This window comes from Chenopodium quinoa, unplaced genomic scaffold (genome assembly GCF_001683475.1).
Source record: "Chenopodium quinoa cultivar QQ74 unplaced genomic scaffold, ASM168347v1, whole genome shotgun sequence".
Classification (NCBI taxonomy): Eukaryota; Viridiplantae; Streptophyta; class Magnoliopsida; order Caryophyllales; family Amaranthaceae; genus Chenopodium; species Chenopodium quinoa.
The window spans coordinates 3637502-3779328 of NW_018745454.1; the positions used below are offsets into that span (position 1 = coordinate 3637502).

The window sequence follows — 141827 nt, forward strand, 5'->3', positions numbered from 1 at the left end:
ATTATCCTCGACATCGAAAAAGATCTCGTCTTCTTCTTCTTCGGTCACTTTGACAGGCTTAATGAGAGATGAGGTGTCAACTTCGCTTTCTTCATCGGAGATAACCAATGTGTGAGCTAGAGGTGCATTGTCAATACTCGGTTTCTTACTTGCAGGAGGCAACGACAGCTTATTACTGTCAATCAGGTCTTGGATAGCTTCCTTAAATTTCCAACAGCTTTCAGTAGAATGGCCTTTACCTTGATGATACTTGCAATGTGCATTAGGGTTCCAATTAGGCGACCTTTTCTCGACTGGTGGATCTCCGAATGGTCCAATGGGAGTTATAAGACCTTTTGCATTTAGCCGATCAAACGCGGTGTCATAACTCATGCCAATAGGAGTGAAGTTTCTCCTAAACAGTTTCTTTTGTCCTTGGTTGTTCATGGCAAGGACTTCTCCTAAATTAAAGGCGCTAACATTATTTGAGTGGGCGGTTTTGGAAGAAGAAGGATTGTCGTTCTTCTTTCCTTTCCAGCCACTGTTGGAGTTATTGTTGGCAGCTTTAGATTTAGCTAAATCATCTTCAATATTAATCCCAATATCATAAACAGCCTTAAAGGTATGAAGGTTATTTTGATATTTAAGATGTTTTGAATATTTTTCTTGCAGATTTTTAATGAACAATCTCACGGACTCTTTTTCACTTGGTACCTCAATCATTTTAGCTGAGGTTTCTCTCCACTTGTTAAAGAAAGATGTGAAGCCTTCATTCTCCTTCTGCTTGAGAATTTCAAGTTCTCTATGGTCAGTTTCGACTTGAACGTTGCACTTGTACCTATCAACGAAAGCGTTTGCTATGGATTCCCAGGTAGAGGTCTTTTCTTTTTCAAGAGAAAAGAACCATTGTTGGCAAACGGTCTCGAGAGATAGCGAGAACAGAGAAGGGAAAATTTTCTTATCGATACCCTTGATACTCATTATTGTTTCAAATGCCCTTAGATGGAAGTAGGGGTTGTCGATTGCCCTAAACTTTGGAATGTCGTTGGCGCTAAACTTCTGCGGAAGAAGATCCTTATCCAGCGAGACCCCTTAGGATGTGAGTTCTTGAAACTTGTAGTCGCTGGACAACTTTCTTAGGCTTTCTTGCATGAGGTCCATTTGTTGTTGCTTCGCGGGATCCTCAATCTTAAGTGCGATAAGCTTTAGTGTCTCAGTTACAGTAGCCAATTGGTTCTTGAGATCGTTAACTTCTTCCTGAGTTGCCATTATAACTCTTGCTTTCCTCTTGCGGGCTATAGGTTTGTCGAAAAGTTGGACTTGTACGAAGAGGTTATCTTTGATTAATCGTCCTTCCTTTCTTGACCACGCGCTGTAGATTAAGCCAGTTTGTGTTTTAATTATTTGACTCGAATCAGTTTGACTTTATGGCTTTTGTTTAAAAACAAAAAAAAAGTATGCATATTTTTAGAGAGCAATAATGTACATGTGTTTAGGGAACTTAAGTACTATTATTTATTGGAGGATTAATATCCGACTTACCCCCTAAAAAAAATGACGAAAAATAACGCGCGCACACAAGACTCCCTTAATCATGGTCAAGACATGTGTAATGGTGTGTGTATTGAGTGTAAGTGACATGCTTGTACTCTTGTGTAAGACCATGGGACTTAGTGCCTAAACTCGAACATTAATTCAATTAAGCAGAATTAACCGAATTAAACAGGAAACTGAATAATTAGACATTAGGTGATGACTCAACAAATAATCCGAACTGTCGGCCAAGCGACAGGACTGGCGTCACAATATGGTGGTTGGCGCCAGACTTTTTAGTAAATGTCTGGCGCTACACACCCTACAGTGGCGCTACAGCCCAGATTTTGGCACCGACATTGGAGCCTCGGTCTGGGACTGTTTTCGATATTATTAGTCAACTTGGGTATGCCTAAAGTCGTACTAGGTCAATTCCGATTAAAAGAAGAAAAAATTTATTGACTCGAATTAATTAATTAATTAATTAATTAGGCAAAGTTCTTTAAGTCATTGATTATAATTTCGACACAAATCAACAAACGGTTAGGAGGAGCATAGAATATATATGCGCAACAAATAATGCACAATTAGTCAAGTAGGCATAATATGATGCAATGAGTTCGCAACCTAACCATGGCGCTAGTTCTCTAAAGTTCGGGATATGGTTTAGTCAAATAGGGTCCATGGTTAATTGTTCAGATGCACAGCGTAGAAGCCTAACCGTGAAGGGTTAACGCGTGTGGATAGAACACCGCGAGTTTTTTAGAAAAAACTCGCTTCCATGGATTGGTGAATTCAACCTCTCAGATGTACCCTTTGTTGCCAGGAGCGTTCAATCGGGTAGATAGAGCATGAATTCCCAGAGGGTTATGTCCATATGTAGAACACATATGGGTTTCAGAAAAATGAGAAAAAATTCAATCAGGAAGTAGGATCGAGCAAACAATACGAAAAACTGGTCGAAATTAGAACGCATATTTCTGGCTCGGTATTGGGGGAAATTGGCGCCAGCAAACAGAGACTGGCGCCAACTTTTAACTGTAGCGCCTGGCGCCAATACTGGCGTCTGGCGCTACGAATAAAATGTTGGCGCCAAGCTCTGGCCCCTGACGCTACTTCCCACATGCCTCAGCAGTTTTCTGTGCTCAATAAAATCATCCAGTTTCGCGCGGCGTTATTTCTGTCCTAGTTGTGAAAGACATTTCTCAAATTTCCTATGTGTAAAATCCTATGTTTTTTACTCATTACGGATGGTCTTTCCAATGAGAACCTTTTTATGCATATGACAATAATGTTAATCAAAATTACGCACATGAAATACTTAGAACTTTTCGAGTCTCATCCACTCATTCTAAATCATTGCCAAAACTGTGGGGAATATTTTCAAGCCTTTAAAATCCCACTAGCTTGAACCCCACTGTGATCATACACTAAAGTACGGTGGCATCCAAAAGGGAAGAAGATAGAGCAAAAGAGTCGCCAACAAGTTTTTAAGGAACTTGTAAACCGTTCACAAGGTGAAGGTTACACCCCTTAACGATCCAAGAGATCGTCAACTCCATAAGGTCATGAACCAAATAAGGGTTCGGGGATGATGGTACAAATCCAACCTAAAAGAGATTGAACCTGCCCTAATAATAGACCTCTACTTTATTATGCTCGTATTCATGTGCGCTTTCTGACTAACATACAATCAATATATTTAACCCTAAACCTGTTTAATCTATGTTGGTTGAATTTAATGCACAAATAAACTATTATTAGCGATCACTTGAATTATAATCACAATTAACCCTAAACAAGATTATTAATTATCTTATTAAGCGTGATTACAAATACCAATTCCCTTTAACCTGCAATAAAAGGTGATCAAGCAATAACAATATACAATAATATGCATATCAAGCAACATAATGAATAATCATAAATATAAATGTTAGAAAGAACATAGGAAGCATCATACTCTTAATCATACTTAATATTAAAACACCCTAGACATGATACTAGGAATCATAACAATCTAAAACATATGATGTCTACATCATAAAATCAATAAAATACTTACTTGGATGCCTCGTACCTCTTTCTAATTACAAAATACACACGTTAGTAACTTCAAGGAAAATAATAATCAAAACAATTAAATTAAATAATTGAAATAGAGAAATTTGGGACCAAACCCTCAGAAATTAAAACCTTTCACGTCTAGGGCGAAGGCAACTTCGAATATGGCTAGGTGCTTCTAGATCTCGTGAATGCGGAATTTTGTATTAAAAAGCAAGAAAGAAAGAATGCTAAAAGATTAATGTTATTGAGAATTGATGAAAGAAATATGATGAATGAACGAAAACGAAATTTATTAAAACTTAAGAATAAAAGAGTGGTGAATGATGAAGACTTAAGAATAAGGAGAATTGGTGAATGTTGGTGATTGTTGATGACAATTGATGACAAAAACGGAGTTTTTGATACGATATTTATAAAGAAAATCAGCCAAAAAAGATAATTTATCAAAACAAAGTGGCTAGCGCCAGGCGCCAATGGCTGGCGTCTGGCGCCAATCCTGGTTCCAGGCGCCAAGGCCTGGGGTTGGAGGCCAAACCGGCTTTTAACACGTTTTCGAAAATTTGATAATTTTACCGTACTGGAAGATAAAATAATATAATTTCAGTCGAAAATGCTACTTGATCTAATTAGAACTCTAAAGAATCCTAATTGAATTAAGAATGATAAAACCTTCTAGAATGTTCTAGAAGACCAAAACCATTCCTAATTACATTAGGAATGATAAATCATATTAGGCCCTCCCCTAGATCATTGGGCCGTACTTAAAACTCAAATCGGGCCCAGTTTAGTAAATTGGCCATAAATTCCTCAATACTCATCGGAATTGGGCTTATAATATATCGTTGGAAAGGTCTTTGCAAGCCCCATCCAACTACACCACTATTGGACCCATATCATGGACCAACCAAACTGGATCGGCTGTTTTCCTTAAAATAAAGTTTTCAAAAACAGAGAGAAGAGAAAAGAAAAGAAATAAAACTTTCCGCAACACTAGACCTTTCCACACTTTCGTTTCATTCGATTATGATTCGACGTGAAAGGTTCTCATCACTGGGTTTGGTTTTGGGGAGACACAAATGGGTGTCTACAGGTGTCAATCAACTCTACAGTAAGAGTCTGATTGTGCACAACCTGTTTGCAAGGGCACATCAGTTAAAATAGATAAAATAATAAAAAAGAAAACCCAGAAAGGAGAAAAAGAGCTGAATGAAAGCAAAACTAAATGGTTAAGTACCTGCATCAGCAAACGCAGGTTATCTCTTGCAGGGTCAGGGACCCTTCGGCTGGACTCTCCCATCCCAGCCGTGGCCTTCAGCGACCACACCCTCGCTCGGTCCACTTCGGACATGCTAGTTAAGTCGCCGAAGTAGCCTGCAGCCCCTTCACGGTTCTGGCCCCAAATTCGTTCCCAAACAGGTTCTGGGACTGTGATACGAGGGGCCGAGAAACCCAAATCTCCAGAGTTCAGCGTCTGGAATGAGGGGAAGGAAGAAGAGGGAACCTCCTGAATCTTCTCAGGCTCAGCATGACCTTCTCCTTCGGCGGAGCCCAGTTGGTCTCCACCAGGGTCAGCAACAACGACCTTCTCTGCTTCATCCCCCAGATCAGGTTGACGAAGAAAAGTGTCAACCTCCCTATCAATATCATCTGAGAAGCCTTCAGTAATCGGCTTCTCAGATTCTTCAGCAGGGTGTCCCTGAACCCCCCCTTCGGAGCAGGAGTTCTTTGGTCCACCTCCATCTCTTGAGTTTCGGGAGGTGGGGGGGTTTGAGGACGCGGAGCTTCCGGCGGAGGGGGAGCCCTCGGCGAGTGTCTACCTTCATCAGGCTCCCGTATGAGGATGCCCCCGGTAGACCTCATCCCCATCTGAAACTGCCGAGGCCCCAGCACGGCTAACCTCCTCCTTCTCTTTGCTAAGGGCTGCTCGTCCATTTCTTCAGATTCTGACGAAGATGGATCTTCAGAACGAGCAGGCGCCTTTCCTTCTCTTCTTCCGCTCCCTTCCTCAGACTGCAGAAAGGGGGGGGGGGCAGCAAAGTGTGAGTAAAAAAAAAAAAAAAACCAAGCAAGTCAGGAACTTACTGGAACACTTGGCTGAGCTCCAGGTGCAGGGATATCCCTCTCAGCAGCACCAGACGTCCCAGCACCTCCTTCCAAGGAGTTGATTACTCGGGACACGTCAGTTGCTGTCTGAGCAGCCTGTGCTTCCTCAGGTAATAAAGGCCGAAGGGGATCTCGCTTCTCCCACCAAGGCTTCTGCTTGGTGTATTCGGCAGCGGCTTCAATTTGAAGACCCGTTTCGTGCAGATGCAGCGGACGGTTCTTCGGAGCTGTGATTGCCGGAGCCCGGTCTAGAATGACCCTTTCAGCGTTCACCCCGAGCCGGTTATAATCAATTCCCGAGGTAGCTTCGCTCAGCTCTGAAAAGAACAGACGAAGGTTAGACTAAGGGAATAAGCATCAAAGACAAATCAAAATTGATTAAGTTAAAGTCCTCGGCCCCAGCCGAACATACTTACCACCCCTGTACTTTCGGCTGAGGCCGACAACGGCCAACATCTTCTCTTGGAAGATGTAATGGTTATCCGGAAGCCATCTGGCCGGGAGAGTTCTCATTCGGCCAACTCCCCCGGGGTTATTCTGCTTCCCGAAGAAGCTCATTTGCTCATAACTTGGGTGGCTAGTGGCATCAGGGTCCTCAGGACCCAAGTCTTGCATGTTCGGATCGGGCCTAGAGAGGTATCGGGGAGCCCCAAAAAAATATGGATGCTCCGGATCAGCGGGAACTCTCACCCAGACCCATTGACCCCTCCAATCCTTATCCGAGGAGTCGTTCGGCCACATAGTCAGATATTGGGGACGGCTCTCTATTTGCCACCAGCCTGAAGACCCGTGCTGACCGTACACACTCTGGAGGTTCTGCACTAGCTGATGCATCTTTCGGAAGCAGTGCAAATTCGGTTCAACAGCAAAAAACCGACACACCCAGAGATAAGTTATCACCCGCCGAATGCTAACGAGTGTTAATTGGCACAGGGAGATCCTGTACTTTATTAAAATGTCCCTGACGAAGGGATCCAAAGGAAACCGAAGCCCGTATTGCAATTGCCGAGGGTACACCCCTATATACCCAGGAGGGGGACGGTGAACCCTATCAGTCGGCGAGGGCATTCGGCACCAATGCCCATCCTCTTCAAAAATGCCATAGTGAAAATCAATATGCTCGGCAAACCGGTAGGTTTCGGCGTGCCGAACCCACCATGAGTATGGGGTATTTCTCACCATGGCGTCCTGGGCCTCGGCGTCCTGCCATTCAGCATGCCCAGGAAGCAGGTCCCAGAGCACAGGGGGCAAATCCTCAACCTGCCCAGCCTGTTCTCTCTGCTCAGGTTGCTCCGCCTCGCCGGCCTCGGCGTCCTGCTAAGGCGGCGCGGCGTTTAAAGGAACTGCCAGAATCCCCCTTTCCGGGTCTTCACCGGCTCGTTCCCTGTTCCAGACGTCGGCGCGGTCACGGGGATCCCCAACCTGACCCCGTCGACCCGACTGACGCCTCCTTTCTCGAGCCATAATCAAATTCAGAGAAGGAAAGAAGGGAGAAGAAGAATTTCCCTAAAAAAGGTAAGAAAATCGAAAAAGCTCGAGGAAAATTACCTTCAAATTGGCCGGAATACGCCGGTCAAACCAGTGGAAGCAATGGATTTGAGTATCAAACTCAGATTTGAGAAGGGTACGCTGGAAATTCGGAGCGAAGATGGGTTTGCGCGAGAATTTGAGTGTAAGTTGGTGAAGAAATGAGGTTGAAATGCGAATCAGGCCTTATAATTCCAGGAAGGAGAATCCCAAAGGTCGAAAAGTTCAAATTTCTCTTAAATGCCTCCTTAATTAACCGTTAAACACTCTCTCTCTCTCTTGATTAACCGCCCACTATCCACTCCACTTCCTGTTAATTATCCAAATTACAGTTATTTAATTAATAACTGTTTAAAAATTTAAATCTTTTGATTTAATTAAATCATTTACTTCCCTCCATTTCTTATTGGATTCAAACCCGACCCGTCATCCTTCCAAATCGGGTATGGGGGGCAAGTTGTTTGGGTCCAATTTATCTAATTGGGCATAGTCATGTATTTGGGTCCAATTATCTTATTGGGCCTGATCACTAAATGACTCCATATTCCAAGGTCAAGGCCCGAGCCTCCAATCAAGCCAAGTCAACCAAGAGTCCTTTGGTCCGAATTGCCATGGTCAGCCCATGACTATTTAAAGGCCCAATTACTCTCCTCTCATCATGAGCAAAGGTATAAAAGCCTTCAATTCATTCATTTGTAAAAAACATACAAAAGCCTCAAGCATTAAATCTCTTGCATAACTTTCTCTCTCAAAACACTGTTTGACTTCGGCATTGGAGGGGTCTTCCTCGGATCCACCCCCGAGGCCAGTTTACGTGTTTTAGTTGTGCAGGAAACCTTCGGCCCAACATCAATTGGACCGGACCAGTCTTCAGCCACTTCAGCGGGCCTTCGGCAAGGCCCCATTGTTTTCATCCGAAACAAACCGTATCTCATGGTTGCCGGAACACATCATCCATGAGATACTTGATAATCTTTCCTCGAAAGATGCAGCTCGAACTTGTATATTGTCCAAAACCTGGAAAAGTTTTGCCAATTCGTATCCTATTCTACATTTAGATCATAATTTATTCGGGTTGAAATGTCTAATAGCTGCTGGAAACAACAGGCACGATTACAAACCTAATATTCGTGAAATAAGGGAGGAATTCATGAGTTTTGTCAAGTATCACTTGTCAAAAGTGTTACATCATAAATTAGCTCTGCGAAGATTGTCATTGAATGTGGCAATTGAAGATTCCAAGAGCTTCTCCCGCGTGGATAAACTGATGGATTTGGTCTGTAAATTAAGTAAGGTCGAGGAGCTGTGCATATTTGTACAAACTAATGACTATAGTAGGACGAAAGGATCTATTAGGTATTCCCTTGTCTGTTTTGGCTTTAAATGGATTGCGTTTCCTCTATGTACATGGATGCAAATTTGGCAACCATTTCAGGTTCAGGAGCAACATTTCTTCTCTGCAACATTTGTAATTAATTTTGGAATGAATCTCTTGAGCTTTCTGTATTTCCTACGCTAAAGAAAGTTTCTATCCTTAATTGTCTTGGCAATCTCAATATTATTTCCATTGATAAGGATGGTCTTGAGAGTTTCAAATGCAATTTCAATACTCGTTGTGAGTTTCGATTGTCCTAATCTAGAGTTTTTAAAGCTTGAAGTTAATGGATTAAAGGAGGTTTACCTCAATTGCCCCAACTTAAGACAATTTCTCTATATTGGGTATGCAATCCCAGCGCTTCCTTTGTTTACCACATCAGCTGCTTTAAAGGTTATACATTATCGTGTTACTCTAAAAACCACCTATTTCAATACTTAAGAGGACTAATTAAACAGATGGCCCAAGTTGGACGCACAATTCATTTGAACCTTGGTTTTAGCCCAAAAATTATTTATTTATTTATATATTATGTGATTTTAATTTGAATTTGATGGGTTGATTTGGAGCACTTGTCCCACCACATTAACATTTGCCATTTGCTTGTTCATGTGATGGATTCTTGAAGGTAATCTGAAATGTATTTACTTGACAACTTGAAATGTACATTGCACTTGATTTTACAGAAAGCTGATTAATATGTATTATCTTATTTTGAAGGACTTTTGTAAAAAATTAGCTAAGAAGCCCCGAAATGAAAGTTGTGGGGAATTCTGCAACAAATTTTGGTGGCATTACATTGTAGATTTTGAAGTGGAGAGCTTTCCCGTAATTAATCCCACAATTAAAGATATAAAAGAGAATCTGCCAACGTTTGTAAAGATGTACCAAAAATGTCCAAAAAGGCCAACGTGTACTTTCAAATTGTACTGGTGCTGCGATGAGGCTCGCAAAATTGTCTCCAAGACGTGCAACAATTAAGAGTTGCTCGGCTTACTCCCCTTTAGTTAGGATTAAAATGAGAAGATGGTCAATAGTTTGGATTATTTTTGTTAATTTTTCCTATTTATTATTGTGCCTTTGTTATCTAAATTATAAATAATTTATACTCATATAATGGTTTAGTTTTATTAAATGCTCGAAACTAATTGTGAATTTTGTTAAAGTTTGGTACTTAGGGTTTAATTTTGTAGCGTTTTCAAATATTTGGGCGGCGGGGGAGGGGTGGATGGGTGACAGTTGGGTGGTGGGGGTAAGGTAAAAGGATGATGGCAAGCGTGGATGTGGTGGTGGAGGGGTGACTAAGGAAAGGAAATGAGGGTGGGGAATTAATGTGGAAGAAATTATGGTGAAATCAAAAATAAAAATGGATAAAAGAAATGATAAAAAGTGACAAACAACAACAAAAGGGAATGAAGTATGTTCATTTCCTTTCCCTTTATTTACTTTATAGCAAGTTTAAGACTTGAGGTGACATCATCTTGAGTTCACCTCAAGTCTTAATACTTGTGTTTAAAACTTCCCTTATTTTTCTTCTTAAATCTCAAGTAAGTATCAAATTCAGTTTAAAATTTACCTATAATTTGAGTCTTAGGGCTAAGTGATAAATTTGAATAAGTCTTAGTGAGTTTTAACAAGTCATACATATTTTTTTTAAGGAATTCATGACAAAAACACGCGTAAATCAGTGTTATTAGTGTTTATATTTTGATGATTTCTTAACTTTTTACGATTTTCAAGTGTAAATTTAATGCTTATATGTAGCCCTAAGGGTTATGTATAACATTTTCCTTTTTTTAATAGCAAAAATAGTTCATTAATTAAAAGTCATGACATCTACAATATAGATTCGACGCTAACAAATACATAAGATATTGAATCAAATAAGATTTTCCTTCATAAAAATTACGATCGTCGAGTAGATCTTGCACTGTGGAGTATTTCCCGCTTATATCGCTAGAAAATACAAGAGAGATAATCTAACGATCCTTTGTACCCGTGAGAATGTTTTTCCTGTCCACATTTGAAAACTGGATAACTTTTTCACCAACAAAGAATTTCATGACAATCCATTAAATCTAATATCATGGATTCAAAACTAAGAAAATTTCTCCCCCGACAAGAGGAGATAAACCTTGTCTTTCGAAAGAGGTCGAAAAACCCTTGTATTTCGTAGGAGATCGGAAACCCTTTCTTTCAAAGGAGAAAAGTTCCTCCCAAAAGGAGGAAGCATTATTATAAAACCTAAAAAAAACTTTAAAGAAACTAGAATTGAGACTTTCCACCGGTTAAAACCGATTGAAGCCCCTTTAAATTTCAACAATGGAGGCTAGGGTTTTGAAGAGAGGAAGGAGGAGACAAGAAATTTAATTTCGTTATACTAGCTAATTTTAATAAGTCATATATTAATTAGACAAGATGTGAGACACACGCAAATTGCGTGTGCAACATAAGAAATTAATATGCATGGCTCGATTCTTTTTTTTTTTTTCCCTAAAATATTATCTACCTTATTCTAATAAAAAAAAAAAAATATTAGAGAGTTTATAAATTGATGAAATCATAAAGGTTAAAAGGTAAGATATGAGTACATTATAATGTCCATGCAAAATATGATTTCCCTAAAAATAAAAAAAATAAATTAAAAATAAAATAAATTAAAGGGTGGTAGTTTTGAATTTTTTTTTTAAATGATAGTTATATTTTTAAAATTATGGTAGTTTTCTTTTGAAAATTATAAAAGATGAAAGGGGTATTTTGAGAAAGTAAAATTTATCACCTAAAACCCTCTTTCACTTATATATTATTATAGATAATATCATTTTCAATGGGACAAAGAAAAGAAAAAAAAAAAAAATGATATCACATTCAAAATTTTAAGACTTAGAGCTAAACCTGTTCTAACCCGAATCAAACAACTCGTTATTTTACTCGTAATTTTAATTTGTCTGGCGTGTGTGTATCACTGCTTTCAACATCTCACTATCATTCCCACTCCTCCATTTTTCTCTCTCTCCTCTGCTGTAACAGTACTGTTCAATCTGCAGCGTCAAACCCCCAAAACCAGTTTCCCAAAAACTTCGAAATTTCTCACCTAATTTTTCCTAATATCTTCTATTTTATTTCGACAATATTTATTCTTTCGAATTTCATTTTCTTCCTCCTAAAATTGTTATTACAGTAAATAATTTTGAAATCCGATTTTCTGTAATCTAGATTACCATTTTAGGAAACCCATTCTTCCATCTCGATGATATTCTTTCCCTTATTAGAGTTTAATAATAATAATTTTATTAATTATCACTGAAATATTTAATTCGTCGAAATTTCTTAGCTATTTTAGTTTCAAGTTCTCCGATTATTATAATATTTCACATTTTCTTGCCATTTTTTTGAAGGTTGCAGATAATTTATGCCTTAATTGAGGTAAATTAATTGCTAGATCTTTGCTTAAATTTGCTTCGTTGCGCTATGAATTTGTTCGATTGTTCAATTTTGCTGAATTGAGTGTTAATTTTTGCAAGGTGGATTTATTTAATTTTTTTTTTTGGAAAAGGGTACCTTTTTTTTTTTTTTATTTTTTTATTTTTTTATTTTTACATTTCAATGCAATTTGATTAGACTGAATATATTTGAATGTTTACATTGATCTGCATTAATAACAGTGTGTTTAGATGGGGTGGATTTGGTGATGAGTTGTTCTATTGTGGACTTGGGATATTTTTAGTTCAGTAGATATTTGGATATATGCTATAATTAACAAAGAGTCTAAGACTAATTGGGTACTTAGAATTGAATCGTCTTTTCGGGTTATTTGTGTAATGTTTTAATAGAGATTCAGATTTATGTATGACTCTTTAGACTGATTGAAGGATTGAGATTTTTGTTAGTTAGGGTTAACTAATGATGGGGAGGTAAAGTCTATCAAACTAATTGGCAAAGACTTTTGTGGATAAACCTAAGTTATGAAAATTTTACAAGGGGATTACTCTTATAAGGTATTGCATTATCAGAAGATAATTGCTTAATTATATAGTGATAAAATCAATGGTGAAAGTAAACAAGATTTTTTCGAAAAAGTCAAATGAGACCTATTAGGGAGTAGTGTAGTATGGCATGTTAATATCCTATGGAGAATTGGATATTTTTATACTTAAAACATGGTCTGTGATATATGAAGTAATTTTAATACTTAAGACCGATACAATTGATATGTTGACATTATACCAGTATTTCCAATTTTCCACTCGTTACATATACGTATATATATGCATGCATGTTTAATTGTAAGTTTCCTTTTGTATTTCCTAAATGCTACAAGTAATTCTATTATCGATACACCTGTAACTAACGAGTTTAACTCAAAACTCATCACCATTTTTTTTTTCTGTCCAGCTGCTGTGTTTCTGATATTGCTTCAATTGGATATTAAGAGTGCTTGCTTTGTCCAATTAGCATAGCAGTATGTGGCTGTATCTATTTTAGTGAAATGAAGACCTCACCGGTGCGTTTATCTTAACTTACTGCTTGTTCTATATGATATTCCCTTTAGAATGGTGTTGAAAACATTTAAATGGTTTTTTGATCAGTACACATTAGTTGTGGTGCTACGCCTGGCACCACCAGAAAACATGATTCATGTGCTCTTCACTGGTCTTCAAGTAATGTGCTTGACTACCTTTATCCTTCCTCTCCCTTATCTGTGCATTGACGTATATCAGCTGGACTTTATACTGTTTGTTTGGAAACACACTATCGTTAATGTTTTATGTTTAGCATCAGAGCCCACCATCACCAAACTTTTTATACCTTTGTGGCTTTGCTTCTTGCGACCATGTGTCGTTGTCGTGCACTTAACTGGGTATTGATTTGTAGATAGCTTTTGAGTACCATGTTGTGTTTAATTATCCTTAAAGAGCTTCGACTAGCCAGCCTAGCCTTAATGAGTTAATGTGTAGATTGTAGAATCAGAGAATCTTTTTTCTTCATGTTACTTGTTAGGTGTTTGGAAGAAACAGAAATGGGTGGGCAATGACAAGTGTCGAAGACATTCTTGCCTTTTATTCCGCCAATAAAATGCCTGTTAATATATGTTTTCCCTTTGTTATTATTCAATAATACTACTGATTAAAGTTAATATCTAGATTGTATGATCTTATCTCTATTCTCAACCATAAATTGGCTGGCGAAGAAGCTTTTTAGGCTCTATCCATGTAACGACGTTACTCCTTTGTTTTTTACGTCTTCATGTGAATGTTCAGGGATCATGTTTAAATTTGTGCTTATATGGCATGCACTATTTGCACATTAGGCATCCTTTTTTATTTTTATTTTTCATGTAGACTTTAGTGAGGACTTTTAGCAATCTTAGCATTAGTAGTCATATGTCCCTTTTATGTACTTCTTTTAATATGGCTTATGAATCCATGCAGGATTCTCAAAATACTCCTGAAAGACAGTCGACCAACCAAGCTTCACTTGATTCCCAAAGTGAGCAACAGAATAACAACAATCAAGAAGCTCCAGCCCCTGACTCAGGCTCAGCTGCTGTTTCAAGTAACGATGGGCGCAAAGTCTCTCGAGAAGATATTGAGCTTGTGAGGCAATCTGGTTTTGTTAACTTCTAATTTCCTGTACTTTTGATTTTATACCTTGCTTAACTAGCATATGTAAGCATATTATTCAATGCAGGTACAAAATTTAATTGAACGATGCTTACAACTGTATATGAATAGAGATGAGGTGGTTAAGACCCTCTTAAATCGTGCAAGGATTGATCCTGGATTTACTACCTTAGGTAGGATCTGCAAGCTATTGCAAATTTTGGATGTACTAAATGTGCATCGTGAAAAGAAATTCATCCATAGTAAAATATGATTGCTAATTACCTGGCCAATTGTACTTGACTCATGGGCACGAAAAAATGGTGATAGATATGATGTTTTTTTTTTTTTTTTTTCCTTCTGGATGTTATATTTGATGATTCATTCATGACGATTATTGATACTTTTTCTGTCAAGAAATGTGCGGGTAATGCTGATTGAGACCAACAGCCTTATGTTAAGCTCCCTAATTTTTACTGAGAAAAATTAACGCACAAATTTTTAGCTTATCTGCCTATCTCTTCCCCCTCCTATTGCTTAGTGTGAAGTTCATCATGGTAGCTACAATTTTTTTTCTGGGAGATTCTTTTTGGTTTGGTTATGGAATATAGGCTCTTTTTATATTGTAGTTCTGATCAATTTTTTTGTTCCATCTCATTTGAGTAGTATGGCAGAAGCTGGAAGAAGAAAATGCTGATTTTTTCAGGGCTTATTACATAAGGCTTAAATTGAAGAAGCAGATTGTTTTGTTCAATCATCTTCTCGAGCATCAGTATCATCTGATGAAATATGCTGTACCTCCAAAAGTTCCATTGGCTCCTATCCAAAATGGAATTCATCCTATGCCTGGTAATTATTCTGTACCTCCAAAAGTTATGTGCAATCCGATTGCTTTGTTTTATTTAAAAAAATTGTAATTGCTGTGTGGCTGTCCCAATGCACGCTGTCAGGATGTTTTCTTTTTGGGACAAGATACAAATTTCTACTAAATGATGCCAATATCTACTCATAGAAGTGAGACCTGTTTCTCCTCTTTCTTATACCCTCGTAGTCTAAGACTTAAAATCTAATGTGGTATTAAGTTTGTGTCTCTGTGATTCCTTGCTGTTAAGGAGCTTCATATCTTGACTTCCTGGGTCCTCTTGATGTTTAATGTTTCTGAATATGTTTATGTGATATGTGGTTTCTTCCTTTTGACATCAATAACTTAGTAGCAGAAATGCAGAATTCTTGATGAATGCACCCTTATTCATATCCAGACTAGATTGGTACAGAAGTTATTTCTCCTTAGGCTATAGAAAACGTAGATAAGTACTGAAATGAGGCTCTACGTGGTGGTAGTCTCAGTGTGGGTGAAGCTTCAGGATAGTTTTTGTATGGGAATTTTCTTTGTGCTTTTTACAGCAATAATTTTAATCACTTGTCATACTTGAGAAGCAATAATATGAAGGGAATATCAATAAATCAATTACTTTACAGCTTCCCAATATTAATTTGCCTTTCAACCAATCGCATTTTCTCATCAGTTATGTGCTTGATTTTACGAGTATAGAAAGTTAATTGTTATAAGACATCCTAAATAAGAATATTTGGACAATTATTCAAGGATGGGGGTATTATTAATTTTTTAGACTTTATTTATTTATTTTAATTTTTAAATTCTCTGTCATATTTTGGATTATTAACTTCAATCATCTGCACTGCAGTTAACAACATGCCTATGGGTTACCCTGTCCTACAACCACCTCCGATTCCGGCCCCTGGTCAGCCTCATCTTGATTCTATGAACCATGGACTATCCAACTGCCATGTGGTCAATGGAGTCCCTGCACCCAGTAATTTTCAACCCATGAGAATGAATTCTGGGAATGAGTGAGTGTCTCTTCAATAATTACTATTTTGGTATCTTACCAATACTTCAGCACACTGGCTTTAATTCTCATTAGTCTCAGTTACTATGTGCAACTTTGCTAGACTGTTAAATTATGCCCAAAATCTGGTGAAAATCTTTGTTTTATAGTTGAAATTTCAATTTCCAGCAGAGTACTAATTTTGGGTGTAGCAAGTTTTAAATCCAATTTTGAAAGTAAACTAGAAAGCTACACAATCTTGCATCAAGCATTTTGTAGAACTAGATTAATTAAATATATACTCGTACTACGTATTTAGTTCTTTTGTTGCTGTTATTTAATTTCCTTCTTACTGGTGGGGGAGTATGAAGAATTCATTTTTGTACCCTCTTTTTTCTTTATTATAATTGGTGTGAGGTTTTGCTTACCATTGTTATTTACCCCCTAGTATGGTGATGGAAAGTACCTCAGCTGAAGCTGCACCAGTGATTCCGCCCAGTAGTGGCATGTCGTCCATGTCGGACATGCCCATCAGTCCAACTTCAGTGGCATCCAGCGGGCATTTTCCATTCACTGCTTCTGAGTTGCCTGGAATGGGAGTTGATACTTCAGCACTTGATACAGCATTTCAGTCTGACGTGGGAAGTTCAATTGGATTGCAGCTGCCATCTGATGGAGGTGCTGGAAATTCCAAAGATTCCCTTCGTTCTTTGGCTCAAATTCCCTGGAATTTCAGCCTTTCTGATCTAACAGCAGATTTATCGAACTTGGGAGGTTATTATCATCTGCCCTCTTTTTTTTTTATTATTTTTTTATTTTTAATTTTACATAATACTTCAGTGAGTTTAATGGTTATTGCGAATATACTGTGATTCATTGTTATACATCTGAAAAGATACTTGGTTGTTGTAAACTGTGTACACTGGTCAGTGGCCAATTGTTCATTTAACTTCCAAATATATGTTAACATGCTTCCTTTCCGGTATGCTTGTTGGTTACATTCTCTTTGAAATTCTGTAGATCTTGGACCATTGGGAAATTATCCTGGCTCGCCTTTTCTGCCTTCGGATTCTGATATCTTACTTGATTCTCCAGATAATGAAGATATAGGTATCGAATCTCCCCCCCCCCCCCCCCTCTCTCTTCTTTTCTTCTTTTTTTTTTCCACTAATGCTAATGCTTATATTGAGAGGAAAACAATTATTTACTTAAAAATAACTTCTTTTTATTTTTTATGATTCAGTAGAGGAGTTCTTTGTAGATTCAGTTCCTGGACCAGGTCCTCAATCCGACGAGGAGAAGCCTTGAGTTAAGTTCTGATCTGTCCCTTCGCTTTTAGAGAGCTGTGCCTTTGGACCAGGAATAATAATCCAAAGATGGAAAAGAACGGCACTTATTTCCATCTGAGGCATTTTGGAGATGATCAGATTGCTTCCTGTAGGATGTAGGATCCCATTGCCTGTTGTCAGATGTTAACAAGAACTTAATGATGATTGTTCATTTGTTCTCTGTTGTGTCACTGTATGCCAATGACTATACTTTGAAAACTCATCTTGTATATGTTATGTTAAATACCAGTCTTGATCCATTCTCTTCTGTTGTGTTCATGCTTTGTGTACTGGTTTAAATTCAGTCTTGATGAGAACCTTAGAAACAGGTACCCTTTTTCAATTGTTTTCCCAATCTCATCTTAAGCAAGATGAAGACCATGATTCTTCCCTATCTTTTGGAATATTATACTCCTTGTTCACAATTCCAAGGTATTCATCTTACGACTTGAGGTCATTGATTCGATTCCTATCCCCTGTGGTTCTTGAGGTTGATGATTCCAACCTCCGCACATTTCCTATTAGAGATTCCGGTCTAGTAGAGTTCTTCTTTGTAAACATTAAAGGAATAAAAATACGACAATTTATCTAATCATGAATTTAATCGTTATGCAATATTTAACTCGCATTATTGTTTTCTGTTAAATTGTCACCATTAATTACATTCTACGTACTCTGTATAAAAAAAATTCTTGTTTGGTTGGTAGAAATTTGGAGCTACTCAACATTATCTGACTTGGTCTTTTGCGAAAAAAGTTGACTTTTCAACAAACCACTCAAAATAAAAAAAAAATATATATGCTTGACTTGTTTTCATAGTCATAAGTCAATGCTTATTTGTCACTGACGACTAACACTGTTTTCTCTCTCATCGATAGTATATGTACATTATTGTACTAGTTGTAGTTTGTCATTTTTTTACATTCCAAATTAAATCAACGAAATTTCCTTCCAATTTCCCAAAAACTACTCCCATTTTCTCCTTTATTAATTCTTCTTTGTTTCTTCCATCAAAATAAAAAAGAAATTGTTCAGTGTTTGGCTCATATACTTTTGTTTCAAATTTTGGTGCTAAATTCAGAGTGACTGGTGTTGAAATTCATCTTATACTAGGAAATCCACCAAACAGGCCCTTATAATACCAAGGTTTGATCAAACTCTCCTTTGTTATGTGATCAATGGTCACTTTAATTTTACTGCATTTTTTTTTTTTTTGGTTTAACATAATTTTTCGAACTAACCAACTTGCACATTTCATGAAGTATATTAAACCTTGTTGCACATTTCCCAAGACATAATTTTGTTATGTTAAACCTTGTTGCACATTTCCCAAGACATAATTTGTTAATGTTGATTAACAAAGTGAAGGGTTTGAGATTAAGGGTAGGAGAGAGAAAAGGGGAAAATTAATCAACTACCACCTGCCACGGCCTCTCACCGACACCGCCCACCAGCAACAACATCCACCACCACCCACATCCACCCTCTCTTTGACCCAACCACCACCACCACCACCCTAGCTCGTAACCACCTTCTCACCACCACCATGACCCGAAACCCCATCAGCCAAATCAAACCAACACCACAACCATAACCCAATTACCCAAAACTCACCCCTCCAAATCGAACTAACCAACTTCGCAACCGTAATCCAATCACCACAACCAAGATCTGAAACCCCTCCATAACCACCAAAACCAACTAACCTCGCCCAGCTCACAACCACCACATACCCAAATCAATTTTAGGGTTTGATTATGAGGAGAATCGGCGACTATAACAAGGGAAAAAGGAGTCAGCGGCGACTTTGACAAGGGAAAAGGAGGTCGATGACTCGATCGACGATGGTTGTGAGAGCGAAAAGAAGAAAGAGATCGAAGCTAAAACAAGGTTTGTGCCTTCGTGGTGGTTGGAGGATTTCTAGAAATTTCGGTCGGAGATGGTGCTTAGGTGGATTCGGTGTTGGAGGTGGCCGATTGTGTAGGGAATTTTGGGTTGGGTCGTGGTTATGAGAAATATAGTGGTGGCGGCCTGGCGGCGGTGACCGCTAAGAGGGAGGTAATGATGGTGGTGGATGTGGTTGTGAGGGAGGAGAGAGATTGGGATTAGGGTAAATCATGAATGAATTAATGTAGGTTAATATGTTAATAACATATAATCTTATTCAGTTAAGGTGTGTTATTGAAATTAAGTAAGGGTAGATTGGTCCTTTTACACAAAAAAATTTACCATAGATGAAAATATTTACTTTGTTGCACATTATGTGTAACTTCCGTTTTTGGAAATTGTTGCACATAATATATAACGGAGGAAGTATAAAAATAGTGAAAAAAAGTTAATAATATTCTCCCTTTGATTCCCACCTTATAATTATCCTACTTCCTCCGTTATATATTAATTGCAACTTTTGCTATTTAGGAGTGGTACACATTTGTTGCAACTTTTTATTTCTTTCTTTTTTTGGTAAATTTTTTCCTATAAAATTACTACTTTACCCTATACTTAAAAATTCATTATATCAATTACATAATATAATCTGATTACATTAAACCCTTTATCCAACATCATTAATTAAATGATCCCCACAAAATTTACTCATCAACCAACCTCATTCAGTGAACCTAACCAATTCATTGCTATTTTTTCAGATTTGGGGAAATTTCAAAACCCTTGTTCATCTGGGTTCATCTTGGTTCATCTTCTTCCTCCATGAATTTCTCTCTCCTTCCTTGATCTAACCCAACAAATCGTCACACTTCCTCTGTGATGTAACCCACGAATTTGCTTGAAAAAACCCAACGAATTTGCTGAATAAACCAACGAACCCCCACGAATTTCTTGAAAAAACCCACGAAACCCACGAAATAACTTACAAAACCCACCTATTCCTTCAAAAACCGACGATCTCCTCTCCAAACCCTCAAATCTACGATTAAATATGGTGAATTTTAAGGCACTAGTAGACACAATCTTTGGGGGTGAGTGACGGTGGTTGTTCTAGGTTGGTTTTGGCTGAGAGGGTGCGTATTCAAGGTGGTTTAAGTTGAGAGGGTTTAGTTTTAGGGAGGTTTGGGCTTGGAGAAGGTGGTTTTCTGGTCTTTCAGTTGGAGAGGGAGTGGTTTTATGGTTGTTCGGGTGTGTGTGGCTGGTTTCAGGGTGGTTCGGGTAGAGACGGGGTGATTTCACGGTGGTTCAAGTTGAGATGGGGTGATTTCACGGTGGTTCAAGTTGAGATGGGGTGATTTCACGGTGGTTCAAGTTGAGATGGGGTGATTTCACGGTGGTTCAAGTTGAGATGGGGTGATTTCACGGTGTGAGGTGGGTGGTTTAAGGGTGGCTGGTATTCAGCTACGGTGGTGGGCTTGGTGCTGTTGGTGGTGGTTACTCATTGATTAATTACCTTCATTTTCTCTCTCCTACCTTAATGATCTATTCTTTAATTTATTAATATACCATTACTAGGTTAAGTCCCGTGCATGATAATTAAATTTTACAATAAATAAATTACAAATAATGGTGTAAATTCAACATTAATTTATCTAAAAAAATTATTTGTAACAAAATAACTTAAATTTTAGTTTATACCAATGCCAAAAACTGAAATACGTAAAGGTTATTGAATTGGATTGTATAAAAAAAAAATATAATAATAGAAATTTAGAAGAGAGTGAGGGATAGTTCAAGTACTTAGTGCTCCCCTTCCGGTCCCAAGTGATCTTGGGATCGATTTTCATCACCCGCCCTTATTTAGAAGCTATAAGGTTTTATATAATAAAATAAAAGTATTAGCTTAGATTTGTACCCATATGCGAATTAATATAAATCTATCCTTAATTTAATAACACATTTTCACAGAAATATGAAAATTTATTTGATTTCATTTTACTTTAGAATAATTAATATTTCGTAATTAATTTTTTAAATATATTTTTAGTGATTAGTAGGAGTTTATTTTATTTTATTTTATTTTATTTTTAATAATCATATAAATATTAGAGTAATTAGATTAAATTTTCCAATATATGTTATGATACTATAATAGAAAGATTTTGTTCTTATAAACGTTATATAATTTTAAGATTTACTATATAAAGTATGCTACCAAATGATATATTTTTAATTAAAATAAATTTTATTGTCAAATGATGAAAGTTGGAGAAAAAAAATTGATATTGATATTGGAAAATAATATATTACAACACCTTATTTTTAATCTATCTTAGTATTTATGTAACTAAAAGTTTCCTAGTATATAAAATATATGTACAAAAAATTGAGTATAATGGGATTAAATATGTTGTTTAAATGGAAATAACTATTATTGTAGGTTATAAAATGAATGTCATTAAAATATCGCAAAAAAAAAAAGGTAAGAAAAAAAGGCGGGAAATTTTTTAACCAGGAAATGACAAGTGTCATTCCAGGTTTCGCTTTTAGTATAGGTTTATAGATAGATGAAATTTTGTCTTAAAATCCGTGCCGGGGCTGAAAGTTGCAACTAATATGTACCGAGGTAGTACTCATACAATCATTGTATGTTGTCCCTACATACAACATCACTAGAAATTTGACATCATAAAAAAAAAGAAAGAAAATTAGGAGTAAAATATAAGTTGAATTCTAATGGAACATGGGCCCATTATTATAGCAAATAAATAAAAACATGACAAAGTAAGGTTGTATGTATAGCCTTTACCAACTTTTGTGCCTCTGCCCTTCTCTACTGTTGCAATTATTACAAATCAAGTACTCTTATGAGTTAGTCAAATAAAGTGTATGGAGTACTGTACATCAAATTTTTTGAAATGCTTGTCATCTAATATGAACATTTACTTATGGGCTGGGTGGGCGGCTACTTGGAATTGGAGGAGAGATAGAACATGTGGGCGCTCAACTATTATGTCTTATTAGTGTCTTACTGCTACATTTTTTTTTCTTTGTCTCTCTGTTTTTTATTAGTTGACACGTTTTGACTTTAGCACTATTTATACACCTCCCTTTGACCATGTTAAATGATATAAATGTGAAGAAAAATATAATCAATTGGGATCTTATTAGATTCGTCACAATGTATATTTCAAAATATCAACTTTTTATAATCGTTACTTATCGGTAATTAAGATATTAATGATTGAATTTGTGCATTGACAAACGTGACTAAAGAAATGTGTCAACTAAAAATAAACGGAGGAAGTATTTCTTAAAAATGGATCCTACTACAGTACTACTCCTATATGTTGGTCACTTTGATGCAGTAATTAATATATTCTTAGTCCTTACCTTCTTTTCTACTCTGTATTTAAAGATTGTCATTATGTTCATTTTAGAGAATCATGAATCTTTTAATAAGCACATGACTATAAGTTTCGTAATGTCTAACATGATGAATTGTCCTAGAGAATGTCATATGCTCGTAAATAAACACCATCATTATAATTGTGGCCTTGTGGGCTTATGGAATTTGGGTTACCTACAACATCCGAGATCAAACTAGGATGAGCTTTTTTATTAAGAAAAGATTAATGCTATTGTTCATAGTTTTTAAAATACATAGATAATAAATTTGAGCTTAATATTTGGCATTTCTACAATAGAGGGAGTATGTTAGGAGATTTAGGAGGAAGTTAGTTTCTTATTGTTGAAGTTCATAGTTTCCTATTTACATAATAAGAGCTATGGTAGTTTTCTTATTCTAGTAGGACTGTAGGACTAGGTCTTGTTAGTCAAAATAAAGGTGGTTAGATTCATCAAATCAAGTTGATTAGACAATAGAAATTTATAACATACAATTGGCTATAAAGTAAAACACATTGTAGATGTAATTAAGTAATTAATTAATTTGGGTGCAATAAACCACCATTATAATATTCTTGTGTGTTATTCTTTTTGTTTTTGCAGTATAGTTCCTATTGCTGCATTTGAAGCATACCGTGATGTGCACCCCCATTGAATTTCCCTCTCCCTCATCCGCTAAAAGTTTGTTTGTGGGTGGTCTTGGGAGTGGTCAAATGGTGGTATTGGTGGTCAAAAGGATAATATAGGGTTGATTTCGCAGTTATTAAGAAATTTAAATAAAAAAAATAAAAACATATTTGAAAGATAAATTTATATGGGGTTTATAAAAAAAGTAGAGAGATAAAGTATTAAAATACGTGAAAAAACAAAATTTTATATGGGAAAACTAATTTTGCACAAATATTGTTATAAATTGATGGATATTTTAATGCAAATGGGTCGATCATTTTGGAACTAAAATCAAGCCAAAAGGGTTGAAGTTTTGGGGACAGAGGGAGTAAATATAAACACCCTTTCATCATGTAACCGGTCATCTAGGATAAAATAAATACCCTCAAAAGTTCGGAATGTTAAAAAACATCACAAAGTTGAGATTAAATGTTAATCGGCCAAAGTTGAGAATTATAAAACCAATTTTTCCAATAGTATTTCTATTATCTATGTATTTAATGTTCATAATATATGAGCTATATATTTATAATATTGAACCATTTGTTCATTCGGAAACAAGTGTGTAATGAGTATAATTTTCAAGTGGGCACTTGTTGGTACAATCAAGGCCTTAAGGGAGTGCAGTTAGTGACGAATGGAGATGCATATCTCTTTCCCTTAACCACATTTTTATGTAAGAGGCTGGAACAATTTTAATATATGGGAGTGATATGATCATCCATTTTGGATAGAGGGAATATTATGTTTCAATATTTTCTAGCTGATATTCTCAATTGTGTTCTACAGTTACTGATAAGTAATTTTACTATATTGCTGAACTTGTAGATGGATATGTTGGCTGGAGCTTGCCACTTGCGCCATCTCCAGCTCAAGGCATACAGATAGTGATCCTTATCCAGGATAAACTTCTCATCATGTCAAGCAGTTGGGAGCCTACTGAAATTGTTGTGATCGACAATGGAGACAAAGTAAAAAGGTGAATCTCAAAATAAATTCATCAAATGACTAGCAAAATAGGTAGAAAATAATAATTCAAGATATATAATAGTTTGATATCAGGTTGTTTTAATAAATGTTAGATAAAACTCGTAAGAGTAACTACATGGCCGCAATATACCTTATCTGTTAGCAATTATTGTCCATACATGCGTGCACATTGCTATGATTCTGACTAAAAATTATGTCTTTCAGGAAACCGGTGCTGTCACCAGAAATAAATAATACTCGTAAAGTGTTATTTGGCTCATCCAGAGGATCTTTGTGCTTTGGGTTGCTCTATCCTAAACCAGCAAAAATTCTGGATCCCAAGGATATTTTTGTGCAAAGATGGAATAAGATAATTCTCATCTCATGTGTTTTGGCTTTGGGCTGTGATCCATTATTCTTCTACATCCCAGTTATAGAGGAAAGAAAAAATGCATCAAGTTGGATGATAGTCTCAAAATCATTTCAAGTATTCTTCGCACATTTATGGATTTTTGCTATCTACTTCATATCATCTTGCAGTTCTATACTGGGTTTGTCTCTCCATCCTCTCGAGTGGTTGAGAGAATTGAATTAATCAAGGACCAAGCTGCTATAGCTAAAAGATATCTATTTTCATACTTTATAATAGATTTATTAGCCATACTACCCCTTCCGCAGGTAACTTTCTAAAACACACTCACAATGATCTGTCCCTTGGTGTTTGGTAACTTTTTTAATTTTTGGTTGTGGAGTTGCATTGCTATGTGTCACTTAGGATCATCTTTTAATAAGGAGCAATCTTTTGAAGACATTCAAAAACAGGAAAAAAAAACATGGTAGAGACTAGAGATAACTTGGTCTTAGTATTTTAAGTAATTCCCTCTTCCTTCCCTGTTTTCTCTCAGTTGGCAGTTTATGTTATCATTCCAAATCTGGATGGTGGTTCTTTGACGTCAGAGGGCCTGTTAAAATTAGTGATTTTCATCCAATATGTTCCAAGGGTTATTCGGATTTATCCTTTGTACAAGTATTTTCAAAGGACATCCGGCATGATCAGTGATACCATATGGGCTGGAGCTGCATTCTATTTATTTCTCTATATGGTAGCTAGCCATGTAAGTATTCACTCTAGTTCTTTTATTTTTCACTGCTTTTGAGAACTTATTGACTAGTGTTAAATAAGTTATCATGGACCATGTTGGAATTTGAAACCGCAGGTGGTTGGAGCATCTTGGTATCTGTTTGCCATTGATCGGCAGGGAATATGCTGGCGCAAGTCTTGTATGGGACAAGGGTGCTATCATATGTTTTCATTTTGCAAAGATGAAAGCGGAGACAACTACACATTTAACAGTTCGTACTGCTCCCTTGAGGATCCTAACCAAATCATCGGTTCTACTTTCTTTAACTATGGCTTATTCTATGATGCTCTTCGATCAGAAGTGGTACAGTCTACTCATACATTAGCGAAACTCTCCTACTGCTTCTGGTGGGGCCTTCGGAGTCTTAGGTAAGTACTTTATCAATCCAGTGGTTTTTGGGGTATCATTGAATTTCGTCTTTCTAAGTGAGTTTCTAAGACTTTAACTTTGACTACATTTACTTAATACATAAAAGTAAAATTATGTCACAATGTGGTGGATTTGCTTTCAATGTCTACTGTAAATTAAGGACTTAATAATCAAAATTGTACATTTAGACATGGTAGTAAATTGTTGCATTTATTAGAATTTAGTTAGACAGGATACTTGAAATGCTAAGGCTATACTTTGTAAGTTTGTATATGTTTATTTAATATATCAACTTCTCTTGCATTGCAGCTCTTGTGGTCAAGATCTTAACACAAGTAGTAACTATTTTGGGGAGAACTTATTTGCCGTGTTAATTTGTGTTGCTGGACTGAGTCTGTTTGCATTCCTGATTGGGAACATGCAGGCAAGTTTCTCAACATGGCTATTTGGTTACTCGTATTGATTTTCTTTGGATTTAAAGTATTAAACTATATGTTTTTTGAATTTAAAGTATTAAACTATATGTTATTTGGATTTGAACTATATATTCTTTACTAGATAGTAGTATTTAATACAAATTTTATTTGGAGTTTTGGTACTGATATATGACCCATATATATAAATATATGAATAGAAACTAAACTAGAAGTGTTATTGAGTTTGAAATATTACATTTACTAAAAAAAGGTTGCTCCACATTATGTGCAACAAATGTTTCTTTCCTTTTGTTTTAACTTTCATTTATTTTAGGGTCATGCTATTTTGTTTTAACTTTCATGTTTGTTGATTTTTATTCATGTTCTTTAAATTTGACCTTTAAGTTCTTTGGGGGATGCACAAATCAATAATTGTGTTGGATGTCTGTTAAATAGAAATATCTGCAAATGATACTTTCAACTGGTGGCTTGGGAAAGGACAGAAAGGAGAAAAAGCAAGCTGTAGAGCAATGGATGTCTCGTCGTTTGTTGCCAGGGGATTTAAAAGAGAGGATTAGAAGGCATCATGAGTACGTTTGGCAAGAAACTAGAGGTGTTAGTGAAGAAAATTTAATTGTTTCCCTTCCTAGGGACCTTAGAATGGACATAAAGCGGCATCTTGGCTTGGATCTTGTAATAAGAGTTAGTACATCTGCAATTAATCCTTATTACGAACAATTTTTTTGTTTTTTGTTTTAACAAAGTTTTTCCCCCTCAAACAGTCAATCATGATTTACGCTGTAGAGTTTTTTGCGTTGTGTAGGTTCCACAGATTGCAAATTTGGACGAGAATCTAAAAGATGCAATGTGTGATCACCTGAAACCAGTGCTTTATACTAAAAACAGCTACATTGTACGAGAGGGTGATCCAGTTAACGAGATGCTCTTTACTATGAGAGGTAGCCTATTGTCTATGAGCACAAATGGGGGAAGAACTGGTTTCTTTAATTCTGTTTCCCTCAAAGCTGGTGATTTCTGTGGGGAAGAGTTGCTCACATGGGCCCTAGATCCGCGGTCCTCTTCCAATCTTCCCATTTCAACTAGGACTTTAAAAACTGAGACAGAAGTTGAAGCCTTTGCACTAATGCCTGATGATCTGAAGTTTGTGGCTTCGGAATTTCGTAGTCTTCACAGTAAGCAGCTACAACACACCTTCAGGCAAGTCTCTCTCTCCCAGGTTGTCAAACAATATATCATTGCTGAAGGCTGAGGTTTTAGGAAAATGTTTTAAGATGAATGCATCACCAGAGAATATTCTGTTGTTTAATGCTGAACTTCAGTCCTTGAATTGGTGATTTGCAACAAAATTTGAAGTTCTGTCTAAATAGTCTTAACTTCTTAGATGATTATCATTTTTGATGTGCCAAAAACTTATGTAATCACCTGTAAATTGTGTCTATTGCGATGCATTCAGGTTTTATTCAATACAGTGGAGGACATGGGCGGCCTGTTTCATACAGCCAGCATGGCGGCGATACTATAGAAGGAAGCTTGAGAAATCTTTATAAGAGGCTGAAGAATACGCTCTTGCCAAGGAGGGTGGAAGCTCACCAAGCTTTGGTGTCACAATTTATGCATCAAGGTTTGCTGACAATGCACTTCGCAACCGACGTAATGCTCCACGAAACAACAGAATTCCACCAAGGTCACCCCTCCTCAACTTGCAAAAGCCAACTGAACCTGATTTCACGTCATTCTGACAATGGTTATCCACTTTGACTTTCGGAGCCCTTCCATTCCAAGTTAATGTTTCTTCCTACTCTTAAGGAGTCTTAACCTTGATGTTTAGATAATCTCCAATCAACATCTTCATCATTTATAATTTGTGAACCGTTAGGATCAGATAATGTCCAGTTTGCAGCATAAGTGATACTTGTCAATTTTAATTTCAGTATTTGTGTAACCATTTACCATTGTTTGTTTCAGTACTAAGTATCCGAGATCAGGTCTCATGCCATATGATCTGACAATGCAAGGGGTCAATCTGTCTTTCAGTATATGTGTAATTATATACCATACCAAATACTATAGTTATTGTTAAAAACTTGTATTATACTATTATGTGCATGATTAATTTCCCCATCAGTAACTCCATATATCCATTGTCAATACCTCATTTGAATCTGTCACAACATCAACTAATGAATGACAATTTACATATATATTTGTAAAAGTAATGCAACCATCTTCACGAGAGCTGGGAAGATGTAAATTATTTAAGGACCATGCTTCTATTGCAAGAAGATATCTCTCTTCCTACTTCATAATTGACATTCTTTCTGTTCTGACATTTCCTCAGGTATTTGGAGTCAATCTAGTATGTTGCTACAATTTTCGGTTTCCATGCCATTTTGTTATGTGTCCTGAATTTTTGCAGATGGCAGTTCTAGCTTTCATTCCAAGATTGATAGGTGGAGGTCCTTTGATCTCAAAAGGAAATGTTGAAATTTATTATTTTCACCCAGTATATCCCAAGGCTTATTCGTATTATCCTTTATACAAGGAAGTAACAAAGACATCAGAAACTATTACTGAAACAGCATGGGCTAGGGCTGCTTTCAATTTGTTTCTCTACATGCTAGCCAGCCATGTAAGCTTAACTTGATCTTTAATGTGCACTGAATTTTCTTAATATGATCACTACCATCAGTAAGAACAGGCTTTCTACAACATGCTTACATACATCTTCTTCCCACTCATGAATTTGAACATACAGATTTATGAATTTTGAGTCAAATTGCAGGTGTGTGTAGCAGTTTGGTATACATATGCTATTGATAGACAAGGCTCCTGTTGGCACGAGTTATGCATGGAGAAGGATGCCTTCATCTGTCTTGATATTGCAAGAATAAACGAGAAGGGAACTAGTACTCAACAATACTTTGGCCTGTTCTATGATGCTCTTAATTCAGAAGTGTTGCAGTCCACTAAATTTTTTGAGAAACTCCTCTACTTCTTTTGGTGTGGCCTTCATAATTAGGTATGCATTTCATCAAATCCTTCATAAGTATTGGCTTGTCTTTTTTTTTTTTTTAATTAATTAATTAATTAATTTATTTATTTAACAGTTAAGTCCTTATCCTTACTGTCAAAGTTGACAAAAATGGGCTCTGATACTTCTGCCACTCAATCTATATCATTGTATCCTAAAGAATAAAACACGAAATTTCTGAACTTTGATTATTTTAGGTAAAGTGCTTCAAAGCTCAGCCTTGTGATGCCAAGTTGGTGATTGAAATCATCTCTTGTATGAGTTGTATCCCTTGACTACAGGTACAACAAAATTTTGAAATAGCTATATAATTGATCTAAACTCATTGTCGGGGCTTTATATACGTATTGATAGGCCTGATATGGTTCCAACCCAAATTTTATGACCCCTAGGAACACCTTTCACATTCACTTCAATTTTGGACAAATTTCCTAAAATTGGTCCAAAAACGTGGATTATAGCCTTCATTTTTGAAGTTTTTTTTTTTTACTTTTCCGGACCCAGAAGAGGTAGTGGTTAAGGTGGTTCCATCGGTTCTTTTGAGACCCCGGGGGGCCATTTGGGTAGTTGGAAGTCTTGGAACCATCTACTTTTCCCTTGAACGATTGATTTAGCTGGTTATATATACACCTCCTTTCATTAACTCAAGGCTGCAACGAGTTAACGAGCCTTTATGTGACCAAATAGTGGTCATATATGGTTCCTTTCTTCGTATAATGTGTCAACAACATCTTGTAAGAACAAATCATTAGGGACCAATTTAATGTTATGCCTTGAAAACACAAGATCCACATGTATTAAGATGTACCAACCTTATAATACTTGAGGAATTGAGGCCTTTTCTTCTTGAAAGCTGGGGTCAAGAGATCACGTTCCATCTCAAATGGCACAGGCCACAGGGTCAAGATGTACTGCTTTGATTAACACATGACCTTTCAACTACAAGGAAGAAAATGTATTGGACAATGTCAATACAGGAGGAATTGATGAAAACAGAATAGTGCATTTGAACTCAGGACCTACTGTAATTTGGATTTTTAACCTTTGAACACTACTCTAAGCTCTAATGTCTACTTTCACAAGGATATATAGGCCTTGGTGTCTCTTTGGCATTAGCTTTTTGGGTAGCTCAATATTATCTTGTGAATAGTGCTGTGCAAAAACTACCAAAATTACAGAGAGCAAAGTACCTTGTTCTCTTTGGCAATCTGGTTGAGTTTCTCAATGAAGTAGGCCTTTGCTCCAGGATTCTGACATAGTGAACTAAAATCACCTGCAATACCTTGTTCTTCAGCCCAAGATTCCAGAGCCTTCCTATTGGTGTTGATAACAGCAACGAGGAAAGACTGAAGCTGTTTCCATAAACCATTATCTGAAATAGACAGATGAACTCGGAACAAAGCAAACTATAATTCTAATGATCCTACATAATTGTTTATTCTTATGTACAGCATAGATCAGACATACAGAATCCCCTTTATAGATAGTTGATGATCTAAGATATCAAAATGCTGTTGACTGTTGTAGTAACAAATAAATGGCCTGACTGTTGGAGTTTGGACTGAATTAATCGAACCCGGGATTTGATGGGTAGGCATTTTTAGCTAGAGCTGATCATAGGCAATGGCCTTAACTTCTACAGTTATCCCAAGAAGATTTTTGAGCTAATTCTAGGCTTTGTTATGCTTTTCTTACTCTTTTATATTTGCTGTTATCTTTATTTTGGTTAATAAGGAAATTTTGATTGCCAATTTACAAGGATTGCATATACTAAACTAATATCCCTGCAGGCTGCAGGTTATGGACCTTATGTTAATATAAATGTTTCTCCAATAAGAATGATTTAAGGAAGTGTTACACATTCGTCCCGTATTGTGCTTTCAATTCATAATATCAACTTTTTATAAATTTTACTCTTATACAATTAATTAACTAATTATAAATATTTATCATAAGCATAAAATTTGCTTTGAGATGCGTGATTGGATCTTATTGCAATATCACTAGAACTAATGGAAGAAGTATAACTTATGAGAATTAGCAAATAACATACATTTTTATTACATTTTTAACATTAAGGTCATTAACACTACATGTCTACATATGATATTTATGTCTACTTTCAATGACATACAGTACCAAACAATAGTACTTTCTGTCTAAATATAGTCTTAAATTCTGAGATGATTATCATTTTTGATGTTGTGCCAAAAACGTATGTAATCATCTGTGAATTGTGTCTTTTGTGATGCATTCAGGTTTTATTCACTACAGTGGAAGACATGGGCAGCCTGCTTCATACAGGCAGCATGGCGGCGATACTACAGAAGGAAGCTTGAGAAATCATTACAAGAGGCTGAAGAATATGCCCTTGCAAAGGAGGGTGGAAGCTCACCAAGCTTCGGCGTCACAATATATGCATCAAGGTTTGCTGCCAATGCACTTCGTAACTTGAGACGTAATGCTCCCAGAAACAGCAGAATTCCTCCAAGGTCACCCCTGCTCAGCTTGCCAAAGCCAACTGAACCTGATTTCACGTCGATCTGACGATGGTTAGCCACTTAGACTTTCAGAGCCCTTCCCTTCCAAGTTATTGTTTCTTCCTACTCTTAACCTTGATGTTTAGATCATAAACAATCAACATATACAACATGTATAATTTGTAAATTGTTAGGATTAGAAAATTTCCAGTTTGCAGTATAAGTGATGCTCCAATATCATTGTTATTTTTCATTTCAGTATGTGTGCAATTATTGTTACTTTAGTACTGTACAAAGTGTCATGAGATCATGTCTCATACCACCAACAAGGGGTCAATCCGTCTTTCAGTCTTTGTAATTACGATTGGTTATAAGATTTTTTTTAAAGTAAATTTACTACGACGCATTCTAGTTAAATTGTAAATAACTCGTACGGTATGCATTATTAATTTCTACATCAGTAACTCAATATGTGCATTGTCGACTACCTCAATTTAATGTGTGGTTGACATACACCAAAACACTTACCGACCGAGTAATCCCTGACTGACCGTATAAACACTGATCGAGTAACTCCTAACCAACCAAGTAACCAGATCGAGTGACGCCTGACTGAACGAATAACCCCTAACCAAGTAACCCGATCACAGAGTATGAAACTTTGTGCTTTTCTTTTTTATTTTAAAGCAAAAGCTTTTGTTGGAAACACGAAAGTACTTTTCCTCAATTATTTGGAACAATATCAACACTCATCCACTCATTAAAAAGTGAAAAAATTCCAAGCTTGAAATTGGTCTCTATTTTTCTAACCATTAAACAATTAATTGCAGTCTTTGCAGAGTCAACCCTGTTTTATTATTATAAGGTAATACAGTATTTGGAGTTCATCCTTCATTTGGTTTTCAAAAATTTGACTTCAATTACTGTTTTTTCTAACAATATCTTTAAAAATTAAACTAAGTAGTAATCTTGCAAGTTGCAAAACGACGAGTTTGATGCAAAATCTTCCACAATTTCTGCACTGAAGCGTCATTGTACCTTTTGTAAGCTATATTCTTGCAGAAATAACTTCTGCAACTATTATGTTCATTTTTTTTTAATTTTTATTTATTTATTGTAAAATATTATTCTTCCCTAAATAATTTTATATCACTCTTTAATTCTTTATTATACTCTTACTTGTTTAATTTATTATAGTCCCTAGATTGACCTAATTCATCACATTAGACCCCTTAATTTTTAATTTGTAGGTGATTTTTTTTTAATTTTTATCTAATTAATCTTCTGCTGGTTGTGATTTGGATTGGAAATTTGTTGTTGACTCGGGCGTTGTTCATAAAATTGTGATTCATATACAATCATACATGCATGCATGATGAAGATCAAAATGAGATTATTGTTATTTTAAGTATTATTTTGTTTTAGTAAGCATAATTGATCCCAAAAAGTACTGTATGATAAGCTAGATTTAGGGAATTTTGTTGGAACATTTTCTTAAAATTGTTAGTGGTTAGTTTACTCCAAAGTAATTAGTTTAAGAATAGTGGGTTAATGACTTAATGTTAGGCATTATATAATAATCATGGGATTATGTTCTTTACTTTTAGCTAGTTTTGCTATAATATTTTGTTATGTTGTACTTTTTTAATGGATTGAGTACAAATTAATGTTATTCTTTCCCCTTTCTTGTCTTAATCTTGGATTAAGTAATTTATTTTTTTTAATGATTTTGTTGCCTAATATGATTATTTTGGTAGGTGTGTGGGTGGTTCTGTGGGCGTTTTAGGAAACTAAGCTTTCCGAAGAAAATAATTACAAATTTGGTTGCGTGGCAAAAGTATTTACAAAAATAAGCTTCTGGGGTAAACCGCTGCCTCGGGCAGCGTTTTACCCTCTATTTTTTTAAAAAAAAATTCTGCTACAAAAACGCTGCCCCAGGCAGCGTTTTTATAGTTTGACTTTTTTTTTTCCTCGTTTATTTTTTTTTAAAATTAATTAAAAAAAAGGCAACAGCATAAAACGCTGCCCCAGGCAACGTCTTATGCTTGAACATAAGACGCTGCCTGGGGCAGCGTTTTATCTGTATATGTTTACAGGTAAAACGCTGCCCCAGACAGCGTTTTACCTGGTTGGCAGCACCAAACCAGTTTCTTGCCCCAACCCTCAACATCCTTCCAACACCACCCCCAACCTCCTTCCACCACCTCCAACCCCTTTCCACTACCGCCCTCCACCACCACCGCCTTCCACCACCACCACCGCCTTCCACCACCTCCAACCCCTTTCCACCACCGCCCTCCACCACCTCCAACCATCACCTCCACCACCTTCCACCTTCCACCACCACCGCCTTCCACCACCTCCAACCACCACCTTCCACCACCACCTCCAACCATCACCTTCCACCACCGCCTTCCACCGGCTTCCACCGCCTTCCACCACCTTCCTCCACCGCCGTCCACCACCTTCCGTCAGGTGTAGGAAGAGGGGGAGCGTCGTACGCCTGGTACTGCTCGTCTTGATCCAGCTCCCCCGGTCGATGCCTGACTGGCCTACCTGGCCGCCCGACGTGGAGATGCTCCCAAGACCAGAACTGTTACACGAATTAAAACGTAAGTGTTTACTATTCATCTATTAAACTATTACACTAATTTAATACGACGTGGAGTTCTGACCAAGGGCTCACCAACTTCCATGTCTCCGAGTTCAACATCCATGTTCCGAAGTACGTCTGCCTCCTCTCCGCTCTCGGCCTCATCATTTGTGTACACATCATACACAGACAATTCGTTATTCACAACTGTGTCAAGATGAACCGCAACTAGTTCAGTCGGCGAAGCTCGAACATCATTTTGCACAGGTGTATTCCTATGCAGGTGCATCCGTGAAGAAGTGACGATGTTTGATGTCGAAGACCCAGGTTGCCCGGCCATTGCTGTATACGTCGCCCCATGTACAGGTGAAGCTATGTGAGAGCTGAACGGCATGTGAAATTGATCGTCGTTCAACATTCGACTAAAAGATCCCATCCCATATTCAGCCGGGGGAGTGTCGTGTGAGGGCACTTGCGGCTGTGTGTTGTTACCGGAAATAAATGTAGAATGTGGTTCTGCCCTGGTACTTTGTTGGGTACAAATAGGCACCATCTCCACATAAATCTCGGTGGGAACACCCTTCAACGCTACAACGCTCCTTAAAGCTTTCAAATGCTTATTCGAGGACACAGGTAACACTTGAACCCCATTCTCGGTCTCAAACCTCATTTTAATGTTTAGTTCAACACTCCCCGGGTTTGAACTAACGCTACTATGAACCTCGTTCATGAAATCACTGAAGTTCATGTTCGGTTCAAGTGTCAGTGGTTCCATATTTCCACCATTATACTCGACACGAGGTCCGTCAAACAAAAATTCACCTCCCCACCGGCACAACAAAACTACATTCTGTGCGGCCATATTCTACACAACAACCAAAACACATTACACTAAAACACACTAATCCATCTCTAAATCACATCCAACTAACCACTTTGGAACAACTAAGCATCACTAGGTCACCATTAACAAGCAATAATTCTATAAATTCAAATACTTAACATCTTCAATATTTCAACACCAACAATTCTACATTATCCAAATTAATATTTAACAATCACAATTCATCAACTCAACCCTAAACCCCTAAATTCAACAAAAACCCCCAAAATTCAACATAAACCCTAGAAATTCAACAATTCAAGAAATTCAACAATAACCAATAATTCAACAACACTAACCAACAATTCAACAACACTAACCAACAATTCATGAATTCAACAACACTAACCAACAATTCAACAACAATATCCAACAATTCAATAATTCAACAACACTAACCAACAATTCAAGAATTCAACAAACATAACGAACAATTTGTAAATACTCAACTAATATTTAACCATATCTTGAATTGGATGTAATACGAAATTGGGTTGAAGAGGATTGAAGAGGAAATTTGGGAAGGGAAGGAAGAGGATTGCGAAGGAGGCGAAGGAATGAAGAGCAAACGTGATTGAAAACGAAGCTCGAGAAACGCTGCCTGGGGCAGCGTTTCATTAACAAGATAAGACGCTGCCTGGGGCAGCGTTTTATGCTGTTGCCTTTTTTTTTTAATTAATTTTAAAAAAAAATAAACGAGGAAAAAAAAAAAGTCAAACTATAAAAACGCTGCCTGGGGCAGCGTTTTTGTAGCAGAATTTTTTTTTAAAAAAAAATAGAGGGTAAAACGCTGCCCGAGGCAGCGGTTTACCCCAGAAGCTTATTTTTGTAAATACTTTTGCCACGCAACCAAATTTGTAATTATTTTCTTCGGGAAGCTTAGTTTCCTAAAACGCCCCTTACTTTTAGCTAGTTTTGCTATAATATTTTGTTATGTTGTACTTTTTTAATGGATTGAGTACAAATTAATGTTATTCTTTCCCCTTTCTTGTCTTAATCTTGGATTAAGTAATTTATTTTTTTTTAATGATTTTGTTGCCTAATATGATTATTTTGGTAGGTGTGTGGGTGGTTCTGTGGCGGAGCCGCGGAGGAAAGTTTACACATGTGGGTACACATATACTTTACTTTCTGTGTCTTTATTATTGAAAAAAGTGTATACACATATCGCCTTTTGTTTTTAATTTTTTAATTTTTTGAAAAAAAAAACCAAAGTCGGGATACAAGAAAAATGTATTTCCACTATTTTGTTATCAGTTTTCAAAATAATCACGATTTAACAAATTTTTTATTTTATACAACATATGATTTTAAAAATCAAAAAGCCACCACAATACCAAATAGACCCTTAGTTTAATGTTAACGACTTTTGAATTATAAAAACAATTACCTTAATTGTATGTTAATATCTTTGAGCTCTATGGACTTTCCACAATATTTAAACTACATAATAGTTTTTCCATAACCTATGAATATAATGTTCATAACATATGAGCTATATAGTCATAATTTTGAACTATTTGTTCATTTGAAATCAGATGTTTATGTTGGCTGGAGCTTGCCACTCGTGCCATCTCTAGCTCAAGGCATATAGATAGTGATCTTTATCAAGGATAAGCTTTTCATCATAATGTTGAGCAATTTGGAGCTTACTGAAATTGTGATCGACAATAGAGACAAAGTCAGAAGGTGAATCCCAAAGTATCAAGCTGAGTGTTCATATTTATATGATGAATAAATCAATAAATCCATCAAATGACTAGTAAAATAGGTAGAAAATAATAATTCAAGCTGTATAGTAGTTTGATATCAGGCTGCTTTATAAAGGGTTAGATAAGAATGATTATATGACTGTAATGTGATTAATTTGTTAGTATCTATTGTCCATATATGCTTACACATTGCTGTGATCGATTCTGAGTTAAAAACTGTCTTTCAGGGAACCAGAGTCGTCACCAGAGATAGAAAATAGAGCGTCATCTGGTTCATCCAGAGGATCTTTGTGCTTCAGGTTGCTATATCATCAACCAGCGAAAGTTCTGGATCCCAAGGATATTTTTGTGCATAGATGGAATAAGATAATTTTAATCTCATGTGTTATGGCTTTGGGCTGTGATCCACTATTCTTCTATGTCCCATTTATAGATGGAGAGAAAAAAAGCATCGAGTTGGATTGTATTCTTAAAAGAATTTCAAGTATTTTTCGCACATGTATGGATTTGTGCTATCTACTTCATATCATCTTGCAGTTCTTTATTGGATTTGTCCCTCCACCTCGTCGAGCATTTGGGGAAACTGTATTAGTCAAGGACCATGCTGCTATAGCTAAAAGATATCTCTCGTCGTACTTTATAATAGATTTATTAGCCATACTACCCCTTCCACAGGTAACTTTCTAAAAACACTCTCCTCTTTTGTTTGCCCCATTAATGTTTGGTAACTTATTAAATTTTTGGTTGTGTGGAGTTGATGGAAGCGATTGATGGAACCAAATGTTACGAATGAATGTGATAGTCCATTAGGATCATTGATCAGTATGGTTAGCATTTTAAGTAAATCCTTCTTCTTGCCCTGCTTTCTTTCAGCTGGTAGTTTATCAAACTAGTCTAAAGCCGGCTGATGGTACGAAGAGCTTGTTAGAATTGGTGATTTTCACCCAGTATGTTCCAAGGACTATTCGGATTTATCCTTTGTACAAGTATTTTCATAGGACATCCGGCATGGTTACTGATACCATATGGGCTGGAGCTGCATTTTATTTATTTCTCTACATGCTAGCAAGCCATGTAAGTATTCACTCTAGTTCTCTTCTTTTCACTGCTTTTGAGAAATTATTGCAATAACTCTTTAGAAAATATTGTCAGTTGTGTCTTAATTGGATAACCCATTTTGGAACTTCATATTGAAATATTTGAACTTATTTTGCTCACATCAGTTATTAGATCATTCAATCAATTTAATCTCTAATATAGTTGGAACTTAACTAGATTTTATTAAGGAATGGAAATGAGCATAAAATCAATAATGATGCACACCAACTCGTTTATCATGGATCATATTGCTACTCTTGCTAGTGTTCAAGGCTGCTTAACAGAAGATTTATATGGGTTAGAATTGGATAATATTGGAATATAGTTGGCTAACTAGGCTTTTTTAACAAGTTTATTCCACCCATATAATTTGAAACCGCAGGTGGTTGGAGCATCTTGGTATCTGTTTGCTATTGATCAGCGGGTAAGATGCTGGCACGAGTCTTGTATGAAACATGGATGTAAAAGTCCGTACTGCTCCCTTGAGGATCCTGACCAGAACTATGGCTTATTCTTAGATGCTCTTCGATCAGAAGTGGTAAATTCTACTCATATATTACCGAAACTCTCTTACTGCTTCTGGTGGGGCCTTCGGAGCCTTAGGTAAGTACATAATCAATCCAGTAGTTTTTGGGTATTATTGAATTTCGTCTAAGTGAGTTTCTAACACTTTAACTTTGACTACATTTACGTAATACTTCCTCTGTTCTTTAAATATTGCAAATATAGGGACATGACACAATTTCTTTTGAATCGGAAAAAAGATAGAGATTCTTTATATAAGAGATTCCTACAAAACATGAGTCTCCTTATTATAAGAGCAACTGCTTTAATTCTGAAATATGGCTGTTTTTGATCCCAAGTCTTGATGTCACATTGGCCCTAGAGGCATATAGCCAACGTAGCAACATCGCGTGTTTGTGGTATAACTATAGTCATTGATCTGCCAATTTCTGTTATAATTTGAAATTGATTGCTGGTACTTTTTGTGCTTGTTCGATCGATTCATTAGCTCAAGTTTAGGTTAGTTGAAATGCTAAGGCTATACTTTGTAAGTTCGTATATGTTTATCTAATATTATATCAACTTCTCTTGCATTGCAGCTCTTGTGGTCAAAATCTCAACACAAGTAGTTTTTATTTTGGGGAGAACTTATTTGCTACGTTGATTTGTGTTGCTGGACTAAGTCTCTTTGCATTACTGCTTGGGAACATGCAGGCAAGTTTCTCAACATGACTATTTGGTTACTTGTGTTGATTTTCTAAATTAGTGTTTTAACTTCGAAAATCATAAAATACCTAAAATTTTGAAATGCTGAAACACCCAATTATTTTTAGACATCTGAGTGTTTCAACTTAATTATCTATGTACCTAAAATGTCTTTACCTCTCTAGTTAGTTTCATGATTGAACCTTATTATAATGAAGGATTAGTAATAGTGTTGGATGCATCCTGTTAAATAGAAATATCTGCAAATGATGCTTTCAATTGGTGGCTTGGAAGAGGACAGAAGACGGAAAAAGCTAGCTGTAGAGCAATGGATGTCTCGCCGTTTGTTGCCAGGGGATTTAAAAGAGAGAATTAGAAGGCATCATGAGTACGTTTGGCAAGAAACTAGAGGTGTTAGTGAAGAAAGTGTGATTGATTCCCTTCCTAGGGACCTTAGAATGGACATAAAGCGGTATCTTGGCTTGGATCTTGTTATGGAAGTTAGTACATCTGCCATTTATCCTTATTCCAAACAACTTTTTTTTTTTTTTTTAATAAAGTTTTTCCCCCTTAAACAGTCAATCATGATTTACGGAGAGTTTTTTTTTTTTTTTTTTTTTGGTGTTGTGTAGATTCCAATGTTTGCAAAGTTGGACGAGAAACTAAAAGATGCAGTGTGTGATCATCTGAAACCAGTGCTATATACTAAAAACAGCTACATTTTACGCGAGGGTGATCCAGTTAACGAGATGCTCTTTATTATGAGAGGAAGCCTATTGTCTATGAGCACAAATGGGGGAAGAACTGAGTTCTTTGATTCTGTTTCCCTCAAAGCCGGTGATTTCTGTGGAGAAGAGTTGCTCACATGGGCCTTAGATCCATATTCCTTTTCCTGTCTTCCCATTTCAACTAGGACTGTACAAAGTCTGACAGAAGTTCAAGCCTTTGCATTTATGCCTGATGATCTCAAGTTTGTGGCTTCACAATTTCGTAAGCTTCACAGCAAGCAGGTCCAACACACCTTTAGGCAAGTCTATCTCTTTCCCAAGTTGTCATACAATAAATACATGATTGCTGGAGGATAAAGATTTTAAGATAATATTTTTAGATGAGTATAATGCATGACCAGAATATATAATGGTAGTCGTATTTCAAACTGACTATTATAAATTTTTCACTAAATGTAGTCATAATTTCTGAGATGACCATCACTTTTGTGATGTTTGTGTCAGAACTTAAATAATCACCGGTAAAAGTGTGTATGCTGTGATGCATTCAGGTTTTATTCACCACAGTGGAGAACATGGGCAGCCTGTTTTATACAGGCAGCATGGCGGCGATACCACAGAAGGAAGCTTGAGAGATCTTTAACAGAGGCTGAAGAATACGCTCTCCCCAAGAAGGGTGGAAGCTCACCAAGCTTCGGTGTTGCAATTTATGCTACAAGGTTTGCTGCCAATGCACTTGGTAACCTGCGACGTAGAACTCCCCAATTCAACAGTATTCCTTCGAGCTCACCCTCACCCCTCCTCTACTTGCCAACTCCAAAGCCAGATGAACCTGATTATGCATCGATCTGACAATGGTTAGCCACTTAGCCTTTCCGACTCCTTCCATTCCAAGTCATTGTTGCTTCTTATGCGTAACCTTGTCCAGTTTGCTGCATAAGTGATGCTCCAAATTCTTCATCAATTTTCTCTGTTTTCGTACAAAGTATCACTAGTTAAGAGATCATGCCTCATGCCAAATGACAAGGGGTCAAGCCATCATGTATTTCAGAATTTCTGTAATTAATGCAAGTTCTCAAGGATTGTTTGTTTTTGTTTTTGGTTTACAAGTGAAGGAACTATAGTTCAATTGTAACAACTTGTATGATATGCAAAGATTATTTATCTCACGATGTCATAATGTACCTCTTTTAGGTCTAGTGATTTTACATTGCTATGGCACTTTGCAGAGTAAATTATATTACTCTCTTTTCTGAGTTTTCTCTCATCTTCTTCTCATGCTATATACAAGTTCATCTTCATGATAAACAAAAAAACGTTTATCTAGTGACATTTTTGTAAATAAATCAAAAACTTTTGTCAAATGTGGACTCTAGTAATGTTAATTTATTTACAGAAACGCCATGATGACTGGGATTTTATATTGATTTTTTTACGAAATTGCCACTAGCTAAACGTTTTTTGTTCATCATGAAGATAAACTGGGGCTCCCTCAATACTTTAATCTCTCTCATATTTAATTTTACCATCAACAACTCTTGTGTATTCAATGTACTCAACAATACTTACTGCAACCTTGTAGGTCCTAATCAACCAACAGTAGTCTATAACTTTGTCCTGATCTAAGATGCTGTTAATTCAGAAGTGTTGCAGTTCACTAAAATCTTTGAGAAACTCCTCTACTTCTTTTTGTGGGGGCTTCATAATCTTAGGTATGCATTTTATCAATCCTTTATAAGTATTGGCTTGTATTTATCCATGCTTTTTGAGAAATTTCAAAGATCACGGGTCCGATGGCGAAAAGAATTGAGGCCCTAGGGAATACATCACAGGGTCATATAATGCCGTTTGGAACCATATATGACTATGATATGTTGTCATAAATGTCCGTGGTAGGCTTGAGTTCACGAAATCGGTGCAAGTTGTGAACGGATAAATTGACTGTTTTAAGGAAATTGGATGGTTCCACCCACCTAATTGGACTCCTGGAGGATATTAGAGACCATGGTAAACATCTCGACAATTTTTATTCCCGGGCGAAAAAAAGAAGTTCCGAAATTAAAGGTTATAATCCACGTTTTTTGCAGAATTTCGGAGGTTATGGGGCCCGGTGGTAAAAAGTCTTGAGGCCCTAGGGGATACAACTCAGGGTCATATAATGCCGTTTGGAACCATTTATGACTATTATATGTTGTCATAAATGTTTGTGGTAGGCTTGAGTTCACGAAATTGGTGCAAGTTGTGAACGGGTAAATTGACCGTTTTAAGGAAAATTGGATGGTTTCAACCACCCAATTGGACCCCCAGAGGGTATTAGAGACCATGGTAAACATCTCGAAATTTTTTATTTTCAATTGAAAAAAAGTCAAAAAAATTAAAAAACGTAGGTATTTTCCGCGCTTTTTGAGAAATTTTGGAGGTTACGGGGACCCGGTGGCGAAAAGACTTCAGTCCTTAAGGGATACATCTCAGGGTTATATAATGCCATTTGGAACCATATATGACCACTATATATTGTCATAAATTTCCGTTTGGTAGGCTTGTGTTCACGAAATCGGTGCAAATTGTGAACTGGTAAATTGACCGTTTAAAGGCAAATTGGATGGTTCCACCCGCCTAATTGGACTCCCGGAGAGTATTAGGTACAATGGTAAACATCTCGGCATATTTTATTTCCAGACGAAAAAAGGTCAAAAAATTGAAGGCTATTATCCACGCTTTTTGAGTAATTTCGAAGGTTACGAGGCCCGATGGAGAAAAGACTTGAGGCCTTAGGGGATACATCTCATGGTCATATATAATGTTGTTTGGAACCATATATGACCATTATATGTTGTCATAAATGTCCTTAGTAGGCTTGAGTACACGAAATGACTGCAAGTTGTGAACGGGTAAATTGACCGTTTTAAGGAAAATTGGAAGGTTCCACCCACCTAATTGGACCCCAGAGGGTATTAGAGACCATGTTAAACATCTCGAAAATTTTTATTTCCGGTCTAATAAAGGTAAAAAAAATCAAAATTGAAGGCTATTATCCACGCTATTTGAGAAATTTCGGAGGTTATAGGGCCCGGTGGCGAAAAGAGTTGAGTCCTTAGGGGATACATCTCAGGGTCATATAATGCCGTTTGGAACCATATATGATCATTATATGTTGTCATAAACGTCCGTGGTTGGCTTGAGTTCACGAAATCGGTGTAAGTTGTGAACTGGTAAATTGGCCGTTTTTAGGCAAATTGGATGGTTCTACCCACCTAATTGGACTCTCGGGGGGTATTCGGGATCATGGTAAACATCTCAAAAACTTTAATTTTCGGGCGTAAAAAGGTTAAAAAAAATCCAAATTTTAAGGTTATTATCCACGCTTTTTGAGGAATTTCGGAGGTTACAGGGCCCGGTGGCGAAAAGACTTGAGGTCCTAGGGGATACATCTCAGGGTCTTATAATGTCGTTTGGAACCATATATGACCATTATATGTTGTCATAAATGTCCGTGGTAGGATTTAAAAATAACTGCAAGCTAGGAATTGGTAAATTGACTGTTTTAAGGAAAAATGGATGTGTCTACCCACCTAATTGGACATCCTGAGGGTATTAGAGACCATAGTTAACACCTCGGCAATTTTTATTTGAGGGCGAAAAAAGGTTAAAAAAATTCCGAAATTGCAAGCTATTATTCACGCTTTTTGAGGAATTTCGAAGGTAACGGGGCCTGGTGGCGAAAAGATATGAGGCCCTAAAGGATACATCTCAGTGTCATATAATGTCGTTTGGAACAATATATGACCATTATATGGTTTCATAAATGTCCGTGGTAGGTTTGAGTACACAAAATCGGTGCAAGTTGTGAACTAGTAAATTGACAGTTTTAAGGCAAATTGGATGGTTCTACCCACGTAATTAGACTCTTGGAGGGTACTAGGGACCATGGTAAACATTTTAGAAACTTTAATTTCCGGGCGAAAATAGGTCAAAAAAGTCCGAAATCAAAGGTTATAATACATGCTATTTGAGGAATTTTGTAGGTTACGGGACCCGATGACGAAAAGACTTGAGGTCCTAGAGGATACATCTCAGGTTCATATAATAATTCCGCTTGGAACCATTAATGACCATCATATGTTGTTGTAATCCCCCATATTTTAAAATATATTATAAATGAAATTATATATTATTTATAATATTTACTTGTATTTTTCCGGAATTTAATTTCAAAAGTTTCAAATTATTTTTGGGGTTGATAAACGATTTTATTACAAAGAACTTTTTATGAACCTTCCTTCTATAATTTATGTCCAACAAACAAACCAAACCCAGTTTACTTTCTTAATTGACCCATTAATTTAATGAGGCCCAATATCCCTACTTACCCTACTACCCTCTCTCCTATAAATACCCCATACATCCCCAAAAATTTCCCCACACAAAGGTTAGTCTTATTTTCTTTCTCCTTTGTTTTATTAATTTGTGTAATTATAATTATTGATTATGGGTTTTGATTTTATTGTTTGAAATTAATTTAATTAGTATCAAATTGTATTTTGATGATTAAACTTTATAATTTCAGATTTTATAAATGTTATAATTTTCAGATTTTGTAAATTTAATAACCTAGGGTTTTTAATCATTGAAAATCATGATTTTAGGGTTTTTATGAACAATCGATTTAGGGTTTTTATAGTAATGATGTTTTGAAATTTTGGTGATTATACTACTAATTAGTTTAATTTAATTCCAGATTATTTTGAACACGTAAATTCGTGTTTTAATGTTTAGATTTTGGTTCGTTAATATTAATCCCGTTTTAATCCCGATCAGGTTCTGAACTCATCCGATTTTGACAAAAAAGTAGTGTTTTCCATGTGGAAACAATGTTTTAAGAAAGAAGCACCACCCTCTTGTGGCCAAATTCAGCCTCTAAATATGAATTTCGGGTAGTTTTTGATTTTTAACGAAGTTTTTTTTTATGCTTAATGTTTGATTAATTAGTTTTGGGTTTGATTTTATAGTATAAAGTTTATATTTTTAGTATCAAAATCATGTTTTTATGTTTTAAACTAATAATTTCAGATTATAATTGTTGTTATAATTTTCAGATTTTATAATTTTAAAACCTAGGGTTTCAATTTATTTAAATTGGGATTTTAGGGTCCTTATGACTAATTAAATTGGGGCTTTTGTTCCTATTGTATTTCTAATGCATAATTAACCATAAAAACATGTTTTTAATGAATTATTAAGGAGTTTTAATCTAAATTATATTGCTGGAAATTTGGTTAAGTATTAATTTATTATTGTTGCTTGTTTTCTAGGAAGTGATTATTTCTTAGGAGACTTTTTAAGTGATTAAAAGTGTCACAAAGGATTGTTTATACGAGGTACGTACATGTCTATTTCGTTGTAAGTAGTATCATGTTTAGGTACCAAAGAAAAGAACTTAGTTTCATGATTAGAGAACACTTGGATGAAAATTGTTTGGTTATACATTTAATTAATTCATGTGCTTATTATGTTTATGAGACATGTTTTGGTGAATTGATTAAGTTTGTATGGAATTATGGATGCAAACATGTTGAATTATATTGGATTAATTGTTTGTATGGAATGTTGATACAAGCATATTTTTATTGGATCGGTTTGTTAACCACATTTGGATTATTAAAGGATTGAAATTGAATGGTTTAAGTGGAATGAATTTATTAATTATTCCACAAGGTTGTTATTTATTTTATTACTCGAGCATGACTTGTTAGTATGTTGAGTAAAAGTGGATTAAGCTGAAATGGCTAGGTGAGTTGACTATGTTCAACAATTTTGAATAATTTGGAAGTTTAATGGAATTAAAGGTCAACTTGTGATGTGATCACCATTGTCCTAAATAAGATTAAAAGTGAATTGATGTATGATTGTTATGTATGGTCTTCTTGAATGAGTCGGCTATTAATTAAAATTGTAATCACGTAAAGTGAAACATGGATGAGCAATAAAACTCTGGAAAGCGTGCACTTCTAGAGTATTGACAATTATGGGTTGGGGTACACGGTGGTAGCCCGTGGCTTTTCGAGGCTTGTTTGATCAACATGTCCTCTTTTCTCTTGGTATTTACATTTTTATTTTATAATGAAAGTTAGATGGGATCCTAGACTAACTTTGTGAGAATGGAGTCGTGCCCATTCTTGCATCGCGCTAAACTTTTATTTTAAATGGTCATTTGGGACCAAAATGATTTGGTGGATTGGACAACCTCGTCTATTGCTTAATCCAACTAAATTAATAAAATTAAATATAAAGAGTCAAGTGTTTGAAATTGATTAGCAAGTATGTTGAGTCGATTGAATTGTTTAAGTGTGGAGTCTTGATTAATGAATTTATGTTGTATGTTTATTTACTTTAATTAGTTGAGCATGCTAGGCTTGGTACGTTGTAGCTTGTATGTACTCAACTTTGTTGATTGCATGCTTTTGTGTGTTTTCTTTTGGTCATGACCTTCTCCTTTCAATGACCCTGTGATGATCCAATTATTACACTTGTATTATTGGGGAGCAGTATTGCACAGGTTAGCTTGATGATGTGAAGTTCGGGGATTTGACATACGCATTGTCAAGGGATTGGTGTGATTGAGAGTATTCGTTCTTTGTGTTGAACTTATTTATGTTTTACTATTTTAATTATGTTTTGGGATTTTGGAATATTGGTTTGGTTTTAATAAGGGCCTTTATGGTTATAATTTGTAAGCTTTGACTTATTGGTTTTCTAAATTATATTATTTTAATATTTAAGTTGGATTTCCGCTGCAATACTTTGATAAAGCCTTAACGTTTTAACACGTGGCGGTAACATGCCAATGGTTCTCCTCTATTTTTATTTAAAGTAAGTGGTTTGGAAAAGGGAGAATTATTGGGGTGTTACAGTTGTCATAAATCTCCGTGGTAGGCTTAAGTTCACGAAATATGTGCAAGTTGAAAATTGGTAAATTGACTGTTTTAAAGAAAATTGGATAGTTCTACCTACCTAATTGGACCCCCGGAGGATGATAAAGACCATGGTAAACACCTCAACAATTTTTATTTCCAGGCGAAAAAAGGTAAAAAATTTCCAAAATTGAAACTATTATCCAGGCTTTTTGAGAAAATTTCGGAGGTTAAGGGACCTGGTTTAGAAAAGAATTGAGTCCCTAGGGGATACATCTAAGGGTCATATAATGCCATTTGGAACCATATATGACCATTATATGTTGTCATAAATGTTCGTGGTAGGCTTGAGTTCACGAAATTAGTGCAACTTGTGAATGGGTAAATTGATCGTTTTAAGGAAAATTTGAGTGTTCCACCCACCTAATTGGACACCTGGAGGGTATTAGATACCATGGTAAACATCCTGACAATTTTTATTTCCAAGCGAAAAAGGTAAAAAAAAGTTCCAAATTGAACGATATTATCCAAGCTTTTTGAGGAATTTCTAAGGTTACGGGGGCCGGTGGCAAAAAGAATTGAGGCTCTAGGGGATACATCTCAGAGTCATATAATGTCGTTTGGAACAATATATGACCATTATATGTTGTCATAAATGTCCGTGGTAGGCTTGAGTTCACGAAATCGGTGCAAATTGTGAACTGGTAAATTGACCGTTTTAAAGCAAATTGGACGGTTCTACCCACCTAATTGGACTCTCGGAGGGTATTAGGGACCATGGTAAACATCTCGGAAACTTTAATTTCCGGGCGAAAAAAGGATAAACAAATTCTAAAATTGAAGGTTATTATCCACGCTTTTTCAGGAATTTCGAAAGCCACGGGGCCTGATGGCGAAAAGTCTTGAGGACTAAGGGGATACATCTCAGGGTCATATAATGTCGTTTTGAACCAGATATGACCATTATATGTTGTCATAAATGTCCGTGGTAGACTTGAGTTTACGAAATCGGTGCAAGTTGTGAACTGGTAAATGGACCGTTTTAAGGCAAATTGGACAGTTCTACCCACCTAATTGGACTCTCGGATAGTATTAGGAACCATGGTAAACATCTCGGAAACTTAAATTTCCCGGCAAAAAAAGGTCAAAAAAATTCAAAAATTGAAGGTTATTTTATCCACGCTTTTTGAGGAATTTTGTAGGTTACGGGGCCCGGTTGCGAAAAGAGTTGAGGCCCTAGGGGATGCATCTCGGAGTCATATAATGCTGTTTGGAACCATATATGACCATTATATGCTGTCATAAATGTCCGTGGTAGGCTTGAGTTCACGAAATCAGTGCAAATTGTGAACTGGTAAATTGATCGTTTTATGGCAATTTGGACGGTTCTACCCACCTAATTGGACACTTGGAGGATATTAGGGACCATGGTAAACATCTCGAAAACTTTATTTTTAGAGCGAAAAAAGGTCAAAAAATTCAAAAATTTAAGGTTATCATCCACGCTTTTTGTGAAATTTTGGATGTTACAGGGGCCGGTTTCGAAAAGACTTGAGGCCCTAGGGGATAAATCTAAGAGTCATATTAAGGCGTTTGAAACCATATATAACCATTATATGTTGTCATAAATGTCCGTGGTAGGCTTGAGTTTACGATATCGGTGCAAGTTGTGAACTGGTAAATTGGCCGTTTCAAGGCAAATTGGACGGTTCTACCCACCTAATCGGACTCTCAGAGGGTATTAGGGGTCATGGTAAACATCTCGGAAACTTAAATTTCCCGGCGAAAAAAGGTCAAAAAAATTCAAAAATTGAAGGTTATTATCCACGCTTTTTGAGGAATTTTGTAGGTTACGGGGCCCGGTTGCAAAAAGACTTGAGGCCCTAGGGGATGCATCTCAGAGTCATATAATGCTGTTTGAAACCATATATAACCATTATATGTTGTCATAAATGTCCGTGGTAGGCTTGAGTTTACGATATCGGTGCAAGTTGTGAACTGGTAAATTGGCCGTTTCATGGCAAATTGGACGGTTCTACCCACCTAATCGGACTCTCGGAAGGTATTAGGGGCCATGGTAAATATCGCGAAAACTTTAATTTTCGGGCGAAAAAAGGTCAAAAAATTCCAAAATTGAAGGTTATTATCCACGCTTTTTGAGGAATTTTGGAGGTTACGGTGCCTGGTTGCGAAAAGACTTGAGACCCTAGGGGATATATCTTAGAGTCATATAATGTCGTTTGGAACCATATATGACCATTATATGTTGTCATAAATGTCCGTGGTAGTCTTGAGTTTACGATATCGGTGCAAGTTGTGAACTGGTAAATTGACCGTTTTAAGAAATATTGGATGGTTCTACCCACCTAATTGGACTCTCGGAGGGTATTAGGGACCATGGTAAACATCTCGGAAACTTTCATTTTCGGGCGAAAAAAAGGTAAAAAAATTCCAAAATTGAAGGTTATTATCCACGCTCTTTGTGAAATTTTTTGAGGTTACAGGCCCGGTTGCGAAAAGACTTGAGGCCCTAGGGGATACATATATCTCAGAGTCATATTAAGCCGTTTGAAACCATAAATGACCATTATATGTTGTCATAAATGTCCGTGGTAGGCTTGAGTTTACGATATCGGTGCAAGTTGTGAACTGATAAATTGGACGTTTCAAGGCAAATTGGACGGTTCTTCCCACCTAATTGGACTCTCGGAGGGTATTAGGGGCCATAGTAAACATCTCAAAAACTTTAATTTTCGGGCGGAAAAAAGTCAAAAAATTCCAAAATTGAAGGTTATTATCCACGCTTTTTTAGGAATTTTGGAGGTTACGGGGCCCGGTTGCGAAAAGACTTGAGGCCCTAGGGGATACATCTTAGAGTCATATAATGTCGTTTGGAACCATATATGACCATTATATGTTATCATAAATGTCCGTGGTAGACTTGAATTTACGATATCGGTGCAAGTTGTGAACTGGTAAATTGACCATTTTAAGGAAAATTGGACGGTTCTACCCACCTAATTGGACTATCGGAGGGTATTAGGGACCATGATAAACATCTCGGCACTTTAATTTCCGGGCGAAAAAATGTCTAAAAATTCCAAAATTGAAGGTTATTTATCCACGCTTTTTGAGGGATTTTGGAGGTTGCGGGGCCCAATTTCGAAAAGACTTGAGGCCCTAGAGGATAAATCTTAGAGTCATATAATGCTGTTTGGAACCAGATATGACCATTATATATTGTCATAAATGTCCATGGTAAGCCTGAGTTTAGGAAATCGGTGCAACTTATGAACTGGTTAATTGACCGTTTTAAGGAAAATTGGACAGTTCTACCCACTTAATTGGACTCTCGGAGGGTATTAAGGACCATGGTAAACATCTCGAAAACTTTAATTTTCGGGCGAAAAAAGGTCAAAAAATTCCAAAATTAAATGTTATTATCCACGCTTTTTAAGAAATTTTTGAGGTTACGGGACCCGATTGCGAAAAGACTTGAGGCCCTAAGGGATATATCTCAGAGTCATATTATGTCGTTTGGAACCATATATGACCATTATATGTTGTCATAAATGTCTGTGGTAGGCTTGAGTTTACGATATCGGTGCAAGTTGTAAACTGGTAAATTGACATTTTTAAGGCAAATTGGACGGTTATATCCACCTAATTGGACTCTCGGAAGGCATTAGGGACCATGGTAAGCATTTCGGAAACTTTAATTTCCGGGCGAAAAAAGGTCAAAAAATTCCAAAATTGAAGGTTATTATCCACGCTTTTTGAGGAAAATTTGGAGGTGACGGGGCCCGATTGCGAAAAGACTTAAGGCCATGTGGGATATATCTCAGAGTCATATAATACCGTTTGGAACCATATATGACCATTATATGTTGTCATAAATGTCCGTGGTAGGCTTGAATTCACGAAATCGGTGCAAGTTGTGAACTTGTAAATTGACCGTTTTAAGGCAAATTGGACGGTTCTACCCACCTTAATGGAGTCTCGAAGGTTATTAGGGACCATGGTAAACATCTCGGAAACTTTAATTTTCGGGCGTAAAAAAAGTCAAAAAATTCCAAAATTGAAGGTTATTATCCACACTTTTTGAGGAATTTTGGAGGTTACGGAGCCCGGTTTCGATAAGACTTGAGGCCCTAGGGGATAAATTTTAGAGTCATATTCAGCCGATTGGAACCAGATATGACTACTTATGTTATCATAAATGTTCGTGGTAGGCTTGAGTTCACGAAATCGGTGCAAGTTGTGAACTGGTAGATTGATCGTTTTAAGGCCATGTGGGATATATCTCAGAGTCATATAATTCTGTTTGGAACCATATATGACCATTATATGTTGTCATAAATGTCCGTGGTAGACTTGAGTTCACGAAATCGGTGCAATTTGTGAACTGGACCCAAACCTAGTGGAACCAATTCCGGGTCTAGAACCGCCGGTTCCAAACCCGTTCCGGTTCCAAAACCAGATACCTGGATTTTCTGCTCACCCCTTGTTGGAACCATCTACCTTACCCTTAAACGATAAATTTAGCCGGTTATATATACATACCTTCTTTCGTCAACTCAGGGTACAACTGGCCTTTATGTGACCAAATAGTGGACATATATGGTTCCAAACAACATAATATGACCCAAGATGTTTTCCATGCCATCACTTGATTTTTCAATGAGTCCCAAAATCTCTAAAACTGGTCTAATTTCGTGTATTAAAGCCTTCAAATTTGTCCTTCTCTGAACATTTATGGACCCGTGAAGGTTATCCATTGAGGTGTTTTCCGGAGTTTCAAAAAGGCCCTAGGAGGTCTACTTAGTGCCTGAAACTATCTCATTCATGCCTTGACCCAACCCCAATGATTGGATGAGACACACTTTTAGGCAAGTCTATGCTTGTTTCTCAGGCTACCATAAAACCATACAATAACTGGTAGTTAGAGGCTGCTTGTCTTCATTAGTTCTTTTTTTTTTTTTTTTTTTTTTTTTTTAACCTGTCAAAAATTTATAACAACCTATATATCATGATGCATTCAGGTTCTCACAACAGTGGAGAACATGGGCAGCCCGTTTCATACAGGCAACATGGCAGCGATACTACAAAATAAAGCTCGAGTAATCTTTTACAAGAGATTGAACAATCAACTTCGGCAGAGGGTGGAAATTCACAAAATTTAGGTGCCTCCTTACTTTTGCCAAGGTTTTCTGTCAACGCACTGCGTAACCTGCTGGGATGTAACCGTCCTCAAAATGCCAGAAGTTTGCTGAGGACATACCTTAACCCGCAACAGCCAACTGAGCCAGATTTCACTTCTGAAGAAAGCCTCTTAGCCTCTTTCACATTTCAAGTAAATTTTGCTTCAATTTGTAGATTTATAGTATTATTTATAGATCATCACAATGTATGTAATATTAGTGTAGTAAAATCATATAGACAATCAAAAAGAGTTTGCTGAAATTCCTTCTGTATATTTATATCAAATATTTCAAGTGCAAAGTGAAGAATAGTCTACATGTACAAATCAAATCTTTTCATTTTTTTTTTTAAGAAAATCAAATCTTTTCATGTATATCCATGTCAATCTACAATCTGTGTCACTGAGGACAGCATTAAAATGTAATAGATGTCCAATTTGCAGCAGAGTTGATGCTTTGATATGATTGTCATTACTCATTTCTCGTTCCGTTCTTGGTATAATGTGTCAACAACATCCTGTAAGAACAATTCCATTAAGGACCAATTTAATGTTATGCATCGAAAACACAAGATTCAAATGTATTAATATGTACCAACCTGATAATACTTGAGCAATTGAGGCCTTTTCTTCTTAAAAGTTGGAGTCAAGAGATCGCGTTCCATGTCAAAAGGCACAGGGTCAAGATGTACTGCTTTGATTAACTCGAAACCTTTCAACTGTAAGAAAGAAAATGAATTGGACAATGCCAATACAGGAGGACTTGGTGCATTTGAACTCAGAAACTACTGTAACTTGGATTTTTAAGCTCTAATGTCTACTTTCACATGGATATTCAGGCCTTAGTGTCTGTTTGGCATTAGCTTTTTGGGTAGCTTAATATTATCTTGTGCATAGTGTTATGCAAAAACTACCAAAATTCGCGTTCCAAGAGAGCAAAGTACCTTGTTCTCTTTGGCAATCTGGTTGAGTCTCTCAATGAAGTAGGCCTTTGCTCCAGGATTCTGGCATAGTGAACTAAAATCACCTGCAATACCTTTTTCTTCAGCCCAGGATTCCAGAGCCTTCTTGTTGGGGTTGATAACAGCAACGAGGAAAGACTGGAAGCTGTTTCCATAAACCCATATCTGAAATAGACAGATGAATTCAGAACAAAGCAAGCTATAATTCTAATGATCCTACAGAATTGTTTATTCTTATGTACAGCATAGGTCAGACATACAGAATCGATTTCTGAGGCAAGATTGTATGTATTCTCCAAGTTTTCAACAGAAACATATTCTCCTTGCGAGAGCTTGAAGATGTTTTTCTTGCGATCAATGATCTTCATGCACCCATCTGATTGCCACTCTCCAATATCCCCTGTATAGATAGTTGATTATCTAACATATCAAAACACTGTTGTAGAAACTAATACATGTAGGCTTTTTTGACCATTACCTATGATCAGCTCTAGCCTCAGGGAACTAGGAAGTAAAATTTATCAGTTTAGATGAAGAAGAAAAGAAGAAGTTGATCAGACTAACCCGTGTGAAACCAGCCGTCAATCATGACTTCGTCAGTGAGGTCTTCTCGTTTATAGTAACCTGTGAAGAGGGTATTTCCTCGAATGCATACCTCTCCACGTGGAGTGCTGGAAAGAGCATCATACCCCATTTCTGGAACTGATTCTAGGCAGACATCAACATTTGGTACAGGAGGTCCCACAGTTCCAATCATTGCCATGTCATGAGGTTGTGCAATGAATGAAGCTGCACAGCTTTCAGTAAGACCTGTGTGATAATAGGAGATTCAGTCATTTTTATTTATTATGATTACTATTAGTTGTTATTATCAGTGAGAATGTCTATATAATCTTGAAGATTCAGTATTTTTCCCTACAGGATTCTTTATAATTAATATATACATACATTGCAAATTTTCACTCCAAGATAATCCACATAGAACTTGAAATTCTTCTAATGTATGCTAGTTCATTCTCAGTATCTATGCTAATAGGTCTATTACTTGGAGAAGGGTTGAGTTTAGTGTTGATTTGTTCATACAGAAAAATGACTAGTAAACAGCATACCATATCCTTGAAGCACATGAGCACATGTGACCACACGTAGGAAAGTTTCTACACTGGGAGCAAGAGGTGCTCCTCCTGAAAGAATTAAACGAAGTTTCCCTCCAAGACCCTCCTTGATCTGAGGCCACAACGATAGCAAATATATTAAACAAGAGAGTTAAAAGTATAAACCTTTTTAAGAGGAGAAGAAATATCCATCAATCTGAAACTCTTATGACAGCTCATACTACCTTACTAAAAACGATCTTATCAAAAAGGGGGGAAGCTTCTTCGTGCTTATACCCTTTGTTCAAGTTTCCCAATTTGCTGCAAAATTCAAAACATAGGTTAATTTACTTTCAATTAGAGAAAAATACAATTGGAGTATCCTTTCACAACCAATTACCTATGTTTACAGGTACCCCAAAAACATTTTTGAGCTAATTCTAGGCTATGTGGATGCATATGCTTTTCTTTACTTTAATCTTTATGTTTTGTTATTTAATAGCCAATTTATAGGATTGCATAAGCTCAACTAGAATCCCTGCAGGTTATAGTTATATAGCTGTTACTGTTTCTCTTATCCAAATCCTTTAAGGAAGTGTTACAGATGCTTGATGTTGAAGAGGTTAATTCCTGTTTAAGCTTGTTTCTGGCTGAAAAATCTTCTCTAAAGTAAATACTCCCTCTGTACTTATGTAATGGGCCACATGTACTACTTAAAATTGTCTGACAGTATTATTAGGTCACTTTCTAAATTTAGTACGTTAAACTTTGAACTTCCCTATACTGCTCTTAAATCTTAATGATAACTTTTAACTCTTTAAGTAATACTGTATGACATAGTGCTCTAGAAGAAAGGTCACCCTGGAATGGAAATGTACATCTATGCTTTTCTGGAATTGTATTTGAATGAAAAGTCTCTCTCTTGTAAATAAATATTTTGTAAGCTTTAACTTACTAGGAGTAGGCGACATTGAATAATGTACGCTTCAGAGCCCCAGAAGATGAAATCTTTTCCATCAGACCTGATGTCACACAGAAATACAGTAGATGGGCCATCAGTATAAAAAGCAGTGAGTGCAACAGCACAAAAGATCATAATAGCTGCTTCAGAGGCTACTGCTACTCCCATATGCACATTAAACCATTTCTGATGCTTACCAGAATAAATTCTTTCTAGCACACGTGGAACAGAACAAAGAAGTGTTGGTTTCAGATCCTTGATGTCTTCAGCAAGTAGTTTGACATCCTGAATAAGCAATAGGCCAAGCAAGTATGAAGAAAAATTTCATTTGTTGTAAATATACCTCAAGGTTTTCACTTACCCCACGCCAATATCCTATTGAAGCACCAATTGAGATAAACAATTCCTCAACCACTCGATCAAAGATATGTGCTAGGGGAAGATATGAGAGGTATACATCATCCGGGCTAAGCTATCAAATGTTCCAAAAAGAATCACAAGAAAAGAAAATAAATGTCATACTACAGCATGATACATTGTCCGGTTTTCACAAGCAGGAAGGATGACTCTGACCTTACCTCTTCATTTATGCTCTTCAAAGAGAAATTTATGCCAGATACAACAGTAACAACAGTTTCATTTGAAATCAATACTCCCTTGGGTTCACTCGTTGTACCACTAGTATACATTATTGTGCAAATGTCGGATTTCTTTTTTTCAGGAAGTTCAAAATGTTGATTGTTTCCCTGTATGTGCATTCATGCAGATGAGTGTTAGAAATGTTACTTGGTACAAGTTCGAGGAGATTGGCACCAAATTGGGAAAAAAAAAAGTACAGGAAACTGAGCATGACATACAAGTTGAAGAAACTCATCCCAAGAGTAGACTGCCAAGCCTAGTCTTTTAGCATCTTCTTTATGGTCAGTTTGAACCTTACCAAAGCTCACAAGTGCTGTGTTACATAAAGATTATGTTAGTAAAAAATGAATCTTTTTCATTCACTGTTAATAAGGATACAAAAATTCAACTTACTTTTTAAGTATTTTTTTGTATTCGGCAATGTCTTGATAACCTATCCAAAAAGAGCCATAGTTGTAACAAATTCTGCCTTTAAAATCATAATAATAGAAAGAGTAATACTGATAAGAAGCTTAAACATATATGAACTTAGCCATCATACAAGTCATATGATTAAACTTTTATATGGAAAGAACATTGCAACTTTGCATGTAGCTCTGGAACTCTACGTCTGATTCACTTACCTCTGGCATCTTCTTTTCTTCGACAAAAGCAATAGACACCTCTGCGTGACATAAAATGAATTCTACTGCACCAGCACCTGTAGCAAAAACAGGTTAACACTTGTACATTGTCCAACTAGCAACAACTCTATTCTAGTGACATCCTTCTAGATAGTACTGACTTCATACCTAAGGAATCATAAAGAGGGACGCAATACAATCCATGAGCATTACAAGCCTGCAAACATTTAAAGCCGCAGACATCAATTTTATTTCTTCAATAAAAAAAGAGCTGCGTCTGCAAGTGTTAATCAGATCTGTACCTGCATGCTGATCATCCACTTTGGGCAATTAGTACTATAGATACCACATTTTTCTCCCTGCAAAATCGAAGTAAAATGAAAAAAGGTTAGGAAAACAAGCCACTTCAATAATCAATCATACATATAAATTCTACAGAATGTCATTTGTTGGCTCTGAAACTAACTTCAACTGTAAAAACTCTTACCATTACCAAGAAGAATGCTATGAATAAACAATGAACCACTCTATAGTCTGTACTATACCAAACACACAAGTTTTTGCTAATAACCCCCATCTTAAGGTTGTGTTTGGTTAAATGGAAAACCTCTTACAGGAAAATTAATTTTCTGATTTTGTTGGCTGGGTTGAGTTGAGGCTGACAAAATTATTCGCGAGAGGTGAAAAATCTTTCTTGTATGGAAGGAAATCCAAATTGTCCTCTTCATCCCAGCCTTCTCCTCTACATTAACTCCACTTCATCTCCCTGACTCCCTTTTCTTTCTTTTTATATGATAATTTTTTCCAGAAAAAGCAGAAATTCATCCTAGAACAAGAAATATTTTATTATGTCAAGAAATACAGTAACTCACTTTACTGACTCCACAGCTGCGGATAGATGCTCCGACTTTTATAACAATGTCATAAACCTCCTTGTATGTTAGCCAGTTATAGTTTCCTGCCTGTAAGTTATCCATGGTAGCACATAAAAAGGCAAGCATGTCAACATGTGAGGATAAGACACACAAAACAGAAAAAGGGATAATCTGTAATGCCTGCTTACTTTGCCATTCTCGGTTTCACGATATCCAAGCATTCGATTCTCAGGGAATTTCTCAACTGACATGCTGCAACCATGAAATATGAGCCAGCTTATCAAATAACTTGCCATATACATACAGATTCTTACATATTTTAGTAAAGTGAAGCACAAATCTCATATTTGACTATACTATAAGTCTATAAATGAAAGGAAACTCCTATGATCATACCGAAAAATATCCCAGCAAGTTTCCATCCCTGGTAAAAGAGGTGGGAAACCATCTTTAGCATTAACACTCCTGTAAACTGGTCCAACTGATGGCCTCCCGTGCTTCGCTTCTTTGCCACCCTCTACCTCCACCGCATACTTCTTCTCTGCCATTCCTTTTGCTGATCTTTTCTTTTTCTTTTGTCAAAAAACACTTCAGTTTTGATTTCAATATTTTCACTTCCCTCCATATAGATAATGCTCTTATAGAACATATAGACAACACAAGAAAAGTCCTTGGTAAGACTTTCAAGAAGTTAGAAGCTTTTGGTGACCAAATCAACCAAGTTTTTTGTTAAAATACAAACTTGGGTGACAGAGCAATTATTATTTACTAATTTACTGCTTATGTGACATATTTGGATTCATCTTAAGCTACTTTATTTCTCTATTTTTTTTATAGATTATAATAAAATGTTTGATATATATTGGATTATTCTTAAGTTACGTGTAACCGGTTGTATGTTCTAATTTACAGGTATTATATGTGCATTTTTTACATCATAAGCGAAGTCAAATGTAGATTTCACACAATAAAACGAGGATGATTTATTTCTCTGTGATTGGTGGTGGGTGGTAGGTTAGATCAGCTACTTTGAACAACCAAAAAAATAATAATAACTTCCAATGAAATGATGAATCATTCTTAGTGAAATGTTTTCTGTAACCTGTCGTATTCTAGAGTAAAACCATCGTAGAAGTAAAGTTTCTAACAAGCATAAGCCCACAATCTCTTATGAACGAAGTGTGAATAATTCAAAACTCGTAATTAAAGAATACCGAGAAAACAACAAATACATTACATTAGCATAAAGCCATAAATAGTCTGTTATTTAGTCTTCAATGCATATATCTACACAGCACACAAACATAATCTCTGCAGTTTCCTTTTATTAAAAGTATTTTTTTGCTTACGGCTACATATAACATTACCCTTACAAATTATGCAAATATAGTAATTTAAAAGGTGGAGCCGTAAACTTATCCAAACGTGGTAGCTCACACTTCACAATTCTACAATAATACTACTCCGTAGTATAATATTTCAATTAAACCTTTTTAGTGAAATGTTTTCTACAACTTGTCTTGTACTTGGATACTTTTTAAAGCCATGGTATAAGTAAAGTTTCCAACTTCATAACCTCACAAGAAAATATATCTTAGTCATAGACCCACCGAGGCACCAATCCAAAGCAAGTCAAAAAAAATCTACAAGCAATAGAGAGGGAGAGAAGAGGGGGCGGGGAGGTGAAGAAAACAGGAGTAAATAGAAGTAAATAGAAGTAAGAATCAAGGTACAAAATTGATTAAGCTGATAACGTTCTTAACATGGAATTAGAGCAAGGGCTTCAACGACATTGTTGTGCTGTAATGTTGCTTACAAAGATATTCAACTAGATTCTGATAGAATGAAAAACCTGACAACAAAAACAGTTGAGGCTTCTGTAGTATAATAGGGTACAATTTACTACTGCTTCTTTTTCTTCCTTCCCTTGTTCCCCTTTAGTTGTTCTTCAAGATATCTGATCCTTTGTTTCATAAGTGCATGTGAAGATGTCCTTCTGTCAGCAACTTTTGATGTCTCAGAGGGCTTAGATTCCGATGGAGTGTCTTGTTGTTGGGTTGCTGAAACTGATGGGAATTCTGACTGGGACTGTGATGTGGGTGTACTAGGTGGAGAGAAGGGTGCTTCGGTTAGATCCAAGAACTTTCTCACTTCTGGATGCCTAATAGCTGCAAGAAGGAAAAATTATCACAAAATTCACAATGTGAAACCCACATCTTCAATTCTTAATGAGAAAAGTGAAATCTTGCAGAACAGCCCAGCTAACTTGCCAGATGCTGTTCTAGATTGGGATTATAAAAAGGTTTTCGAAGATAAAATTACTTCAAGAATTCCTACCAAAGCAAACAATTTTCCAGAATTCTCTATAGAGCTTTAAGGCCAAAGTGGATACAAACACCGCAATAAACTTTTAGGTGGTCATGATAAACCAAAGGCTATCTCTTGTCCATGATCATACAAGTGGATGGCAAGAATACTTAACATTGTATAATGGATGCAGACTCAAACATCCCAAAATCCCAGGTGCTTAATTTTGTTATTTGTCAGAAAAGCACCTCAATATGCATTATAAGGGGTATGGATGACTGAGACTCATGGTAAAAGGACTGCCATACTACTGAACACGCAAAAATAAAACTGAGAAAAATCATAATTTGTCCATCACTGTAGATACTAATTCTACCTAATAGACCAGAAAACCAACAAATTAAATGGTCAAATATTCACCTAATCCATATGACATCGAAAACAGGTTGGAGGTTATCCAATAACAAAAGAGTGCCTGCAATAAAAAATAAATAAATAAATAAATAAAACTAGCTTTCTCAACATTAGAAATCAAATCAGGCATACATCCAAAAAGCTGCACATTTATGAATCAGTACTCAGTAGACATCAATAAGCTAAATGAATGCAAACAACACGGGGTCATTACATCATGCTAGCCTCACTGGAGAAACTAGAAAGTAAAAGGGGCACAGTAGAATAATTACTCCTCCACTCTTGTCTATGTGCTTGTGAAGTTGTAATCTGTCCAAGCCTTTCAACAAAAGTCTGGCTTTTTTATTTCTTTTCATTTTATCCGCTTTTTTCTTCCTACCCTTTGCCTATAAGGGATGAAAAAATTTTAAGCCGAAATCCCATCCCCCACCCATAAAAATTTGGCTCCACAATAAGAAGAGCATAATTTTATTGGCCCTTTTTTACCACTACTTTAGAAGAGTAGTATAAAAATCCCTTATTCAAAATAGTACAGTCAACTAACCAGAGAGAGAGAGAGAGAGGGGGGGGGAGGAACCCGACCTGAAACCAACCCTAGACTCGAGCATGTGAGACCCGAACCCGAACATGAACTAATCTGGAGATGACCTGACCCGAATGTAACCCGTAAATTATTGACCTGAACCGAACCAGACTTAAACCGAAATTGACCCAAACCCGTTTTAACCTGAATTTAACCCGACTTGTTACTAACCTGACCTGAATCCAACCCGATCCGTTCCTAAACTGACCCGAATTTAACCCAACCTATTACAAACCCAACTTGTTATTGACCTGACCAAAATTCAACCCAAATTGTTTCTGACCCGATTTCAAATCACCTTAAATGTATTTAGACCACCTTGTTGATCAAAGCATTTTTTCTAGGAAGACCAAGTCGGTCCAAGCCAGCAAAAGAAAGGAGCATCATCCTCAAATTTAGGAGTTAAATATAATATATATTTGTTGTATGGTCAAAGAAGATATTATCTTCCTAAATTAAAGACTATAGTTCTCTAGTATATTGTCATATATATTATAGTCAAAGAAAATAATTAGCTTGATAAAAATGATAATTATCTATTTATATTTAGTTGAACCCGAATATGACCTGACTTGAAAATGACCCAACCTGATTGTAACCCGCAAATTATTGACTTGAACATAACCCGACTTGAATTCGAGAATGACCCGACTTGGAAATGACCTAACCTGATAATAACCCGCAAATTATTGACTTGAACCGAACCCGACTTGAACTCGAGAATGACCCGACTTGAAAACGACCCGACCTAATTATAACCTACAAATTATTAACTTGAACCGAACCCGACTCAAACCCAAGAATGACCCGACCCGATTCTAACCCGCAAATTATTGACTTGAACTGAACCGGACTCGAATCCGAGAATTACCCTAACCCGAATTAAACCCGACCTATTGTTCATCCGACCCGAATGTAACCCGACCTGTTATTAACCCGACCCAAACTCAATAAGAAGTATGACCCGACGTGACCCGACTCAAGCATGACCAAACCCAAACCGCATAGGTAATGGAATTAATCCGAATTGACCCGACCCGAGTTGACCCGACCCTCTCTTACCGACCCAAACCCGACCCATTTACCCGAATTGACAGCTCTACCCGAAACCTCCAAAATTTTTCAAAAAATGTGGATATTAGCCTTTAATTTTTGAATTTTTTTGACTTTTTTCACCCGAAAAATAAAAATTGCCGTAATTTTTACCATGGTCCCTAATATTCTCCGGGAGTCCAATTGGTTGGGTGGTACTATCCAATTTGCCTTTAAACGACAAATTTACCGGTTAACAACTTGCACCGATATCATTAACTCAAGCCTATCATGAACATTTATGACAACAAATAATGATCATATATGGGTTCAAACGACATTATATGACCATGAGATGTATTCCCTAAAATTTAAAGACTTTTAGACACCAGGCCCCGAAAAGCGTAGATATTAGCCTTCAATTTTTAATTTTTTGACTTTTTTCGCCAGGAAATAAAAAAATGCCGAAATGTTTACCATGTTCCCTAATTTGCCTTTTAAACGGCCAATTTACCGATTTACAACTTGCACCGTGTTATAGATTAATGTCTACTACTTGTAATTAAACGCAAAGAACAATAATTAGGGGAAAGCTTGATGTATTTGATTGAACGGAAATGGAATTACAAAGGGATAACCATAACTTGAGGTTATGAATCTCTTAGTAGCTTTAGGCTACAACTCTCTATTGTGTTTCCTCACTGATTTCTAGATACCTTTTCTAAAGAAGTGATTACATTACTTATATACTCAAGCTTAAGGAACACATGTGACTAACTTAGCTAAGAATGGAAAAACCATAAAAAGACATTGTTGAAATAACTTGCTTGATTTCCTTAATTCCCCTTTAATTAGCTTTGTCATCTTGCAAATTGTTCTTTCCCACCTTTGACCCCTGCTGTCCTGTTTTGCGCGCCTAGCATACACCAAAAGTGGTGGTTGATGTGGTTCCTTGACCCCGTTGACCCGTTCCATTACACACCGATTTCATTAATTCAAGCATACCACGAATATTTATGACAACAAATAATGATCACATATGGTACCAAACGGCATTATATGACCCCGAGATTTATTCCTTAGAATTTCAAGACTTTTCGACACCGAGCTCCAAAACCTTGAAAATTTCGCAAAATGCGTGGATTAGTCTTCAATTTTAGCATTTTTTGGCTTTTTTTCACCTGCAAATAAAAATTGCTGAAATGTTTACCATAGTTCCTAATACCATTCAGGAGTCAAATTGGGAGGGTAAAAATATCCAATTTACCTTTAAACGGCCAATTTACCGATTTACAAGTTCATCGATTTTATTAACTCAAGCCTACCACGAACATTTATGACAACATATAATGATCATATATGGTTCTAAACGACATTATATGTTCACCCCGAGATGTATCCCCTAAAATCTTAAGATTTTAGACACTGGACCCCGAAACCTCCAAAATTACTTAAAAAGCGTGGATATTAGCCTTTAATTTTGGAATTTTTTGACTTATTTTCGCCCGGTAATAAAAATTTCCGATATGTTTACCATGGTCCCTAATACCCTCCGGGCATCCAATTAGGTGGGTTAACTGTCCAATTTACCTTTAAACGCACAATATATCGGCTTACAACTTGCACCGATTTCATTAATTCAAGCCTACTACAAACATTTATGACAACATATAATGATCATATATGGTTCCAAACGGCAGTATATGACCCCAAGATGTATCTACTAAAATATCAAGACTTTTCAACACCAAGCCCCGAAACCTTCGAAATTTCTCAAAAAAGGTGAATATTAGCCTTCAATTTTGGAATTTTTTTGACTTTTTTTCGACCGGAAATAAAAAATTGCCGAAATGTTTACCATGGTCCCTAATACCCTCCATGAGTCCAATTCGGTGGGTGGAACCATCCAATTTGCCTTTAAACGACCAATTTGCCGGTTTACAACTTGCACCGATTTCATTAATTCAAGCTTACCACGAACATTTATGACAACAAATAATGATTACACATGGTTCCAAACGAGATTATATGACCCCGAGATGTATTCCCTAGAATTTCAAAACTTTTAGACACCGGGCTCCGAAGACTACAAAACTTCTCAATAAGGTGGATATTAACCTTCAATTTTTGAATTTTTTGACTTTTTTTTGCCTGAAAATAAAAATTACTGAAATGTTTATCATGGTCCCTAATACCCTCCGGGAGTCTAATTGGGTGGATGGAACCATCCAATTTTCCTTTAAACGGTCAATTTACCGGTTTACAATTTGCACCGATTTCATTAACTCAAGCCTACTACGAGTATTTATGACAACATATAATTATTATATATGATTCCAAATGGCATTATATGACCCCGAGATGTATCCCTTAAATTTTCGAGATTTTTCGACACCGGGCCTCAAAACCTTCGAAATTTCTCAAAAAGCATGGATATTAGCCTTCAATTTTGGAATTTTTCGACTTTTTTTCCCTTGTGAATAAAAATTTCCGAAATGTTTACCATGATCAGTAATATCCTCCGGGAGTCCAATTGGGTGGGTGGAACCATCCAATTTGCCATAAAACGGTCAATTTACCGATTTACAACTTGCAATAATTTCTTTAACTCAAGCCTACCACGAACATTTATGACAAAATATAATGATCATATGCGGTTCATAACGTCAAGTCGTCATTATATGACCCCGAGATGTATTCCTTAAAATCTCAAAACCTTTTCGACACCGTGCCCCGAAACCTCTAAAATTTCTCAAATATCGTGGATATAACCTTCAATTTTAGAATTTTTTTGACTTTTATTCACCCATTAATAAAAATTGCCGAAATGTTTACCATGATCTCTAATAATGTTCGGAAGTCCCATTGGGTGGGTGGAACCATCCAATTTGCCTTTAAAAGACCAATTTACCGGTTTACAACTTGCACCGATTTCATTAACTCAAGCCCACTACGAATATTTATGACAACAAATAATGATCATATATGGTTCCAAACGGCATTATATGACCTCGAGATATATCCCCTATAATTTCAAGACTTTTCGACACTTGGCCCCAAAACCTCCAAAATTTCTCAAAAAACGTGGATATTAGTCTTCAATTTTGGAATTTTTTGACTTTCTTTCGCCCGAAAATAAAAATTGCCGAAATGTTACCATGGTTCCTAATATCCTCCGGGAGTCCAATTGGGTGGGTGGAACCATCCAATTTTTCCTTTAAACGCCAATTTACCGGTTTGATACTTACACCGATTTCATTAATTCAAGCCTACCACGAGTCCACGAACATTTATGACAACAAATAATGATCACATACGGTTCCAAACGGCATTATATGACCCCGAGATGTATCTTGTAGAATTTCAAGACTTTTCGACACCGGGCCCTGAAATCTCCAAAATTTCGTAAAAAGCGTGGATATTAGCCTTCAATTTTGGAATTTTTTGGCTTTTTTTCGGCCGGAAATAAATTGCATAAATGTTTATCATAGTCCCTAATACCCTCCGGGAGTCCAATTGGGTGTGTGGAACCATCCAATTTGCTTTTAAACGGCCAATTTACCGGTTTACAACTTGCACTGGTTTACCGGTTTACAACGGCCAATTTAATTAACTTGCACCGAACCCGACTTGAACCGAAATTGACCAAACCCGTTTTAACCCGTCAAAACCCGTATTTAACCCGACTTATTACTAACCTGACCTGAATTCAACCCGACCCGTTCCTAACTCGACTAGAATTTAACCCAACCTGCTACAAACCCGATCCAAAAATTCAACCCGATCTGTTACTAACCCGACTCGAAATTAAGACAACTTGTTATTGACCCGACCTAAATTCAACCCAAATTGTTCCTGATCCGTTTTCAAATCACCTTAAATGTAATTTAGACCACCTTATTATCATTGATCAAAGCATTTTGTCTAGGAAGACCAAGTCGGTCCAAGCCAGCAAAAGAAAGGAGCATCATCCTCAAATTTAAGAGTTAAATATAGTATATATTTGTTGTATATTCAAAGGAGTTAATTATCTTCCTAAATTATAGACAATAGTTCCCTATTATATTGTCATATATATTATAGTCAAAGGAAATAATTAGCTTGATAAAAATGATAATTATCTATTTATAGTTAGTTGAACCCGAATATAACCTGACTTGGAAATGACCCGACCTGTTGTAACCTGCAAATTATTGACTTGAACATAACCCAACCTGAATCCGAGAATGACCCGACTTGAAAATGACTTAACCTAATTATAATCCGCAAATTATTGACTTGAATCGAACCCGACTCAAACCCGAGAATGACCCGACTTGAAAATGACCCGACCTGATTATAATCCGCAAATTATTGACTTGAACTGAACCCGACTCAAACCCGAGAATGACCCGACCTGATTCTAACCCGCAAATTATAGACTTGAACCGAACCCGACTCGAACCCGAGAATTACCGTTTTAACCCTAAAAACCCGAATTAAACTCGACCTATTGTTCACCCGACCTGTTATTAACCCGACCTAAACCCGACCCAAATCCGATAAGTATGACCCGACGTGACCCGACTCAAGCATGACCCAACCCAAACCAGACCCGCATAGGTTACGGAATTAATTTGAATTGACCCGGCCCGAGTTAACCCGACCCACTCTTACCCAACCCAAACCCGGCCCGTTTACCTGAATTGGCAGCTCCAGATATCGCAGAAAACCATTTATAAGAACTGACAAGAAATTACTAATAGGATAAACCCTTTTTTCTGCAATTTTTGTAAACCTGGAAATGTTGGCATACCTTAGGAAAACCCATTGTAAATGGCACTGCAAGAATAGCAAAGATCCTTGAGACCTTCTTCATTTTATTAGAGTTGGGATTACCTTCAAAGCCTTCTTGCATGTTGTACTAAGGTTAGTGAAACAGCAATAAAATGTTAGTAACAGCACCCTCCAGGACGATAAGAAAGAGACAACAAATAAGACAGAGAATTAGAAATAGAAGAAGATAAGGAATGCAACGGCAAGAGGTGCTCAGAAGTACATCAAAACTCCTTACCTCTACAAGGACCAAGAATGATAGTGATGCTAGAACTGGAAAAATAAACAGATTATCTGGAGTAGTGAGATCTGTGAACCAGAGCGCTCCACCAGATTTCATTGATGGAACCTTCTCAACCATGTTTGAGATCTGATACATAAATACAGAGTTTTGAGATGAAAATTAGAATAGTACTGTTAAAATCAAAAGATTTGAGATGTTTACAGGAATAAAATCTTACAGCTAAGAAAAAGCTGATGAAGATAGGGCCTTGAATTAGAAGTCCTTTCAATGGAGTGAGTGGGCTAGCTCCATATCTGTCATCGATCCGCAACGAAGAAAATTAGACACTAACATGTGTCCAGCATTTTCAGCCAACACAGCAAGACTAACTTATGCAAATTAGTGGATCTCTCGGACAGTGAGATACTGAGATGTCCAAGAACAGGATCCATACCCTGAAAAATATAATCACTTACTGTTTTAGCAAAGCATTCATTTCCTTTTGGCCTTCAGCAACAGCAACAGGATCCATACCCTGAAAAATATAAATCAGGATAAATAGTTAACACCTATCAAACAACTAATATGAAATGAAAAAAGGCATAAACATGAATATTGGTAAGCCTCAAAATTTTTATCTAAGAATAAATAAATCTAACCTAATACGCGAACATCAGGTGGGGAGTTCATACCGAAGCTTGCACCGTCTGTTTTATCTCCTCCAACCGTGGTCTTATCAACTACACAGGAATGAATTGCATCAAAATGGCATATTAGAATATATAAAATACAAATCTAACACAGAGCAAGTTAGCATGAAAACAGTAAGGATTGCATGCATCAGACCTTCATCATGCAAATGTAAGAGATGGGTCACAACGCCTAACAACATTACCTCTTTTTTAGTACATTTACCAGCTGCAACCCCCCCCCTCTCTCCAAACCACCACGCACACGCACACACACACACACACAACTAAAAAAAATTAAAAGGGAAACAAATAGCATTAGAAGTATAAAAACTAATTGTGAAATGGCAACTAGCAAACAATGTCAATTACACTGCACTTTTCTTATTATTAGACATTACAATCAAACATACCACACTAAGATAAGAAATACAGTTGTACAAAACAGATTTTTTTAATCAACAGCGGGTCAGTGGTAACAAATAACAATGATATCCAAAGAATGTAACATATCCAATATGAATAGCTATATTACTGATAAGAGAAGAAACAAGGAGTCGTTACTCAAATATTCAAGCACAAAGACTCACATTGAGTTTATAAGTAGCTTTGAGTTGACTGATGAGTAAAGGCAATGTTGCTCCTCGAATTAAAATAGTTGTTACAGCAATAGCTGCCCACCTGGAAGATAAAGAGAGCTAAAATATGAAATCCAGGACAAAATCGGACTAAAATACAGCGAATTCGATAATATGGTGAGGCCTCAAGTTGACTGATGAGTAAAGGCAATGTTGCTCCTCGAATTAAAATAGTTGTTACAGCAATAGCTGCCCACCTGGAAGATAAAGAGAGCTAAAATATGAAATCCAGGACAAAATCGGACTAAAATACAGCGAATTCGATAATATGGTGAGGCCTCACAATGACCGATCTAGATCACATATTACTTACTAGAATTTAAGCCTTTAAGGACTTCTCATCCAATCCTTCTTTGTCAGCTATTTTTTATGCTTCCGCCTTTCATATATTTTCTATTGCTTCCGGACCAAAGGTTTAGACTTCATACCCCCAACCCCTCAACAAAACACCTTTATAGTTCTAGTCATACAAGAAAGAAAAACACTAGCATAACCTAATAGAAAAAGTCAAGAGATATCCTCTATTCAGATTATTGTCCAGCAATAAGAATAGGAGATTCTATCTCAATACAATTGTCAAGGTCTCAAGGATATCCTCCTTCCACTCCAGCCCTCTGCCAAAAAAAAAGGCAAGTTTTCATCTCAATTCCTTGCCCACTTTTAGATATGCAAGAGCATATACTGATATTAGTCAAAAGGATCTCTCCTTCCAAGCTAGCTCTCCACCGTAAAAAATGGAACTTCCCATCTCACCACCTTTCCCTCTTTATTCCAATCTCACCACAGATAAAAGTCAAGGAATCGATTAAATAGAAACTAAAATAACATAGCAAAAGGAGGGTATACCAATTCAATCCAGTAAATGAATGAACAGCATCAATCAAGTGTTGCAGTGCAGCAACTGGGAAGGAGGAATCAGCAGCTGCAACAGCCACCTCATTAACGGCAGGAGCTACTGAAGAAACTGCTTCCACAGTTTCATCAGTAAAAACATGGGCAATGTCACCAAGATTGTCAACTTTGTCAGAGCCTTCTGTAGTTGCACTTGACATGTATCTAGGCAATGACGGTCCAATCCCAGCTGCTGCTGGGAAAAGAAAAGCAGGCAAACATTTCTTCTGCCCACAAAGTGATCCGAAACCCCCATTACCACCTATGTTATTTCTAGTATGATTCTGTGACATAACAATATCGCTAATTCCATATCCAGGTTGACTTGGACACGGCGATTGAAAATTCTCATCACTTTCATGATCGCGATGAACAATGTGGCTCAATGACGGGTGGTACCATCTCCGCAAGAGAGTGCCCTGTCTTTTTAACATCAATCGGCAAGCCATCTGAATATTTAGAGGAGGAATTAGATCAGGTACCCCAACACAAGACAAATACAACACCCAAAACCCGACTTTGGTATAACTGTTCAAAGAAACAGCTGCAATTCACAATACATACATGATTTTGATTGATTCCCTTAAAGAAAGCAATCAAGAAACCAATCATCTAAACTACACCACCAAAAAAGACAGCTTAAAATACAGAAAAACAACACAAACCCTAATTTCCCACATGGATGAATGCACAGAGGCAGCAACTAAATTGAACAGAAATGGAAGTGAGTAAGTTAGTACAATCATCTTCAAAACAATTCGCATTATCATAAACCTAATTGCTAACTTGAAAATGCAATTTGGAAACACAGACATAAATTGAGCATGATAAAAATCAAAGAAATCAGTCATAAATAATTAAGCAAAGAATAACCTGAATGAAACTAAACAACGTGGAAGAACGATCAAAACCCTAGCATCAAAACAATAATCACTTCCGACATTGTTGACGGGAATCGCTAGAATGAGAACCGAGCAAGTGTGGCTGATGAGTTCTAGGGCTGTGCAGGAAAATCCGAATATCCGAAAATCCGATTCGTATCCGATCCGTTTTTTTAGGATATCCGTTCCGATATTTTTTTCGGATCGGATATCCGATTCGAAAAAGTCGGATATCGGATACCAACTCGGATAGTAAATTTTCAGATTTCGGATATCCGAATATCCGATAAAAATCGAATATCGGATATCCGTATCCGAATTGATATCCGAAAATTAAGCTGGGCTTGGCTTTTTGGGCCTAAAATAGTAAAATCTAAAATATAAACTTGTATGGGCACTGTTTTTCCTTAATCTTGGGCTTTTTTCAATTTAAATTGTTTCTACTTATGTCGACATAACTCCAACTATGTATTTTTTTCTATTTGAACTCCAATTATGTATTTTTGTTGTGTACTAGTCTAGATGTGTCAAACCTTAATCTAAAAAAAAGTTCTAGATGTGTCAAAAATTCACCCGATTGATACAATCTACAAAAATTAAATTCAAATATCGACTTATTTGGAAATAATAATTTTGTATGTCTCAAATTAAAAATAGATTCGATCCAACTTCACGGAATCCAAACACTTGAATGACACCTCTATGTCCTACTATATCAATTTTATTTTATTTTTTAGTTTTTGTTTTATATATTGGTGGGTAAGGAGAACGACCATACTAGATCAATATCTTTTTCAAGTAAACCAACTTAGTTACGTATAGCAGGCTTTTGGGAAGGGGGTGGGGGAGATAAGGGAACCTCCAGCTTTTAAGAACCACATCCAGTAGTAGGGGTGATTATGAGACAAGACAACTCGCGAGCTACTCGAGCTCGACTCGGTCAAAACTCGACTCGAGTGAGCTTGATTCGAAATGTTAATGAGACGAGTCGACTCGAAAGCTCGTGAGAAGCTCGAATTCCTTTATATAATATCATATTCACTAAAAATTAAATTATTTTGATAAAAAAAACTTTTTTTTTATATTAATAATTAATAAATAAAACGTTATTTATGTACTCGTATCATCATATGTATACACTAAAATGAAAACTCGACTCGCATCATAAGCACCCCTAGCCAGTAGGAATCGAAACCCATGAAGTCGTGAGGTGATACTCTTATCAACTACACGTCTACACCAAATACTACCTGGTCACTAAATCTTGCTATTCTCAATACTTAAGTTAATCAATTTAATTGTCATTCATATGGAGTATTATGGGGTTAATGGTAATTATATAACGATCATCAGATCATGTATGTTATTACTGTACTTTTTAAAGATGACTTCTGATCTATTTACTCTGTAATTAACAAAACCTTAAACTTAGAAGTTAGAATTAATTTCAAGAAATAAATTGCCGGCTCAATCATGATGAGTAAGAGTGATCATTGATTATCGTTACCGATTTACCGAATCGAATAGTCAATTTAATATCCTACCTTATTGAGTATTCAATAATCAATAAAACTAAAAGTATTCAATAATCAACAAAACTAAAAGGATGCCCATGAATTGAATTAACTTTGGGTATAATGTTTTGATTTTTAAACAAATACGGAGTACATATTTTCCAAATAAATTTGAAAGTGATCGAATTTAAAATTTAATCATCATAATACTTTGAATTATTTAACTAGTATTACCAATTTACGGATTTACCACATGATCTTGACTACATTACTAAAGTCTAAACCAGTAAACAACTAAACCTCAATCCCTCTTTCTCATTCTCAATTTCTCAGTCGCCTCCTCTTCTGCTCTCTGTCTCTCTCAGACTCTCATTCTCAATTTCTCAAATTCTCAGTCGCCTCCCTCTCTGCCTCTCTCAACTCTCATTCCTTCTCGCCGGCCGCCGCATGCTTGACTGCTTCCAAGTTCCTTCTCGCTCAGGTAAAACTCCATCTCTCTTTACAAATTTCACAACTTACTGAAATTAGGGTTTTTTTTGAATACTTGAATACTTGAATGCTATATGAAATTTTGAATCACCCATTGATTAATTTGTGTATATCTGAAACTTGAAATGCTGTTGAGTATCTTGAATGTAGGAAGTCTGTTTTTGAGTTGATGTTGATTTCTTTCGTTTTTTTCATTTTCGTCTTGTAAAGAGAAAGAGACTCCCTTCAACTCCCCTTCTTCAACAAGACTCTCAATTAGATTTGCATAAATCATAAATTAACAATTTTTAATCTAGTTTATCTTAATAGTTCTCTGATTCCCTCCTAAAATTAATCAAATGGGTATGTCTGAAACTGGAGAAAAAATTAATCAAATGGGAATTCTTATTTAATTTTGCTTTGATTTAAGATTTAATGATAATATAGAATTGTGCCTACTAGAAAATTTAGTATTTGATGTGTCTTGAATCAAACTATTTTATCAGTTGCATGCACACACTGTTCGTTGGACGAGTGTCGGGTTCTTAACGGTTATAAACGATTTATCTATGATGCACATTGTATGTTATAAGGTCTCAATTGAGTCATAGTTGTTCTACCTATAATGAGACTATTTATATGCTTATTTCTAGTATAACTAATTGAACAAATTGATGTCTGAAGTTTGCTGCAGACTCTGTATTTTAATCATGATCTCAAAATGTTATTTTGGAATTTGATTTTGTCTTTGTAGGAGGAGCCATAATTTTCTGCTACTGAATTTTTTTCTTTTTTTGGGTGTTCATTATTAACAATAGTTGTCATATATGGTCTTTCACATATTAACATACTCTTATAGTGACAGATTTATGGAGGATATGACAGGGGAGAGTGCTACTGCTACCCCCTCAAGTGTTAACCCCTCAAGTGATGATCCATTGACATCTACGGCAAATGCTTCACAACCAAAGCCACAAGATGTTCCACCTGATTCGGAGGCACAAATTCCAACCGAGAGAGCGCCGGATGGTCTTAGAGCTCCAAAAAAAGGTAAGAAGAAAAGATCTTGGGTTTGGGATCACTTTTTGTTATTCACAAGAGATGGGGATAAGAGGGCTAAATGTAACTATTGTGAAACTGATGTTTGTGGTGACTCAAAGAGTGGTACAACTGTTATGCAAAATCATCTTAAAAGGTGCAAAGAATACCCTCCTAACATTGATAAATCACAAAGACTTCTTTCTTTGAAAAGTGAGAAAACTGAACAAGTTAAGGGAGATGGTAGTGTGGATGAAAATATGTCGGGGACATTTGTAAATGGGAGAAAAGGTAGATTAGATCTTTGGAAATTTAAGCAAGATGAATGTAGAAAAGCATTTGCAAAGATGGTCATAATACATGAGAAACCTTTTAGATGTTGTGAGCATGAGGGTTTTCGCTATTTCATGTCATTTGCACAACCCAACTTTGTTTTCCCCTCTCGTTTTACTGTGGCAAGAGATTGTTATCGTATATATGTAGAGGAAAAAAAGAAGCTAAAAAGTTACTTTTCCAAGTCTTCTTCTCGCATTTGTCTTACTACTGATACTTGGACATCATGTCAAAACTTGAGTTACATGTGTTTGACTGCTCATTTCATAGATGATAATTGGATATTGCACAAAAAAATCTTAAATTTTTGTCTAATTAGCGGTCATTCTGGTGAGGCTATTGGTAAAGGGATAGAAAAATGCTTGCTTGAGTGGGGCATTAGTAGAGTCATGACTATAACAGTGGACAATGCTAGTTCAAATGATGTAGGTATTCAATACATAAGAAGAAGACTTCAAAGATGGAAAGATGGGGCTGTGTTGGGGGGAAAATTTGTGCATATGCGTTGTGCAACTCATATTCTCAATTTGACTGTGAGGGAGGGTTTGAAAGAAAATGATGAGTCAATAAAAAGAATAAGAAATGGGGTAAGGTTTGTTAGATCTTCTCCCGCAAGATTGCAGAAGTTTAAGAATTGTGTCAATCAAGAGCAAATTGAGTCTAAACGTCATCTTTGCTTAGATGTTGAAACTAGGTGGAACTCAACTTACTTGATGTTGGAATATGCTTCTATTTATCGTAAGGCTTTTGATTTGCTTGAAACTTCTGATGGTGGTAAATTTAATGAAGAATTGACAAAGTCTAATGGTGTTCCAACTGATGATGATTGGGATCGTGTTGCTTCGTTGCTCCCTTTTCTTAAGATATTTTATGATGCTACTTTAAGACTTTCTGGGTCCTTATATGTTACTTCTAATGTGTATTTGCAAGAACTTGTTACCATTGGAAAGATGATAAAGAGAAAGTGTGAAAGTAGTGATCTTGGTGAAAGATTAATGGCCCATGGAATGAAAAGAAAACATGATAAGTATTGGGAAAATGTGAATAATATCAATTTGATGTTGTATGTTGTTGTTGTACTTGATCCAAGGCGAAAGATGCAATATGTGAAGTGGGCTATTGATGATCAATATGATTTGGATAAGGGTAAAGAGTTGTATGATAAGACTAAGGATGCGTTGAATTCTTTGCACGAACATTATGCCTCTCAACAAACACAAAGTGGGTCAAGTCCATCCAATATGGTTGATTTAACTACAAGAGACTTGGAAAGCTTTGAGGATTGGCATGACATGGCTGAATTTGAATTTGAGAGAGATATAGGAAGTCAAAGCAATCTTGAGAAAAAGAGTGATTTGGATAAGTATCTAAATGATGAAAGAGAACCTAACACTATTGGAAAGAGCTTTGATGCCTTAGATTGGTGGAAGAATCGTGGGGAAAGATATCCTATAGTAGCTCTTATGGCGAAAGATGTGTTAGCTATTCCCGTGTCCACTGTAGCGTCTGAATCTGCATTTAGTACGGGTGGACGAGTACTTGATCCATTTCGTAGCTCACTTTCATCAAATATGGTTGAAGCTTTGATATGTGCTCAAGATTGGTTGCGAAATACTCGTGGTCCTTTAGTAGTTGAATAAAATCTTGAAGATATTGAGAGAATTGAAGAAGGTAAAACATTTTATTAGTTATTATGTTTTTTTTTTAATTAATTTGCATAATTTAGTTTTAACTTCTAACTAATTTTTTATTCTATATTCTTTTTAAAAATTGTTGTGTAGAGTTATTACCACTTATTGAGCAACCTTCGAGTGGCGTTGTTGATGATTACATGTGACAAATTGAAGATGAGCTTGAAGATTGGAGATTGGAGCTTGAGATACATAAGATGAAGTTGTAATTTTTTTTTATTTTGTTTTTTGTGGTGTAATTTACTAATTTGGAGTTTGTGGATTTTTAGTGGCTTGGAGCTTTGTAGAGATTATTTTATGTGTGTTTAATATGTTTTTGTGTGTTTAATATTTGCTTGGTTAATTGGTTTAGTGGTTTTGTGTGTTGCTTTGCTGTTTTTTTAGTTTGTCTATTGCTGTTTTTTTATTGTTGCCAGGTGCTGTGTTGATGTATTGATGGTGCTGTGTTGCTGTACTGATATTGTTGTTGCTGACCCGCTGTTTTGCTGCTCCGTTGTTGCTGCCCTGCTGTTTTGCTGCTCCGTTGTTGGCTTGTTGCTGCCCTGGTTATGCTTCATCCTGTAACTATGCTTAACAGGTTTATGGTCGATTTGGTTGCCACTAATTCTGTTTTTCAGGGGAAAGGAAAAGCTCCAGCCATTCGTAAACAGTATGAAATGTGGAAGAGGCCAGGACAAGGTACTCAAAAGGTTAATATGACGGATCATGGAGAAATTCCGGAGTGGCGGGTGCAGGCTGTGTAATCAGAACTCAGAAGAAGCGATGGATCGTGGCTTGCAAGCAAATCCTAGAAAATTATGGAACTAATGAACTAGCTGTCATTTTGAGGGATATTGGAGAATTTCTGAAGACTGATCGTAATATTGACTTCAATTACATTGACATGGAAGCTTGCGATTAATATGGAGGATGATGAAAGACCACATGATGTTGCTCCAACTTGCGTGAATGATATTTATGAGCAAGACCTTCAGGACAGTAGCAACTAATTGGATGCAGATCTCTTATTGCTTTAGCTTTTCTATTTCTGTTTGTTCTGTTAGAGACAATCAGGGAAGCTTTGGTTTTGATTTTTTGATGATGCCTTGTATGAACCGTTTGATTAAGTAATTTAATATGCTCCCTTTTTCCCAAAAAAAAAGAAAAGAACACATTGTATAATGAAATAGTTTATTATAATAAACGGAAAAAATAATATTTTAAAAAATAGTTTTTAAAAATTTCGGATAACGGATAATTGAAGTATCCGATCCGAAAAATTTCGGATATCCGAAACATTTCGGATCGGATACGGATATCAAATTTGCAAATTTTCGGATTCGAATATCCGATCCGAAATCGGATATCGGATCGGATATCCGATCCGTGATCAGGCCTAATGAATTCATTACTTTGCTCAGAGTTGACAAGGGCTTATGATCTCCGTTTAAAGGTGAACTTTTTACAATTTTGTCCCTAAAATAACATTTGCTAACTTGTACGAAGTAAGAATTTGAGGAAACTCTCTCGCAAACAAATTTAATACTACCTCCGTTAAATATTATCTGCAACTTTGGAGCAGATTACGGCTCACGATGCAAAATTTGAGGGGTGAAAATTAGTGGAAGTTTAGATGATTTAATTAAAGTAGAGGAGAGAGAAAGGGTTTAGGGTCCTTTTGCATTTGAATGGGGAAATCTGTCAGTTTTTTGAGGGAAATAGATTTCCCTCTTAAAATTTCCCCAAAATTTCAAACAATTTGAAATTTTTGGAGATTCAAAACTCCCACCAAAATCTAAAAAAAAAAAACAGATTTCTGCATTAAAGATTGAGCATTTAAGAGGCATATAAAAGGAGTCTCATTCATTACAGAAGCATTCAATGTTTCTCCCAAAAGAAAAGCCATGAAATTTTTAAGATTACACTATTAGTTTTCCAAAAGTTAGCACTAATCACAGTCATTAAGTCCCTAAATATCCAAAAAATTATCCTAACTAAAGTCAGTGCTGCACATGATCTTCACAAATCAAACGCTTCATTGGCTTGGCACCTCCATCATCCTTTTACCCTTACAGGAACGCCCCTTCTTCACAAAAAAAAAACCAGCAGGGACTCCTGTTTCATCAACCTTGAGCTGGAAAAATTCATGTGTAGTAAATGTCATGGCAGAGTTAGAAGAAGGGGTGTTTTTGGAGGTTGATCAACTGTTAACTGAAGAAGAACTAGCAGAGCTTTACTATGACTATGAAGAACACATGCAAGATTATGGCTTGTATGATGATTCTGATGATGAAGTAATGGATGAACAGGGGCAGCAAGACAATGATCAACAAGCACATCAACAAACAGAAGATCAAGGCAACATTCAAGCAGCAACAAGCAGAAAACAACTTGATTTGCACAAAAAGAGGGAGATTGTAGATGCAATCTTACTCAAAATGCATAATGGCAACTTACCAAGAGGGTACATGCAAGAATTATCACACAAATTCAATGTACACAAATCAACAATCACAAGGGTTTTCAAGGACATTCAAAAACAGTTGGAACAAGGTGATGTGATTGATGTCAGGTCCAAGAAGTATGGCAGAACATGGCCTAAACCAAAGGGAATTTACTGATGAATTCCTACAGTCAGTGCCTCTGCACCTTAGGCAGACAGAGAGGAGTTATGCAGCAGCATTGAAGATATCTCATGTTACTCTTCACAACTTAAAAAAAAAAGGAAGGCTCAGAACACATACAAGCAGCAACAAGCCAGCTCTCACAAGTGACCACAAAGTTGCAAGACTGAAATGGATTCTGTCTTACATTAATCCTATCATTGGGAATGAAGACCCTACATTTGATGATATGGACCATGTCATCCACATAGATGAGAAATGGTTCTATCTTAATCCAGATAAAAGGAGATTTTATCTCCTTCCAAGTGAGGAAGACCCACACAGAGTTCAACAGTCAAGAAGATTCAAACTGAAGGCAATGTTTATGGCAGTAGTGGGAAAGCCATTGTATGGGAGAAATGGGGAGCTACTACATGATGGGAAATATGGCATGTTTCCTTTCACAGTCAAAGAGCAAGAAAAAAAATCAAGAAAAAACAGGCCTGCAGGAACATGGGAGACCAAGGCAATACAAAATGTGAACAGGGAGGTCATTAGGGAAATGTTGCTCACAAAAGTAATACCATCAGTCATCTCAAAATGGCCACAAAGTCTAAGCAAAAATGTCACAATACAATGGGACAATGCAAGACCACACCAGATACCCAGAGATCAAGAATTCATTGAAGCTACTACAGCAAATGGGTTCAACATTCAACTGGTGTTTCAGCCACCAGACTTGAATGTGCTAGACTTAGGATTGTTCAGGTCTATTCAGTCACTGCAGTACCAATCATTTCCTAGCAACTTGGATGAGCTAGTGGACAAGGTCATTGAGTCTTATGACACATTCAAACCAGAGGTGAACAAGTACATTTGGATCACTTTGCAAAAATACATGATCATGATACTGCAAGAAGAGGGGGGTAACAAGTACAAAATTCCTCATATGAACAAAAAAAAAAGCTTGAGAATTTGGGCATTTTTCCAGACAAGGTGGAGGTGCAAAGGGATATAGTGCTGGGAAGTGTAGAGTACCTAAACACAATGTTTAGGCCAGCCACTCAAGGGACTCAAGATGCAACAGAAGATATGGAAGTGGATGCAGATTAGGGGACTCAAGCCACAAACCAGGTTTTGCACACTGACAACATTGACTGCCACACATAACCACTTAACCTTTTTTTTTCCCTTATGCTATGGTTAATGAATAGGTGGTTAGGTGTATTTTGGTGATTTAGATTAAACTAACATGTTAGGCAGTCAAATGTGAAGTCTTTTGTTTATGTGCATCAACTTTTTTAATCACTATATGAATGAAATGATAAAGACAAGTTTTTGAAGTGTTATGGCAATACATGTCCATTGTCCATCAGAAAGGTTATCAATGGTGTTGAATACTACACTTCACAACTTGGAGCAACTCAAATGTGTTAAGTGAAATTCAATGGAGTCCCTTCATCATTTGAACCATACAAGTCACTATGGGTGGAATTTCATACAGACAAGGGGGACTCCACACATTCATGGGGCAAATAACAGAAGGGGGGGACTCATTGAAGCACTGCTATAACAAGAACACCAACCCATAGACATTGTTCTCTACAAAACATGATCATTGAGAACATTGTATATACCACACAACAAAACAAACAAACCAAACTGAACTCAGCATTCATCATTCATCAATCACAATCCCTTGTTCCATCTTTCTTAGTACACAAACAGAGAGATCAAGGCAACACTCTTTCAATCAGACAACCAGCATAAGGCAACATTATCACAGCCAAAAATACAGAGTACACCATATCATTCATGAGTATTACTCACAATATCACCATCATTATTACTAAAACATAATATGAACAACATTCCAGCCACACATGGTCTATAATTAAGCCACAGGCATGCTCATCCAACAGATCCACCAAAAAAAAAAAACAATCCACCAGCATATGGGCAACAGGACTCATATAATTCACCCACCAACAACATAATCCAGTAAAAAACAAACAAGGTAGCCCAGAACACATGCAAAAAATCAAAGCAAACCAACCAAGATATATGAGGGACTCAAGAATATAAATGAAAGAGATTAGGGTTAGGAATCGTTACGAAAGCAGTCACTCAGAGGGTTGAACCGAACGGTTCATCCGCCTCACATAGTAGTTGACCACAGGGACTGAAGAGCATCCAGATTCAGGTTGCTTGGCAGGAGAAGGAGAAGCCTCCTCCATATCCTCATCCTCATCAGAAGAAATGATGATGTACTCATGGTCTGGAAGCCCACGCATCCTCCGAAGAGCAACACGCGCCGCCTTCCTGGTAGATCTGACCTTGGGGGGTGACCTAGGCCTCTTAGTTCTGGCCTTTTTCGGAGCCACAACAACCCCCAAAGCAGATTTAGCCACCAGATCTGCAAGAAGAGGACAAACAGAACCCAGATCTGCAGGAGCAGGAGCAGCAGAGCCAGATTCAACCACCATAGGAAGAGGATCTTCCTCCCTCTTTAACTTCCCCTCCTCCCTCTTCAACCGTTCCTCCTCATCAATACTCTTTAGGACTTGACCCAAAGCTCTGTATGTGTACAGAGTACAGTAGCCACGAGTTTCAGCGGATTCGTAGAAATCACGAGGAAAAGGGTTGCCAGTTTCAAAGCAATGGAGGAAGTGGTTGATCAGATTCTCCTCACCCTTATCATTTGTTGCTATGTACGCATCTTTCAAAGGACCAAGGTTAGGCATTTTCGTAGGGGACTCTTTTTTCTCAGAAAATGGTGTGGTGATTGGTGAAGAGTAGATCTGGAGAGAAGGAGAGGAAGAATCGAGGTAAAAGAGGAGAGAGAAGGTGGGAAATGATGAACTAGGGTTCATCTTCTGAAGAAGATTCATGAACATAAAGGGAAACCCAACCATCAGAAATTAATTTTTGGTGGTTGGGGAAGTCAGTAAATGAGGAGAGAAGGAGGGAGATGGGGAAATAAAGGGAGGGAATCATTAGGTTAGAGTAGATCTGATTAGTTTTAGGTTTATGAAATAAGATTAGTTTAGGAGATAATAAGGGTAGTAATTAAAAAAAAAATAAAACATAAGTGAGGGTAAAATGGTTATTTCATGCTTTTTTGTTTACTAAAAATGGAAAAAAATGGAAAGTTGCAGATAACCCTGATCATCCCGAAATGGCAAAAGTTGCAGATAATATTTAACGGAGGTAGTATTTTGTTTGTAAAAAAAAAACAAATTTAATATTTTTAGAATAATAAATATCCACAATGTATTTTTAAGAGTTCAAAAAAAAAAAGAGGTGACATAATAAAGGCCTTGTGAAAGCTTATAGCAAATACAAGAAGTGTGTACAAAAATGGGCAAATTAGATTCTTAAAGGCAAATTGGATGGCTCCACCCACTCAATTGGACTCTCGGAGGGTATTAGGGTCTATAGATAGCTTCTCGGTAATTTTTGTTTCTAGGTCAAAAAAGTCGAAAATTGGCAAAATTGAAAGCTATAATACACGTTTTTTGGCCAATTTCGGAGGTTTCGGGACCCGGTGTCGAAAAGTCTCGATATACCAAAGGATACATTCTAGGGTCATATAATGTCGTTTGGAACCATATATGATCATTTTATGATGTTATAAATGTTTGTGGTAGCCTCGAGTTTTATGAAATCGGTACAAGTTATAAACGAGTAAATTGACATTTTGAAGACATATTGGATGGTTTTACCCACCCAAATGGACTCCCGAGGTGTATTAGGGTCCATGGGAAGCATCTCGAGAATTTTTGTTTCCGAGTCTAAAATAGTGAAAAATTGTCTAAAATTGAATGCACGATTTCGGATCAGTTTTTGACATTTTTTCAAAAAAAAAAATGAACTGAATGTCTGGGGGGACTCTTGTGGTCATATAAGCCATAAGGTGGTTTGAAACCATAACACACTTGTAAAGATGTCTACATAATTGTTTAAATACTATTTATAAGAGTCCAAATTTTTAAAAGAAGAATGAATAGGGATTTAATGGAATTTTTAGTTTTCATTCTTTTTCAATGATACAGAGTAGTAGTTTAAGCATACTAGTTGTCAGCCCTTAGTGTTTGAGTTGTGTATTGGGATTAGCTTTTGTAAAATACTCACTTTGTTCTCAATATTTGTCCCACTGAAAATTTAAGAGATTAAAATGTACTCTATGTTATTTAAAACACGTCTAGACAATGCAAGCTAATATTGCTAACTACTGTAACACCAAACCAATAAACAACAAGTAAAGAAAACACTAGGTCAAAATATGGGGAAGAAGAAGAAAGCATATGCACATAATTCATATTAAGTACTAGTAAATGATTAGAACGAAGGATAATGGAATATCATTAATTAATATAGCAAATATACCTACTTCATTTTCATGACATCGTGTTAGAGAAAGGATCCGATTCATGCCGTAATCTCGATAATATGGAGTACAATAGATTGAAGCCTTTTAGTAGATACACTGTTTACATGCGCATTTCTACCTTCCCTTACAGAATACGGCTTCAATTACACACGCTCACTTATATGGATTCCCATGACACGTTGCGTGTTATTGTGTTAGGTCTTCTATTACATATAACAAAATATCATAACTCTAAACAACTGCAATGAAGTACAAAGCAATGGAAGCAAAGTCACAGGCTCATAGCTAGCCTGTACTGGACAGAAATAACAGAAATGTGCTCCTGAGGCCTTATAACTTGAACACAGGACTGGAGTACTGGACCTATGCCTCAAGATAATCTGATCTTTTATCTGATTGTTTCACAATTGCTAGCTCGTACTGAACAGAAATAAGAGAAATGTGCAACTTCATGGCTCATCAGGCTGTTTAGGTTCCTTTTTCGTGTTATGTTGTTGAATTGTTGAATCTGAGGAAGACTCAGATTGGGACTGTGAGGTGGATGTACGAGGAAAAGATTTAGGAGCGGGTTGTCACGTGCTGACTAATCCCCCTAGTCTTATGCACGCTAGCCTACTAACTTCCCTCCCTCGGATGCTAGTCAAGGCTTAACCCCGAATTGCTTCAAGCAAGAGTGTGCAACGAAAGTTAAGGAATGTTGAGAACACAAGAGGATATAAATATTTTGAATGCTTTTATAGCTTGAGAGAGAGTGTTTACAAGTATTTTCTGAGATGCCTCCAAATGAAGGCCAAGTCCCCTATTTATAGTGTTCTAAGCATGGCCTAGAACCTTCACTAACCTCCTCAAATGGAGGGTTCTAGATCTAATCCTTTCTAGATTATTCTATACATTTCTTTAGTACATTCCTTCTATGTACAAGGCTCTAGAATTATCTACTCAACTCTAGAATTTACGGATGATTCAAGGATGTCCTAGGAGGTTCTAGAAGCTTCCGGATGCACCTCGAGTCTCCTTGAGTATTCTGGAACCTTCCAGACTTCTCCTTCAAAATCTAACACCACCATGATGTTCATTGGGCCTAAAAATGGTGGACCCCCAAATTTGGGCTCAATCGGACTTCATTTGGGTCCCCAAATAGCCCATTATTGTGTTACTGTCACTTGGGTGTTCACTAGGGTGACAGCACTGGAGCAATATAAAGCTCTATAGGGGGAGGGTGTCTCTGGCCTAGCCAGCACGCACCAAGGGCATTCCCCCTAGCCACGATTGTTGCCTACCGTCCAATGGCCCTAGTGAGGGGTGGAATGTGTGGGTCGTGACATGCTCCCCCACCTAAGTCTTGACGCCCTCGTCAAGATCCCGACTCGAATGCCTCGATCTTGTCCGCAAATTGCCATAAATCTTCTTCTTTTTCCCACGTGGCCTCGCTGTCCGGGAGACCCTTCCAACGAACAAAGTATTCGTTGTAGCTTGGCACACCTCGACGCCTTATGACTCTCTTTGCCTCGATGCTCTCAATGTCCCTTTCAAACGATGCTACCACGGCCGTAGGTGCCCGTTGTGATTTTCCCCTGGTCTGATCCTCTAGATCGGCATGGTAAGGCTTCAACATGCTAACATGGAACACCGGATGTATTTTCAGCTTGGGAGGTAGCTCAAGCTTATAGGAAACTTTCCCGACCTTCCTAATGATCGGGAATGGCCCTTCATACTTCCGCACTAGCCCCTTATGCACCTTGCGGAAGACTTTGAATTGGTGCGGCAAGAGCTTCACCATGACTAGGTTGCCTTCTTGAAACTCCAATGGGCGCCTGTTTTTTTCGGCCCACTTCTTCATCTTCTTAGCGGCCTTATTCAAGTAAGCCTTGGTGATGTCGAGCTGCTCGTGCCATCCCTTAGCTAATCTGTAGGCAGCGGGACTGCTACCCGTGTAGCCCGATACAACTGCTTGTGGAGTCAAGGGTTGTTGACCCATGACTATCTCAAAGGGGCTTTGCTGGGTTGCCTCGGACCGCTGCGGATTAAAGGAGAATTGGGCAATGTCTATGAGCTTTGCCCAATCTCGTTGATTGGCACTCACAAAATGCCTCAAATAGAGCTCCAACAAAGCGTTCACTCGTTCTGTCTGCCCATCCGTCTACGGGTGGAAGCTTGTGGAGAAATGTAGACCTGACCCTAGCAACTTGAAAAGCTCCGTCCAAAATTTGGCGGTGAACCTTGGATCACGGTCGCTGACGATGCTCTTTGGCAAGCCCCAGTACTTGACCACATTCTTGAAGAATAACTTGGCGGCTTGCTCCCCTGTGCAATCCTTATGTGCCGGTATAAAAGTCCCATACTTGGAAAAGCGATCAACTACTACCATGATAGAGCCAAACCCCTCTGACTTGGGCAAGGCTGATATGAAATCCATTGAGACGCTTTCTCATGGCTTCTCTGGTATAGGCAAGGGCTCCAAGAGTCCTGCTGGCACACGTTGCTCTACCTTGTCTTGCTGGCACACAAGACAAGTCTTCACATAGGCCTCTATATCGTCCCGCATGTGAGGCCAGTAGTATACCTCCTCCAAGAGTGCCATTGTCCGCTGTATCCCAGGGTGACCAGCCCATAATGAATCATGACACTCCTTCATGATGTCCCGCCTAAGGTTGTCCCACTTAGGCACATAGGTGCGACGTCTGACGGTGTAGAGTATCCCATCCTCTATCCAGAAGCGTTGGGTCTTTCCCTCTCGTTAGCCAAGTCCATCAAACTCTTGGCCATAGAATCCTCCTTTAAGCCATCCTTGACTCGATTAAGGAGGGTGCTAGCTATGCTGCTCACGCTAGCAAAGATTGCTTTGCGGCTCAGAGCATCAGCAACTACATTCACCTTCCCTGGCTTGTACTCCATAGCGTAGTCAAAATCAGCCAGGAAGTCTTGCCATCGAGCTTGCTTGGGGCTAAGCTTCTTTTGATTTTGGAAGTAACTTGTTGCAACATTGTCGGTATAGATGGTGAACCGACTCCCAAGCAAATAATGTCTCCAGACACGCAAGCAATGAATGATAGCTGTCATCTCCTTATCATGCACTGGGTATCTCCTCTCAGTGTCATTGAGCTTACGTGACTCATAGGCCACTGGATGCCCTTCTTGCATGAGAACTCCTCCGATAGCAAAATCTGAGGCATCAGTGTGTAGCTCGAATGGCTTTGAGTAGTCGGGCAGCGCTAATACGGGCTCTTTGGTGACGGCATCTTTCAAGTCATCAAAGGCCTCTTGACATTTGTCGCTCCAACACCATTGTGCCTTCTTCTTTAACAAGTCAGTCAATGGCGCCGCCCGTGCTGAGTAGCTCATGATGAACCGCCTGTAATAGTTGGCGAGCCCAAGGAAAGAACGTAGTTCCGACACGTTCTTGGGCTCCTCCCATTCCCTGATGGCTTGCACCTTGTCATGCTCCATCATTATCTTTCCGGCTCTAATATGGTGTCCCAGGAAGGACACCTCCTCCTGTCCGAACGAGCACTTCTCTTGCTTCACATAAAGCTCGTTCTCTCGTAAGACCTGGAACACCTGTCTCAAATGCTCCACATGATCTTGTAAGTTGTCGCTATACACGACGATATCGTCGAGATAGACGACTACAAATTTATCAAGGAAAGGCCAAAAAATCTTATTCATTAAGGTGCAAAAAGTAGCAGGGGCGTTGGTGAGTCCAAAAGGCATCACCAAGAACTCATAAGAACCATACCTGGTCACGCATGCCGTCTTCGCCTCGTCCCCTTCGGAGATGATGCCATTCTGTGGTGGAGAAGGCGTGAACAAGACATCAAGAGTGGTTCATGTTCCATCCGAACATGGGACCAATTCAAGGACGTTGTCACGTGCTGACTAATCCCCCTAGTCTTATGCACGCTAGCCTACTAACTTCCCTCCCTCGGATGCTAGTCAAGGCTTAACCCCGAAATGCTTCAAGCAAGAGTGTGCAACGAAAGTTAAGGAATGTTGAGAACACAAGAGGATATAAATATTTTGAATGCTTTTATAGCTTGAGAGAGAGTGTTTACAAGTATTTTCTGAGATACATAGTGGCAGCGTTAATCTTGGAGGCATCCTCCTCCAAGTGCACAGCCTCAAAGTATCGCTCCATGCTCCATAGGAAGTTGTCAATTTCCCGAGCATCCCTCTTTCCATGATACTTTGGAGGCTTGGGGATTTCCACCTTAGGACCGACTTGAATGGTGGCGCCCCCAGCCACCGTAGTCCTTTTTAGCAACGTGAGTTCCTCCTTGAGGAGCTCATTCTCCTTCTTCAAAGCAAGGAGTTCCCCCGTGAACTCCTCACGCATTTTCGCCATCTCGCCCATCATCTTCTCAAAAGCCTGATCAGCGAGTGACTGAGCATCAAGGGATACCTCCTCTAGACGATTGTCTAGTTCCCCTAACTGCCCTTTGAGCGTAATAACTTCATTCTCGACCTTGCCGACAGAATCCGTCATGTCGCAAGCAGCAACTTCGGCTTTGGCCGATCTCTCATCAACTTTATTCACTCGCTTCTCAAGCTTTTGGACAGCTTGAATGAGAGCCTCGGGCGCATAGCCCTCGGTTGTTTGTGAAGCACTAGCGTCCTTGCCGTCCTTGCTCTTTGCCATTCTTCCTCCTTCGCTCACAACTTGCTAACAAAGCTCGACAGCACTATAGTCCCCCGCGACCGTAGCTGCTCTGATACCACGTTGTCACGTGCTGGCTAATCCCCCTAGTCTTATGCACGCTAGCCTACTAACTTCCCTCCCTCGAATGCTAGTCAAGGCTTAACCCCGAAATGCTTCAAGCAAGAGTATGCAACGAAAGTTAAGGAATGTTGAGAACACAAGAGGATATAAATATTTTGAATGCTTTTATAGCTTGAGAGAGAGTGTTTACAAATATTTTCTGAGATGCCTCCAAATGAAGGCCAAGTCCCCTATTTATAGTGTTCTAAGCATGGCCTAGAACCTTCACTAACCTCCTCAAATGGAGGGTTCTAGAAGCTTCCGGATGCACCTCGAGTCTCCTTGAGTATTCTGGAACCTTCCGGACTTCTCCTTCAAAATCTAACACCACCATGATGTTCATTGGGCCTAAAAATGGTGGACCCCCAAATTTGGGCTCAATCGGACTTCATTTGGGTCCCCAAATAGCCCATTATTGTGTTACTGTCACTTGGGTGTTCACTAGGGTGACAGCACTGGAGCAATATAAAGCTCTATAGGGGGAGGGTGTCTCTGGCCTAGCCAGCGCGCACCAAGGGCATTCCCCCTAGCCACGATTGTTGCCTACCGTCCAATGGCCCTAGTGAGGGGTGGAATGTGTGGGTCGTGACAGGGTGCTCTTGGAAGATCCAAGAACTTTCTCACTTCTGAGCGCTTTAAAACTGCAGGAAAGAAAATTTATCACAATGTGGACATTCACAGCTATGACTCATCAATGATGTAATATTTTCTGCAACCAGCACGCAAATAAATTGTTTTTAGAAAAGGGACAACTAGGTTTTCTGACCCTGCCCAATTCTTTTCAAAGGGCCTAGCCCGACCATGATCAGCTTTATTAAAACCACTTTGAAATTTCTAACCAATGCATACAATTCTATAGAAGTTTCTATAGCTCTTAAGGATAAAGTGGACACCAGAACAACGTTCTGATGATGCTGCTGTGAACCTTCAGCAAATAGAATCCACATACAAAATGCATACGAGGAACAAACTTCTTAAATCTATTTGTTTCCCTAATTGATAGGAATGATAATTTCAAATAAACATATATAATACTAGGAGCAAGATTTTCAGGCAGTTTGGACTTTGGACTTCAAACACTAAACCAAATCGTGGCCATTTCTGTGGTAATTCCATCTAGAAGGCACGAATACTAGTTTTGTACTCTGGCTCAACTTATCGGGTGTTCATGGACGTGGATGGCTGAGATTTGTGGCAAATAGACTGCTAAAAAGCTATGAAGCAATAGTAGATTTAACAAAAAGGGTCAAAGACTCACCTGTTCCACGTGACAACATAAACAGCCTGGAGGTTATCAAATAACAGAAGAATGCCTGCAATAATATTGTCATCCTCAATATTAGGGAATTAAATCAGAAATTCATACACAAGGGAGCACAGGTATGCATTTAGAGGAATCAATATGCGAACCCGAACTGAATCACATAACGTGGGGTTTTACATCAGAGTAATGCTAGCCACATAGGAAATGGGAAGGGACTGGTAGACAGGGACTGCCTTAAAAGATTTCTTGACAGTATCTTTGCACAATTCTTTTAAGTATTCGAGAAGCTATTATAGTGATGGTTTTTACTCCAGATAGAGCTCCATAGCTGCTTTCATGCTTGGGTTCAATTCATGAAACAAGCCTATGGCTTTCCTTTATGTTCATTTCTAATCTTTGTTCCCCTTTTTTCTTTTTAAGAACCCCCCTTGGCTAATAATAAGTCAGGAAAAAAAAAACAACTTCCATGAAATAAAAAATTTAGGCTTCACCATTAGAAAAAGCATATACAAAGTACAGCCAATGAGCCAACAATAAGTGGGATGACTTGGTGGCGTGGAGGAGCATGTCAAACACTGATCTCAGTCATGTGAAATGAGATGAAGCAACTATGATAAACTATTTGTACTTATTTCTCTACAAAACTTTGTACAAGTCTTATCAACATTTGATGAATGCCATCGGAAATACCTTAGAAAAATCCATTGTAAGGGGCACTGCAAGAATAGCAAAGGTCCTTGAGCATCTCTTAAAGTCACCCGCTGACGGATGTCCTTTCAAGCTTCTCAGCATGTTGCACTAATTAAATTGTAGTAAGCAAGAATAAAGTGAGTTAAAATAACAATGAAATATTAGTGTTGCACTAATTAAATTGTAGTAAGCAAGAATAAAGAGAGTTAAAATAACAATGAAATATTAGTATCGCCCCCCCCCCCCATTCTCTTGTTAAAGCAAGTGGGTAGACCATGTGTTTAGCTGATTTTAATCAAGTTTGTAGTGGGGTCAGCTGAAAATAAATAAATAAATAAAAACTTCCAAAAAAAGAATATGCGTCAACTAAAAAAAACGTAGGTATTAGATGATATGAGGAGCAACAGCAAGAGGTGCTCAGCAGTGCATAGCAATTCCTCACCTCAGTGTGGGCTAAGAATAATAGTACTGTCAGAACTGGACAAATATACAAACTATCTGGAGTAGTAAGATCAGTGAACCAGAATGCTCCACCATATTTCAATGATGGAACCTTCTCAACCATGTTTGAGATCTGATATGTCATCAAAGAAGTTTGAGATAAAAATTAGAATAAATGCTATTTGAATTAAAAGAGCAAGATGCATATAAGTTAAAAGTTTGAAATCTTACAGCAAAGAAAAAGCTTATGGAAATAGAACCCCGAATCAGAGTTAATTTCGGGTAAACTTCAAGTCTGTCATCTCATCATTCCAAAAAAATGTAGATCAGATGCTAACCCAGCCAACACAATAAGATTTGCTTGTGCAAATTAGGGGATCTTTTAGATCTCATAGATAGCAAGTCTAAAAAAAATTACTTACTGATTACGGATAACATTCCATTCCTTTAGAATTTCGGATTTGGAAACCTTACCCTATACATAAATCAGGATAGCAATATGAGTTTCCATTGCATGCATCATATAAAGACACAAGGACGAATTGTTAACCTGCCTTCCAGTATCTCATTTCAGATGATATATCTAATCTAATAGACAATTAGTTAGTGGTACAATATAAGGGAAGTTCATACCAAATGCCATTTCTTTTTCAGCTCCTCCAAACGTAGCAACTGCACAGGAATGAATATACATTGAATTGGCATACTAGCATCACGACTGAAATATATTTCATCACTTTGGTTTAAGCCAATCACAATAACACAAGTAACTAAGTAAGAGAAGCTTAATGTGTTGACATGATCACGATAATGATAGCACACATGACGGCATCAGACCATCATGCAAAAGTAAGAGATGGATCACAAAGTGGCCTAAGAACACAACATCTTACTCCCTACATTTCCTTATAATCCAGAAACCAAAGAAGGGTAGCAGAGGAAGTACAATGATAATTAAGAATGGGTGACTTACTTTCAACCCATTTTATTTAACATCATAAAATAAACAGTGTAAAACTGTAAATGATGAGGTTCAACATAGCAGTTATGTCTGTCCAACTGTCCTTGCATCAAGCAGAAAACATTAAGAAAAAAGGATCAAATTCATTGGAATACAAATTGATAAAAAAGTGCTAAACAGAAGAATATAATATTTTCCCAGAAAAGTTTGCTCCGCCATACAGTACTATTTGTTAATAACACATAAACAAAGCATAACCTTTAGACAGATGATGAAAGTTATGGTGGCAATGAAAATCTAAAGCAGCTAGCTATTTTACAAATGACAGAAGAAAACAGGGGGGGGGGGGTGATAAATTATTCAAATATCCACGCACAGAGATTCACATTAAGTTTATATAAGCAGCTTTCAGATGCTTTATGTGAAAAGGCTGAGATGCTCTTCCATTTCATAAAGTTTGTAAAGTCTCCATAATCACATAGCATAAACTCTTGACAGATTTTGAAATTGTATAAGGGCAATGATAATCCAAAAGAAGTAGCTATTATACAGATAAGAAAAGGGGGATAAAAAGGGACAATCACTCGAAATTACAAGCACATAGACTCACCTTACGTTTATAAGCAGCTCTAATCTCATTTATCGCAAAAGGAATGGTTGATCCTTCAACCATTAAAGTTGTTATAGCAATAGCTGCCCACCTGAGAGGTAAAGAAAGACAATGTCAAGGAAAATATCTAATAGAAATACAAAATCTCATATTACGGTGACTCGGTGAGGCCTCAAAACATGCAAACCAAATTACAGATTTTAACAGTCTATTACCTAAGTTTCCAGATCATAATTAACTGGCCATCTTATACTCCCTCTTTTTTTTTTATATGATGTACCCACTTCTAATTTATTCTAATTTTGGCAAACATGTTTTACATCTTACCCCATACTCCATATTAGTTATACCTTTCCACTCACTCTCTTTTACTTAATCCAAAAATTTCTTACACCTACCTGCCATTATCTTTCTCAGTATATTCACTTTTTTTACACCCACTCAACTTTCCTTGAAACATGAGTCCACAGCAAATGAGTATTAACTTTGTATTGCTTCCAAACTAAAGGCTCAAACCTCATCCTCCCCCCCCCCCCCTACGCGCACACACAGTGAGAGGAAAAACACAGCAAAAAAATCCTTTATAGTTGCACAAAAAACGGAAATGAAATTTGTAGGATAACCTTTTATTAAAATATCAAAGAAATCCTCAATTCAAACTATTCTCCACCCAAAAGAAAAGAATGTGCCTATTTCAGGTTCTTAACCCCCTTAATATTCTGGACATGATAACATAGCCTGATTCACCAGTCAAAGACATCTTTTCTCTACTCTAGCCCACCCGAAAATACGGAAGTTCCAATCTCAACACCTTGTTATATTGCACTAGAATGCAAATACTTCGAGAGCTTAAGCTATATTATTACATAGTTTTGTTATTTCAAAAGCACTAAGCACTTGAAAATTTGAAATGGAAATTATATCACTAAATCAAAGTAAACAGACAGACTGCCCCTGTCATCCCCATCAACAAACAAATTGTTACATAATAAACCAAAAGACTGATCTTTTAGGGTGGTTTAAATGTTTAATCTTATAATAGACTTCAAACACAAAGAGTTGTTAAGGTCTACAAAATAAGAAAAGTATAGAGATGAAAATAAAATAGCCGGAGTTACAAAAAAATATAATAATAAAACAAGGAGATATACCAATTCAATCCAGTCAATGTCTGCACGGCATCAATCAAGTACTGCAGTGCAGCAATTGGGAAGGCAGAATCAGCAGCTGCAACAGCTACCTCATTGATGGCAGGAACTTGTGAGGACACTACTTCCACATTTTCACTAGTTAGAATGCTAGTAATGTTGTCACCATGAGGTTGAGCATTATCAAATCCTTCACCAGCTGCGCTTGAAATCTTTCTAGATAACGACGGTACAACACTTTCAGGTAATATGACAACAGGGAACCGTTTATTCCATCCAAAATGCGCTCTAAAACCCCCATTACCACCAATGTTGCTTCCATTATGAATGTGTGACAAAACATTATTACTAATTCCACATTCAAGTTGACTGAGTGGGCTTGGATATGGTGATTGGGAGTTCTCATCACTTTTATCACCGCGATGAACAATGTGGCTCAATGACGGGTGATAACATCTCTGGAAAAGGGTGCCTTGTTTTATCTGTTTACTCAACATTCGTCGACAAGCCATCTGAATATGGAGCAAGGAGTGATTAGATAATATAACAGACACAATACATTGAAAATTTGCAGCAAATTAATCTCTGGAGTCATATATTGCACTCCCAACAACACCCTTTGAAATTTATTCCAAGGATAGTACATAAGTTGATAGATTCACTGCTAAATTACAATTAAGCACTAAATCATCGTCTCACAAAACAAAGATCACTCACTTCCCACAAGAAATTCCAGCCATTCCACCACAAAAATAGGCCAAATTAAAGTTCAAAATGGCTGAACTACCAAATTAGTATATACTACTGAAAATAAAAAATATCAACTTTTTCATATTGTAATGCAAATAATTCCAGCACATATTTAGTATGAAAATATAACTGAATATTTATACACCAAAACTCCTAAATTAATGTATAAAAAAAATGTCCGTACAAAAACAAAAACCCTAAATTCCCATATACTAGTACTTGGAACACAAAAGCTCAAAACCAAGCTAAGTCTCAAAGAGCAGCAAACAAATCACTTGCTTTGCATAAATAAATAAAACTCTTACAATTAAAGAAGCAAGTCACATTTACATCAATTATCAACCAAATTAAATAACTTAATTTTCAAAAGCAGAAGATTATCCACTGACTAAAAGGGTTTATTCCAGAATTAAGTGTTTATTTAACAAAATTATGATGGAATTGAAGAATTAAACAGAGTACAGAATACTTGCAGCAGAAAAATGGAAACAGAATTTGATAGTCTCAAAAAATAGAAGCTGAATTTTTGCACAATTTTTTTTTATTTTTTTTTATTTCAAACTGAAATCATGGCTGATTTTTAAAGGTCGAAAACATGGGAGATGTATGTCAAGTAACCAAATGCAGAAATGTTAAAAACAACATTTGAAAAAGTGAATGATGAAGTATTCCGTTATTCTTTTTTAATCCTCAGTGGTGTAAAAAAACTAAGAATAAGGTGAGGGGTCAATAAAGTGGGTTATTGCCTTATTGGGTCGGGTCTAGTTAGGATTCGAGTTATGGTAAATCTACTCGATTTGGTTTAATTTTTAACACCTTTTGAGGACAATTTTTTTTATTTAAAGGTGGATGATCGAAGAAAGAACAATGCTATATTATTCATGATTCAAAAATAACATTTTATAAGTACATAAGAGAAAATCTCACACGAACAATGATTTTTTCAATCTTGTTCAACTTTAAAAGATAATAATCTGGTGAGATAATAGGCAGCAAAATTACCCTTCCGTTTAACATGATGCTAATTGCTAATATACGAGATTAGATCATTAGAATGAGAGTTCACAATCTATAAAATTATTTCAGTGACATTTTTCAAATCTTAACCAGGGACGGATCTATTAAGGTGCACAGTGAGTCACGTGACTCACCAGCACAAAAAAAAAATTAAAAAATAAAAAAAATAAAAAAAATCTACAGATAGGCGGTCTCTTTTTTGCTTTTATTTGAGATTAGCCCACTGTCAGTTTTTTATATCTCAAAGAGACCGCCTATTAAAATATCAGATAGGTGGTCTCTTTGTTGCTGCTATTGCCACCACGTCATTAGAGACTTGTTATATTTAATAACCGGTCTCTTAAGTTATCTAACTTTTTTTTTTTAATAATTCTTGTTTTTAAGTAAAAAAATCATAAAGTTAGTTTAATGTAATATTTTTATAGTATGTATTTTTATATCCTATTTTTGGATTGAAATCATTTTGGTGAAATATAATTTTTGGATTGAAACAAGTGATCAATTATTGATGGTGACTCATAAGTTCGAAAATCCTGGATCCGCCACTGCATATAACACTTCAAAATTTCATCCTTACAATTCTACGCAGCCTACACTTATAATTAATTTTTTTCAAATCAAATAACCAATAACTACCTTTAAATTTTTTTTAAAATTCCATTAACATTTCTAATAACCAAGTAAACCAACCCCCAATATATAAAATTGTTTTGTCACATAGAATATAACCTGCGCATAAGCATGAATTTTGTCAAGTAAATTTGGTGGGTCTCCCGTACATAAGCATGAATTTCTTGCACAATATATAAATCTTCTTATTATATGCATATTTCTTCATACAATTATCATGAATTCATACATATAACAGGAATTAATCCGTACATTGGCACGAAATATATAATTTGCGAAAAAAAACAATCTTAGATATTAGAAAGCAAGTAATAAAGTTATTGGGTGCAATCAACATTAAAATTAACAGGAGGGAAATCAATATTAGCTCCACATTCAGTAGGCAACTGCTGAACTTTAGTAGGATCATATGTTGTATCATCTAATCCTTGCTTAAGGCACTCACAAATCTTCGCCACGCCTGATCGGCCCTTGGCTAACCCGGCCACGTTGTGCACCCCGTTGCAGCAAGCCTTTTCGGGAATGGACGATTCATCCCTTATGAAATCCGCACAGGGTGACAGTTCTGTGATAATGGTTCTGCATTTGGTTGACAGTCTTTGGAAGAATGCAGGGTTTGAAGAGTAGTATTGTGGCAAATGTTGCAGGGACAAAATGGTAATAACAAGACTAAGACAACAAGTTCTTGTCTTTGGCATTGTCATTGTAACAAAATGATGTTAGAAAATGATGTTAGACTAGTTAGTCCAACTTACAAAGTGCAATTTTTCATTCATGTAACAAATATTAAGTATATATAACTGTGAGGCAAGAGGTTTTTGATACGTGTTGGTACAAGATTTGTGTCATGCATTTGGCAATTGGTTGGAGCTAATAAGAAAAAATTTGTGTTGCCATGTACACTTGGAATGATCGAGTCAAGTCTTTATTTTAGTGTGTGGCTTAGCGCGTGTCATTTTTGGGGGCCGTTGGGGCTTGTGGTTGCAATTAAGGTTGTGGTATAAAACCAATACTTTGTAATTATTAATAAGGTGGGTTGACCCACCAAATTTATTTAGTCACTTTTCCTTTATTTCTTTAATGTGGGACAACTAGTCTCAACTCACATGTGAGTTATTTTCCTAATAATTTGACGTGTTTTAATTTTCATGCTTTACAACTATTGAACTATAGCCATGGTAATTTAGGAGTAAATAATTTTTTTAATTATTATTATAAACATGGTTAAAATATTATCTCCTAAACTTATTTTCTTAATTAGAAGATTTTTTTATAATGACCAATATATGTTTGTTAACTGTAAACTACTAAACTTGTCAATACATGAATGCTTGTGCGATTTCATAACGGATTATAATAGTTTTTTTTGCTGCAAACAATGGATTATAATAGTTGATTTGGTAAAACAACGAATAATGACAGATATTGTGATGTAATTATATTTGGAGAATAAGAAGTTGAAAATACTTTACCATATGACTTGTAGATAACTGAATGGGTTGGTTTTTGTTGTGTTGTGATAAACTGATTACTTAGGAGCACCCTAATCTGTTTACGTAATCTGATTTACTTTACATTTTAACTGAAGTCAAATCCATGATCCCATAAGCAACCTTGCAGTAAAAAATCGTACTTCAGAATGTAAGTTCTGAAATGAACAGGTTTAGTTGTTCGGGCTCTGTCACTCTGGTCGCGCCCATGATTTAGCTCACTGCCTTCTATGAGAGATGAGTAGTATAGTCATTTGATTTAAGAATTATCTGTCTTAGGTTGTTGCAATGTTAACGGAGGATTTGATTAATGTATTTGTTCGATCCCTCAGGTTGGGGGTTTGCTCTCACAAAAACATCATGACATGGGTTAGACAAGCAAAATATGCCAATTTTCTAGCTTGGTTAAACACATTTGTCTCTTTAGTCCTTTCCTTGTTTGTATCAACTAATGTAGGTAAGTATGAGCCCTGAAAGACAGGTAAGGTTGACAGGTTTCAACTGCTTGCGTTTTCGCAACGCCTAGTGTAAAATTGCCCCCAATTGAATTCTCTCTTTTAATTGATCAATCAAGTACAGAAGAGCACTGTCTTGGAATGATTCATTAGTCTGTTTCAATGTTTTGCTGGCCTTTTACAAGTTAATTAACCTCATTTTTTTTTTACTACTTCGTATTATCAATCAAATACACTGGTATTATTTCCGTTTCATTTTTCACAAACTGTCTCAGGTAGCTAATAATCAGCATAAAAACAGTTTGAGTAATGAATTGCAAGCAAAGATCATAAGAACCCGCTAATATATATAAGTAAGACAATTATATATCATCTGTTTCCAGTAATCCAGAAACTACAAAACGGAGAATAATTGGACACAAGTCCATTATTTGATAGCATAATGATGCTTTATTTCATCTCATATATTTTCATACTAACATTATTGATGATCTCTCATAACTGACCGAGCACTTATTTTTAGCGACACTTGCAAATCCTGCATAAAAAATCAGTGAATCAGAAACATACAGTATAAACTGTGTTCAAGATATTAAGAACAAGTTTTAGCTGACTTACTGCAGTGTAAACACTAATTCTTTATTCCATGACCAAAACTAACCCTGTAGAGAAAAGATACAGTAAGAAACTTCTGAGTTCTGACAGTAGCAAGAATCCATGAAAAATAACAGAAGGAAATGCAAAGGAATACTATTTGTGTTTAGTAGGAAAGAAGATAAAGAATCATTACCTGGAGCAGTCAGTGGTATTGTTGATTGGAGGGAGAGTGATGTTGACCAAACATAGCTTAGGCAGGTCAGCAACAAGTGTAGGATCATAATCAAATTCAGCCATATTCGCCTTCAAGCAATCGCAAATTTGCACTTCATCGGACTGGCTCTTGGCCATGCCTGCCACATTCCTAATCCCAGCGCAACAAAAATCTGAAGGCGAATCAGTGGATTTTGAAATGAAAGGTAAGCAAGGGGCAGAATCTGATACAACATCCACGCATGAAGGAACACAAACAGTTGATCTTGCTAATAGCAAGCTGAGTATAGCTATGTAACCAAGAAAAAAAGTAAATTTGTTTGCCATCTCTAAATGTATGTAAGGTAGGTAGACGAAAATAGTTTATTGTACTGGTGCAGGAAAGTTGTGTGTGTCTGCTTTTGAGGGTTACCCGATTGTGCTATAAATATAAGTGCTTGGGGCTTGGAAGCTAAAAATTCTGCGCAGAAACTTACTGCTGATAAGAGAGCTTCTTTATGCTACTTAGATTATGGCAGAAATCATGGTCATGCATTTGAAGTTTTGAACACAATCTTGTTTTTTCCAGCAGAAAACATGCAGCATTTTACATTTTGTGACTAAAACAATCAAACTGCAGTTTCTTTTCCACCATATTATAATCATTAAACTAGCAGCAAGCTCAAGGAAACTTGAATGTCAATCCCACTAACTGAAGTCATTTGAGGTTTAACAGATAAAATAGCAACGAGTAAATCAAAAACTACGTATAGTAGTACTAAAACAAATAGAACTCTTTACACAGTCCTTACATGATCCCAGAGTTAAAAACAGAGCTTGAGGGTGCCAATTTGCCAAATACTTGTACATTTCTCATCTCTTCTTAATATAAATATTCACAAAGCTGAGGTACAGAAAAGATGATCCAAAAAAAAATAAAAAATAAAAAAAATCCTTTCACTAGATACAATATGAGATTATAAACGCTGTACAGAATTACGTAGGAAGCTGATTAGTCTAAGGATTCGTTTTAATATACAAAATGTAGACAAACCACGAGAATTCCTAAGAAAAAAAAAAGCACAAGTATCTGCATCATTGCCCAGATGGGTTTCGAGAATCAGATTTAGAATTGTTACTGCGCTTTACATATGAAGTGCCTGCAGCTGGCACATCAGCTTGGGAGGAAGCGGAGAGAGGTTGAAAGCTAGTGTTCCCAACAAACCAGTAGAGTGCCCATTTCAAGTTGCAAAGAGTGTACTTGAGAGCTTTGGTCCAGTTCTCTGGCTTGTTAAAACTTTGTGTGATTGAGTAGGCTTCCACTTTGTCATTCTCAATTCTGTGAAGTTTGACATAGAGGTTAAAAATCTAACTCAAAATTAGAAAAAAACTCAGCCAATAGGACTATGTATAAAGGGCCACATCAGAAGGTAAGCATCAGTTTATAAAGAAGCATGCCCAGGCACTGCATGACCTGGACCATGCACCTTCTTGGTCAAGACGATACAAGGCAGGGAAATCCCTATCTAATTGGTGCGCCTTCAGCCTTTTTATACATTGGTGAGCGAACACAGATTAAATCCCATTATAACAAGAAAGAAAACGCATCCAAAGACTATGAATAATCTAAACACCATAACATTCAATTACAGTCAATGTGATAGTTAGCATTTAAAAGTTTACTCAGCTAATGACCACAAGTATAAAAGTTCTATGGCTTCTACCCATCAATAAGTTTCCTGTTGTCACAATGACATCCAGAAGGAATCTAAATGAATACTGTATAAACAATAACTCAAGCATCTAACGAAACAAGCAACAAGCTACATGAGTACATGACTGAATCTACAATCCCACCTCTCTTTACCCTGGACTCCCGAGGTTATAAAATCAACCAACTCCACCCCTCATTCTACAAAGCTTATATTCTTTTCACGTGGAAATTTTTCAGATTTTTACAAATCATATAGAATGATAGTATGTGACAAAAGAGGCAATAGATTTAGTCTTTGGGCACTGATAAGTTAGCAGTTTGAGCACAAGCGGCCACAGCAATACATTACTAACTTTTAAATCTTTTGGTATAGGCCAATTGGCCATCAAAATTCCAAGCATGTACAAAAGATATGAACAAAAAAAAAATAAAAAGAAGTGAATTATTTCAAGCAGAAAATTATCATTACCTATATGGGAGCTTGAAACACTTATCAGGAGGTATGTTATTCTCCAGATCCTTCATCCGTGCAAATTCTGAAAAGTCCCTCAAGCATGTTAAGAACAGTGTCATCGCTTTGTCATACCGAGTGCTCCAGAACAAGTTTACAGGACCAAACCTATTCAAAAAAAAAAAAAAAATTAGACTTTAACAAACTAAACATTAGAGTTGAAACTATGAGATCTATATATAAACTAAATCCCCTCCAAGATTCTCCGGCCACATACAGCTATTAAACAGCTGGATTTATGGCAGCATCTACTAATGCTTAGCATATGGTGAATGGGTTAGTGCATGTATCCGGTTACACCCCCCCCCAAATCTAACTCTTTCATCCCTGTCATTTCTTCACCTAGTACTTTACTGAAAATCTTTGGGACACAGAATTTCTACAAGTTAATCTCTTATGATTAGAACTGTACACATCCAGCAAAGGAACCAATCAGAATGCCCTTATATTGATAAGGATAAATCCAAGAAAAAACACTTCTTTTGGTCATTATTACTTAATTTGCTAATGTAAAAATTACTTTCAAAACTTGGTTGTCAATTCATCTGCACATAAAAAATGGAAGCTAGAAACAAGTACCAAAAAATGAATATACTGAGTAGTACTGAATCTCAAAGAAATAGTGCAAAGAGGTAGTTTGCTGCTTACAAGTCATAAGTGTTGTTGCTTGTATCCATAATTCGAGGATAACTTCCCATAGGAAGTATTTTAATTCTGTAACTGTAAATTACAAGATTAAAGAAAACATGACTGCTATTACGCAAATTAAACGAAACACTACAGGGAGAAAAAAAAGAAAGAAAGAAAAAAAAAAATCAACAACAACAATAGCAATAGCAACTCATTAACAAGACAAGTGAACATAACTTCTTTTTTTCTTCATATGTTGATTTTTAGCAGATGCTTGTTACATCGTTAAACTTCATAATACCATAAATATGAAAGTTATATTCCCATAATGCATGATAAAACAAAGTGCCATACCATAGACAACTACAAATTACAGGAGGCAGAAGCATATACAGAATTACTCATAAACAGCCTCTCTAAGTCTCTACTAGTCTCTCAATCTGAAAATAATTGTCGCATACACAATTTGTATTCAAATATATTCACTTTTTTAAAGGTTGTACTAGTTAATGATTGGATTTTTTGAAACGCCTCTATTTATAGTGAGTGTGGGAATGCATCAATAAAGGGTCATTTAAGACATGTCGCATCCTGCAAATGCCAAAGGGGGTACACACTGAGAGTAGCTGGAACTAGCATACTACAAAATTAGCCTAAGGAGGTGCAATAAAGAAAACCACAATGCAAATCGCAGCTGGAATTTCCTATAACGACAATCAAAATGCAAATCAAACAACTATTCATCTCTTATCAATGACAATACCCACTTAGTTTTATCTTTACTTATTTATATTAAGCACAAATACATCAACCAAAGTTGATAGCAAATACAATTAGTACCTAGAGAAGGACACACCTATTATAGCATACTATCCCAATGGATAGGACACTTCTAGCATGAATCAACAAATCTCAGAATCTCTCCTTTTGAAGGAAACCATCCCTGGTTGCTGTCTCAAATACAATAAATATAACATTTGAAGGAAATATCGGACAGCTAATAAAACTATTCATAAAGGATACTGGAATTTTGGAGTAAAATATTGACACATTGTGTGGAGAAGAAGGCAAGCTTGGCCCCAGGCAGCATTTATCTCATCCCATTCAACCTAAAAAAGAACAAAACAATGAGTTATTGCACAAATAATAAAATTTACAGCATATGTTTACATGATGTGCCTGAAAGTAGCAAAATACTGGATCAAAACACCCTAATCTCTTCACTTGCCTATATGTTTTACTCAGTCAATACTCATGCAAATAAGATAACTAAAGTTAAGGATGGGTCTAATATAGGCACAAATAATATTCTTACTCAAATATATAGAAGAAAATATTCATAACAAGGAAATGGAAATCCTTGACTAATGCAGACAGGTATATATGTAAAATATCTTTTAACATAAAAGCATTAAGCATTTCACAGATATATGTAGACAAGATTAAATAATGACTATTGAATACTTAAGACAGAAAATTAATGCACACAAAAGCACTAGGAAGCACAAATATGCAGTTCTACAAAGCTGAGGCAACAAGACAACTATTTTAAAACTATAGATTTTCAATAGTGTATATCCAGAAATCACATTGCTTGATAAAAGCAACTTTAGCAGTGAGACCCAATTTGGATCTCTACAAAATTTACTATGTGCAATTTAATAAAGTCTCATTTGGAACTTTTTTTTTTTTTTTTTTTTTTTTTTTTTTTTTTTTTTTGAGGAAAAAGTCTCATTTGGAATTTCATCTTCCAATAGTTGATGAAACCCAACACTTCCATGCTTCGAAACATTATAGTACTACGGAAAAATAAGAAGCAAAATATTACAAATTTATGTACTTCATATAATGATACTATGTAAGAGAAAAACAGCATCGTTGGCAATTGGGAAAGTCTGAGCATTAAATTTGCAGGGGATCAAAGTAAACTCTTTAGGCTAGTATTGGAGGTGGCCAGTACCTCTTAACTTGATCCGAATACAATCTTGGACACATTTGTTGGAACTGAAAAATCTTCCCCACCCCCTCCCAAAAGAAAAATAAAATAAAATAAAAAAAGGAAAAGGGGGGAAACAGGAAATGTTCTCCAGCATCAATTCAATAGTAACTTAGCCCCAAAATTAATGCACTGGAATAGGTATACAAATTCAGCAACAAAAGAAGGAGCACTAGGTAGAAAGGTATCTCCAAGGCGAAATTTCATACCGGAACTTTAGGGAGTCGTCCAAGTCGGAAGTTATTGATTGTCCCAAATTCTCCATCATGCCATATAGGGAAAGCATCATTTAAGACATTGGTTCGCTTCAACAAATCCAAATGTGCCTGTGATACTTCAATCTTTGCTAATATAGCATCTCTTTCTTCCTATTTCCAAAAAAAAATTTAGATTATAACCATAAAGCACAAGCTAAGAGCTGCTAAAAGGAAAAAACAACAAATCTCGGACGCTCCTACAACGTCTGGATGCTGGTTAACCTAACGCATGGATTGAAGATATGACCAATATAGACAAGCCAGAAACATACCATTCCAAATGAATGCTTCAAAGTTGTGATCACAAATATATGGAATTTTTACAAATAATAAAAAAAGCAGGCCAGATGCAGATGCAGCATACCTGATGTGATATAAGTTGAAACTGAAAATTATTGAACTCATGCCAATACCTGAAACAAAAGTGTTCCGTGAAACATAACTAAAAGACAAATACACTCTCCATTAGGAATTAAAAAAACAAAAACAAATTAAACGATGTCTTTCTGACGAAAATTAGGCTACCTCTCCTCCAACTCTTTAAAACGGCTAGATTTCATTTCCAATTCTTTCAGTTCAGCATTTACTTTGGAGCACTGCTTCTCTGTTTCTGCAATTGCAGCTTCAAGCTTCCTTTCTTCCTCCTCAACCTTGACCAGCATTGGGGAGATAATTAGTTGCAATTCCAACACTCAGAATTGTATTTGTGAATTATATTTGCGCTAGTTTGGTAGAAGAATTTCAAATCAACTATCAGCAACAAATTATAAAGTTGTACCCTAGATATCAGAAATGAAAACATCTCCTAGAAATTTTTTAACTAATACGATTAGCATCTCTTCATGTGACACCTTTAACTTTTAATCGTACGTAAGAAAAATATATCTAATGTGGAAAATATCTTGCAGGGTGAGCACCTTTAATTTTTCCTTGAGAAAGTCAGCCTCACTAAGGACATCACGAACTTCACCTTCCAAACGCTGAAGGGAGTCTTCGTAAGCTTTTATATCTTTGTTGACATCTTCAACCTCCTTATCAAGCTTATCTGACAACACCCTCATGCACTCCAGGCACAATGGTTGCTCCACCTAGGAGACAGCAAAACAAGAGAACATTCATTGACTACAAAAAGAGTAATAGCAAGAATATTGTTCTAATGAATGTTCAAAATGCCAAGACCCATGGCTTACTTCTTCCAACAAGATAAGTTTCCCACATACTAAAAGCAACTGCCACGGTCAGGAGGGAATCCTGACATTAAACAGCCCCTGAAAACCCCACCCCATACATCCACATGATTGTGGAAGATGTTAAACACACCTGGGTCTGTGCAGTGGCAATTTCAAAAGCACGTTTGAGAACAGTTATAGTCGAGTGAAACCCAGAAGTCCCTGGGTTTAACTGGCCACTAGTACTGCCTTCAGCAGATTGTGCATGTGTTCCACCATCTGCTTGGGATTCACTCCGGTATACAGATGCAGGCGCAGGAGGCAAAACCACAAATGATTCATCCATCATCTTTCCAGACGGAGGTGTTTCTGGCTGGACCCCACCACCACGGGACCGGGGAGGGGCACCAGGCGACTGATTCTTTTCCGGTGGCAACACAACAAATGAATGGTCCATTTGTGATGAAGCCAATACACTGCCTGCCCCCTGAATTGATGACCCCTGTAACCCTGCAAGTTGTCTTAAACATCACATACCGCCACAATAAACGGATTACACCCTACTCAACAAAACCCCATATTGAAAATTCAATCCCATCTCATGCTCCCTTTCCAAAATTGTTCAGATTGATCCTATATGAAAAAAGGGGCAAAACCCCTAAAACCTTAAATTTCCCACATAATTCCTAAGGTAACAATTCGAATTACATCACAATTCACGAACCTTGTTCACTAACAACTACTAATCAAGCCAATTGCATAAACAAACAGCTAGAAATAGCAACAATTGAGAACAAATTCAAAATTCCGCAATCACAAACAAAAATTAAATCAACAAAAACCCAAAAAAGGAAAGAAACCCTAACCGAAAGAATCGACGACGCCGACGATGGAGAGAGAATGATGACAATTCTGGCAAACCCATTTAGGAAGATGGGGGTCAGCCTCAAAGTTCCTCCCTTTATTATTATTACCTTGCTCTTTCTCCTTCATCTGATCAAAATTGAGAGAATTTAGGGTTGAACTGCTTGAGTAATGTCAGATGAAAAAGGATTGGGGAAGAATCAACGATTTCTGAACTCTACGCACTCAGATTGAAGGAGTTTCTACTTCCGTTTTTTGCGAAGAAAATTTCCTACTCAGATTCCTAAACTGTACGTACTTAGATATTCAGATTAATTAATGCGTAAAAGGTTAAAATTAAGTGTTGCAATTACTTGTGCGGAGTATTTTACTAGATAGTCGGGTTGCTCAATGCGTGAAAAGTTAAGTGTTACAATTACTTGTGCAAAGTATTAGACTACTACTTCGTATTAGTCGGGTTGCTCAATGCGTGAAAAGTTAAGTGTTGCAATTTTAGTGAAACGGAAGAATCACATAACTCCGGCAATAGACTTCCACAACATGACAATTTTTAAAATTTTTGGTTCAATTTGCAAATCAATGAATTGCTTGTGGTAGAACATTATTCTCGTTAGACATAACCCTAACTAAAATACACATTTCTATTCAAAAAAAAAAAAAAAAACTAAAATACACATTTTAGAATAAAGATAAGTGGTGTTTGTTGAATAATTAAGTGAGTTAGAAAGTACCTTTCCAAACAAAAAAAAAAAGTTAGAGGGTTATTAGAAGAATTAGGGGGAAATCAAAGGGTAATTAAGTGAATTAGAGGTTTTTGATTTAAAAATTTACAATCTGGATTTAATCTACCAAATATATAATTTTTTTTTGACAAAAAGTTGCTATAAAAAGTTTTTTCAAAAGCTAACGAACGCCCAGGGGCGTTGGATAAGCTAGCTAAAATTAGAAAGATTAAATTAAAATTATCATTAATTACATCAATCGACGCGTGATTTTATCATGTTTTCCTAATTTAATACCACTTTAGGTACAATAATATTTTAAATGATTATCCACCGCCCGGGGGCGTTCGTTAGCGAAATCCTTTTTTCAAATAATTTTTCCTATATTTTTTTTGAAACCACCTGCGAATAAATCAATTAAGGAGGTCAATTTCCGCCAAAGCTATATTTTATTACTCCGTATCTTTTAAACTTTTATGTAAAGGCTTACATTAACACGGACACAACCTAATACTCTTTATTATTATAGTCGTAGGGACGGTAGGGTCGTACTCCGTAGTTGATTAAAATCGGAGGGATACATAATTAAACGAAGTACAAGCTACTTCAATCCTTTTTGGCTCTATCTTGTTCTCCTTGTACTAGTTCCCAACACGGTTGGCGGATCAGAAGTCAGATTGAGAGAAACCACAACAATCATAATAATGGCGGAAACCAATTTCATCCAATTTTTCGTCAAACTTTTCGACAACAAAACCCTAACTCTTCAATTCCCAATTCATCAAACCCTAACACCTCAATCAATCAAGCACCAGATCGAATCCCTTACTAAAATCCCCACCGATTCCCAAAACCTAACCCTAAATGGAAGATTCCTCTCAAATTCAACTCCAATTTCCCCCAAATCCCTTTCTCTCTCTACAATCTACCTCAATTTCTCTCTCCTCGGTGGGAAAGGGGGTTTCGGGTCCCTTCTTCGAGGGGCGGCGACGAAGGCGGGGCAGAAGAAGACGAACAATTTCGACGCGTGTCGGGATATGAGTGGGCGGAGGTTGAGGCATGTGAATGCGGAGAAGAGGTTGGAGGAGTGGAAAGCAGAGGAAGAGGAGAGGAAGTTGGAGAAAATGGCGGATGATTATTTGAAGAAGATGGTGAAGAAAGGGAAAGGAGGGAAGAAAGAACAAGGAGCTGAGAAGTATGTCGAGAAGTATCGGGAAGATTCTAAAAGATGTGTTGAAGAGGTTGCGAGGTCTGTCAAAGAATCTATGGGAGAATTGATGAGTGCTGGGAATAAGAAAAGGAAATTGCTTGAGAAGTTGAAAGATGCTGATGCTAAAAAAGCTAAGATTTGGTGAGTTTATTTTAAATATATTTCAGTTTTGTTAATTAAGTTGTTTTAATTGGTGTGAATGATTTGATTAACTTGTTGTTTCAGGTTGATTAAGTGAATGATTTTAGAAAAAATCATTAATTTGTTTCAATTGGTGTTATTGTTTTGTTAACTATGTTTCAGGCTGATTGATTTAATGTATATTGTATGTCTTGCTGATTAAATTGTTGGGTTTTAATGGGTGTTAGTTAATTCTTGATAGTTTTTCTGCTAGTTTTTTGTAGTTGTAGTTGATGTTAAAATAAGTGATTTGGTGGATGAATGAATGATCAAATGTTTATTTATTTGTGTATAACTGCAATTGTTCGAATTCCAATTAGAAATGTTTTGTTATTTTTGTGATTGTATTAGTGAATCTCATATCTGACTACTTTGGATCCCTTTGTGAATTTTTAGATGTGTTTTGTATGGAGTATGGAGAACCTAGTACTTCATTGTTGTCGGTTGAATGCCTTGAGTTTCTATATAGGTTAGCTTGGGTCTGCAGTATTTTTATATGGCTTTGAGTGCAGTTTATCACTGTTTGTTGAGATAAGAAAAGATGAAGTATTTGTTGATTTATTGACAAAAACTTTGCTGCTCTTTGCCTCAAGTTGATGTCTTGGATGTGAATTGTTTGCCTTATTTCCTATTTTCCTTTGCTTGATATTTTATTGTGAAGTTTGGAATCCGGCTGAGTCAAACTCATCGTTATTTTTACCTCGTCAGGATGGGGAAGAGAAAAGTGGGGGAAAGTGATAGTGATTACTCGGATGATGATGCAAAAAGTGATGATGGTGATGCAGAAAATGAGAAATCAGTTGTCACTGAGAACGGAAACCAGTCTGATTCAAGCAAGGATGCTAGCTCTGCTTCCGTTTCAGCTCTTCCATCAGATGGGGATAATCACAATGGAGGCTCTTCTGAAAGTGGATCTGAAGAAGAGAAGGATATGATTGCTGAAGGTACGACCGAATTTGCTGCTAAACCAAGTGGATGCAATGAGCAGATGAATGGGAGTGGTACGGAGGAAACGTCATCCGGAGAAAAGATGTCTGCTTCAGAAGAAGTGGTTTCTACTTCTGCTAAGACTGTGGTTGAACAAGATCCTGTTGAACCTCAATTGGGATCCACAACTGTTACTGACCAGCTGCCTGGTACTAGCACTTTGATAGAGCCGGATGGTCTTGAACTTAATGTTGCATCTGAGTGCAAAGGAGTTTCTTCTGATGAGGGAAATAGTGGGGGCTTAAATGCAGTAGAGGCGCCTCTGAACTTAGATGATTTTAACTCAGCTGCCGAAATGGAGGTTAGTTTTTATCTCATTGTGTTTCTGATTATTTTGACTTCTAATCGTTTTCTTTCATATTTCTGATTTGTTAGTAGATCTCATGATAGCCTCCTGGCTCTATTTTTCCCAAAAATATTAGATGCCTTGCACTACTTGTCACTGCAAGATAGATTAGTCATTGATTTTCTGTGATTTTATAGGATATTTGTTGACTCCTTTTCTATGGAAATCTGTCATACGTCCCAACATCCACTTATCATACGTGCATCCTACATTGATTCTAGAATTGTTAGTTATAGCTGGTGATTTTGATCTCTGTATTGAAAGAAGGTGGTAGATTATTTTGAACTAATATATGTTCAATTTACATTTCAGGTTCTTGGTTTGGAAAGGTTGAAATCTGAGCTACTGACACGGGGATTGAAATGTGGAGGCACTTTGCAAGAGCGTGCTGCTAGGCTCTTTCTGCTGAAAACTACTCCTCTGGAGAAGATTCCTAAGAAACTGCTGGCTAAGAAATGAGATTAGGCTGTTTCTGGCGAATAAAGCTCTGACTGCCTTCTTTGTTCTCCAATACTGCTACTGCTGTAATATAATCAGTTTGTGTTTATAAGTTTTCATATCATATACTCTGTATTAAGCATCCAAAGGCTCTACTTGCATAGAGAGTCTCACTGTAGTTTCATCTTGATGTACTAACTGTATACAATGATAACCCTTGGTAAATCAAGGTGCTGATGTTTGAGCTTCATTATATAAACCGTGTCAGACTTCTATCCGTTACACTAATATAATCCAGTGTGCAGTATGAATTATGACTTTTAAGCATTCAACGCAATGTCATATGCTTACATCTTGACGTTTTGACATTCTTATTTGATGTTAGATTATTTCACTTTTTTTTTTTTTTTTGAATGAACTGGTGAAACAAGGTCATTAAATAACTATACTGTACATGTCTATAAGATGCTATTTCACGCTTCTAGTACATCATGTGCTCAGTACTCCAAAGATGGGGTGGGGGGGGGGGGGGGGGGGGGGGGGGGGGGGGGGGGGAGGAATTGCAATCATCTGAAGTATCTCAGTTAAAAAGTAAAAAATCTAATCTATATCTATGTTGGTTGATCTCTTTTCTGGCGAAGTACGGCAGAGAGGGCAAGTACCATTCATCTTCAGCCACTCATCAATGCAATCAGCATGGAAGCAATGCTGACAATCAGGTATGCATCTCAGTGTTTCCTTAACACTAAAGTCTGACAAGCATATAGGACATGACCCATCACTAACGCCTGGAACTCGCCTGCTTTCTCCAAGCACCACCTTGGCGTACGATTCAATAGTAGCTTGATCAAGCCCTATTGACATTGTAGTTTCTAAAGGCTGTGCTATCTCTGGTCTGTTTCCCCCTGTCCCTATCCTTCTATCTCGCCGATCCACCATGCATAAGAATATTCCTACTCCAACTGCACATGCGATGGCTGGGAATGCAATTGAAAAGGCAATTATTCTGAAAATTTTGAGGCCTTTGCTGTTGTGTGTTTGCTCGGGATCACCTGAAATTGGAGGAGGTTAGTTTCCTAGAATCTAGGACTGCCACAACCTTCTAGGTGATGTATTTAACAATTGCTTAGTACTATAATCATATCTAGCAATCATATTCTCAATAAATATTTTGACATATTAATTGTTAAAATTTTCTGAAGGCGGCAATGAATTGTTGCTGATGCAACACCCTTAGAGGAGCCTTGTCGAAGGCATTGCGCGGGAACCATAAGTGAAGTTGCGGTGGAACAGATATATCTCCGGCTGTTTTGTGATTTAAGGTAAATTAATGGGATTTCTGGAGATATTTGGACTTTCAGTAGCTTTGATTAATTATCAACTTGAGAATATTAAAGGTTTCTTTGCCTTTAAAGTCAAAGTATCCAAATCGAACACTATAATGCATCCACCAACCATGAATAATATTAATTTTTACCACCTCTTCCCTTCTTCAACTAATCATCCAATTTAGTCAACTTCTGTTATTTGCCTTTTGTAAAGCGAGAAACTTAGATCTTGGACCTTTTATTCCAGGCATTATGAATTTTTGCCTAATCAACCAATTACATTCCTCCCCCTTAGTTAACCGTAACACGGAAGCTAACTAAAACATTACGACTTGTTCATATGGTGACTGTCCTGTTGTCTGCAGCTTCTTTCTTATATGGAAGTGCAAAAAAGAAGAAAAGTGGAATGATTTCGATTTAAGTAAAAGGGTGATCAGGGGAAAGAGTGTTTTTACCTGAATTGTTGAGACTTTTGAAACAACCGATTTGCTGGTTGCCATTGCTCTGATACCCACAAACATCTCCGCGCTCCTCACAAGCTAGGCAATCAGGTACATGCCAGGAAATCCAGACATCTTCACTAAGATTAGAACTGAATCCACCATTTGCAGATATTGAAGCAGGAACTGGTAAAGTCTTAATTATCTTACAAGACCTCGACACATCATCTGTAAGATCATTGAGAGAAATCGCGATGGTTGATCTTGTTGAATTGCTGAGACAGTCAATTACATGAAAATCAGCATTTGTGAAGCTTCTTGGGCAGCTAAGGAATGTATAGTCGACATAAAAATCAGCTTGGAAAGGTGATCCAGAGGGGTCGAAACCTTGTAAAAGTCTCTGTGGGAGACAGCTATCTGGGTCGTCTATTAGCATGGTCTGTGCATCATATCTTATATTACGGACTAAGAACTCTCCAGAATGAGGTAGAGTTATAGCAGGGTGACCACGGTCTGTGCAGTGGAGGTTGAAGCCGGGGTAGCTGCAGTTTTCGTTCTTCTGCTCATCGAGGTGGAATGGGAATCGGATAGGGGTAAGGGTGTTGTTAGTGCAGGTAGTTATGGGGCAATAGGAATAGGCCGATGGTGCCAAGATGAAAAGGAGGAGGAAGACCAGGAAAGGAAAGAACTGCACGAAACCCATCAGTTGAATGTTGAGAGGTTTTTCAACTATAAAAAGTATTCTGGGATTTTGAGGATCATATTGATTGAAGTAAAATTAGCCAAGGACAAAGTATTTAACTAATCATAGTATTAGTTAATTTATAATTTTTTGGTAAAAGTCAATACAGTGATGGCGTAATGGATATATAGATGGCGGTGATGTGCAAACTTGTATGTATTAGCTCCTTTAAAATACTTATGCAGGAGTAATCTATATTCTGATCCTTCTATATTTAAAGATCTTCAATATTAGAGAACATGTTGACCATGTATTTATATCACTATAATAAGCTGTTAAGACAATTCGTACGAAAGGACATCGAAAAAACAGAAAGTGATACAATTAGAAGGCAGCTTATAAACAAATATAAGGTCAAAATTGTAGAATATTGACAAAAATGTTCCTGGTCCATGCAGTTTGAATTCTCAAAACAGAATTTTTGGTGCTGGATCATCCTGCTGTACTGGCAGTTGCAAATACTCTTGACGCCGAAAGCTATAATCTCTAGGAGACATATCTAACTTTGATAAAATTCAAGGAAGAACTAAATTATAATGTAACTAATATGGTAGTATGATGCAGCAAGCAAGTGAAAGGAGAGCAACTGCTCGGCCACTTCATCTTAGAAGCGAGCATTCATAAAAATTTCTAGTAATCTCGAGTTTTACAGCACAACATCAATCTTCCTGCCTTGCCTTACCGGCTTAGCTCAACACAATTGCTATCCACAATTTCATTGCACGTATGACTATAATGAGTACAATCTTTCATTGTTTAGTTTACTAATATATATAACCTAGTGCCTAGCTAGCTTCTTAATGGAAGCTGATAAATTGACTATGATCGTTCAAGCCACCGCTAATGAGTGGTGAGTAAAGCTGGTGGTGATTAGCCTCAAAACTGCAAGTAGAAATTGATCTGCAGCATTTAAAAAGAATTGTACAAGGTACTCCATTCATGGCCAAGCGGGAGTTTACAGAAGCTGCTGAGAGACTCTTATCGCCATAATTTGGCCATCAGTTCCAGCTCTCATGACATGGAATTTGACATTTATTCCTGCAGAACAGAAAGAGGAAGCAGTTGTAGTTTCAATTAATCAAGCCGAGGAAGTCAAGACATTTAAGGGAATCATAGGAACAAAGGAAACAATGAACTGATCTAATGAGCATGCAAAGGTAAAGACTTAATACCATCATTTAGCTGCAGATTTGTATTGACTGCAACAGCATGAAGAGAGAGCTTAGCCTTTGGCTGCCAGTCATTCTGCTTTCCGATCCATGACTTGGGGTTAAAAATCTCTGCAAGATGCCAAGCTTCAATTCATTATATATGAATTCCTATTGCTGATTGAAAAATACTTTATGCTGCAGTGTTTTTTTGTCTTTTGCTTAATCTTCGAAGAATGCCTCAATATAGGTACAATTATGCAGGACAACAAAATTGTTTGAAACATGTTAATTAATATCCATATTCTCACCAGCACTGGAAGCATCTTTGAGGTGTTTCACGTCAAATATGGCACCAGAAGCTCCATCTACATGTTTTTTGGTTTCATGTGAGCCGATTTGTGAGTAATCCCAGCTTCCATCATGGTAACTCTCATTCATGAAAAGCTCAAAATGCCTTGCATCTAGTGTCTGCATTGTCCCTAAAATTGCCAAAATATAAACTGGTTACAAACCATTTATCAACATATCTTCACTAGAAACTAACTTTCATAGTTTTGGTTCAATGGGAGCATTTTTGGGTTGCTCACCATCACATGTATTAAGGTCACAGACTGGGCAACGTACGAGCTGCAGATCTGGGAAGTTGGTAAGGCCAAGGATTAGCAAATTTGGAAAAATTAATTGGCATTATTTAGGAAGCAATATACATCCCATGAAAAGAGTTTGATGTACCAGCAATCCAGATTCCAGTTTTGATATTGGTTAGCACACATAAGCCAAGAGATTGCAGCATCTGTTCAAGAGTCTCCTTCTGAGGGATCTTTCGGGGAGGACTAGTCAGCTTCTCTGTCACAATTGCTGCTGATGATTCTAGGAAAAATGCACCAATCCGAATCCAATCTATATTTTCCAATAACACATGAGATATTATAAGCAGCAGTCCAACTTTCAATCAATCTAAAAGGTTATATGGACTAAAAGAAACATTGTTCCATGATCAAGATAATCTATTGAATAGATTTTCAACATGCAATGCTTAGCACTTGATGTCATACTGATGGGAATCTAGAGGAATACCTATGTGTTTCTCCTGCTGGCGAAACAAGTAAGAGTGACTCCCATCTGCAAGAAAATTGCAAGGTGAGGTGAGGCTTTCAACACCACACAGTTATTTTGACAGTATATATGCTACATTCTACATTTCTACTGTAAGACAAGCAGATATTCAAGAAAACTGTCACTCACCAAAAGCTGATGCGTATAGTTTCTTCCACTTAAAAGACACATCTCCTGGATCAGGAACTGCTAGATCGCGTAAGCAGGCAAATTTCCACACACATTCTTCCGATAAAGTCTTGTAGAACCATTTGCAGGTAGTGGCAAGCATCACCAGAGACCTTCCATCTAGGTACTTGGCTATCTCAATCCATACATCATCCTCAAACCTTTCGAGCACAAAGTCAAAATTCAGTTAGAAATTTCAATTTGCAACCATTATTCAAAACTACAGAAACTTCAAATAAAATAGTCCTTGTCAATTCGCACAAAATCATGCTAATCAAACATCAAAAATCAATTGTTGAACCTTTCAATTCCTCAAACATAATCAAGATTTAGGAAAAGATAATTACACACAAAATGATTCCAACTAATGCATTTTCTTTGTGAGAGCTAAATCATGAAGTTAGCTGAACTATAAGAAAATCGTCGCTTAACAATTACTAGTTATTTTTAAAATCAGTGGAATAACTTTCGACATCATAAGCGACAATTAAAATGTGCATGACTTATCGCAATAACATCACTCATACTTAAGTACATTGTAAAATCAAGCTTAAATTAGTTTTAGTAATTTTGCATATAATCTAAAGTGATTTGGATGTGATGTAAATTCGAAGTGTTTTCGACATGATAAGCGCAATTAAACATTACATAGCTCAATATATATAGTATGATCTCCAAATTTGTACTGGAATTTGAAATTTGACTCAATCAATCTTCACATATTCACATACAAAAGTTTCTGAAGCAGAGTACCAGCATTCATACTAGCTAAACAGATATATGAATAAGCTCGAAATACATACTGTGATATTATATGAAATTCAAATTCTCGGATAAGAGTAAGATTTATCAATCCACAAAGATTCTGGAACAAAACTTGAATTACAAGGTAGTGATATCAAATTTTTCTCAGTTAAAACAGAGCATAATTCTTAAGAATTTTGAACTACATTGTTTTGAAGATCGATATTATCGATTGAAATTTGAAAAAACTTTTTAAATTATGAGAATCATGAATTGACTATTGATTCAATCAAAACTCGCTCGTTAATTCAGCTCGCTATTTTTCAAATTTCATCAACTTATTCCAGCTCAAATTTCAAATTATCAAATAATTAGAGGTTGCATTTGCAGATTAGAAACTCAAAATTACGACTAAATCATACAGTAAAACTAAATGATAATCCGATTTGTAAAAAACAATTTCATCGTAAATCCAGCTTACTGATTTTCAAATTTAACGCTAAACTTCTCCGATTATCGAAAAATTGAGCTTGCTCATCAAATCATAAAATTAATCGACGATTACAAGCTCAAAATCACCAAAAATTTTACAAATAACGCAATTGTAAGAGTTTTACTCATTTTTCCCTCGCAAAATCCAGCTTCGCTATAATTCAAATTTAACGCAACAACTAAATAAATTTTCGTAAATCTGAGCTCAATCTTCAAATTATGAAAAACAGAATAATGTTTACAAATAAGAAGCTCAAAATTTACAGAAATTATTATAGAGAAATGCAATTGTGAAGAGAGATACCAGGCGAAAGAAGCACGAAGAGAGAAAAAGGAAGAGAGACGAGGAGAGCTGCAGGAGCAGAAAGGCAGAGTTCTCTTCAATCGTTTCCCCATTTTCTTCAGAATTGCAGTGCGATTTGCAGTGTTTGATGAGAGAGAAAATTTTGAAATGAAATGAATGTGATTGAATTGTGAAGAGTTTGAGAAGGAACTATGTATTTATACAGAAAGACGCGGGAGTGAGAGAAGTGTGGTATTTTTTGAATTTGTTTTAACGGAAATGGGACCCTTACTCATCATTGCTGTTATATCAAAACGACGCCGTTTCCCTTTTTTTTTTTTTTTTTTTTGGTCTAAAAATTTGCCCCTATTTTGGCATTGGGCAATATGCTCAATTTTGATACAGTATTCATAATTTTTAAGATATAGTCCATGGGGTGGTTTAGGTAAGAATGTCTTTTGGAATAAAAACGCTCGAGATTGAGTATTTTGTATAGTTTTTAAGAGCGGGAAAAGTTCTTAATTTCCTTCTACATTTTGGATAAAAAAAATTGGATCCTCAAGCCTAGGATAGACTATGACTTGCCCATTACGCACAAGTCGTGTCATTGCGACTACTAGTCCTTGCATCTATGGCATTAGATCATGACATACAGCGCCTATGCCAACATTTGAAGTATGCCATACTAAGTGGGTATTTGCTTTGTAAATTCTTGCTATCCAGTAATTACAACTTATAATGTAAGGTTGTCCAAAACTACTCCAATATTGATTTAATATCTAATCTGAAAGATCAATATGGTACATGGATCAATGTGTATTTCGTTTTGGGTAATCATTTCGAAAATGGGTAGTATTTTCACAATTTACGTACCTAAAACCAATGAACACCCTTTTACCCCCGACTTCAACAATTAACAGATTCCCCCTCAGAACTCATAAATGTTATCCTTGTACAAGTGCAATCTATCCTTGCACATTTCAGACTTCATCAATGTTAAGATCAAATGGTTTTGGACTACCAAAATAGAAAGGAGAAAAAAAGAATAGGAGAATGAAGCAAAACAGAGAAACCTATACTAGATATGATATTAGACTGGCAAAATTAATTCAGGTACAATTACCACATTTATACAAGATATGATACGAGTCTGGGATATTACAAAGAATATTACTCATAAAAAATTAATAATTCTATTTACATTCGAAGAATGAACTCGTATACAAAATCATCACCATCAATAGCTATCTATGCCACAACTTGGTAAATTTACAATAGTATTGTCACAAGAGATGAAGAAGGGTGATGAGCAAACTTCTTCGTTAGAACTTTAGTAATGACGGTTCTTCCATAAGTTAGCACATGTGTGATGTGTCAGTTCATTTAACTCTATCTATGCCTGTAAAACTTCTGTTATTTCTTCTAAGCTTGTAAATGGCAAAAATATTGGTGTTTAATTCATGAATTTGCGGCAGTTAGGAGCTCTGCAAAGGCAAGGGACTTTTGACTCATCACGTTCATCAGGGTCAAACAAGTAATCATAACTGCAAAGGTAAAGAAGCTTATTAAATGAGAACTCTACTCGTAGTTTCTCAAAACAGTAGTCCGTAGAAAGTAAGAAGGCAAAAATAAACAATCAAAACAAGTCAAATCACGAAAAACTGCATACGTGAGCTCATCACCAGCAGAGACATTAATCTTGGCAATAAGCACAATTCGGCTTTCCTGATTACCCACGCTCATAATCCTAGCATAGCAGTTGGGCATGCACTGTGAAAAACAAAATGATCTCATCAGGTTAAATATATTGTGTAATTCATGATTATACAAATATTCTTATAAAGGAATGAAGGGGCAAATCAACTAATCATGAAGAATCACACAGCTCCGTACAAAAAGGGACATATGTTTGGCAACTGTTTTTCAAGTAGAGCCAGCCACAAACAATAAATGACAGTTCAGATTTATTTCAAATTCAGAGCCACGTTCAATAATGTATGCATGTTATTGTTAAAAGATTATCACATTCAATACCTGAAACTGTGAGCAACCTTTAAATCAAATATAGGAACATTATATTCCAATTCCATAAACATATGGATCAGAAAAAATCATAACATGTAAAGCTGCATAACTACAACAGGATAGTGTAAAAAAAAAAGGACAATGAACTTACAGAATGGTTGATTAGGCGAGCAATGTTTCCCTTGTCTGTAGCATCAATTACTACATCCTCACTGATCTTAAACAGCTGCAAAAACAAAAGAAAATTACTACTCCTACCATTGCAAAATACATACAATTGAAAATTATGCACAGAATTTGAAATTGATTGCTAACTGATGTTTGGCCAGAAATGTTGCACGATATTCTACAGTAAGAGGTATAATATTCATTTGAGACCAAAGCAACCAGTAATTTAAAGAGTATAACACACTCAACAGAATCATTCAGGCAATTCAACAACTGTACCAGAATATTTTTATGGCAAATAGTGAACAGATACAAACATGCCACTCTTTAAGCCCTTCAATAGCACACAGCTTTCTGCCTTTTCTAAATGCCATAACCAAAGGTCCCGAATGGTAAAAAGCAGGTAATCCACAAACATTGTGTTACAAAAGGCATGTAGCACCTTTGCTATTCACTTAATCCTTGCATGAACTAAAAGCAAAAGGTATCACTTTACAAGCTCATTTGCTATATAAGCCAAGGACAAGACAACAGATATAGCCCCTATGCTGATTCCACACATCGGCTTATGTAATACAGCTGATATCAAACAGCAAGAGCAGGAAAAACTGATAAAAACGCCTTTCACTTACATAACAATCTTTTCCACTTCGGCGATATTGTGCCTCTCGTAAGTCAGCAACACTGCGCCTCACCTGTTCACCACGATACTCAAGGACCTGAAAACAAGTTTCTCAATCAGCCAACACTTTTAAAACTTTATCTTATATAAAGAACATAAAAATCCTTCTCCTCAACAGTCCAGTTCTCCAGTTGAAGAAATAAAAATTAAAAGAAGGCCAACCGGACAGTTCAGACCCAACACCTCAGAACCGAGCCTATTTTTTGATTCATCAAAGCCTGACCCCAGGGCAGTCTAGCCATTTATCAAGTAAAAGATAAATTGACTCCCAAGTCAGGAATCAAATATTTATGTGAAGAAAGCAATAGCCTAGCAGCCATGGCCATGACCTAGCCCCTTTGAACTAGCACAACCTAAGTATAAAAAGTTCATACAACCCCACTCTTACTAGCTCCCCAATTGCTTTCTCCATCTCCTGTTCTCCATCAATAGCACTACCTAATTCCAGTCATTTCCAAACTCAATTCTATTAAATAATCAGTTTGGGTTTATCTGAACTTGACACCAACACCATATCTGACCCAATCCAAAGAAATATAATTGGAATTGATCTATTTTCATAACAAGCTAATTCACAATAGACCCAAAAATGACCTAAGCTGTTGACCAACCCAAACCACGTAAATTCTTAACAAACCTAACCCATACATGATCCCTTAACAAACCTAACCCAAACTGACCCATTTAACACCTCCAGCTAAATTCCACATATATTTATCTTCATTTGCAAATTGAGGAGTATAACTATACTTCTGGATTTGGACTCATTGAAATGAAAACTTATAATGCAGTGTGGTTAACATAAAATATATAAATAAAAAGAAGCCCACACATAGGTCTAGGTCTGCCCAATTATGTCCCAGTCACATCCATCAATAATCCCCAAAATTGTTCCAGACAATACAGTAAGAGGGGTTCTAAAATTAAGAAAAGAAGTTTACATGAGAATATATAATAATTATCATCACAATACCATTTCTCCTTCTTGAATACTCCGACGTGCAAAAAGACCCCATCCATGAATTCCAGATTTGCCAAAACAAACCCTCTGATTCTCTGTACTCTGTTCCATTGAAATTATTATTAAGACATCCAAACATAAGCGCTAACAATAAAAGGTAGAGAAGAGAATCTTGCCTGCAATTGACGAAGGCGCTCCTTGAAAGAAGAGAACTGTTTTGAATTGTTACCCTCCTGTAGAGCATATTTAAAAAACATAGACTTTCATCAAGCTAGTTATGTAGACCAAAAATTTCCTTTAATCACAATACTAAAGCATAAGTGAAAATATGTACCATAACCATGGGCCAGCACCCAGCAGAGAGCATAAAATTACCTTGAAAGAATTCATATTGTCAATCTTAGTTATATCATGATGAATTGGCCCCATTAACCGATGGAATATTGGCTCTTCACCTGCTTTCTGGAAGAAAAAAAAAAGATAATATGATAAATGAGCAAGAGCGAGCACATATGATAATGATAGAGGTGACCTCAGTGATTGCAACATATTCAGTAATACTGTAGAAAAGCCACAATTAATATACTTGAACCAGTGACAAACAAACCATTATACCAGGAAATACAACAAGCAAGACAAGAATACCTTATTCTTGGACCTCGAATATATCCGGCATCTTGCAGAAGACAGGGGGTCAAATTGCTCTGAGTTTGAAGGCAATGGGTCAGGAAGTTCAACTCTTTTAGAAATGAGCCTTGAACCTTTGAAGTTTCTCCCTTGATTATGGTCTTGAAGCAACATTCTGGAAGACAAAAAAGGCCTTTCTGGTGTTTGCACAACTAGGACAGCATCTGGATTAGGGTTCCTGAATCAGATACACCCAACAAGTCAACAACAGTAATAACATTGAAGTTTTTCAGGTATAAGCCACTTTGGATCAATCAAAAACTGGGGTTCAGAGGGAAGGATGACGGATCTGGATACCCTACAGAATGTTTCCAAGATAAAATTTCCCAAGTACACAACTGTTGGCATTAAAATGTTTCGTATGAACACATATTGATAGGAACAAAGAGAGAGAGAAGACAAGCCTGAAATGACAAAATTAATACTACATGCAAATAAAACTTCAAACCATCCAAAAATATTTTATATCAGTATAGCACCCTGAAACCTTTTTATTCACATTTCAAAGTTTCAAACAGACCCCAAGTCCCTAAAATGTATGTAGATCCAAGCTGAACTCTGAGAAGAAAGAAATGCTATGCTCTATGACACTCATTTGATCTTGTAACCTTCTTGCTATAAAACAAATATTTACCAACACCCTCCACAAAATAAAATGCTTCCCCCACTAAGTTGAGACAAAAAAACGAAAAAGGAATCCCCAGTAAACCATCAGGCGATACATTCAAGAAGAGACTAGAGACAGAAAAACTGAAAAGGAGTCGCAAATTAGCTAAAGAGAGCAAAAGCACCCTCAAACTTCTCCAAATCCCATATAACATTGATGCAAACACATCGACCATTGTATCTTACAATCGATATTTAAGAAAATAGAACTTAATTTCTGGCCTGTTTAGTTATTTGGTTTAAGAATGATTGGCCAGAATAAAGGATAAAACATATACTCGTGGTAATAGAGGAGCATATCAATGGTAAGCGACAGATAGCAACCCCAACTATAAAAAATAAAAAATAAAAAATAAAAAAAAAAACAAAAAAAAATGACATATAAACAGTAAACAAGACAATTGCTTATATACTTGAACATTATCAATTACTTAAAAGTCTAAAAACCATTCAACCCTCCCATTTAAAAATACAGAAAACAAATTATATTATTTGATACCTGGCAATTGTTCATCAAGACTAAAAACCCAACTTCATTCCCCAGGAAATCTAGAAAGAAATATACAATCAACATGCTAGAGGTGACAGCATGACATAGGATACAAGGAATCATTTACTTTAGCTAAATAGATGAAAAGGCAGAGAGAGGAAGCACATATGTTACCTATGAAAAGCGCAGTATGATGCCTTTCTTGTTACTTGTACTCCTTTCTTCTCCATACAGTGTAACTGCAAGACAAATTTGTAGGGATGCAAATGAGTAAGCTGTTTGAGTCTAATCCACTATACACAGACTAAAAACAGTCTACAGGTACAGGAACACACAATGGAACTTCATAAATTAGTCCTTAACTAAGCCTAAACAATTACTTGGCACAGAAACTCTGCAATACAGCAGATAGCTGCTTACTACCAATATGGATGATCAGCAAAGCAAAGTATACAGGACTCAGCATTGCACAGGTCAAGAAGCTCAAAATAAGCTACCATCATCACAAAAACACACATCCTTGCTCCCTAATCCTATAAAGTACAAGTATCTTATACGAAGTACTTCGTTGCTGTCTTAGAAAAATGAAAATAATTCTAAATAAATGCAGATAAGACTTGGTGGGGTGTTCTGGTGGGAATAAGAAAGAAATTGATGTCATGATGAGAGAATTTAGATAAAAATTCAGTTAGGAACAAATTTCCTTAGTATATTAAATCAAAAAGATAATAAGGACGAGTGGTACAGATAAAGGAAACCAAAAATATTTAGGGGAAAGGGAGGGATTTGCAAATTTCAAGAAACTAATATTATGAGAACTATATCTCTAAGGAAACACAAAAGTAAACATACAATCACTGATTTGCAAAAAAATCCTATCAATCACACAAATTTGCAAATTTCAGCAGCCTCCATTTATGAATGTGGAGCTTGGTGCTCCAGAGACTGGTAGGAGAAAAACTCAACCATCATTCAATTCATCAATTCCCTTTTCCAAATCAATTAATAGATTCAGTCCACAAATTTTAGTACACAATTCCTCACCAAACATAAAATAATCAGATACAAACTTACTTCCATGCAATATCCAGCTCTTGCTGCACATGTTGCGTGATAATAGGTAGGACATTTGCAACACTGAATGCAAGATCCATGAATCTGCTTACATATTACGCATTTCTGCCAATAACCAAAAGGCATGTAGTTAAACACATACAATTCACCAATATACAAATCTACAATATTGCCTATTACGATTAAACAAAAAAAAATGTTGAAGCCTCGAGCCAAAACATAAAGAGCGTTTAGATACACATATTTATCATTTGAATAAAAAATAAAATCAAATATATAATAAATTAAAAATAATAGAAGGTTAAGGGAAAGAAATAGGAGAAAATAATACCTTCATAAATGAATTTGTAGGAAGCCTCAAAATCCCCATTGCTGGTTCCATATTTTCATCATCTAGGAAAGCAACTTCAGGTTGAAACCAAGCACATGTGACATGAACCCATAATGTGTCAATTTCAGTAGGCTTCAGAGCACCTCCTATAGAAAAGAAAGCCAAGAAAGAGATTAAAGTGTCAGGGCTCTGCAACAGTTAATAATTCAATAAAACACATACAACATTGAAAAGCAGGACAAACACACATTGGATGCACATATATAATAAAATGAAATAGAAAATTTTATAAGAGATCTTCTTGACTACAGAAAACATTATTATCCATATTGCTAACAAAAATATTGCTTTCGTATATGATAAATGTATGTATAAGAGTAGCTAGGGTAGCTGACTGAGCCATTTTAGAAGAATTAGGCAGTCTATAATACTTTTTCCATCAAGAGTTCCAGACCATAACTTAAATTCAAGTTGTGACCTCCTCCAAATTTTGTAAGGTATAAAAGGAAGCAAAACATTAATCCCTGTTACACATATATCCTCCATCTAGACCACAGAATGTACATTTACACAAGGACCAGATAAGAAAACCTACAAAATATTTTCCAAAGTGTTAAAAAAATTATAAAAAATAAATATTAAAAAAAAAAAAAGAAAGAAAAGAGGAATTCATCAAGGTAGCCAATGAGGTCTGCTAAATGAACCAAGATTATATCTCCAATGGTGCGTCTTCTAGTCTACGTCTCACAAGCCCTAAAAAAATGTAACCAATTTCCCTTTCTTTATTCCCAACTCTAAGCCTCCAACCTTTAAACAAATACCTTCATTCCTATTCTACTTCTTAAGGTGTTCACACAGATCCATCTCATCATATGCATCTTTGCTACACTCATCTTTCTAATATAATCCATCCTAAATGCCCAACAATCTGTTCTATATACCAATGCTGGTCTTATAACTTCCATATACAATTTTCCCTTTAACTTAAAATCACACATCACCCTAGTTGTTGTCCCCAGCTATAGCACCTGAGTCACACTTAAAATTACACATCACCCTACTTTTGTACAATCAATCCAAGGTGATTAAACACTTATTCTTAGGCAAGTCCTTACCATCCAATGTTCCTACATGCTCGTTTGACTTTGTCTTGGTACTAAACAAGCACTTCATGAACGTAGTTAGCTTTATTCTGACTTAAACTAAGCCCTCAAAATTTTTAATTTTGCCTCCAACGCTCTAATTAAACCCACCTGTAAACTCGTCCACTGGGACAATCAATATAATATCATCTGCAAACAACATACAAGATAGTATCTCGGCTTGGTTTGACCAAGTTCATTCATCTAATATTTTTGGAATAAAAAGGAATTTAAGGACTCAATGCAGATCCCTCGTGTAAACCAATCATGATAGGGACTCCTTCATTATCCTTCCAAAAACCTGTATATTGGTTTTCACATCTATATTGCTAACTAAGTATAATTAAAAGGATTTCCCCATCTCGACATTATCCAACAAAGCACATCTTTGGGCACATTGTCATGAGCCTTCTCTAGGTTAATGATATTCATGAGCAGATACTTCTTCCTTGCCTTATCCATAAATAAAATGCATACCTTTAACAGGACAAAGGCAACACTCCCTCTTCACGTCAGGAATTTCACATGCTCTGCAGACCCAAGATGTGAAATCTTGAACATTTCTGGCTCCATAACATTCTTGATGAACAGCTATTTGACACCTGACCAACAGTGGAAAATATTACATTTTAATAGCTAAACAGGATTTGAGCGGCAAGATCATATGTAACCTAAGTAGGGTATAAACATAACACCCACCGGTTGCAAATAATTATCTTACTGTAGTCCCAGTCTTCAACCCAGCGACATACAGCACATCGTTCGGTTGTCCATTTCGCATATACTGGTTCATATATTTCTAGGCAAAAGAACAGCACATAAGCCTCATTGAAGAGCAGATAGTGCCATAGAAGCAATGAGGCATAATGCCGTAATATGAAATCAATGCATATGTTTGTTAAGAAAATTTCCTAGTCAAAGTAAGAGCCTCACCTTTCAACAAGCCAAATAGCTTTGACCGATCCAGCTTCTGATTATCACACACACTTGCTCCAGAATCTGTGAGCTGGGGAAAGAACAGGTACCAGTGTTAATGCAGTTCAACCTTCAACAGGTGACGACCCTTTGAAGAAAAGATAACCCTCTGCTAATACAGCATCTTTTATGGTTCTTTGGTTCTTCAGTAAAAATGCAAAGAAACACTAATGCCACAGGCCAAAGCCTTACAGCATGCACACACAATTTTAAGGATAAAAATGTACAATGAGAAAGATAAAATCTTGAAAATTTTGCATCCAACAGAATAAAAGTACGACATACATTCAACATATTCTCCCCCCACTAACATAGCAATATCTGAATAGAAACGATATGATACGACAATTGCTCTAACTAGGAAGATTATATAAGAAAATCCAACAGATTATAAAATAAAGAAACAAGGACAGTCTGTTCCATAAAAGCATGTGACATCCAAATCATTTGCTTTAGTTTATGAGTAGACTAAAATGCACTAAACTTTGAAGCCCTGGAAAAAGCAGAACAGATACAACATACAAGTACAATACTGCTGTCTTTTTCCAATTTTTTTTTTGGGGGGGGGGGTGGAGGAGCTAGAAATGCCTAAACCAAACACCAGAAGTTAACTGCTAGCATAAATTCATCACCTTAATGCACTGTCAGAATGAGTACCAAAAAGATACAGTTGAAAACCAACAACATTTGCTTATTATGGCATACTTGAATGTGCAGAAACAAATTACACACATACAAAGATCAGTAAATTGGTAACACATAATAAAAATAAAACACAGGGGCAAGTGATACTGATTGCATGACACAACTATGCTAGCTAAATCCAAGATAATCATAATGTTCTTTTGACAGATTCAAATTAAAGCAGAAAGGACTGCCTTACCCACTGATGCAAGGGGATCATTGAGCCTTTGACTTTGACGCTATGTTTCCATTTCTTGGCTCTACAACCAGTGTGCTTTTCCCATTCACTTAATGACTGCTTCCTTGTCCCACATTTACCACACTTACACACAACCCTAAAAAGAAGAGCACAGGTAATCAAATTAATCACAAATTGTTTGCAAAATGTAAAAAAAGAATTTAAAAGAGCATAATATATAATTTTTGTAACCTTCAGGACTTACAAGTGAAGGCTTGGGATATATGATGCTTCCATACCATTGCACACAACAGTTACCTCATCGGATGGCACAGGTTGTCTGTATCATACAATAGTAACTCTTACCAAATTGTTTGATCACAAAATAAGTTGTATAAATGCCAGAAACAACAATAATAGTAATAATAATTAAAGTATTTACTATAAATCTATAATAAATTATTATAACAATATTAATAATGATGATAACAATGAAAGTACAGTAACAACAAACAGAAGTAAACACGTACTTTGGCTTGACTTCAGGTAGAGCTACAGAGTATGATGGCTCAAATGCAAACTTTGGCTTGCAATCAGGGCAGCAATATTCCGCGTCTTCCAAATCCTTAGATAGAAACAGAATGTACAAATAAATCCTCTAAGAACAGTCTTTACAAGCACCAGGTCTTGTCAATACAACAAAAACAAAGAGTGAACCAACCTTGAGATTTTTACCACAGATTTCAGCACACTCAGCATGCACCCAAACATCACAGCCATCACAGCAAACCTATGCGAGAAACAAAGCTTAGTGCCATCTCAAGTGCATCTAATGGGAGGGGGGGGGGGCAAGCATCATGTATCTAATCAGAATTGCAGAGCCTCACCCAGCTTCCACCATCAGAGTGGTGCCAGATTTTCTTGCACACACCACAATACTGCTTTGACTTCAGTAACTGCAACATAAGGGTATGTTAGCTCGGTCTTTAAAAATCAATTACAGGCTTTGATATTTAACAGCAAAAAAATAACAATCTTTAATAAATATAACATTTTCAATGAAGCAAAAAGGCCCAGTTCCAAAATTAAACCTTGACACAATGTTTACACAACGGCCGCCCTTCATGAGAGGCAAAGGATTTGTACGAAAGAACCAATCCACATCCACTGCAAGGGCGCGTATCTCTCTTCTTGTCATGAATATCCTGAACAACAATTTTTTAAAGGGAAAAAAAAAAAAAAAAAAAAAAAAAAGGAAGCATATTAAGCAAGAGTGCAAACAAAATTTCATGAGCATCAAACTCTTCTCTTTCATTAGGAAAAAGATGGTTAAAAGACACGAGAACACATCCAACTTACAAATTTTCATGTATTAATATGCACAATGCAGCATAGCAGAAAGTATAAGCAAAATAGGAATCAAAATGGACATAATCTTTGGCAGCCTTGCATGCAATTCAGCCTGTACAAATTCTATACTAGCTGTCAACAGACTTTTTAACAAGTACTCAGCACATATTTCATGGAACTTATACTTTAGGATGAGAGTGTTAGTATTTAACGAATAACTTAGAAGCAAAGACTTGTCAGAATGCAAACTATAACCAAGTGCTACATAAACAACCACATCAACATTCACTCTTTCTCAAAACTAAAACTTATTTCAAAATTGAGCAAAAGAGGGTGTTGAGAAGAACATGCCTGGTGTTGAGAAAGGCATTCTTGCAACTGGTTGGAACCAGTAGTCTCGTGAAAGCCCTGAGGATTGACATCATAAAGAGATGGTTTTACCATTCCTAACTGCTCGTCTGTAAACCCTTGCTCGGCCAAAAGGGCCTCCTCAATGGCCATTCTGAAATCACCGGGCTTGCACTTATGTAAATCAGTCTGCCCCTGAAATCTGGATATATACCATGAAAAGCACAGTTAACCTTGTTGAGTCATACGGCAATTAAATTGACTGATCAAGTCCAATAGAAGTCTTCAATATCCTTAAATTAATGCCATTATAATCATTGTGTAATTTAAACGATAACCACCTTTGAAAGTCGTTTTAAATTTATAGTAACCTCTAAAAAGATCAAAATCAAATTGATGCAAAGTTGGGTTTGTGACTACACACTAAGCCAATGTGCCCCTATGACTGAACATAAAACACAACATACAACTTGTACATGAATTTACGAAACAACAGCCATCTTCTCAGTATAGCAATCAGTTGAACCCAAACAGTCCAATAAACATGCATTTAACTAGTATCAACATAAACAAGGTCAAAAATAAAGCTTACTTGTCTAGGTAATCGATAAATGGGAAAATCATTCCTCCTTTAACCCATGAATAATCCTGCTCATCATCAACAATCAACATCAAACAAGAGTTTAGAAAGCTAAGCAATTATTCAGCTATGCAATAATTCGAAATACAAAAATCTACAGAAATGCATATTACATTTCTTGTTATAAGGTAAAGAAGAAGCTCACCCTTTGTTTCCCATTCTTGGAATAACCAAAGTACATGACACAAGTAGCACCTGGAATAACCGAACTCAAAACCGCCTCCGGTGCTTGCAACATTGGATCAATTACAATAGCAGGCCACGCAGGATACCTCTTCCCCGATTTTGCCCACACTATATCACCCAAAGCAAAGTCCTCAGGTCCATAGGCCACTTTCTTCTGTTTCGACTTCACCCTCGCCCCTCTCCCTGCACCCTTCTCACTCGAATGTGATCGAGCCACGGGCACATACTCATTATTCGATACAAATGACGACGAATTCCACATATTTATTGAAGGTTTACTGTACACAAAATCATCCATCATCCCATCTTCTTCATTGTCCTGGCAATAGGGATGATACTTATAACTTGGCAAGTTTAATTTCTCCTCTTTGAACTCTTTTTTAACCAAATATGTACTAATATTCGAGCTTTCGGGTTTATTCTTCTTATTATCTCGTCTTTTCAAATAAATTTCGTGCAAACCTGACTCAATATCAGCAAATTTAGACTTACTATCCTTCTTTGATCCAACAACAGAGTCATTAAACCTCGAAGGCAATACCGGAACCCGCCCTCTCGACGTTTTTCGAGAGTATACTTTGCTATACATTGAATCAGACTCAGTTTCTTCACCAAGTGATGAACCCTCGGTAAAAGATGAGCTCATTGGTGCATCATTCTCAAACTCAGCTACCCCATTATTCGAAGAATAACAATGTGCAGCAATTTTTCGCTTCTTAGGAGGCACAGAAACGCTGTAATCATCTTCTACAACTGCAGAATCATCAAAATCACATCGTTTCAGATCTGGCATTTCCGAATTTGACAGCTGTTTGACAATCATCTCTCCTCAAAACTCATCGAAATTCAAATTAAATTAGGATTCAACTCCAAAAACCCTAATTTCTCCCACCAAAAACCTCGGAGAATCCCAAAATCGTTAATATTATCAACAATATCAACAACAACAACCCACACTTTTCCAATTGCTCAAATACTGCGGAAAAACGTTAAATTCCAAATAGAAACCCTAATTAAAATCACCAAATCAATCCACAAAAACCGGCCAAAAGCATGCAATTGAATTCTGAAACTTTCCAATAAAATCGGATGATTAGGAAATTAGGGGGAAAATTAGATGAAATAATTGTTTTGAGATTTGAAAAAGAAGCAAATCAAATTGAAAGTGTGGAAATAGAGGAAGAATTAGAATACCGGAAAAGTGAATTGGAGGAGAGAGAAAGATAACTTTGAAAGAAAAACAGGGAAAGGAAGAAAGAAAGAGAGAAGATCTGAGTGGTTGAGGCGGATAAAATGGGAAGCAGGAGAAACAAACGAGTGTTGTATTTTATTTAGGAGATTTTATACGAATTGGTTAATTTAGGAATTAATAAGGTTTATTAAAACGAGTAATTATAATAATTGGGGCGCGAGGGTTTTAGGGGCTGTTTGGCTCCAAAATATATAGAGTGGGAGAAAATATGAAATTCGAAAGTCGAAATTTATGGATAGGACTGGATATTTTATTCGGGTGGGTCGGTTGCCTGCTTTTTGACATTGGGTTGGCTTGGTTGACAAGTTTCGGGTTCTTTTGGGGCTTCAAGGCTTTGGGCTTTTTGTGTCCTTTTTTAAGTTTTAGATACGGTGAAATTCTCCACAAAGACGGAAATACACGTATACGTTAATCTAATCTATCTGTCTATATATATATAAAGGGGATATAGGATTATGAATTTAAGTTGTAGCCAATTAAATAAGAGATTATTAATTTATTTTACAATTAAATAATTCAAATGTCACGTTAGCAAAATTGACGAATGAAATTTTAAATTTTAAATTAATTAAATACAAAATATTATCTTTTGAGTGCCACGTAGGATGTTAGTTTTGTTGGGGATTCTTGCTCATTGTAGGATCTAAGGAAAAGTTGCATAAAATTGAAGATCTTAAGGAGGGAGTGAAAATGGAGGAGAGAAAAAAATAGATGTGATTTTTCGGGTGGATTTTTTGTTATTTGGGTGGACAACGATGGTGGCTAGGTTGATTGGTGGTGGTGTCCACAGTTGAGGGGTGGTTCTAGTGGCGGCTAGGCGGTGGTGTCGATGGATAGGGTTGTCTAGGCTTGTGGTTGTGGTGGCTTGAGGAGAGAGAAAGGAGGTATTATGAGAGTATATATAGGGGAGTTTTTTTCCCGAGTTATTAGAGAGCCATGTAGGATTTAATTTTCTTAGCGCGCTATGTAGGATTATAAACTTCAGTTGTACCCAATAAAATAAGAGATTATTAATTTCTTTTAAAATTAAATAATTCAAATGTCATGTAAGCAAAATTGGCGAATGAGATTTTTAAGCTTAAATTAATTAAATATAAAATATTATCTTTTGATAATATGAATTTTATTTAAATATATAACAAAGTAGCACATAAATAAAATAAAAAAATTTAAATTTCAAACAAACCGTGCATCGCACGGGCTTTTAATTTTAAATATTCTGTATTTAAATTAAATTTCAAACAAATTTTAAATTTTAAATTTCAAACAAACCGTGCATCGCACGGGCTTTTAAATTTTAAATATTTTGTATTTAAATTAATTAAATACAAAATATTATCTTTTGAAATTAGGAATTTTATCTAATAGTTTAAAACTAATTTAATAACAATTTTAATCACATAAACATGAAAAATATTTTTTAAGAAAATACTAACAAACCGTGCATCGCACGGGCTTCATCTAGTTTATTGTATAACGGAATAAAGTTATCCTTAATATTACAATTTTTTATTTTTATTTTTTTTGAGAAACTAAGTTATCCTTAATATTACAAAAAATTTATTATTTTATTATTTTGAGAAACTTTATATTACAAAATTTATTAGTTTTTTAATAATAAATTTTATCTTATAAATAACATATAATGTATAGGATCAATCACATGATATGTAATCATGAATGTATAAGAAATTACATATTAAAATAAAATTCAAACCGATGACAAATTAAAAATTTTAAATTTATCCTATTAAGGGGTTAAAGTTACTCTCAAACTGACTAGTGAAAAGGCTTATCAAAGCCGCTTATTTGATGGAATAACCTCTTTCAATTAGCTCACGGGCAAACACCTTACTTAGGGCTTCTTTGGCATCGGTTTTTTTTTTAAAACCAAAAACAGGAAACAAGAAAAAGGTGTTTCCACTTTTATGTTGTCAATTTTCAAAATCATAATTTTAATAAGTTTATATAATTTTTGTTTCATTATGGGACACATATCATATACTTTTAGAAAACAAAAAACCAAAAAACAGAAAATCACAGCAATGTCAAACGAATCCTTAGTTCATCGTAATAGTCAATCTTTGACATTAGTCAAATAAGCTAATTTTTCGCCTCAGTAAACTCTTTACCAAACACCTTCATCATCTTGCTTGGGTAAGTTATCCGTCATCTCTTCAAATAAAGTGTTTAAATACTTCTACACTATGCAAAAACTCCATAATTGTAGATGTCCTAAGGTATTATTTCCAAATTCAAACACAAGGGAATAAAAATAAAGTGTTGTGGACTGTTATATTCACCTATTTTCATATTTAAGTTCAAATAATTTAGATGAGATAAAATAGGTTAACATATTTGAAAATCAAAGTGAATATAATACGGATATACTTGTATGTTTATTGGGCCACAAAACCGTTGGGCTTTTTCAATTAGACACACCGGAATTTGACCACGCGACGACGCCGTCTTAAACTAGGTCTAAAATTGTCGATCATAGTCTCTGTTAATTCTCCGAAATCTGGTTATTTTTTCGACACTTCTTTCGATACGCCTTGCACGGTGAGAAAGATAAGCTACGCTTTGTAATCTTATACTTTGTTGGTAACTAATTTTGATTAATTCCGTATTTTGTTGCATATATACATAATGTTACTTTTGCACTGAAATGTGCTGTTCTTTTGATTATTTTTATTTTCATTTTATCTTTTTTTGTTGGGAATTTACATAGAGCTGCCCTTTATTTTCATATGAATTTTAATGATGAACTTTGTGTATTATTGACCTCAATTTGTGAATTTACATACCGTCTAGAATTAATTATCACGTTGATAGTGTAATTTTGAACTAGTATCGTGTCAACTAAATGCAAACTGGGTAGTATATCTATATCATTTCATATAGTGAATTAGATGAATGTTGTGTTGGGTGTTTAATTTGAGTAGGCAAATCCTTAATTATTTTTTTTTGAAAAATCTGTTGTTTATATAGTTTAGCATTGAGTGTTAACTCTAGCTCTAATTTAGCTCTAACTAAGCTTGGTGTACTTTATCAAAGATTAAGTCTGCAATGTGTCTTACAGCATTCATGTTTTGTTGGGTTTAGATGCTCAAATTGTTCTCAGTATTATGCTAAATGCAACAGAATAATTTTCTTTTTTTTTGTTTTTATGATTGTGTTTGGAAGTTGGTCATCTCAAACTTCATGAAAGGGGAATGGATATGATGGTAATATGTAAAAGGTCTGAGCAGGATATATGTCTAGGGTGTTACTCAATTTGAAGAGGGCCCCTGTCCTTGTATGAGTTGCATTGTGACATCCGCAACCTCTTCTACATCAATTTGTGCCAAGCATTAGCTTGGAATTTTGGGTCGAATTAAAAGGCGTGGGCTGCATTCTAGAATTGAATGATAGTCTAGACTTCTCCCTACATTATACCCTACTCTATGTCCTGTACTTGATCACAAAACTTTGATCTGATCCTTCCCTGCTATGCTCATGATTGGAGATCACGGCCACAAGTTTTTTTTTTTTAATAGGATTGTATTTTCCTTTTCTTAAAAACATAGCTGATTTCACGCACACACACACAGTTTACAACTTTACATTGGTCGATTTGGGCGTTGATTAATGATTGGCTCACCTTTTTAGCTTAGCCTTCCCAATAAATATTAGAAATTATAGCATGTGTTACATTGTTACTGCATCTTGGAGGGTTTCAGGATTGTGTTGTACGGTTTTAACTCATCGAAGCCAAGTTGAAAGGCAGCCTTTGTGTTACTTACTTACTTCTGGCTTGCTGAGTTGCTGATGAATTTCTGATGCACTAGTATTGAAATTTGATCTATTGGTTTGGTTTGGTTTTTGAGACTGTGCTACTGATTACCTTGAACTATTAAAAGGTGCAATTGGCTTTTTCCTATGTGTTTCATTCTAATCATTTTTTGCCTTTAACAGCACTCTACTAATTTATACATTCTATTGAGTTTGAAGACAGTGTAAAAATGCACCTCTGGCTATTGAATGCATCACAGGCTCACAGCAGAAGCCTTAGAGTAAGTTCTTGAGTTTTTTTGAGTGTTTGAATATGATTGAGTTGCATGAATAGAGGCCTTAGGTCTGTATGTTGTACAAAAGGTGTTCATGTATTGATGTACGGATTGTGAGAAGTTGAACTAGGCTCTGTTATACAAAACTGTTGTCTGCTTTTTTGCTCCCATTGACCTTGTTCGGAAAATATGTATTTAGTCTATTTTTACCTAGGCTTCTTTCTTTGTACAAATACTGCTTTCATGTGAAATTGGCCTCTGGCCAGTGGGCTTGGGAGGGTTTATAAGGGTCAGGCAAGGGGGGGGGGGAGGGGGTTGCAGGGTGGAACCTTGGCTTGGACTGATTTAGCAACCAGCTGAGCCGGTTTAGACTTTAGATATATACCTAGTGCTATTAACAGAAACTCCCTTAAAATTATGCGGCTAATAGTTTCTGGAAACTCTTGTGAAGTCCAAAGGTGTGAAATATGCTTGTACCAGGGAACGCTAGGTCATCTATTCAATTTTCTTCATGCTAGATTACTGAAGTATAATATTGATACTTTGGTAAGCTTACTTGTTGAAGATTTCTGATCATGCCCTGTTCCCTAGACCCTAGTACAAGTGAAGTATAATAGTGATACTCTGGTAACTCACCATCTTAAAGTTTGTTGATTTTGCCCTTTCTAGTTAAGTATAATTTAGATAAGTAGTAGAAAAAATATTGTTAGGGTGATTTTTATATATACAAATCAACACACTAATAAGATACAATCCATCTAAAAGGTCGTAGGTGGTAGTAATTAATGTTAATTACGGAAGACTATTGAGTGACTACAAAAAAATTGGTAGTCATTGTAATAGATTAAAGCCCATTCATTTATTATAATAATTTGGGCTGTTGTTTGGGATGACTTCATACAAAAAATTTCTGTGATAAAAAAAATAAAAAAGAATATAAATTTCCCTATGTTGGTTTCAGCTATTAACCTCCTTGCATCTTTCAATGAAAAAGAAGGGAAACTGAAACCAACACAAGAGATTTTTAATTTTTTTTTTTTAATGTCTGAGTTTATTTTTTAAAGTAAAAGTCCATCTTAAACTACAATTCATATTATTTGGATGTAAATGGTGGAAATTAATCTATTGAAATGGCTACAATTTTTTTGTAGTCACTGTAATACTCTTTTAATAACGCTACAGTGTTATTACTCTATTGTTTTTGTCTTTTTGAGTTTAGATAGACAATATGTAGTAATGGGGCTATGTAAAGAAGATTGGAGTACATAATAATCTGTACTTGGATTGGAAGTTGCATATTAATGAAAATTCGTATACAATTACACACAAATTCATTAATGTTGCAACCATTATCTTTTATCAAACAAGCCGTTATAGTTTACCTTTTAGAAGTCTTTTTGTTGGTGACAATCTAGACCCTTGAAGATGATACTGACATTACTGAGGGCCCTAAAACTTGAGGTGTAGGGCTGTATATGTAATTTTTTTTCCTCTTCATTTTTTGTCTTGTATAAATTATTTGAACATTTGCCACAAAAATGATAATGTAAGTCCAATCAACATACAAATTCTTTGATTATCTACATACTCTATAGTAGACACATTTTTTTCAGATCAATTTATCATCACAATATTTTATACAAAATAATATTGTTAGTATATCACCACGACATATTATTAATTCATTATTATCATATAAACTATGGTCCAATATTTAGAGCATGGTTGTCTTTAAATCAATGACAGAAATTATACAAATGGCAGTTATATTATTTATGTGATGATTTATTTTGGAATTTGTATTGTCATTTTGTCACCAATTGCAGCACTGCTGTGTTAACGCCTAAAGTACACCCATTCATACTGCTATCGGATGTGTGGTCTGAATTTAGCACTGACGTATATATACTCGTTCCCATAAATGTCTAAAACTTCTTGTACTTAATTCCAAGTATTCTGCTAAAAATATTACTGTACCCCATATAACTCGAAAAGTATTTATGATCTTGGATACTCCCTCCGATTCTTTTTGCTCTTCCTACTATGACTTTTTTTTTGGTCTTGCAACAGGATATCAAAGAGGAAGGACAAAAGGATCGGAGCGAATGCAATTTTTTGTTGTTCGGAACTAGAACTTAGTCGGATGGTTTGATTGATATACTCGATCCAAAACTCATCTGACTGGTCGAATTATTCCACGGATCATATTTAAGCAGGTTAATCATCTTTCATATTTACGATCCCTTTCCCTAAATAATGTTGGGAAATTATCTAATTCCCAAATTACAGCTACTCTTTTTTTAATTCCCATCATACTGTCCACGTCAGTTAAGGAAAACAAACCGGTTATTTTTTTTTTTTTTTTTTTTCTCGGTCCAGCAACAAACCGCTACTTCAAGTAGCGGAGTTATGAGAAGTAGCGGTTTTAATTTTGTAAACCGCTACTTGAAGTAGCGGTTTTCCTCAAAACACCAACAACCCCACTTTGATGAAAATTTGTTTAAATATAAACCGCTACCTCAAGTAACGGTTTCTAATAAGTAAATTGCTACTTCAAATAGCGGTTTTCCTCAAAACACCAACCCCACTTTGATGAAAATTTGTTTAAATATAAACCGCTACCTCAAGTAGCGGTTTCTAATAAGTAAACCGTTACTTGAAGTAGCGGTTTTTAGTAGCACACCGCTACTTGAAGTAGCGGTTTTCTAATAAACCCGTTTTAAAAAAATTCCCACTGAACCGGTGACGTGGATGGTATGGTGGGAATTAAAAAAAGAGTAGCTGTAATTTGGGAATTAGATAATTTCCCAACATTATTTAGGGAAAGGGCTCCATATTTACAACATATAATATAAACGAAATCATAAGCTTTAACCGCCCCACTAGTTTAATTAGTGCTTAAGATTGTTATTCATTAGTGCTTAATATAGAACAAGGTTTGACTTGTAGTATAAATAGCCTAATAGGTGCATAGCACACTAATTATACAGCAATTAAGCATTCTAATTAGTGTATAGAGTGATTGAGTTGATGAATAAGTTGCATAAGCAGATAGGTCATATCAATGAAATTGTGCGCATGCATGATGTTATCTTCTCAGCTGGATAATAAGTTATTTCCTTTGCTGTCTATCATATGATTTTAATTATATTTTTTAATCTAATGCAAGGAAGTCTAAGTCTATGATTTGTCACCCAAATTATGTAATGTAGCCCTAGGGCAACATAATGCTTGTTTTAAATCTTTAATTTCGATTTTAAATTCTTACTTTTTAAAGTCTGTCTTAAACTATTTTAAAACGGATGAAGTATACCAGTAGCAGTTACTTCGTTTTAACGTTCCTATAACACCCCTTTACTTGTTGAGGACTTGATCTTTGGACTAAACCTAGATCGCGGAGTACCTCAAGCTGCTTATGTGAGCTACCATTTTCCCTGTATCCCATTTGAAGTTCAATGCCCCATCTATCGATGGAGATGTAATAACTATATCTAAATGACTAGTCATAAAGACAATTATCAAATTCTAGGAAAATGAAGCTTAGCTTGAATGAATTGTATTTAACATATTAGGTTGGGTCTTGAAATCATGTGGATGGATTAGGAAACTTTTAAACCTTCTAAATCCACCACAACTTCCCATTTGTTCCTTCAATTTTGATGAAAGAATGGGCAATTGTCAAATAATTGATTCTTAGTATAGTTAAAGCTATTATAGTGTTTACAATTAAGAATCATAACACCTACAATTTGATTGATATGATAAAGATTAATTAATTTTCTCGTGCTAAGCTCAACTTCTAAATAGGGGTAAAAGTACGAGTAATTCGGATAAAAACCAAACCGAATTAGTAATTTGTTTTGGATTTTTTTTTAATTCTAATTGGATCGGATTGGAAAAAATAAAAAATATGGATTACGGATTGGATTCGGTTTGTGGTTTAAAAAAATTGAGGTTTAAAAAAATCTAAAACTGAATTTCAACCCAATACTTTAAGCCCATTTTCTTTTTCAAAGTATCCAACCACTTTTCCCTTTCATATATAAAAAGAACCTAATTCTCAATTCTCCTTTCTCAATATCTTACTCTCTCACAGAGAATGTAGTTAACAAGAAATGATTGTAGGAATTTTCAGGATAAAGTTCGAGTTTCGGATTTGAATGTTGCAAAAGAAGAGAACAAATTTCGGTTTGGATTGGATTCTAATTCGAAAAACCGTATTAATTCGATTTGGATTGGATTGGATTGAATCTTAATTCAGTTTGGATTTGGATTGAGATTTCTGAATCCGAATTAATTCGGATTGGATTCAGTTTTGGCTATAATCCAAATCGCAAGCCGAACTTTCACCCCTACTTCTAAACATGTCGATCTGAATACAACACTTGGCTTGAAGATATTGTGAGCAATTTGAAGTATATGATCAAATAAAATAAAGGACTTTGTGACATCCTACAAATAATCTTATCGATTAGCAAATACCCTATAAAAACTTAACATATAAGCGAAAATATATATTTTCTTGGTTGGAACACTAAAACTCGAGTTTATTAAGTTTAAGATTGATATGGGAAAAGTCGACTATATTAGAACTTTAAGAGTAATCACATATGTAAGAAATCATATTTCTTCCTTCAAAATGAAAATTAAATTAGCACCAAATTGTTGTTTGATAGAATTTTCCCCCCTAATTTAGTGTAAATCTACGTTGAAATGAATACGTGTGTCATGTTTGAATTTTGGTCAGAAAGATAGATTGTGTTTAAATTTGCAACTCCATAAACTCGACGTCAATAGTCAGATTGCACGCTTCGTCATCGTTTTAAAGCTAGGCAACAATTTGTGCAACCAGGCTAGTTGCTTCGGTCTTTTGCTAATCCAAATGATGCTCAAAACAAGAGAAAATGACTTCTTTTTGGATGTTCATCAAGTCTACGTGTTTAAGATATTTATAATTTATAACCACGCAATTCCAAATTTAAATTTTATATCATTCTACATGATTCTAAATCAATCTTAAATTATTATTTTTTTGTTTAGTTTTTATCTCACGTTATTGGGACGTTTTGTGTTCTTCTCCGAATGATAATACACCCATCGTATTGAGTGGACTAATTTTTTTTTTAAAAGGATAATTAACAAGTGATATGTCAAGATTAAATCGTCTATCAAGTGATAATTAACAAGGATAATTAACAAGTGATAATTACTCATGTATGCTAGCAAAAATGACAATGAACATATAAGGTGTGTACTACTTAAGTACCTAGTTCCTTGGTAAATTAGGATATATAGATGAGTCAATGACTCTATGTGCTACTCTTTCTGAGTTTATATTCTTTTTATTCATTTTTTTGACGGGTTTCTGAGTTTATATTCAAGTTGTACAATTAATCAAAGAAATTACAGCAAGGTATGTAATTTAATTAATATTATATTAAATTACAGTAAGGTATGTAGGCATATCTTTTTCAAGGGGTAGACAATGGTTCGTTTAAATTTGTAACTTGAGATGGACCACTATCTAATTCGACATTTTCAGATGACAAATTGACAATTTGATCAAAATCACCTAATAAGAGAAGTTTTGTGTCTTAAATTTGTAAAAATTGGTATTACTACTATTTTTATTCTCAAGATAACTAAGATAATTGTCATGTCTAGTGTGTTGTTTTTTTCCTTGCTTGGTGTTTGCGTTGATTAGATGTAATTATGTGAGATTATATATATATGCTCTTGAGAAATTACAATTCTCATGAAGTTTTACTTCATAAGAATAAATTTTGGTTAGCATGAACAATACAATAAGCAACTTCATTTTTTTTTTTTTTGATGAAGTAACTCACATATGTTCACATTTTGTGAAAATTATTTTCACATGTATTAACATGTCAATCAAACAAGTGCTAGATAGGTCATGTTTGACAAAACTAGCGGGAGTGGGTAGCTTTTAGCGTTCGAGTAGCGGGTAGCTGTTAAAATAGCAAGTAGCTGCTAACTAATTAGTAGTGGGTTGAGGTTAAATGCATAATGTTAATAAAGTAAACAAAATTTGTCAAAAACTACCCGCTACCTTTCAAACACTAATATTATTAACGTTTGGCAAAAGCTACCAAAATGCTATCTCTACCGCTGATCGCTACATGAATAGCTACCTTACTAAGCACACTTATTTTTTCCTATCAGTGTTTTGACTTGGTCTAAACGCTAACCGCTATCTAAAACTAACACAATTTGAAAAATATATTTCAATAGTCACATATTCATGCTTACAAGCATAAAGATACATACTCACCTAGTCACCCATTTGTTTTTATTTTTCGCCCTCAAACCAAATTACTAGTCTCATTATGTAATAACCCCAAGATTTGTAACAAAGTATTCAGTCTCCTAACTAAAACACTTATTGTTTTGCCCTCTATGAAAGTGAAATAGAAGACAAACCCCCTTAATATTATAATTACCAAAGAGATAAGGTCTATTCCTCAAGAGTTAAAAACGTTATGCATAAAAATATAAAATACAACTCTTATATGAAGTATATTTATTAAAAAAAAATGGTCCACCAAATATAGAAGGCAAGATTTTATGGGTTTATCTAAATGTTGTATGGTAGAAGAAACTTCCAAAGAGCTACTCCACTTGAGATGGTGAAGAAGAAGAACGTGAATTGGATGAAAGTGACATTTTATGGGTCAGCCACTCTTTTGCAACGGTAGCTTTTGGAGCATCATTATACTTGCCTGTAACCCTTTTTGTTTTTTTTTTTTCTGTTTCTATTGTTGCGGCAGGCCAAAAGGCCCAAAACTCCTTCTATGTTACTTTTAACCATTCAATTTACTAGTATTAAATATCTTACTATTATTTGAATTTAATAAATATCTTACTTGTACTTATAATTATTATTGTTATAAATAGTATAATGATTTTATTGTAATTTTGCTCTTCAACAACAAACAACTTTAATTAATGTAACCAATCAACCACTAATAAAAGAGCATAGATCTTAACTTAGGGTTTGAGTAACATTTAGTTTCAATGTATTGGTCTAATCGATACACGTAAACTACCCTGGTGGTTGCTGAATACGCCAAATACCGTTGATAATAAGTCGAAGATTCTCTTTAACACGTGTTAGTGACGGAGATATATGACATGAGAATAAATAATATTAAATTCACATGATGAAGTGAGTGAATTATTCTGAATGTTGTTATTGAACTAGCTCAATCTACTTTTTACTTTATTATATTGATGACAAATATTTTTGAGTATTAATTGTATTATAAAAAACGCACGAATTGTCTAACTGATAAAGTAGATTATATTAAAGATTCGACGTTACAAAAGGTAATAAAATCTAGGTTAACTTTCCTATATTATATATATTGATGGCAACTGTTTTAAATTATTGATTTTATTGTGAAACGTATTGATATATATATATATATATATATATCTGACATGGATGAACTAAACGATATTGAATATTAAAGTGTTAAAAGCTAGTGAATCATTCAAATATGTCATCGTTGAAAAAATCCAAACATACTACTAGATTAACGAAGTTTTTTTTTTTTTTTTTAACGGCTCTTTTAAGTTACATAAATGTTAATGAATTATTTGATGTGTTGTTATTAAACATGACAAATGTACCATTAACTCTCCTATATATAATGGTGAAATCACTTTTAGGCAGGGCCGTATTTGGGCCAGGGCAGGTGGGGCGCCTGCCCAGGACCCCAAATTTTGAAGCCCAAATATGTTAATGAAAATCCAAAATTAAAAAAAAAAAATTAAATTAGTGCAAGCGCATAGGTTAATTAACTCCTTGAAACTTCAACTCACATATAATCATCTCCTTGAAAATAGCTCCTTCAATTTTGGGAAGTAGATAATTCCAAATTAATTCCCCTATTTAATTCTTTTTACCTGTATAATCTTCTCTTTATCTATTAATTCTATCACTACTTTTATTTTTCATCTTTTCTTTCATTGCCTTTAACTTTTCTGATTTTTCATCTTCCTTCCCTGGTAATGCTCCGTATTGTTTTTTAGTTTGTTATAAGATTGTTCTATTTTCTTCAGTACAATAATCTATTTTACATTTATTTTTATATTTATAAATATAATCTATTACTCAATTTTACTTAACGTCTAATTTGTGTCATTAAAAATTACTCGTATGAAACTGTATATATGTAGGTGTTGCTCATTCTACATTGTTGCATTGCGTTTTGTAATAAAAAGTTTGTGACTAATTTTTTTTTAATATTTAATTTGATGTTTTTTTTTTTTTTTACTAGCAGGATTAGGTGATACAGAGTATAATTCTTTAATTTCTACGGAGTAATACATACGTAAGAGCATATTGTTGTAGAAACTATTATTATGCGCTAATTATTTTTTTTGCATTAATTAAAGTGTTGTGTAAGTTATTCATTTTGCATACTCAATTTTTTTCCTAATATAATAATAAATTCAAACATTAGTCAATTAAGGCCCCATATTTTCTATTTGCCCCTAGGCCACCAATTTCTCATAAACGGGCCTGCTTTTAGGGTATGAACTATGAAGCCATTCTCTAACATAAATCTAGTAGAGTAGAAAGAAAGATAACTAACATTATATTGGTAAAAATAGATTATCGAAATTGCATATAAGCTATTGAATTATTAGGCACATAGTTGAATCCTTAAACTAGTTGATTTATAGAATAGAGTTTTAAGTTTTAACACCAATACACCATACTATAGAGTCTAGACTCTATTAATAACAATAATACTCCAGATTTATTACTTATTCTCCATAATAATAATAATACGATGCTCTATGATGTCAAAATAAAAAATAAATTTTTTTTAATAATAATACGATGCTATAGCAAAAGTATTACTTATTAACTAGTTTAGTCCCGTGCATTGTACGGATTAAATAGCCATTATTTGTTTAAATAGTTGTCAAATTTATATTTAAAAAATAAATCATAATCTCATTAATTAATTTTAATTTGAAAAAAGCACCGTATTTTTTTAGTTATGGAATATAGGAAGAAAAAAAAAGAAAAAAAAGGATGATGTCAAAAATAGTTTAGGAGGGAAATTTTTTAATAAGGAATTGACATATGTCCCTTAATAATGTCAGCATGTTTTGTTTTAGTAATACTTAATAGAATAGATTGTCACCCTAAAATAAATTTAATTATTTATTAGTACTCGTATTAAATAACAAAGAAATGTGAATCTATATTTGGAAGCTGTATGTATAATCTATACTATAGATTAAAAGGCGTTCTTAAATAAGTTTAGGTGTCACGTGACATCTTTCTCAATTAATCAAGTATTTCATTTTATGTTTTTTAATAAAAAAAATGGATTGGACAAGGTTTAAACTCAAGACCTCAAATTTCAAAACTATATTGCCTGCCACTAAGCTATACCATATCATATGCCATTTTATTAAAATTAAATATAATTAAGAATTTTAATCATGAAATTAATATAGTAACTTGGTCCCGAGTCCTAAAAACTAGTTCTATTATCAAAACAATGATTTAGTGGAAGATGAGCATTATGTATGTTGCCTAATGTTTTTAGTTCTTCCCTATTTGTTTATTGTTGATCTGTTTGACTTATGATTGATGAAATTCTCTTTCATTGAAAAAGGTGTGAAATTATTGTTTTTTTTTAATTTTATTTATTTTTTAAAATAAA

General features: G+C 36.1%; 12 protein-coding genes, 1 long non-coding RNA gene and 1 pseudogene across 21 annotated transcripts; 5 read left to right on the forward strand and 9 right to left on the reverse strand.

The window, feature by feature from the left end:
* Positions 1-11345: 11345 nt before the first annotated feature.
* LOC110714105 lies at positions 11346-17644 on the forward strand. 2 transcript variants are annotated; one of them, XM_021892580.1, is made up of 9 exons: positions 11346-12010; positions 12980-13088; positions 14017-14181; positions 14276-14381; positions 14854-15036; positions 15894-16059; positions 16486-16811; positions 17058-17147; positions 17284-17644. In XM_021892580.1, the coding sequence occupies exons 2-9, from the start codon at positions 13074-13076 to the stop codon at positions 17343-17345; spliced, it is 1113 nt and encodes a 370-aa protein (XP_021748272.1). In that variant the 5' UTR covers positions 11346-12010; positions 12980-13073; the 3' UTR covers positions 17346-17644. The 2 variants fall into 2 exon arrangements, with proteins under 2 accessions (XP_021748272.1, XP_021748271.1); XM_021892579.1 differs by having other exon boundaries at positions 11348-12010; positions 17281-17644.
* Positions 17645-21508: 3864 nt separating this feature from the next.
* LOC110714104 lies at positions 21509-28381 on the forward strand (annotated as a pseudogene).
* Positions 28382-29173: 792 nt separating this feature from the next.
* Positions 29174-31659, forward strand: LOC110714106. Its single transcript, XR_002510103.1, has 3 exons — positions 29174-29265; positions 29475-29558; positions 31536-31659. It is a non-coding gene; the product is annotated as an uncharacterized LOC110714106 (long non-coding RNA).
* Positions 31660-32481: 822 nt separating this feature from the next.
* On the forward strand, positions 32482-41179 carry LOC110714618 (cyclic nucleotide-gated ion channel 1-like). 5 transcript variants are annotated; one of them, XM_021893165.1, is made up of 11 exons: positions 32482-32622; positions 32722-32800; positions 36294-36340; positions 36772-36922; positions 37173-37620; positions 37819-38019; positions 38426-38646; positions 39147-39261; positions 39507-39752; positions 39885-40279; positions 40532-41179. In XM_021893165.1, exons 4-11 carry the CDS (start codon positions 36864-36866, stop codon positions 40830-40832), a joined length of 1986 nt encoding a protein of 661 aa, XP_021748857.1. In that variant the 5' UTR covers positions 32482-32622; positions 32722-32800; positions 36294-36340; positions 36772-36863; the 3' UTR covers positions 40833-41179. The 5 variants fall into 5 exon arrangements, with proteins under 5 accessions (XP_021748857.1, XP_021748856.1, XP_021748859.1 ...); XM_021893164.1 differs by having other exon boundaries at positions 32482-32800; XM_021893166.1 differs by lacking the exons at positions 32482-32622; positions 32722-32800 and adding an exon at positions 34903-34983.
* An 11165-nt stretch (positions 41180-52344) lies between these two features.
* Positions 52345-58043, reverse strand: LOC110714619 (long chain acyl-CoA synthetase 4-like). Its single transcript, XM_021893169.1, has 19 exons — positions 57642-58043; positions 57434-57497; positions 57243-57332; positions 56673-56729; positions 56539-56587; positions 56371-56447; positions 56141-56180; positions 55966-56060; positions 55687-55854; positions 55470-55580; positions 55306-55393; positions 55103-55169; positions 54393-54468; positions 54163-54280; positions 53618-53863; positions 53314-53453; positions 53036-53218; positions 52691-52810; positions 52345-52609 (listed from the first exon to the last, which is right to left on the reverse strand). Exons 1-19 carry the CDS (start codon positions 57791-57793, stop codon positions 52568-52570), a joined length of 1983 nt encoding a protein of 660 aa, XP_021748861.1. The 5' UTR covers positions 57794-58043; the 3' UTR covers positions 52345-52567.
* Positions 58044-58939: 896 nt separating this feature from the next.
* LOC110714168 (mitochondrial inner membrane protein OXA1-like) lies at positions 58940-67984 on the reverse strand. 2 transcript variants are annotated; one of them, XM_021892643.1, is made up of 8 exons: positions 67899-67984; positions 67312-67359; positions 67096-67154; positions 66858-66933; positions 66635-66766; positions 66377-66484; positions 59973-60027; positions 58940-59413 (listed from the first exon to the last, which is right to left on the reverse strand). In XM_021892643.1, the coding sequence occupies exons 3-8, from the start codon at positions 67149-67151 to the stop codon at positions 59148-59150; spliced, it is 693 nt and encodes a 230-aa protein (XP_021748335.1). In that variant the 5' UTR covers positions 67152-67154; positions 67312-67359; positions 67899-67984; the 3' UTR covers positions 58940-59147. The 2 variants fall into 2 exon arrangements, with proteins under 2 accessions (XP_021748335.1, XP_021748336.1); XM_021892644.1 differs by lacking the exon at positions 67899-67984 and having other exon boundaries at positions 67279-67359.
* Positions 67906-69857, reverse strand: LOC110714359 (mitochondrial inner membrane protein OXA1-like). The gene is made up of 3 exons (XM_021892866.1): positions 69711-69857; positions 68793-69286; positions 67906-68143 (listed from the first exon to the last, which is right to left on the reverse strand). Exons 2-3 carry the CDS (start codon positions 69284-69286, stop codon positions 67906-67908), a joined length of 732 nt encoding a protein of 243 aa, XP_021748558.1. The 5' UTR covers positions 69711-69857.
* Positions 69858-76360: 6503 nt separating this feature from the next.
* Positions 76361-92991, reverse strand: LOC110714259 (mitochondrial inner membrane protein OXA1-like). 2 transcript variants are annotated; one of them, XM_021892758.1, is made up of 9 exons: positions 91611-92991; positions 90460-90550; positions 89522-89560; positions 89311-89363; positions 89120-89183; positions 88890-89021; positions 88448-88555; positions 87752-87806; positions 76361-76875 (listed from the first exon to the last, which is right to left on the reverse strand). In XM_021892758.1, the coding sequence occupies exons 1-9, from the start codon at positions 92117-92119 to the stop codon at positions 76865-76867; spliced, it is 1062 nt and encodes a 353-aa protein (XP_021748450.1). In that variant the 5' UTR covers positions 92120-92991; the 3' UTR covers positions 76361-76864. The 2 variants fall into 2 exon arrangements, with proteins under 2 accessions (XP_021748450.1, XP_021748449.1); XM_021892757.1 differs by lacking the exon at positions 76361-76875 and adding an exon at positions 85827-87134.
* Positions 92992-96266: 3275 nt separating this feature from the next.
* Positions 96267-97179, reverse strand: LOC110713947 (non-specific lipid-transfer protein A-like). The gene is made up of 3 exons (XM_021892398.1): positions 96740-97179; positions 96568-96611; positions 96267-96487 (listed from the first exon to the last, which is right to left on the reverse strand). Exons 1-2 carry the CDS (start codon positions 97084-97086, stop codon positions 96581-96583), a joined length of 378 nt encoding a protein of 125 aa, XP_021748090.1. The 5' UTR covers positions 97087-97179; the 3' UTR covers positions 96267-96487; positions 96568-96580.
* Positions 97180-97575: 396 nt separating this feature from the next.
* On the reverse strand, positions 97576-104203 carry LOC110713946 (beclin-1-like protein). The gene is made up of 10 exons (XM_021892397.1): positions 103882-104203; positions 103167-103525; positions 102764-102934; positions 102372-102496; positions 102211-102259; positions 101799-101957; positions 100617-100702; positions 99612-99683; positions 98922-99071; positions 97576-98077 (listed from the first exon to the last, which is right to left on the reverse strand). The coding sequence occupies exons 1-10, from the start codon at positions 104006-104008 to the stop codon at positions 97834-97836; spliced, it is 1542 nt and encodes a 513-aa protein (XP_021748089.1). The 5' UTR covers positions 104009-104203; the 3' UTR covers positions 97576-97833.
* A 991-nt stretch (positions 104204-105194) lies between these two features.
* On the forward strand, positions 105195-108044 carry LOC110714595 (protein SDE2 homolog). Its single transcript, XM_021893139.1, has 3 exons — positions 105195-105952; positions 106700-107279; positions 107637-108044. Exons 1-3 carry the CDS (start codon positions 105306-105308, stop codon positions 107781-107783), a joined length of 1374 nt encoding a protein of 457 aa, XP_021748831.1. The 5' UTR covers positions 105195-105305; the 3' UTR covers positions 107784-108044.
* A 122-nt stretch (positions 108045-108166) lies between these two features.
* Positions 108167-110498, reverse strand: LOC110714597 (putative RING-H2 finger protein ATL21A). Its single transcript, XM_021893140.1, has 2 exons — positions 109546-110498; positions 108167-108814 (listed from the first exon to the last, which is right to left on the reverse strand). The coding sequence occupies exons 1-2, from the start codon at positions 110231-110233 to the stop codon at positions 108363-108365; spliced, it is 1140 nt and encodes a 379-aa protein (XP_021748832.1). The 5' UTR covers positions 110234-110498; the 3' UTR covers positions 108167-108362.
* A 729-nt stretch (positions 110499-111227) lies between these two features.
* On the reverse strand, positions 111228-114339 carry LOC110714362 (probable F-box protein At3g61730). Its single transcript, XM_021892869.1, has 8 exons — positions 114248-114339; positions 112669-112868; positions 112501-112545; positions 112156-112323; positions 112011-112058; positions 111732-111902; positions 111445-111552; positions 111228-111310 (listed from the first exon to the last, which is right to left on the reverse strand). Exons 1-8 carry the CDS (start codon positions 114337-114339, stop codon positions 111228-111230), a joined length of 915 nt encoding a protein of 304 aa, XP_021748561.1.
* A 941-nt stretch (positions 114340-115280) lies between these two features.
* LOC110713949 (histone-lysine N-methyltransferase ATX3-like) lies at positions 115281-128225 on the reverse strand. Of its 2 annotated transcripts, XM_021892401.1 has the most exons (23): positions 126773-128220; positions 126580-126635; positions 125991-126189; positions 125381-125494; positions 125177-125245; positions 125011-125079; positions 124820-124914; positions 124555-124629; positions 124311-124446; positions 123386-123458; positions 123152-123251; positions 122930-123054; positions 121311-121456; positions 120980-121084; positions 120080-120144; positions 118708-118927; positions 118438-118524; positions 118239-118295; positions 118075-118164; positions 117052-117138; positions 116403-116477; positions 115896-115996; positions 115281-115770 (listed from the first exon to the last, which is right to left on the reverse strand). In XM_021892401.1, the coding sequence occupies exons 1-23, from the start codon at positions 127634-127636 to the stop codon at positions 115680-115682; spliced, it is 3099 nt and encodes a 1032-aa protein (XP_021748093.1). In that variant the 5' UTR covers positions 127637-128220; the 3' UTR covers positions 115281-115679. The 2 variants fall into 2 exon arrangements, 1 of the variants encoding a protein (XP_021748093.1); XR_002510087.1 differs by lacking the exons at positions 115281-115770; positions 115896-115996 and having other exon boundaries at positions 118075-118157; positions 126773-128225.
* Between the last annotated feature and the right edge of the window lie 13602 nt (positions 128226-141827).

What these genes read in the sequence shown, in the direction of transcription:
- LOC110714105 (XM_021892579.1), top strand. An exon ending in TGGAATTCATCCTATGCCTG is followed by an intron (nt 15,037 to 15,893) that starts GTAATTATTCTG and finishes TCTGCACTGCAG; the next exon opens with TTAACAACATGCCTATGGGT. An exon ending in AGAATGAATTCTGGGAATGA is followed by an intron (nt 16,060 to 16,485) that starts GTGAGTGTCTCT and finishes TTTACCCCCTAG; the next exon opens with TATGGTGATGGAAAGTACCT.
- LOC110714618 (XM_021893164.1), top strand. Translation starts at nt 36,864, where the DNA reads ATGTTGAGCAATTTGGAGCTTACTGAAATTGTGATCGACAATAGAGAC. An exon ending in TACTGCTTGGGAACATGCAG is followed by an intron (nt 39,262 to 39,506) that starts GCAAGTTTCTCA and finishes CCTGTTAAATAG; the next exon opens with AAATATCTGCAAATGATGCT. An exon ending in CAGGTCCAACACACCTTTAG is followed by an intron (nt 40,280 to 40,531) that starts GCAAGTCTATCT and finishes TGATGCATTCAG; the next exon opens with GTTTTATTCACCACAGTGGA.
- LOC110714619 (XM_021893169.1), bottom strand. Translation starts at nt 57,793, where the DNA reads ATGGCAGAGAAGAAGTATGCGGTGGAGGTAGAGGGTGGCAAAGAAGCG. An exon ending in TCATGTGCTTCAAGGATATG is followed by an intron (nt 53,864 to 54,162) that starts GTATGCTGTTTA and finishes ATTATCACACAG; the next exon opens with GTCTTACTGAAAGCTGTGCA. An exon ending in TTGCCTCAGAAATCGATTCT is followed by an intron (nt 53,219 to 53,313) that starts GTATGTCTGACC and finishes TGTCTATTTCAG; the next exon opens with ATATGGGTTTATGGAAACAG.
- LOC110714168 (XM_021892643.1), bottom strand. Translation starts at nt 67,151, where the DNA reads ATGGATCCTGTTGCTGTTGCTGAAGGCCAAAAGGAAATGAATGCTTTG. An exon ending in TCATCAGCTTTTTCTTAGCT is followed by an intron (nt 66,767 to 66,857) that starts GTAAGATTTTAT and finishes TTTATGTATCAG; the next exon opens with ATCTCAAACATGGTTGAGAA. An exon ending in TTCGATGTCATATGGATTAG is followed by an intron (nt 59,414 to 59,972) that starts GTGAATATTTGA and finishes TCCTTCTTGCAG; the next exon opens with CTATTAGGCATCCAGAAGTG.
- LOC110714359 (XM_021892866.1), bottom strand. Translation starts at nt 69,286, where the DNA reads ATGGCTTGCCGATTGATGTTAAAAAGACAGGGCACTCTCTTGCGGAGA. An exon ending in TCATTTACTGGATTGAATTG is followed by an intron (nt 68,144 to 68,792) that starts GTATACCCTCCT and finishes TTTATCTTCCAG; the next exon opens with GTGGGCAGCTATTGCTGTAA.
- LOC110714259 (XM_021892757.1), bottom strand. Translation starts at nt 92,119, where the DNA reads ATGGCTTGTCGACGAATGTTGAGTAAACAGATAAAACAAGGCACCCTT. An exon ending in TGAAAAAGAAATGGCATTTG is followed by an intron (nt 89,364 to 89,521) that starts GTATGAACTTCC and finishes ATTTATGTATAG; the next exon opens with GGTAAGGTTTCCAAATCCGA. An exon ending in TGGAATGTTATCCGTAATCA is followed by an intron (nt 89,184 to 89,310) that starts GTAAGTAATTTT and finishes ATGAGATGACAG; the next exon opens with ACTTGAAGTTTACCCGAAAT.
- LOC110713947 (XM_021892398.1), bottom strand. Translation starts at nt 97,086, where the DNA reads ATGGCAAACAAATTTACTTTTTTTCTTGGTTACATAGCTATACTCAGC. An exon ending in AATACCACTGACTGCTCCAG is followed by an intron (nt 96,612 to 96,739) that starts GTAATGATTCTT and finishes TTTTCTCTACAG; the next exon opens with GGTTAGTTTTGGTCATGGAA.
- LOC110713946 (XM_021892397.1), bottom strand. Translation starts at nt 104,008, where the DNA reads ATGAAGGAGAAAGAGCAAGGTAATAATAATAAAGGGAGGAACTTTGAG. An exon ending in TTCAACTTATATCACATCAG is followed by an intron (nt 101,958 to 102,210) that starts GTATGCTGCATC and finishes TTTTGGAAATAG; the next exon opens with GAAGAAAGAGATGCTATATT. An exon ending in AGCAACAACACTTATGACTT is followed by an intron (nt 99,072 to 99,611) that starts GTAAGCAGCAAA and finishes TTTTTTGAATAG; the next exon opens with GTTTGGTCCTGTAAACTTGT.
- LOC110714595 (XM_021893139.1), top strand. Translation starts at nt 105,306, where the DNA reads ATGGCGGAAACCAATTTCATCCAATTTTTCGTCAAACTTTTCGACAAC. An exon ending in GCTAAAAAAGCTAAGATTTG is followed by an intron (nt 105,953 to 106,699) that starts GTGAGTTTATTT and finishes TTACCTCGTCAG; the next exon opens with GATGGGGAAGAGAAAAGTGG. An exon ending in ACTCAGCTGCCGAAATGGAG is followed by an intron (nt 107,280 to 107,636) that starts GTTAGTTTTTAT and finishes TTTACATTTCAG; the next exon opens with GTTCTTGGTTTGGAAAGGTT.
- LOC110714597 (XM_021893140.1), bottom strand. Translation starts at nt 110,233, where the DNA reads ATGGGTTTCGTGCAGTTCTTTCCTTTCCTGGTCTTCCTCCTCCTTTTC. An exon ending in CAAAAGTCTCAACAATTCAG is followed by an intron (nt 108,815 to 109,545) that starts GTAAAAACACTC and finishes CTCCAATTTCAG; the next exon opens with GTGATCCCGAGCAAACACAC.
- LOC110714362 (XM_021892869.1), bottom strand. Translation starts at nt 114,339, where the DNA reads ATGGGGAAACGATTGAAGAGAACTCTGCCTTTCTGCTCCTGCAGCTCT. An exon ending in ACTATACGCATCAGCTTTTG is followed by an intron (nt 112,546 to 112,668) that starts GTGAGTGACAGT and finishes ATTTTCTTGCAG; the next exon opens with ATGGGAGTCACTCTTACTTG. An exon ending in AACTGGAATCTGGATTGCTG is followed by an intron (nt 112,059 to 112,155) that starts GTACATCAAACT and finishes CCAACTTCCCAG; the next exon opens with ATCTGCAGCTCGTACGTTGC.
- LOC110713949 (XM_021892401.1), bottom strand. Translation starts at nt 127,636, where the DNA reads ATGATTGTCAAACAGCTGTCAAATTCGGAAATGCCAGATCTGAAACGA. An exon ending in AATGCCTTTCTCAACACCAG is followed by an intron (nt 125,495 to 125,990) that starts GCATGTTCTTCT and finishes ATTGTTGTTCAG; the next exon opens with GATATTCATGACAAGAAGAG. An exon ending in GCTATTTGGCTTGTTGAAAG is followed by an intron (nt 123,252 to 123,385) that starts GTGAGGCTCTTA and finishes TCTTTTGCCTAG; the next exon opens with AAATATATGAACCAGTATAT.